Below are 144,179 nucleotides of genomic sequence, written 5' to 3' on the forward strand. Positions count from 1 at the left end.
CTTTTTTTTTTTTTTTTTTTTTTTTTTTTCTTCGCTGCTAAGAGTGTATCCGAAATATTCAGAATCAGTAGCTGCTCTATGATGTGACAGTTAGCATCAATTATTAACGTTGATGTTTTTGACAGCACTAATATAGTATATATATACTTGGCTCTTGGACAACTCTTCTTAGTGTTCGTTTGGCTCTGTCAGAAATCTTGTGAGGAGCACCTGGTCTGTAACCAATGCCATCAGTATGTTCTGCAACATACGTTTCTGAAGGTCTTGAGAGAGGTCTTTGCTTTTCCCCATCATGAGATGCCTCGTGTGACACCTTGGTGGTGAGAAACCGTTTATAGCCGTCAATTTGGACTAAACCAGCTGAGCTGATATTACTTTGCACTGATAGGGGACAGGATTACTTTCTAAATACTGACAGCTGCTTTCTTGGCTTACCTTATTGCACCTCCCTTTCTCCATGTGTTCAATACTTATTCCCTGTGTCTATTCACTTTATTACACATTACTTAATTTATTGACATAAATGTTTGGATGTAATTTGTATATGTGCATTACTTGGGTTATTGCCGACATCTGATGAAAATTTCATGCCAATAGCTCTGTTAGAAAATATATTTTCTGAGAAAAATGTTGACGCATTCAATACTTATTTTCCCTGCTTTACTGTATAACCAGAACCTGTTCTCTGAAATGAATATTTTGTGTTGATGAAAATAAAATTTGTTTTGACCATGGATAAGAGAAAAGTAAGTTTGCTCGCAGTGTACTGACCTAAACATGTACTTGCCCTAACTCTGAAGCTGTCAGTGTGTTCTCAAAGCTGTAGGAATTACTCACGATACTGAGAAGTCTTCAGCATATTTCTGCTTCAGCTTTGAGCGAGTCGCAAAAGAGTTGACGCTCACAGGCCCAGACTCTCTCACTACTCTACACATGGAATTGAGGCTCAGTGGAGCTCAGCTCATGTATCTTTCATAGGCTCTGCTGCAAAGTTCTTCACTCCCCCATCATCGAGTCATTTCATCACTGAGGGACAAGGACCTCATCTCCAGAGGTCTCAGCTATCTTATTTTATGGTGAAACCAAAACCATGCCACTCTGTCCACATCATCATTTGTGATGTGAAGCTATTGCATCAGTGATGGTACCTATTGATAAGGAAAGTGTTTGAAACACTTCATAGGTGATTTCAGGCCATTAATCTTTCCACAACTGTTGCCAGAAAACTGCAAGATGCTGATAGTGTTACTGCCACAGTAAGTGGGGGTGGTGGTGGTGTATGCGCCTTTTTGTCATTTGGTGGCAACAGGAGAAGCCATAACAACACTGGCAAATTTTCACAAAGTTGAATATCCCTGAGATACAGTAGCAAACATTTGCCTATTTAAAACATCCAGATGGCACAGCAGAACAGTGACATTTATTTGGAGTCAAAAGTCCAGCATTCATTCAGTGTTTATCTCTGCTGTTGTCTCCAACAAATCCAAGGGCGTATATCTGGCTGCTTAGCTGTAACATGTTGTGTTCCGTTGTGTGCTGCGTTCACCAGCTGGTCGCTAACTATCTATCTGCTGGTTAGTTCTGAGCAGATAGGGTACAATTTCTGTGTCTTGCAGCTGGAAACATTGCTAATGAGAGCGGTAAGACTGAATCAGACCAACAAATGTAAAGGATGTAGAAGCAAGACACTGAGCTGAAAGGGGTCTCTAAAGATGAGGGGAGCTATTGGTTTATCACTACAAGCACCTCTTAAACATCACACAGTCACATGACCCACCGTTACTGCCGCTGTAACTTTTATTAGCTAGGTCATCTAAAAAAATCAACTGACTTTATGTGCATAAACCTGCAAAAATGAAATGAGCATTTTACAAAGCATTTGTGCATTTTGAAATTCAAAGTCATTACATCTAATTTGTTAAACTTAAGACAAAACAATAATGACCAACGCCTAACAGCTTGGAAAGACAGTCTGTGCCCTTTCAGAACACATTTCCTGTGAGCAGATACACATGTCACACGGTAAAATAATGACTTGTCTAGGGGATAGCAGGGAAAGCATGTAGTCTAAATTGGCTTGCAGACATGCACCCCCTACAAAAAGGTTATATAAAATGTGTAAACTCCCATGACTCTCCTGAGCACAGATTCTATATGAAATTCCTCCAACATGACCTTGTGATCCCTGTTTTGCCTAGTTGGTTTTCATGTTTTCTGTTCTCATGGAAGCCCGAGTCGTTTCATCAACTCACCGAGACTCATTTCCATACTTCCTCTGCTGTTAACATATGTGAGAAGGCATACAAGCTGACCTCAGTGAGAAATGGTGAGACTTAGTTTGCTGTTTTTTGTAAGTGGTAATTTCTGTCCCACTTCAATGTTCTACAGTTACCAAAACTGAACCCAAAATAACATTAGCATCAATTTCATTACAGAGGTGAAGAGTACACAGAAAACTGGCCTGATTCTGCCAAAAACTCCCCAAAGACTACACAAACAAGATAACAGGAGAAATATTACTGGGCACTTGAAACTCATTTGCCCTCAATACTCATTGTACCTAACACAACGCCATGTAGACAAATTTAGTCCATATGATAAGTGACACTATTTATAGATCCAACATTGGGTGGTGTTGTATTGTTCCAGATGCATTGCAGCTTTGGATGAAGTAGCCTATGATATTTGTCATCAAAACTTCTTTTTTATTATTTTTATAAGGTGCACTCTAAAAACTTTAACTACGGTAGGCTATGGTCTACCCATCTGTGTAACATTTTTACACTTAAAAATACTGAGTAAATTTGAAAGCTATGAAATTATTTAGATTTACCTTATAAAATCAAGTAAATACTGGACAATTAAAAAAATGAAATTCCAATAATAACCCCAAGTCCAAACCACTCAAAAAAAAAAAATAGCACCTAGATATAATTGAAATGTTAGGTAGATGCAACTGAAAATGAAACTATTTAACAAAACTAATTTGTTACATTAAAGGGTGTAAGTTTAACAAATGGTCCAACCGTGACACCGAGTTAGACCTCCCCCTCGAGAGATGAAGTCCGCTGACCGCTAGCTTCTCTAGTTGTAGCAACTTTAGCAAAGGCCGCACCATAACAAACAGCACAGTCTATTCTGATCCACGCGCAACCAATCAAAAAGCCACTCATAGCCACAAATAAAACTCAGAACAGCACCAAAGTCATCAACAGTACAAACAGGGTACCAGCACACAATAGGAGACATCAAACACCTGTTAACTTTGCCTGGTTTCTATTGAAGAGACGAAAACAAACAACTCACCCACTCTCCTCCAGTTATACGCTATGCAGCAACTTTCCATGTCCAGCACAGAGTCCAGACACTGAGAACAGCGGCCACTGGCAGGCAGTGACCACACTGACCACTTGATTCCTCCAGGTCCAGCACATATAGACTCCACCGGGCAGCTCTCCCTCTTTCACTTTTCTTCTCCATTTCCTTCAGCTCGTCTTCAGTAAACTCGGTCTCAAACTGATAGGAGCGCCCATCAAAATGAAACCAGTCGTCATTGTACTCAAACTGCATAGTCAGCCGTGTTGTCCCTTCTGTGATGTCTGCTTGTCTCTTCCGGCAACGAACGTCACAGGCCAGATAAGTAGAGAGAGTCCAAGTTTACATTTTGAGTTTGAGTGAGAAGTGTAATTGTGCCATTGGTTGGGTTTAGGCAATGAAGAAAGGAGTTGGTTAAGTTTAGTAAAAAGACCAGGTAGAGTGTAGACAGGCCAGATAAGTAGAGAGAGTCCAGGTAGATCTAACTTAGGCACTTATCACGCTTTGCCAACAGCCTGCGTTTCACAGCCGTTTCACAGCCGTTTCACAACCAAAACAAACAACCAATCAGGCGAGAGCCCTTCTAGCCAATCAGAGTCGAAAATGGAGCCCATCTAGCCAATCAGAGGCGGGAACGGCGGGAAAGGCGGGACTTTCCCGGACTCATCCTACGAAAAAAAGTATTGCGTACAGTCTTTTTTTTTTTTTTTTTTTTTTTTTTTATTGATGATTTGTTAGATGGGATGTACATTGTGAAATGAGGGATGAGGGGGTTACAAATCAGAAATTGAATACTGTCAACAGGTTCAGTTACATAGTATGCATGAGAGGCAGGAGAAGACAAAGGATAAGTACATTTTATGTTAGGCAAACAGAGGTCTATTCAAAAACGTGGAAACAGAGAGAATAGTGCTATGGTCTTGATGGCTTTCTTATTTTCAGATTGACTAATTAGGTTGATGTATTGTTTGATTTCGTTTCTGAAACGGTGAGTGCAAAGTATTTGATTTGTAAATTTGCGGTTGTGAATATGAGCTTTGGCTAAAAATAATATCAAATTGATTATATAATATTGGTTTAATTGGGAAGCCGAGACTGAAAAGAAACCAAACAATACATTTTTATAGTCCAAAGCAAAGTTTTTGTCGAAATATTGACGGATAAAAGTAGCTACATTTTTCCAAAAGGATTGCAGATGAGGACATGACCAGAAAAGATGTTGAAAATCTTCTGGAGCCTGTTTACAAAATGAGCAGAGTTCATTAATGTCTTTTTTATATCTTTGCATAAATAAATTGGAGGGATAGATACGATGGATTAGTTTAAGGGATACTTCTTTGATTTTATTTGTGATAAAATATTTGTAGGGGAGGGACCATATGTTTTTCCAGATCAGGTTTGTGAATAAATTATTCCAGTATGAGACAACATTGGGGGTACTGATGTTTTCTTTTTGAAATAATGCACGTACAGTACGGTTGTTTTTTGCTGAGAAGCAGATTCGACCAACTTCAGTCTGTACAGGCTCCAGAGGTAAGGGGTCAGACTCAGGTAACAAAACATTTTTTAATAACATAATCACACCAGAGGGTATTGCATCAAATACTATTGCATATTCTTTTGGAGGAATAGGAAGTGTATATTTGTTTAGAAATTCTGAATATGATAATAGTGTGCCATTAGAATTGAAAAGCTGACTAACCAAAATAATGCCGTGGGTGAACCAGTTCTCTAGAAAAAGTGATTTGTGTTTATATTGCATGTCCCTGTTATTCCAAATATAATATCTGTGGGGGGTGAAGTTATGTTTATAAATCAAAAACCAGGAAAGAAGTATCTGTTTATGAAAGTTGGCTAGTTCGCGTCTAATCCAGTGTTCCCAGTGTTGCTCTGCCGGAATCTCGCGCGATTTGCGGAGCCGTGAACTGGGTGTCAATGCAAATCGTGCGAGATTTGCACAGACACAGGCAAAGCAGTGAACTGATGGTGCCTTCATGTGCTATGGATCTGTGTGTCCACCATCTTTATTTTCTCTGTACAACAACAAAAGCACATGAACACAACGCACTGGTAAATTTACACAAGTGGAAAATACCATCTGTAGCCTACCAGAGCACATGAAGGCAGCATGAGACATCGGGAGCTTCCGCTACAAACAAGCTTAAAACCTATAGCCTACCTCCTATACTTATTAAAAAATTTTCGGAACAATTTCTCATGTTGGGGCTTCAATACAAGAGGGACATTACAGACGAGCACTACAGAGGTATTTGGATGTTGGTGTGTCTTTTTGGACGAAGAAAAGTGAGGCCCATTCGCAACCGTCATATGGACATGCAGTGCTGCGCCGAGCCCCCCTGTAATGGTACAGACACACCAACTCCGGCGGTGACGGATCCCGACGCAACGGATCGCCGAGCGATATTTGAGGCGGGAAATGTGTAGTGCAGTAACAGAATCTAACTTCTGAATGAAGTTTCTGAGCCGGCGGCATGGCGTTGGACGGACGTCATTTGCATAAAGTTCAATCTATCAAACTTTATGCAAATTCACATACGGCGACGGGGCCGTCAACTCGACGTGCTGTGTCCATCATGCACAGCGCTGCCGGATCTCCTGCTCTACATAGACAATGAATGGGATCCGTCGACTTGACGTCCGTTGCCGGAGTTGGTGTGTCTGTCCCATAACTCAGAGAAGGCACTGAGGACTCTGAAACTTCTCCCAGCCCTTAGTTGACATGAGGGTTAGTAGATAATGAGTGAAATTTGAATTTTGGGTGAACTATCCCTTTAACTCGGTAATAGCCTCCACGCCAGCTGACTACCTGTAACCATGGCTGTAACAAGCAGGCATCACAAAAGGGACAACACGGCTGAGTTTATGGAGTTTGAGAACAACGACAACTGGTTTCATTTCGATGGCCGCCCCTATCAGTTTTTTCTGGGGAAGTTGCATAACCATGCTTCAAAATGTAGGCATCCAAAAATTGTTGTGAGTTTATCAAGAATCAGACATGTGCAGTTAATTGATAAATTAATTGATTGGTTAATCTTGAATTTAGTTATTTCCTGCCATTACTAGCTACATTTCCCCTTTCTCTAACCCACTGGGCAGAATGATATAGGAGAGCTGGAAATCATTTATGTGTAGGCAATGTGTGGCATCTGTGAGGAAGGGATCTGCCAGTTGTAATGTTGTTAAGATAGCTGCCTCAACCAATGAGCTCTATCAGTAAAATGACCTCCATCTAACCCCACTGTCTTTTTGTTAGCACAGCCCCCAGACAAGGGAGGACAGATACAGTAATCACAAGCTCAGAAGCATCCAAAGCTGGATTAACAAATGAATGCACCTATTATATCAGCATATTGATATCCATTACAGATCAGAATTAGCTCGTTTCTTCTTGACAATGCATCTGTTGCTGTGGATTTACTGTCTTAGTGGAACTGAATGGTACATCTAAACACTGACATGTATAACACAGCATTATTGTATTCAGCAGGTAAATATAGGACGAGAAGCACCAGAGCTTTCAACCATATGGCACAATTTTCATCAACAGATGGAGCGTCCTTAGTTGTTACATTTTCAATTTCTTTTATTTTGCTCAGAATAATGTTAAGTCTGAAAAAATGCAGTTCTGTTCAAACATCACCTGACAGTATTTAACACTATGGAGTAAGTAGGTCTTGTATTCTGACTCATTCGTCATTTTTTTCTCTTGAAATAACAAACAGTTGGTTGTGTCGAAGACAAAAATGTACAAATAGTTTCTGACTATTCTACAGTTCTACTTCCCTTCTTTTTCCCTGTGTTGTAGGACTGAGGGAGGATGTTCATGTTGCACGTCTCTTTAGCCTCCTTTTCCAAAGCTGTCAATCTGCCACACGTGAACAACAGAGGAGCATTAAATGTGATCCATGCCCTGTCATTTCTACTCACTTCATAAGTTAATGTTTTACAGCATAAGGGTGGACATGCTCCTGATGGGAACAAGACCTCTAATCTCTAATCTCTAAAACGTTTCCTCAGATAGCTTTTTGTACATTCTATAGACAGGCAGTCAAGAAGACTCCAGATCATATTGCACTCTGTGAATGTTACTTTTTTCCCCTTCCTGTTTTGGTCTGGCCTTTTAAAAATAACCTCTGAATCATTATACCTCTCTTAATATTTCTCAGGCTTATGAAGCATCAGGCTTGAAAATTCAGAGCAAGAACGTGTTTGAAATGGATCCTGATGAGGCCTGGTACATATTTGATACTGAGTTCTATGATGCCACTGTGTGATATTTAACAGAATTTCATTTGGTATTCATGAAGTATCTTTAAAGTCAAGTACCATCACTTTATTGCAACACCGCTTCCAGCTAATACCACTGATCTCTATCAATCTATCAATAGAATGAAATAAAGAATAGAAATCTTGCACTCATAATATAAGTGCCAAGTCAAGTTCTAAGAGTTTTCAAGAATTAAAAATGGAGCACTGTTAAACCACCACATTTTTCTTTTCTTGGTGGAAAAAAAAAGCTTTCTTCACAGAGGGTCTTTTGTAAATGAATGTGCCTTAGCCTCCTTCCACCTCTGGTTTACACTGCGTAGTGATGCTTTAATCTAGAGACTAATTTCATCGTCTGCAGTTTAATCAGTGGGACACCAGTATAAATATGACTTGGCTTTTGATCGTGGTAATAGAATTATGCTCTTTGCATCAGAAAAGATAAAAGAAGTGAAACTGGAAATGGAGTAAAAAGGTCAAAGAATAGAGAGAAGTCCAAACAGTTACACAAATGTTGAAGTTCAGGTGCAGCGCAGCATGGTTGCTTTTTATGTGCAGTGCTTCTTGAATAAAAACAACTGAAAATGTATAAAGATTGTAGTAATTATTGTAAACACATACACTGGGAGCAGGAAAATTAACATCAATAAATACATGTTTTACAATGAACCAATCAGTCTGCATTACATTTTATTTTATTAAGTTATACACCTTTTTCCGAACATCAAAAACGGCCTGTTTTGCTCTTTTTTAATTTTATGTTTACGTTTCGGTTTCAGTAGTTGTGGTAAATGCATGGAATTTTTTTTCAATGAAAATCTGTAAATTGCGTGGATAGTCACATCAGCTTTTAACAAGCTTCCAGAGGACTCAAGATTGCGTATTTCTCTCACGAGAGCAAAATTGGGTACACAAATAGGGCTAAATCAAGGTGAATGTTGCATATTATTTCTCAAAAATGTGCATTTAAGACCCTTTCAACACCTGACTTTCAAGACCTGTTTCCAAAGGAATTAAGTAAAGAAAATCAAAGCATTCATTTCATTTTCACAGATATGTTTTTATTTGTCAAACTGAAAGAGCTTCTGTTTGAAGCAACATCTTTTATGACTGTACACAGCTTCTCACTCGCCTCTGCAGACTTGAACCTAACCAGCATTATAATAGGTATTTTTTTTTCTCTAGATAGTGATTGACACTCAGACTGAGGAGGAAAGAAATAATAGATGAACAGCTGACGCAGAAATACAAAGACAGGATGAGTTTCCACTTTGCACCCCCTTTTTAACCCATGAGATGAAGTTTTAAATTACAATGCACAAGACAATCAATGGTGAGTACAAAGTAAAGGCTATTACATCTTTTATGATATGCAAAAACATAATGTGCCGGTGGACATCTTTGTTATACTGTACTGTTCAAACTCATTCATCATGCAAACATCCTCAAAGCTTTGTAGCTGGCCTTCACTGTGATAAGAGCTCACAGGAAACAAACTACAAAGACCAGACCAGAGAGAAGATGCTGGCCAAGATTAAGCCGTTTGGAAAGAAACAAGTGAAGAATCAAAATGGAAAATGTTGAAGACAAATAATCTGTGGGTAATGATCTGTTTATGCTTATTCTGTGCCCATTTACTGAATGAATGACAGTCACTGATTTACATGTATAACTTTTTTCACATATTGTTAATCTACAGTACAGTTTTTGGCTGAGTTTGGCAATATCTATTCAACCGATCCAAAGAATATACACATCAGAGTGATTATGTCTACTATATCACTGTGTACCATCAGATAATTTGCCAAACCAGAACACGGTTGTCTAAACCTGTCTAGTTAAGATACCAATCACAACTTTTAATTTATTTTCAGACTTCACACAGTGACCTGTCAACTACTACAACAACCATGTTGAGGCTGGACAACTGAGATGCCCTGGAACACAACAATACAAAGTGAGCTCCAAAATATTTGGACAGTGTTGTTTTCTTGCTGTGCTTTTCATCAGTTTAGATGTAGGAGTAGGTCCAACAATGTTGGATTCCAATGCATTTTTAGTATATAAATTGATCAAAATAACATTGGCACACTCATATTTCCAATCCAGTCAGGCAACCTTTTATGTCTTACTATCTCTCTCAGGTTGTGCTGCAGTCTCAGAGCAGAAACACTATTTTCCTATAATGTGAAATGATTGGTTAATTAAGTGAATGAAAGGTGACAAGTTGGTGAAACACAAAGCATAAAAGTAGACATGGCTCCTTTTAGCTCTTATTGGAGCACTTGGGTGCTTTGGGGAAACTAGTCAAGAGTGGAAACCACAGGAGTAATCCAGGCCAATTTTTAAGACGTGAGGAATGGGCTGTAAGTTTTGACACTGCTGCGGTACCTCAGGAACTTGTTTACTTCCATTTATTTAACCAGCCAAGCATCACTGCTCATTTACTGCAGGATGCAGCCAACAGCATAAGCCATGCAGTGCAAACTGCAGTACCATAGAGTTTCACATGATTGGCATAACAGCATCTTTATCCCCTGTACCTTCAATGTTTGTAAAGATTTTCAGCAATCTGAAACCATCTGAACATGCAGCGAGCTGCTGTCATGTTACACAAAATTACACACAAGTTCTTTAACAGTTTACTGTATTATTTTAATCCACATTAAATCCTCTGAAAGAAAGACACAATTCATATTCAGAGCTCTGTTACCACTGTTCATCGTCATTGTAACTTTGAGATAATATTAATATATTATTAATCTTGGACATTTGCTCTTTTTTGAAAATAAACAAATTAATTCATTTATCTGGGATTAAAATAAAAAATAAAAGACTGTTTTCAATATTTGAATTATGCATATATGGACATGATTTAAATAACTGCTCTCACTCATTTGACATTTTCTTTAAATAATACACAGAAATCTTTAAATAAGTGGCCAAAAATGATACATTTGTGGGTTACTATAAATGACATCTATCCTGAGCTTTTAATTGGTTCAACTTAGTTCTCCAAGACAACACTAAGACGTGAAACATTTGTATGCAACTGACAGCTGAGACAAATTAATCTAAATAAATACAAAAAAAAGAACAAGCACAAACAAGTAATTCCAAATATCTTAGAAAAGTTGAAGGAATAATCAAATAGATTCAAATTAAAAAAAGGAAACTCCTTGTGAGAGCATTAAGACATTTTACTAGAGAGCCTATAAGCCTCAGTGTCAGCGCTGCAGTACCATTTTAAACTGCAGTGCTTGTCTGTTGTCTCACATATCAGTCATCTCCAGTAAGCTTTTGCAGTGTGTGTTAATGTCTCAGAACTATTTAAAAATGCACATAAAAATAGGTCCCTAAATCAAAGCCATTTGCTCTCAGGGCTAGAGGTTTTAAATGATTTGTCATAGTATACATTTATAATTCACGCACCATGCAATTTCTTAGTCTTTTACATATAATACAAGAGCATTAATAGTGTTTTGATTGATGTAGTAATGCCAGTGTCCATTAGGGTAGAAGCATGGCTTGAGGACGTGAAGAAATCCAAGTAAAAACATATCCAATAATGTGATAACATGTGATCTCTACATTGTATTTTTGACAGTTTAGTTATGGTATGATGTTGGTTAATCATGTTGAATGTAGCACGGCAGACAGATTTCACATCTTTGTTAAAAAGTGATACTGTACAATAGCTTCCATGGCAACAAGTTAAAACCACAGTGAGACCCCCTTTTTCTGACTCCACCCCCCCCTTACCCAACCCCTCCCACATATGTATATTACAGAAGTTCATTCCAAACAGGATGGTGAATCTTGAAGAATAAAAAGACAAAGATCACGTTTTAGAGAGGAAAACTAAATGACAAAAGTGGATCGGGGGCAGGTTTGAAATCATTGTACAAAAGAACAAACAGCAACCCACCACAACCAAACACTTATTCTTGAAAAATCCATTGGAAATCAATTTCTTTTTACAGGTTGCACAGTTTATTTTTGAAATACTGGGTGATATACCCCAGTATGCCAAGGGACAGGGGGGAGATGGCGAGAAAGATGGAGGAAAGGACTTCACTCTTCCTCTGTGCATCCAAGTATTTCTACACGCAAAGTGATCCTTCCGTACCATGACCAGGGAAGGATCCGGATGAGCCGAGCGTAGATGGGCGGGTCTATCACGTTCTTTCTGTGTGTGTCATTGTCAAAGTTCCCCTGGAATACCTGTAAAAACAGTAAAAACAGCAGAATGGACGAACTGTGATTTTCTTAAGTGAAAAGTTTTTGCGTGCTTCGCTGGGTTTTCACTACAAAAACAAACCACCATGAAAACCCATTAATTACAACACTTAATTGTACTGCTGCAGCAATATTCAGTCTGAAATATAATAACAGAAGGCTTTAGTAGTCAACATGATGCAACTTCTTTTTACCAGGAGGCAGGTGCAAAAAATTCCTGGTGCATTTCTTGACTGATTTCTCCAGACTCCCGTTACCTTGAAGGCCTGAGCAGGCAGTGAAGTGCAGCCAATCACAGATTCAATTCAAACACTTCCAATAACGGCACATTCTCTGAATTCTGTTCTCTTGTACAGTACTTTCCTTTTGTGCACCACACAAGCGAGCACATCAGCAGTTTCCCCCTGAAGAAAATTGTGCGTTGTTAGAGCAGCACAGCTGGAAGTCCCACCTCCACAATTAGTGACAGACATACCGTTGTTTTCTCCTCCTCATGAGGTGCTAGTGTTATTAACATGCATCCTACGCTTGCTGGTCGTGTTTTGTTTCCATTTTCTCTTTGGTTTTCTTGAATTTGTCACTTTGGCAATAAAAGAATAGCTTTGGTGAAAAACTGAATGTTTCAACCAACAACAAGGCTTGTTTTTATCTGGTCTTTTCCCCATAAAACCTATAAAAAACTGTGTTAGAGACTAATTTGAGTTTAAGATTAAAGCAACTATACTGTATCATGTAGCCACCAGCTTATCATTCACTTAAAGTACTAAAAAAGGCACTGTATATGCTTTATGCTACCCACTTCAGTAGGTACATCACTTTTACACAACTTCAGTGAGATTTAAGAGCCATGAGAGAAACCTTGAAGCACCCGTTCAAGGATTAACCAACTGCCCAATACAAACAAACATAACTGTCAAACTGGGACATGTGTGTTTTTGTTGATTATTATGGTGTGTGCTTAATAGATAGTGGAATAGAGTATATTAGGAAGAAATGTATCTACAGGGACTGCTTCATTGAAGGATATGATCATTTAATTTAAACAGACATGATTATGCCTGTGTAATTGGGATGTAATGGGATTCACTGTTGTGTGAGATGGAAAATCATTGGGCTAAATCCAAGCAGGTGCTGGAAATAAGGGAGGGTGAGGGGGTTGACCAATTTTAGTGTGAAGCTTCAAATAGTTCTCTTTCAAATAATTTGAGGTTCTGCTTTTAGTCGGTCAACACATGTTCTTAAGGGTTTTATCATGGGTGCTACAACTATGACCATGCAGAATAAAATCACAGGTGGGGTTTTGGAGAAAAACAGTTCAGACTTTATGTGGTTGGACAAAATATTCCCTCACTGTCAGAGGAGAGATTATAACTATATTGCCAAATGGAAAACACTATTCACATGAACCTCACAGTGGTGATTACAAAGAGGATAATAGAAATTGACAAAAGGGATTGGTCAAACAACTGTGGTAATGACTCATTTACACACGCTGATGCAAAAGGAAACCTTTCATTGCGAACTAAACCCCAGATGCCACTCATTGCAATCAAATACTCAAAAGGTGCAGAACACAGAGGGTGAAAAAGGTTCAACTGTATCAAAATGTTTTCTACAAGCTGGTGACAATTTATTGTGCTTGTTTTCACCGCTTGAAAAATAGGAAGAATTATTTTTGCAATCAACTTCCTAATTAAAAGCTAATTGAAAAATGTGATAAAATATCTTAATAAACCAAAATATATTTTATATATATATATGTATATATATATATATATATATATATATATACTGTATATTGATGTATTGATGATATACACACTGTATATGATGTAAAATGTATACATTTCCTTTATAAAAATCTACTTAACTAACGACAAAACTTAAATAAATATAAGCTCAAACAAGTGATTGTATAATATGGATGTGACCATGGAGGACAACACTTAGGTTGTTGGTAATTACTCACAAGTTTATAATAGCTTTAGGCCACTTAAGCTTGATGTTGGTGCTTGTAAAATCCTCAACTACCGTATTATAATTGGAATTCCCATTTTCTTTTTAGCCTAATGCCACTTTCATCATTGTAAAACTCTTATGAAATGAATCCCACTGAAGCATATAATTATAAAATCTGAACAAGAATGCAATATTGCTCAGATGCTACAGAGCATGTACTGTATGGTTTATACCTGTAGTAATGTATACACCTACTGTTGTGAGCCATTTAGTTATCCAGTGTCAGTCAGACATACAAGATGTAATTGGCCCAGATCAATAAGCAAAAATGTGACAAGATATCAAACCTCGTTCTCTTAGCAAGTGTGTGTTTCTATTAATGTGACTGCTTTCATGTCACATGTTGTTCTTTGTGCTGTTGTGAGTTACACTCACTAAGGACTGAAAGGCTGAAATCATGTGACAGGTGTACACTTTCATTACTGTCCTTATTTCACATGTCTGATACAAGAGAGTGGAGGCCACCTTTTCATCCTGCATTCTTTTTCATAATTTTTCTTCCTGCAGCCCATTCTCTCCCCTGTCTTTATCATCTAGAGCTGCAGTCAGACAAGGTTTGCATCTGCAGACAAGCAAACGATGCCACTCTGTCATCTCTTCCAGCACTACAGTATTTCATAATCTGAAGAAAATCTTTGAACATTTAAGGTTTTCTTATTTTGTAAATCTATTGATTTTATTATTCCAAAAAAATCAGTAAAAAGGTACCACTTCACAATAGGACTCCTTTTATAAAGATTAATTGATGTTTATAAATTGTTTTTTTAAAACTGTGAATGAATACAAAATTGAAAAACATGAAACTTTTTTAACTAGCTGATGCTGATGGAGTTAAATGCGAATAACTTGACAAATATCTGATGAAAGCAGGTACAAATACTGATGATGACTAAACAGGTCATTGTAGTCCTTTTAAAAAAAAAATCTAATCACATCCTATAAATAATCTGTTACTAGTCATAAAGGTAGTAATAACCCTACCCATTCCTTAAATCCTCTATAATGGGAGTTGAGTTGTATTATGAAGTGGTACCACAAACTAATCAACACCTTCATAAAGAAACAACCACCTATGTGACAATGCAACAAATAACAAACAACAGCTTACAGCACAAGTAGCACAAACAAGGTTTGACTCCATGTGAAGTGCTAAACAGTGTGCAGGCTGTTTCACACCTGTTTCAGGGCTTTGTCATAGTGATTCAAAACTCTGTTGCTATGCACGGATGTATGATAATAAGGCTAAAAGTCATTTTGCATGAGGCATAAAATCCTTCTGATTTCTGATTAAAGGACAATTCCGCAGGAATATCAACTCTTGACTTGCTTGAAGTAAACATTTTTTTTCCACAGACAGTATCAGATGGCTACTCAAACATGCACAGAGAAGTTTGTTTACTTCAAGCAAGTCAATAGTTGATATTCCTGTGTTTATGACACAAACGGTAGCTTCCGACTGCACGTGAACACACCGAGCGCGTCAACATGGGTCTCGCGTGAGACTCCGCGAGACTTTGAATTAGATCTAGTTTTACAAACATGTCGGCTTGCTTGAAGTAAATAAACTTTTCGGTGCATGTTTGAGTCTCCATCTGACGCTGTCTGTGGAAAAAAAATTGTGGCTTTGAGGGATATAAACAGCCTAAGCAGCGGAACTTCCATCCACTCCCATTCATCGCTGCCGTGGTGATGCGGGGACAGACACAACTACTGCAAAACAGGAGCAATTAAACTGAAAATCTTCAGATTCCTAAAATCTATCATTTTGGTCTAAAAGAAGGAATCTGAAAATTGTCAGTTTAATTGCTCCTGTTTTGCGGTAGTTGTGTCTGTGTCTGAAAATACAACCCCAAGTTGAATTTGCCCAGAATTGTCCTTTAACACAGTGATAAACATTTGACAAAGGAGTGTTGCCAAAACTGTAATATTACAACCAAGACACATAACAGCACAATATAAAAGGCAGGACAGGAAGGCCATAAAAGTAGCAGCTGATTGAAATATGACAAGGATCTGCCCTAGACTGTCTGGGGAACTGCACAGTATCAGAGGCAATCTCTAAAATAAACTGTCTGGAGCCGGATATATGTGCAGAATCTCAATAAAAGGGCAAATAATACAAAGACAAAAAGAAAAAAAAAGGTTAGAAAGGTGATGAATCTTCCCTAAACAACAGCACACTGGCTAAATACTTTTTAGTGTATTAAACAATTCAGTGGCAGAAAATAACTTTGTACTGTGTTTTGAAAGGTGCTATACAAATAAGGTTTATTATTATTATTATATTGTCAATTTTTCACTCTTTTTATTTCTTTCACTCAGAAAGAAACAAGTCTGTTGTGTTTGGCCACATTGTTCATACACATGTCCATTTCCACCACTGCTGTTACAACCTCACACACACCTCTATTCCAAATACAATTTTGCTTGAGTATTTTCAGAAATGTCAGTACTTACAAGAGTTCTGAGTGGTTAATTTAACCATTTCCTGTTATTTCAGCAGACTTGCAGGCCTCTGTGACTAGTGACCAGAATAAAGTATCAAACTAAAATTAGATGTCATTAATTAAACAAAGGAAACTATTCAGCAATGAGAAAATAAAAACCAGATAGTGCAAAGCACAGATGAAGTAGTTCTTGCAGGATGAGGATGTGTCTCTTGCAGCTGCCAGGTGGAGCGTGCTACAAGCTGTCTGTGCTTGTGGCCAGGTACTAAAATACTTAATCATGCGGTAGTTTTTCACTTTAAACTGTTAGGTTGAAGTTGAATTATGTTGCCAAAATCCGGCAGCACCTGTGATACTGCCAAATACAAAATAAGCCAAGTGCAAGAAGCAGCATCAGCACCCAGACAATAACCCTTTGGCTTTGGCAAACACCAAGGTGTTCTTACATGGAGCTGATCTGACCTTTTAGTCAAATATGTGAGAGTTACTTGCTTCATCCCATCCAAGTATAATTGTATTATCCAATTCAAGACTCAAGCATACAGGGCACATTGCTCTGTGTATGTCTTCAGACTGACCCAGGGGCCGCAAGTCTGTTTCCAACTATTGATTTTTCAGACTGGTCAAGTCATACGCATTACTAAGGCCGGCCTGTTGTGTGTCTGGAGATACTACACAGCACATGCAAGGGAGCAGGTCACGCACATGTCTTTGCTCTCTGCCCTCTTGTTGGCTGAGTCTGCTGCGGTGATACCAGGAAAACTCAGCCACATCTTCATCGAAAGGTCAAGAGCAGTGTGAAAGCTTAGAGGAGGCAGTTACACTCAATCAAGCTAAAGTACACAACTTCACACTGGGAAAATATTATCTAGTTATGTCTTTCATTAATTCTTGAGGTGCATTAAATCTCACAGCTATTATTTAGCAAAGAAGAAGATGTCTTTATTAGTGGCTAATCTTAAAATGATTGTATTCTCAGCTACAGTATCTGACAGTCAGTTACCCTATGACCTGGAGGGAACTAAAGGCTCTAATGGCCAATTAGCCCTGTGTCACCTGAGTGAACCACTATTAAACGTAAAATCAATTACTTTTGTGCTTGATTGCCCCCATCAACTGTGTAAATATTGACACCCAGGAAAGAGCTGTACTGCAGGAGTAGACAATGCAGTGACCCAGGTGCAGATAGCACGAGCATGTGGGAATGCAACTGAGCCGATATGTATAATTACTAATTATGCAACTTACAACAGTTTAATTATATTATATTTAAATAATGAACCGAGTTGTTGCTTCCCGGTTAAAAGTGCATTACCCAGATAGTCGAGATGTGCGCGCAAAAAAAAGGCAAACGTGGCACTTCATGGATTTTGTGGAGGGTTACTGTGGTGTGTGTCATGTGCCCCTCTTTGACAACATCTGTATTCTGACAGAGCCTCCTCTCTCAATCTAGATGTAACTGCCTGCAGCCGCTGCCACACAGGAGCTGAAGGGGGAAGCTGAGAAGAATACTTACAAGCCTCTACCACTGTGCCCAAGCCAGACACACACACACACACACACACACACACACACACACACACACTCAGTATATCCCTTCCAAGTTGTGCATTGTGGTGTGGCAGCCCCCACGCCCCCACCCCACGGGAGTCCAACAGCCAAATGTGTCCTCTAGCATTAATGGCTGCTTCAGTTGACTGAAGGGGGAAAACACCTTGAAGATTCATACATCTGAACAGCCCCTCAGCTCCACTAGGGACAAACTGATTGACATTTTCAGAAGCATTGCTAAACATGCCTGCCCTCTAATACAGAGCATACACGCCCTCAGATTGACTGTCTATCCTTGGATCTGCAGGGATCACACAGACTATCAAACGTCTTGGGTCTTGTGATACAGTATAGCTATGTATGTTTCATTTATTTATTTTCCCCCTTATATTTTATTTTGAAATAAAGTATAATAAACATAAAAGGTTCCTGAGATGTCATCAGTACTTTTCTCTCTCCTTCCCTTTGTTATTTCAGATGCTGCTCGCCAGACCTTTGGAAGGCTTCCAGTGCTCAGTATTGAGATTGAAAATCATGCTGAGCTGGCAGTGGCCCGTATCCAAAGATCATCATGGGTGTTGAAATTATAAACTCCTCAAGCAAGGAATTTGAGTGCAGAAGTGGAAAAATATTTCCAACCATCGGGTGCTGCACTGGCTACACAAAACAGGATGAAGGCATAAATTGATAACTGTCTATTATATGGTATTATTCACTTTAAATAAGTGCAGTCATAATGCAATGATAGATCACTATCACATTGAGCCAAACAAAATAAAAATCTTATTTTGAAGTGGCAGTTAAAGATACCTCCACAAACTGCTCAGAATCCATTTTTATGAGAAAGCCAGGGATCATAGCTGATGCTTTTATGTGCGCACACTGCAGGGCATAGTGTGTAGGAAGACTATGAAAGAAGGTGGTATGGAAAATTAGCAATTTTACGATCTTCTGATCAGATTATTCTTTTAAATGTGTGGAATAAATTTGCATTAATAAATGAAGGTAGGTCAACATGCGTTAAGATTGAATCTAATGAAATTTAAATCAATCTGTCCTCAATTACAAATCAAATACTAAGTCAAATAAGGGTCAGTTGTTTGAAGTTGGTAGTTATGTGTGCTTGTTTGACCTTGTCTCAGAGGTTGCTCAGCCACAAAAATGTTGCACTCGAGCATGATGACATTTTCTCTGCATCTGGATATCTCATTAGCACTCAGATTTAATCATCTATGCAAACAAAATATGATGGACAGTGACGAACATTGGGGCGGTGAGAGTCTGTACCTCCAAGTCTGAGGCTATAGTGGTCTACTTGCACTGAGGGGTTGGGTGGTGAGATGTTGCCCCCTGTGAAAGGGATCAAGTGTCTCGGGATCTTGTTCATACTGTACAGTATGTGACAGTAAAATGGAACGTGACATGGACAGGTGGATTGGTGCGACATCAGGAATAATTGGGTTGTACTAGACCACTGTGATGAAGAGAGAGCTGAGCTGGAAGGCAAAACTTTTTATTTAGCCATCGAGCCTCACTTCTAGTCAAGAGCTCTGGGGAATGACCAAAAAAATAAATAAATAAAAAATCTGATTGCTGATACCTAGATAGTGGCCTAAATAAGTTTCCTCCGAAGGGTCTCTGGGCTCAGTCGTAGAGATAGGGTGAGGGGCCTGGATGTCTAGAGGGAACTCAGAGTACAGCCACTGCACCTTCATGTCGACAGAAGCCGGCTGAGGTTTTCTGGGCATCTGATTAGGATGCCTCCGGGATGCCTTCCTTTGGAGGTTTTCTGGGCACGTCTAACTGGGAGAGGACCAATGGTAGATCCAGAACTCGCTGGAGGGATTACATATCCTATCTGGCCTCTGGGAACATTTCAGGTTCCCCCAGGAAGAGCTGGCAAATGCTGGGAATAAGGAACATCTGGAATATCCTGTGTAGCCTGCTGCCACCATGACCCCACCCCAGATAGATGAAACATCAAGTGTTTCCTGGAACTTTTACACGCTCAAACATAGTATCTATTATTATTACTATAATTATTTATTCATGCAAATCTCTTCCACAAGTTTAAATGATAATTATAGTGTGAAGAATTCTGCATATGATCCTATAATTAGGGATTATATTGAAGACATAGATTGTCTACATTCACACTGCAGAATAAAAGAGAACATATTGTATTCCACAAGTGTATAACAATTTTAAGCACCTCCACAGTATTTGCTTTCCCTGAAATATGCAGGCATGAGTTCGACTCTCAGCTTCTTAATTTTCCATCGTCAACACATCATCCATAAATAAATAAGCAGAATAAGTAAGGCTTATCTTTCAATAACACAGAAAGACAGAAAAGTAAACTACATCTCTTGCCACCAGTGACTGAAAGACAAGGGGCTTCAGCTTTTGCTCCAACCTGTTGCCTGCAGCTCTCCTGATATCAGCAAGAGAGGCTGCTGCAGCCCTGTACCATCACTGTTGTTGTGGGCAATTGGAATGGACATGTGTACTCTGTTGAAGGGCTGTAAACAAGATTTTCAGCATAGCACTGGCCAGGTCAGGTTGACAGCACGGTCTTATCTGATCCCAAACCAGAGAGAGGCAACAGGACAAACCAGGCAACCTCAGTTTGAGCCCTAGATAAGGAGATGCTAAAGACGGGTGGAGAAGAGCAACAGACAGGTCCCAAAATGGACAAATTCATACTTAATACTTGCTTTTTGACATTGACTGCTCTGTATTTCTGTCAGCTCCAGCTTTGTATTTCTCCTGTGTGTTTTTCTGTTGATGATGTTTCTCTCCAGTCAGAATGCCCCTTGCCTTCATGGTGTGATGTATAATTCAAAACCTCAGTACTCACACTACCCATAGGCATGCATTTATGATTTCACTGTATTTTCCAATATGTTTGCTTTGTGTACATGACAATACAGATGTGTTTTATCCATAGGAAACTGTATTTTCACTCAATATTTTATGAGACCTGTTTAAACCCGTTTGAGTTTGTGTTTGTCATTATGTGGTGTTAAAGTAGTGACTCACCTTGTCCTTCCCTTGTTTCTCATCTTGATATATATTCCACCTCTCTCCATCATTACTGTAAGCAACTTTGTATGAGCCAACAAACTGGACATGGCCAAAGTCTTTAGCTCCCTGGGTGATGATACCTGTGACCTTGGTTGGCACAAGCAAGTCCACCTGAGAGAGACAGAAAAGAAAGGAAACAAAGATATAATTTATTGATAAATTTCAATCCAGGCAGCATCTGTTTTTTTTTTTCTTCCTTTTGACGTTATTAGAGGATTTACTGTATAAAGACACAGGGCGCAAGAAGTCAGTTTCAATTATTCACAGAGTATTGAACAACAAGGCTAAGTCCACAACCTTGCTCAGCAGAACAGAAATCACACACTGCAGCAGCTTCTGAGACTCAGTCTGTGCCATTTGGGTTAATTTTTAATACGCCCTCACATTTGTTGCAAACAATTTGCAGTGCAAGGGTACTGGGCGGTCAACACAGAGACTTGTTACTTGTATTGACGTTTTAGGGTTCAATTATGCTTCATTATTTAGAAAAAGGAACAACACTGCTGGGTTGAGATTAAGTTGAACCCACAAAATACACGACAAGAATAAGCTTCATAGCTCCACCACATTTACCTCACCTACATATTCTACAATTATGATTAAAATAGGTCAGGTGTTTTCTAAGCGACTTTACCGGCATGTTATTCAAGTCAGATGAATAATGAACAGTCACATGAAAAAAAGAAGTGCATCCCTTGGAAATTATTGACTTTTTCAGCTTTTTTGCTAACATTTTATCTGCTTTGATGAAGAGGCTACAGATAAAGGTGAAATACTTCAACAAAACAACAAGGAAAAGCCTTTCTTTCAGTTAAACTTCATTAGATGTAATGCACTTGGTCTCAAAAATGAATGGAAGCCATTTTAGCAGAAATCACGTCTTGTTGGATTTTTGCATAATTGTCCTCCAGACATCTGCTTGCTGAAAATTAGGAGTGATCTTGCATGTAAAATTCCTTCAGTTGCAAAATGTGTGAGGATTTTCTTCTGCACTTCCTGTTTCAAATACCCACAAAACACAGATTTCACTGGGACTGAAATCTAGGCTTTGACTAGGCCTCTGTGTAACCCCCTATTTTTTCTTCTTTCTGAACCATTCCTTGGTGGATTTGCCAGCATGCTTAGGATCATTATGCTGTTGAAAGGTCCACTTCTGATTCAACTTCAAATTTCAGGCAGATGGTCCAAGAACTTCAAGAAGTCTTTGATATGAAGCTGAATTCAGAGTGGAATCAATAACTGCAAGCTGCCCTGTCCCTGAGGCAGCAAAGCAGCCCAAACCATGACATTTCCACAGCTATGCTAGTTCATATGAGGTTCCTCTGTTCAAAAGCTGTCCTTGGTCTTTGATTCATCTCGTCAGAGCATGTTATTCCAAAATGTCCAGCTTTTGCCTATATGTTCCTTTGCTCTTGTGTTCTCTTTGGTTACCAAACACTTTTTCCTGTCATCTCCCATGTAGGGCAAATGTGTGCAATCTCTTTCTGATGGAAGACACATGGCCTTTGGTAGAGACAGTTCTATAAGGGTGCACTCACACTAGGCAATCGTACCGTGCCCAAGCACGTTTGCCCCCTAAAGTCCGGATTCTATTGCTAGTGTGAGTGCAAGTGTTCCGTGCTTGAGTACGGTACACTTCCCTGGCCTGGTACGGTTGGAAGAGGTGTGCTTGAGCATTCGGGCTTCAGCACGGTACGGAACAACTGGCCCTAGTGTGAGTGCGAGAGTCATCCTCAGATGTTGGAATGACATTCTGGGCTTGAGCTACACCACTTGTAGATGATTTCCCTTTCACTAGAAAGATTGGCAGGCTGATAGGCATCACATCTTTTTTTTTTTGGAAAGCCGTGAAGAGGTCTTTAGATCTTGGAATGTAAACAGCACATTTTTTAAAAGCTGCCAAAAGAGCATCAGATTCTAAATAAATAACACAGGTTCTTCCTTCTTTCCCTTCTTCTACAAGATGCATATTAGCACCTACTGTAATCTGGCCTCTGGCTCTGGAACATTTTAGGTAATTATTCTGAAGATTTAGAAATGCACCACTCGATGCTATCAATTATTTACATCTTTTTGCATTCTTATAGATCAACATGCTCTTTGAAACAAAGTGAATCACATGGGAGGTTATTGAAACTTCATGTCCATTATTTTGTTCTTATTTACTGTAAATGAGCTGTTTTTTTGCGTGTGTTTTTTTTTATGGAGACACAAAAGGTCCAGAACAGTAGGTAGAGTGAGTCGTCCAATTACAAGAGGCTTTGTGGTTCGAATCCCGCTCCATCCCAGTCACTGTCATTGTGTCCTTGGGCAAGGCACTTTGCCTCATGTGAATGCATATGAATGTTTGGTGGTGGTAGGAGGGGCTGTTTGGTGCACATTGGCAGCAACGCTTCTGTCAGTCTGCCCCAGGGCAGCTGTGGCTATAGATGTCGTTTACCACCACCGGTGTGAATGTGGTATGAATGAATAATGGTTTTTGTAAAGCACTTTGGGTGCCATGAAAAGAGCTATATAAATCCAAGCCATTATTGTTATTAATAATCTAGACTCCAGTGTTAATTCAATGCATTTAAAGGTGTGGTAAATGAAGGGATTTACTTACTGTACTTTTAAATGATTATATAAATGATCAAAATGCCATAAAATACATTTTTTTGAATGTATCAATGCCTGTACATTGTACATTCAACAGTCATCTACGCTGTTCTGCACCTTTTGCATCTCCATACTAAAAGACACACACGCACACACACATACAAAAAACCCAACTTTAATTAAAAAACAAAAAAACAAAATTAAGGACGTGAAGTTTCCATAACTTCCCATGTGATTCACTTGTTTAAAAGAGCATGTTGATCTATAATGATGCAAAAACATGTAAATAATTGATAGCATTTCTAAATCTTCAGAATGCTAATTACCTAAAATGTTACTATAAAACTGTCTCACAGATGTGTGTCTATGCGGCACCAACACACAAAAGGAGGGAAAAGGGTGCAACTTGGCATTTTGCTGTCACTTGGGAAGATTGTGGCAAAATTTAGAAGCACAGACGGAGCACCAGAGAGAAACACAAGGATGCAGATTTATTTCCTCTGCTGAATAAACGCAGCATCACGGCAACAATACATCACACTAATTGGCCTGGTCATAGGCCAACATATACTGTGTCACATGGCTCTGACAAAACGAAATAGGGCCCTGTGTACATTAAACAAATGAGCAAACAAAGTGAAATAATGCATGAGCTATGGTTCAGGTTCACTTCTGGTCTTGACACACTGCAAAACACTGCATCTCAGCACATTGCACCACACTTTTATTACCTGCAATATCTTACAAACCCTGAAACAATTATTTTTTCCCTGAGCTGTGATGTGAATGGGCCTGCTCTCACTCTTTCAACTCTCATAAGGGTTCAACAATGCTTGAGAGCTTCACTTTCCTTCCTTCTACTTAAAGATTTAGGACTGTTCCCTGGGTGTTAGAGCGGCCTTCTTAAATGTAGACCCATTGCTGTGTACATTAACAGGCGTAGAGCTGGGTCCTAACTCACATGTAGACAAAGTCATGCCTGAGTGATTACAAAGCTAATTCTTGGGTTCCTGAAAGGCGTCCAAGTGGGTAAACTCCCAGTTCGCCAAGTGTGAGATGTTAGGCCAATGAAAGTGCAACAAAAGGTCTTGAAGTTTGCATGCACACATAATTCAACTCTCAACAATGCTGTGGTTACAGGTATGCAATTACACAGATGCTGCTCACAATGTACAGTATGCATGCTTCATTTGTTGTGAATACACTATTCATGGGGTTTCTCCTCCCAATGGAAGCTGTCGCTGCTTCTGTTTTTGTGTAAAGTAGTGCACATTTCTGTTTGTGAAAGCAGCTGTAGCAACAATGTGGAATATATTCCTGTGATGTATATGATTACCTTTAAACAACATCGCTGCTATAATGACAAAAACGCTGAGACCCCTGGTTAAAGGGGCCCCAGAAAGAAACAGTGGCGCCGGCTGCTTGGTTGATTTACGGAGGCATGACATTTCGCATTGTGGGGCTTTGATTATGCTCCAGTCGCAGAACGTTGAGGTAATCTCGCTCTAGCCAAGCAGTCAAGTCTGCCACCAAAACAAAGGCACGCTTGAAGGGGGAACCTGTAATTGCTGTCACAGGTAGCGGTCAAAAAATACGACCGCCCCCAGCGACGTCAGCTCCCAACACTTTGATGGCTCAAACTGAATTAGGGAGCGAGATAAGCTTGTTAAAGCTACGCCTCTCCTCCAGCCCCCGCCTTCTGTTCTTTCTCCATCACACTCTCAACCCCGTTCTCTCTTCCATGAGCTGTTAACCCAGACAAACTGGAAGTGTGTGAAGTCTCTGTAGCAATCTCTGAATGCTTGTGGCATAGTTGTTCCAACGAAATACAACATGAGAATCAATTTAAGGATTTTGTTTGCTGTGTCTCTGAGATTTAAAAACAAGATTCATGTAACTCTAATCTACGCTTCCAGTTTCCCCCAAAATACAGCAGCACGTTGAAAAACGGAAGACATGGTCAATTACTTATTTGTACTTCTCTTTGATGGCAGCGCACAAAGAGGCAACATTTGTGCACGGCTTCCAGACAAACATTCATCTCCCGTGCTCATTAACACTGGAGTTGGTGTGTAAATCTCATGTCCCTATTTGAAGTGGCTTTGCCATGGCAGGATAAAGAGAGTAATGTAGCGAGAGGCAGCTTTATAAGGAGCCAAATGAGGCCCAGTTTCCTATTTTATGAATACAGAACATGCATACACAGCATCCTGCTGACATTCTCCCAGCAGCTGTGCTAATTTAACTGTGTGTAAAACAGACATTTAATCTTCACAGCCTGCGTTTGTGTTTCTGTGACACATGCTTTCCTCTTAGGGTCACAGTGCAGAGTTCAGAATTGTGTTCTCACACCTCACAAAGCCACAAGGACAGTGCTACGGCCCATCAACGCCACAACAGGCTGCTATCATTAAAGCTTGAAGCTGGTGTGAGAGCATGAAAATCACCCGGGTGCACTGCTCTTGTCTCCTCAGGCAGTCTTAAGAAAGCAACAGCAGCTTTGTCATACACCAAAACACCACAGCGTGCCCAAAATCTTGCCAGGGCAAACTTCATGTGATATTGCTCAACATGAAATAAAATGGCCATACCACCATAACACATACACACGGTGACTAACCTGCTAAATCCTCCAGCATCTGCTCTGGTTAAAGCTCCATTAGAAGAAAAGAAAGTCTGCATTAACAACTAGAGGTTTTGAAAGAAATGGGTATTAAGGCAGTAAAGGGAGGGTCTTATGGAAGATGGTATAGACATACTGGGACTGAAGGATCCAGTATTTCTGGGCTTTACCTGTACGAGACTAAGATTTATGTATTTTCTTCCCCTTCTGCTTTGATTTCGACCTTCTTAATTTAAATCTTTTTTTTATGAATCCCCCTATATGGAAGTGAAATACTACTTTGTTGCAGAAATACAGCAGCAATCTATGTTATTTCTGTGTACTTCTGTGAGATTCAGTTGAAACATTAAGAGTAAATACATCTAAGCATCTGTAAATGTTCTAATGCTATCATTAGGCAACCAGCAAGGTTGGTGCAGAGGGGAGCTTCACAGCCTCTCGGTGTGTAGTAAGAAACCTCAGTCCCAGTTGAATGGACTTTTACATGAGATTTCAGATGCGCTTGCTATCTCAACACAGTACTTGCCACATGCCAAAGCTCAATCCTCTGCTGCTGCTGCTGCTGCAACCATCTTCACAAAAGCCCCTTAACCCAAAAAGCAAACCCAAAATGACTAAAAGAGACGAGGGATGAGGCTGAAGGCAGACAATTTCCAGATAAATGGCTGACTGAGTGCAGCACTTCTCTACTGAGTGCAAAGAAAAGCCTGTTTGAGTCATGACACCTTTCTGAGTTTAAAAATGTGCCGTTCCACACACAGGCAGCTAGCTGAACCAATTCTATATGATGAACTAGGGTCTAAGTCTCACTGAGCTTGAAAGGCTGTTATGTGACATGTATGGCTTTTTCTGTGTGAAAGCAGACTGTGCAGCACCATGAAAGTAAAACATGACGAGATAGAAAAGTGTGCTGCACACAATACTCTGACCAAAAAGAATTCAACTGAAACTTGTAATAATTAATTGTGTTTGTTTTGTTCATTAGTGCAAACAAAAGCCTGTAGCCCTTCATAAACTCAGCCCCTGGACAAAGAACCCTAATGAGTTATTAAAATGGAAAATCTAGGGTGCTGATTATGAATAAATGGGGGAAAAAAGGGAAGTTTTTAAGAGCTACACAAAAAAAAACTAATACCACATCTCAAAATTTTTACAGCACACACAGAAATACATGATTTGACATCATATATTTTATTTGCCTCAGTTTCAAATTAATTATATGGAGAAGGGAGATAGTCTGTAGATCTGTTTAGAAATGTATAGTTTAATTTTAGGTTTAAATAATAGCTTGACTAAAACTCATTGCCACTCACAAAATAGATCATCTTATTATCCACAGACTAAACACGCTGTTTATGGATGTACAGTTGAGGATGGGATCCGACCAATTTGAACCATCTTCCTCTGTCTCAGGGATACACAGAAACACACATGCACAATCAACCTTCTTGTCATTCTGTTTCTTAACTGACCCCATACAGTTGCACATAGTCCCACCTTTGATATTATTCCTTTCAATTTCTATGTGGCTCTCATGTGGCAAACACACAATCTCATTTCTGATACTTTTGTTTCCAGTGTCAGAGGGTCTAAATGTCCACTGAGTACGCCCACAGTGCAAGGAAAGTGTGTGTCAGTTGCCTGGGAGCGTTACGGAAAGTATAGTGGTTCCACTATCCTTGATGCTAATGTCGTGGAGAGAAAGCATCATACTGTGTTACTGTTCATGTGACCTCTCCAGCATCAACTTAAACATTTTCCTTTTAGTTTGAAATTTGGCTCGTTCACAGCATTTTTGAAACCGCTAAATGTGGGATGTGAGTCAAACACTCTGCTGAAGGAAACATCTCAGTGTGGAATGAGCTGTCCTGACATGAGGATACACGTCTTTGTTACACAGAAAGATGACTTTTGGCAGCGCATTACAGGAGTCAGCTGGTTGGCTGGACGAGGCACATCTTACAGCCAAAATGCTGAGGACATAAACAAGAGAAAAGCACTGTGCAGTGACTGATAGTGAATTGCAAAATGATGGCAGGCACACAAATATGTGAACAGTTTCACATGGTATGAATATTGCCGTGCATTACTCCGCTCTCTTATGCACTCTAGTCTTCATGCCAGCACACTTTCATTAAGCAATGTGCATTTAACTGAAATTAATGTCTTGCTAATTCTCTCTTAATATGTCTACACATTTTCCATATTCACAGTATACCTGTTGAGAAAAGTATAACAAAGACCAGAAAAATACCTTTCAAGAACTGTATGCTCATAGTTCAAACTATTTAAGCCAAGCTAGCAGCATGGCTGTGGGAATAGTGGAGTAATTCCTACATGTCCACAGTCATGGCCATGTTATATAGAGCAGCTATTTGTGGTGCTCAGCGGACTCATTGTATAGAATCTAAGATAAGATAAGATAAGATATTCCTTTATTAGTACAACAATGGGGAAATTTGCAATTGATGACTGCAATTTGATGAACGATTAACTTCTTATTTACCTCCAACAGCATGCCACATTTTTTATTTATTTAGTGAAATACTATATCTCAGTGTCTCCTGAATGGATCGGTGAATATTCATTGTCCTCAGAGGGTGTGAGGGTGTCATCTTTTTTTTTTTTTGAGAACTTTAATGGATCATTATAGAATCAGGTAAAGATGTTTAGGTTTTTGAACAACTACCTTCAAAACTAATGACATTACCCATTACCATCAGCCTCAAGTGTAGATTGTGTTTAATCTTGATTACATGCTACATCAAGGTGGTAAACATAGTCATCTTTGTTCCTGCTAAAGATTAATATGCTGACGTAAGCATAACCTATGATAATCTTTGTGAAATGGTAGAGGAAGCATGGGAAGCAAACTGGTGAGGCTGTTGTGTGCAACTAGTACTGTAATACAGCCTGGATTGAAAAGTGACCTCTCCCCTGCTTATTACAGTGTCCACAAACACCTGCATGGTCAGCTTTTTATCCCATTCATAATTAAACAGCATAGCTTAAGTGCTTTTAAATAGAAAGTGCACATTAAAGTATTATTTAATTCCTATTTTTTCCACCGACACAAAGGCAGCCACTAATCAAACCCAGTGTCTTGAAGCACAAACATTAGGACCTGAAATTCTATTCTGGTAGGACACTCAGAGCACGCAGACATAAAACAGATGGAAACTCACTTCAGCATGTCAAGTTATGTCTAAGTGGTTGCAGGAACCGAGGAAGGGAATTGGCCATGGCAAAAGGAACAGCAAAGTAATCAACCATGGTGGTCTGGATCATTTAAAGCTATTACAGCACGGAGAACAGCATCTGTACAACCAGTGAGTTGCATACCGTGTCAGTATGAGTGAAGTGAAGGATTCAGATGCATATGCGTAAAAATGGCCTTGACACTGCGCTAGTAAGGGACTAGGGGAATTTCACACTCTGTTTAATGTTCACTGTGAGTAGACATGTGATGGACACTGATAAAATCTAAAGTAGTCTGTCTCTCTGTGTGATCTTGTCTGGAGTCAAATCTGTAATTCATGCTGGAGGAAAAAAAACAACAGCCCTCTCTCAGAATATTAAGCAGGTGTGGAAATGTGAAACACTTTAATGATCTAAAGTCTGGTGTTCCTATTCCAACAATGATGATACAGGTCTTTTTTTAAAGGTCCTACAAAATAGGTGAGTTAAAAATAAAATGTTTTATGACATTAGCTGCTACACTACAGAGCTCATCATACCTCACTCCTCTCTCCCCTCTCCTCCTTCTCACATGGTATATAAAATATTCATATCAAATTTTCACACATGTGCGCACATACACACACACTGCACAAAAAACACGGTGTGCTTCACACGCAATAAAAAAGGCAAGAGATCAACACTCTGAATCTGAATTAATACCTTGGACAATTAAGAATTAATCATGATTATGTCGTATGCAGCACTGCTGCTTAAGTGCAGTCCATATTCTCATGAGTGCAAAACATAAAGATATCTGACAAAAGCATATACAAGTGGGTAGGGGATGTCCTGTGTCAAGAGATGGCTTAGAGACACCCTGAAAACACGAGATATACATGCACAACACTGGACCCAATCTCTGCTGCACTGATTTAAGCTCTGGCGCCTTCACTTCTGACAATTCCTGCAGATCCCACGATTACAGCTAGCAGTGCTGCAGACTCATGAATCAATCATCCCAAGATAAAACAGATAAATGCATCCTGCGTTAGCTGAGAGCAAGAGAGAGAGAGAAACAGAGGTGGAGAGAGGGAGAGGGAGAGGGAGATGAAAATCGGGACATGGTGTTGAAGGATAAGATGGCTTCCTTGGATAATGAAAACAAAAGAGTATCATTACACAGGTTCCAAGCAAACCTATACATTTAAGGATATAGTTGGAGAGGGAACCCTAAAAACCACCCAACTGAATCAGGGAAGCAGATGGATTTACCATCCCCTCCGTAACTTCATTTGGAAGCTAATTGAATCAGCATACTAGCTTCAGGGAAATTGAATAAAATAGAGCAAAGAAAGAGCCATATTGGACAGGGTTAAAATGAGGCTCTGACGATAATGCCTTAATGAAATTTACATCAGGCATGTTTTCAAATTAGTGTGGATTCTCTCTAAAATTCTTCTTGAATTCTTGGATAATGTTCTCAAGATGATTGAATTAGCAATAGCTGTGGGCAGGAGTTTTGAGGCAATGGGCTGAATTCATGTCTGTTTAAATTAGAATACATTTCACAAGATGATGAGAGTCTAACTGGGTAGCGAACATTTAGATATCTGGTATCAGACTGGCACCATCTGATAAGCTTCTCTGTAGAGGACTCGTTAACCACCCACAGCAGTCTGGCTTAACACGATCCTCTGTCTCCTAAAAACTTAAGTCACACTATCATGTATATTTAACATGGCATTGTACATGGGCAAACTTGCAAAAACAAGTGCTGGCTGTGACAGTTTCAGAAATTGTTACATCTCTTATCATAGCTTACAACTTTTGTATCAGTTGATGATGCCATAGCTGCTGTAGTGTGGGTTCAGACTTATCTTTTGTAGTTGTGTGCTCTGTCTCTCCCTCTCTCCTTCTCTGTGTCCCCATTGTGCAGATATCTGTGACTCCAGATACACAGTCCAGGTCTGACACAACTGTTATAATTAACATTACAGTGCTGCTATCATTGATACATTTATAATTCGTATGTAACATCAAACCATGGGTAAACCTATCTCTCTCATCTTCAGCATGTTTCTCCTCCCTCCTCTCATAGCTGCCAACTACTAGTCTGGCTCTTTTGGAGGTTTATACCTGTTTTTCCTCTCCACTCTCACCAAGTGCTTAGTAAGTGTGCAAATGTTTGGGATTTGCCTTTCTCTGTTAAGTATAGATAATGTATGTTATAATTTGGCATTATACAAATACAATTGTACTGAGTAGTACCAGAAAAATACAACACCCTTCTTGCATGACACAGGGAGGCGGGAATTCAACTTTAAACTACATAAATCTTAATTGGTTTTTTTTTTATTTACACTGACAAATTGATGGCTTAATGGGAAATCCAACTTAATCCTGCCTGCATTGTGTTGGTTTCCAAACAGCATCATTTTAACTGTGAAGGTTGAAGTGAAACAAAGTTTACATGCACGGACATGTAGGTGCAGCATAGATTAGAAGGTATGCTCAAACCAGTGTTTCATACATTTCATACTTTTTCCAGTATCACAGCTGTGGCTAAATGGTTGTGTGCTTCTCACTGATTGCAACAGAAACCACCTGGAGACGTTGTCCCTCTAACGTTCTGTTTCTTTAATTAGTTCAGCAAGAATACTTGGCTGCAGGTGCTGTTCCTATTGATTCAGCTTTGTGTGTAGAGTAGTAGAACAAATAATGATAAAACACAGAGCAGCCGGTAGAATAAAGCATGTGTTTAGTGTGACTACAGCTTTGAATAGTCAGATCTGCAGGGACAATTAGCACCAGATCAACATGGCGGGACAGTAATATAAATGTTGGATTTAAGATGATATCCTCTGTGCAATGTCTGGTTTTAAGGACTGTGTTTCCCATTGGGCAGAGGATCAAGCTTGAAGGACGCAGAAGACAACTCACCCTTGAAAGTTCCCTATAAAGTCTTACTGTCCATTTTCCCATGCAAGCACTTTCAACAAAGTAGTAGTCTCTTGTTCTTGAAATAAAGACATGATCATTGCTATTCCAGATGATCAAAATCCCTCTTAAATCCTTTCATGCAACAATGCCTCTACACTCTCCGAGGCAGCTTTTCTGTTTTTAGAAAGGACACGCTTCATCTTGGCAGCATAAACACTCAAGAAGAGATGATAGTTTCAATGGGACAAATTAAAGCCATTCTTCTCTGTGGATGGATGAAACAAACACCCTGCTAATTCTATTGATTAAAAGAAATAGAGTTTGCTGTCAGCGGCGCTGTATTTGAGGTAGCAATTTGATTAGGAAGCTGTGCTAGGAAAATTTGCTGTAATGATAACACCCGCTTTGATTACAAGAAACGCATGCTCACGGGCAATGAACGGGAATCAATCTTGCATTACGTCTGCTCACTCTTCCTCCTAGCCTTTGCTCCACATGGGACAATAAAATATGTGAAGTGTCAACATGCACAGAGGCTTTAGTATCCAGTGGCACGAGGCTGGGGCATATTCATTTATTTTATTTGGATTACACCACTAAAGAATTACACTTTTTGTAATTATTAATTACCACAATATTAAATGCTTAAAGGGTGATGAATACTTTTTAATACAATTAAACTAAAGTGCAGAAATGGAGATGATGAAAAGTATGACTGATACTGAAACTGATTAGCTGTTTGAGCCGTGAATTATCATTTCTATGACAACATAGATTTCGCATTGGCAATATTTTCCACATCAAACCTCACACACACACACACACACACACACACACACACACACACACACACACACACACACACACACACACACACACACACACACACACACACACACACACACACACACACACACACACACACACACACACACACACACACACATAAATATAGTCTAATTAACTGTTATATCTGAAGTGCATTTAATAGTTTGGATTAATGTTTTATACATTTAAATGAAAGAATAAATCATTATGTACATGTATTGTTAAATAAGGAAAGACATAATGGTTGTGAGCTTTCTTGTAAAAAAATGTAGTTTTTATATTTAAACTTATTATTGTTGTAAATCTTGAGAATTTTAAGCACAGTAAGAGCTACAACAAGAAATCCATTAACATTGCTCTTTGCAAATTTGATTTCATTTAAGATTTGCTCTCTGCAAAAACCATTTCACTGATGTCAGCTGTCCTGACTTCTGGTTCTGCCTCCCTATCTTCCTGTGCCTCTTCTCATCAGAGGGAATCACTGATGTCCACAGATTCACCTCCTGCTGTTAAGTTCATTACTGGTCATTACGTGTTCTGTTCTGGTTATGCTACATTATCTTTATCTGTGTGCACAGAGGTCCTGTTAATCTTATCGATCTGAGTTAATTTGATGGCTTTAAAAACAGAACTATTACTTGCCTCTATATTTACAATGTTGTTTGAAACACATACATGTTTAATGTACATGTACAGGGCCAGGCAGCAGACACTAATCTACTTCAGTCAGTAAATGGACATCGACCACTGATACTGTAATTTGCTGTGAGTAACATGAGAAAGAAAAGGCTTCATCAGTCACAGAACAAGGACAAGGTAAGGAGTAGAAGGTGACCTAATGCAGCTATAAGTTGATCATCCTTGTCTGAGCATCGGATAGCATCTGTCTGTTGAGTTGCTTTACTGTGCCTGAACATGACAAGTCTATACCATACCATAGTACACTGACATTCAGCCTGTAGACAATCTGCTATGGTACAGTATATCAAGTGGAAACCAGTGCGATAGATGAACAATCTTTAGGGACTGTTAGACCTCCCTCTTTGGGATTCTCAGTTGGCTAAAGCCAGTGTTACTGAGCTAAATCTATCTAATATGAGATAGTATCTTCACATTTCTCCATCACCTTTTGAAATCCCACGTCTTCAAAATACTTTTTCCCATGACAGACCAGGTACTATTCCTCCATGTACAGACTGTATCATTTGGTAATAAACAGTAACAGTAACAATGAAGCCATTTTCTGCAACATTTCTATCATCCTATGTTCATTCATGAAAGGAATAAACAGAGTGTGATATATAAACCACACAGTGTTGCCATCTACTACAACAGGATCTCTCATGCACTTGCTGTATTCAAGAATGTGAGTGTGATTCATGACATTTTCTAATGCTTTGGCTCAGTGTGTCTGGATGCCATTTTCTGCAGGTCCCCATCACACCCAAGCTCAACATGTGATTTGTCAAAACCAGGAAAGTATGAATTCAGTGTTTTGACCACCTCCTTGCTGGGCTCCAGCCATGCCTAGGACAAATGGATTTCGCCGATGTCAGAAATAAAAATGGCCGCAGCCTAGTTCTGTCATACAGTTTTCTGATGATTGCTAACTTCTACCAGCAAAAGCTACACTTTTACGTGGCAGCGCCATATATTGCTTTTACACCCGGCTCAAATTATTTCTTTGAGTCTATGGGGTAGCAGTGTGTTTGTGTGAGGGGGAGCTCAGGCAAAGTTTCATCAGAGAACCTACATTGATCCACCCCGACTCCATCATGGTAGTCATTCATTATGAGGGAAGGACCATTTCCTCAACAATCAGAGACTCCATTACTTTGCATGTTGAACTAAACAACTGTCACCAGTGGAAATAAACCATGATATTGGCAATCAAGAGACATTTGCAGGTTAACTGGTGCCAGAGTAACACTGACAGGAGCCTGTCGAGTGCTCTGCTAGTGTTGTAACAGCGCTGACTGTGATAGGTCACATTACTTATGTCCCTCCACATACTCTCCCACTGTGGTTTCTGCTTGGTCCTGCATGTTCCAGCAGAGAGACCCTCTGTTCTCCGACATGCATTCAGTACCTGCTAGGCTGCAACAACTTACTCATCAGCATCTGCCTATGCAAACTTCTACTCTGGCAGTAGTCATTTGTTGATTGTTATGTGTGCTCTGTTCTGCATTTGTTAGTCTACATACATTTACTAAACTTCCTGGGATTCTGTCATTTCACTGCACTGCCTTCAATAATACAAGAATACAAATAATACAAAAAATTATATATTTAGATGTTCTAATATCTTTAGAATGTTTGGTGACATTACATTTCTCATTTAAACATAGTAACCACAGACCCTGAATTTGTATCTTAGTGTTTCAGGTAGACTTGCATGTAAAATACAACATGGAGGCGTTTGGTCTACTTATCCGTGACCACTTTACTTACTTACTGTACATTACCTGCTCAGGCATAGAAATGACGTGTCTGCAAAAAGGATGTCATGTTGCAGCTGCATTAGCACCTAAGTCAGATTGTGCACTGATGTGTGTTAATGACTTTGAGCCAAATTGCATTTTAACACCAACATGTGACTTGCACAAGGGCTACTGTAATTCTTTCAAAGTTTTCACACCGTTTTTTTTGTAGTTCACTCTGAATCGTATGAGGCAGAGGTGATTATCAAGGTGCCATACTCAGAAACAACACATATTTATCATTTAAAGGAGATAATTGTGTGTGAAACCTTGGAGACAGGGGATAACAAATGAACTGCCAGAGTGGAATTACTTTCATAGCTTGTAACCTTTTCAGGCCACAAATTAATTTAACAAATTGGAAACCAAATGTAGTGGTGGATGATAAATATCTACACACCATACACCGCTATGGCATGGTATTGAAAAAACAAAAACAAAAAAAACGTCTCATCATTACTTACTGTACACTTGTACACTTGTACATGGCAAACATAATGAGAATTGGAATACTGGACCACATTACACTGCACACATGTTACTGTGTTTATGCCTAAACAATAAAACTGGTTGTGTTTGCAAAGACCTGGCAAGGGTTCTTGGTCATACAAGACTCAACTAGCAACTCCCCCTTCAAACAAGGGAAATAAAGGAAACAGTGTATGGCAGTGCAGTTATACAGTGATGCCTAAATGCTGTGTTACAGATAGGGAAAATTACCTGATCTAAGAGGAAAAATGTGGGGATAAGAAACTTGCACAGTTTTCCTCTGGTAAATACCATGTGAGACATGTGCAACCTTGAATATCTGACATTTGTTGTTCGCCGATGTCCTGCTAACAGCTTACTGTCAAACTGATCTTTTTATATGTCACTGTATTGCAAGTGTGACAGTGTTGAATGCATAAGTGTGTTATACATGACTGTGTAACTGTGTGGTTGTGTAACTGTTACACACATGTACTGTTTATGAGAAATCTCCTCTTCACAACGTATCAGAAATTGAAGTGAAAGATGTGCATTTGGAAAATGATAAATGTTATAAAATACAAAACAAATTCAAGTCAGTTTTGCAGGCCTAATGTATCTATGTTGAAAATATCTCACTCATTCACGGCATCGAGGTCTGTGACTCTGAACAGTTTGGTACAGATCCAGATAACAATGTGGATCTGACATACAGTACATGACATGTGTAGGATTGCTTGGCGTTAGCAAAGGAATATACTCTACTGAGTGCCACTCTACTTTCAGAAAGGTTTTCAGGCTGAATTGCTCTTTGGAGTCACTGTGCACAAAGCCATTTACCCCCCTAATGAGACTTAGTGGAACACTATCAAACTTATGCAGCATAAATCTAAATAAATTTGACATTTCATTCTCGAAAATATGTGTCAGTGTATCAGCCGAGCCCAAATGGTTGTTGTTAGCTGTACCTCAAAGCACAGCGAAATGAAAGGATGAGTGAGTCCAGATGTCTGACTACAGTGTTTGCAATTCAGCAGACAACACAGAACTTATTTCAGGTTTTCCTGTTCCTCACTCTCTGTCCTTGGGGATACCACTGGAATCCACTTACACTCTGAACAGAATTAAGAGATTTGAGATGATGAGACATACACACTAAATTACATGCTTGTTTTTGCCTTTGTCTGATGTTAACCATAATCCACCAAAAAAAAAATATATATATATATATATATAAAATGTTTCATTAACAGGGACACTGTGAAATAGAAAAAGTAGCTACTGTCTTTCTGGCAATTTCTTTTTGCTAGGCTGACATGATAATGTGCACAATTAACTAATCAGCTTATGCCAGCTGGAACTTTTGGCAGCTCGGTCTGACAGCCTCAGCTCCTCTCTTGAAAACATCTTGAAAGATTCTGGTTCAGTCTCCCTCTGTGTAACTTTATCTTCAGCCAGGCTAGAAAAACCAGGCTTGGACACCCAAGAAACAAGTCCAGTTCTTGGTGCGTTTGCAGTTAACAGTGATTTGTCGGTAGAAATGTTCAGTTCTGTAGTATTTGGTCTGCTGATCTCAACATATTATTCAATGATTGCATTCAAAGAATTAATTATTTGATCCGTCTGTTGCTTTTGTGGACATGATTACTCAGTAGAATAATGTGCTAATCAGTGATTTAAAAAATACTTAATAGTCAGCATATTGTGTCTCTCGGTTTAACATTTCTCGAGCATGGTGGCTGACATAGGCAAACAGCATTCATTTGGAGAAATGAGCAGCAAATTCCCAAACGATGCAGACTGAAAGACACATCTGAAAATAAAAACAATTACAACAGAAGGGTGCTGCAAATGAAAAATAAATAAATGAATAAATAAAAACGACTGCACAAAGTCAAAACAAATACATCGACAGCAAACACACAAAAACACACAAATGGCGCATGTCCAAGCAAAATACCAGAAGTGCTGCAGTTCTCTAGGGGTGGCAATAAGTATTAGGCTACACCATGAGGACAAGCCAGAGTTTCGACTCTAGGCGCTAGGCCTACAATCAGACCTTTGACTTTTGACCAGTATGAGTAAAGAAAAAAGAGCCAACACTGTAAAAACTGTCTGCGTTCCATTTCTATATTCTTTGTTTTTACATCTTTTTTTGTTTTCATTTGCAGCATGTTTGCATTGATGTATTTGCTTCTTATTAAAGTGTGTTGTTGATTCTGCATTGCTTAAGAATTTGCAGCTCATTACTCCTAATGGAGGTAGTTAGGGCTATTGCACCACATTTCATTTCTTGTCAGCCAACATACTGTACATTAGACTACTGATAATAAAATATTTAAAAGGTCAAAGCACAAACTAAAATGCACATGTAAAACAACGACTACGACAAAATAAATGTGCAAAATATACAGAGGGGAAGTCATACTTGACAAAACTGCTCAACACAGGCCCAAAGAGAAAGGATGTAGATCAACTGATGACTCCACTGTTTGCTATTCAAGTAGAATCTTGTCCAGTCCCATATATCAAGAAGAAACCCTGTTTGATATTTGGTGTCGGTTAAGAGTTTCCTGCTGCTTCCCCTCCGCAGCAGAGCAGTTGTCTTGATTAATAGGAATACTTAATTTGTCATTAAGGCTGATTAATTCCATTAATCTTTAAGGTTTAAAGTTATTCAGTAATGTCACTGAGAATCAATTATTTGCCATGGCAACCACCATAAAGACGACACTGATGGTTGGTGGGAGTTTAACACATGCATATGAGACGATCACTAAATTTGAAAAATCAGTCAGTTCCAACAGCTCCATTAATAAAAATCTGAAACTTCACCCCAAAGTATATTATTCTTAATGCATACTTTTCAGAAACTAGATATACTTGTGTGTGCAGAAATGGGCCTTGGCGGTGGAAGCCATTGATTTTCTCACTGCGTCTGTATACCATCACCCCTTTCCTGCCGGCACAGCATGTAATATGAGACCACAAGTTTTCCTTTACCCACAGCAATCAATTTTGCTTAGCCGAGCTCCCTGTCCTGGATGGGGCCGGGCTAAGTACCTGTCTCCTCCGACACACAGCCCCTGCTGCATATACCCTCACCCTCAGCAAAAAGCTTTCAGCGTAATAAAAAACATATCTGACTCAAGACCCCACCAATCTAATAACAGCCAGACAAGTCAGTGTGACTACAGAGTGCTAACTGTGTCACTGCTAGGGAGGCGGTGTGTGTGCGGAGTGAGAGTGCAGGAGAAAGGCCAAGAAATCAAAGAAATCGCTCTGATCTTCAATTCCCTGAGAAGATGATCCACATCACAATTTCTTCAATGTTATCAGTTCTATTGCTTTAAGACGTGGTTTCTCACCCTAAAAGCAAAGAGAATTTATTGCCTTTTATCTTAAAAGAAAAAGGGGAAAAAAATCCAATATATGAGGTCATACAAGAGGCCAAGCTGGGCACGGTTGTGTCCGATTGATATGTATCTCAAACTCAGCTTTGATCAGTCTCACATGTTGTTAGGCAAAAAGACTGAGTTATAAATGTTCACTTAGAGGCATATCTTGTCCCTTACAGGATACATTTTCAGCCATCAGTTACAGTAATGAAAACAAATGGATTGGCCGTTTTTATAGAGATAGGAAGCCTGGGCTGCAGCCAAAGATAACAAGGCTAAACTCTTGCAACAGAGGCAGCGTGGGTGTTGGATTCAAAAAGACTGGCATGTAAAAAAATAAGAGATGACTACCTATTACTGACTGTTTCGAGGAATGATACTGAGAGCTGGCTAATAGAGGACAGATTTTAAGATATAATTCCATTCACAACTGACAGTGTACCCATCAATGAAGTGTCTCTTTATGAAATATAATTGAATCCATAGGCACCCATCACCATATACACACAATCAATTATTATGCCAGGGAGGTAAGAGCTAATCCTTCAGCAGAATGAAAGTCAGCTACAGTATCTGCAAGAAGAACTGTGGCTGTTGTTGTTGTTTTTTTCCCCCTGCAAATATATTGATCTTATCTCTACGGTAGCTACAACAGATAACAGGTTTAGCTCAGATAGTATCTTACCTGTAGCCACTGTGACTGATCACTGTGTCCAGCTGTCCAAGCATTGACCTTGCCCTGTTTGTCCAAACGGGCCTTCCCAGGCTCCCAAGTGAACATGTCCATGTTGAGCGTCCTGAAGATGCTAGAGCCCATGACCTGGTAGTCTTGGATATGGCCCGACTTCATTCCCAGTGGTTCAGAACAGCCTGAAAACAACAAATACAAACATATTTGCTCTAACTGTATTAACAAACAACTGTCTATTTTCAGTGTTGTCACCTCCTACCGACTTTGTGTACACAGTTGGATGGATTGAGTTCAGCTCACTCACCTGTTAACTCGCAGCCGAGCAGCTCCATGCGTAAGGTGCAGTGCCTCCTGCAGACTTGGGGGTAGATGCGCACGTACTGGGCTTCAATGGGAGGGGTGAAGGAGTTGGCTGATGGAGCGTTGTTATCGACATTTCCTCTGAAAATCTGTTGCAGGGGATAAAATAACAGCAGATGGGGGTGGGGAGGATGGCGAAGCAGATCAGTTTTACCGTAATGTGGCAGTCTATCCGGCGCTGTCTCTAGTGTCTACTCCACACTCAACAAATTGCTGTCATTCAAGGTCAATGAGCTAGAATTACAGGGGAAAACAGACAATTTCTCGCACCATTTGAGCCCGTAATTCATAAGAACAGTGGTGTGTTTTAAATTAGTGCTCCAATTATATCGCCATACCTTCTGGAGTGTTTTATCCAAATGACCTGAGATAGTCTGACAGAAACTCTTTGATTTGAGTAACTGATGTTCTGGATAAGTGAGGTAGGCATAGAGAAAAGGGCAGAGGAAGAGAAAGCTACACAGGCTTTAAGCTGTGTGTTCATTCAATACAGGAAACGGGAGCAGTCAGGGGTGGCAATAGGTCAAAGTATAAAAAAACAGGTTGTATTAGGTCAAGGATCAGGGAATACAACTACTTCAAATACACCCACAGGCCCCATTATATGGGTATATTTCTCACTCTGCTCAAAACTCATTTTTTCACTTAATCAAACACAGTCTTGCTTTCTTAAGCAGCCAAATTTTGACTGAAAGCTAAACACAAGACAAACAAGCAACAACAACAAAATCATAGAATATTCAGGTCCAGGCGTATTGTTCTCTGTAATAAATTTGAGAACAAGTTTGGAAGTCAGGGTCATTCGGAGCTCAGCCAAATGGAGGACAGCCGTGGTTTGCTGTCAGGAATGATAGAACGCTGTGTGGCCTATTTGGTGGCTGTTCATCCCCAAATAGTATAAAAATTCAATCTAGAACTCATAAAAGTGGAGGGGGTAAGGGGCAGCAAGATGGGCCCGGTGTGTGCTAGCTAATTAAAAAGCCATCTCATCACGTCCTCCACCCTGCCCTTGACTGAGTGCATAGTCTCTAGTCACAGTGTGTTCATGTGGACGAGTGTGCGTCTGTGTGTTGCAGAGTGAGAAGCTAAAGGGAAGGAGTGGGAGAGATGACAATGGGTGTGCATGTCTGTGTTTGCGTGCCCACGTGTGCGTCTCACCATATCCTCATCTTTGCCCTTGACTTTGTATGTTCTCCATGTTTTTCCGTCATCACTGTAGGCTACTTTGTAAGACTTGACGTACTCCGGGCTACCGATACGCTTTGCACCCTGGGTAATTAGGCCTGTGACCCTCATTCTCCTCTGCAGGTTTATCTGTGGAAAAAAAAGAAAAGGTAAAATCAAGAATTTCAGCTTCATTTTCAGACACTATAAATGTGTGCATCTGTGTACGTGCGCAGTGTGCGTATGCAAGTCATGGGAATCAATTCACTCCCTTGTATCTTTTCTGTCAGGACCATCCATCTTATTCAGAAAGTCTGTGATCAAATGGAACATTTAATCAATCCTCACGCTCCAGATCCATTCTGTCAACCCTGTGCAGACTGTCAATATGGTGCCAATGTAAAGTGGCTCAGAGAGCCAAGAGGAAAAAAGAGAGCTTAGAAAGAGGAAAGTGATGAATGCTTCGATAGATCCTGCTTAGTGCACACATCACACGATCAGTATTATCTAGGCACAATGGATGCGTTACACACTGGTCTGAGGTTTGCTTTGACATGCGCTTCACAGGTCACTTTGATAAAGCATATTTTACCAAGTTTGCACCTTTTCCATAGATTTCTGTCTCCTGATCTAGCAAAAGTGTGTTTAACAAGGTTGAGATTGGGGGATGGTTTAAATATCTATGTTTCATTTATGTTTCTTATCTTTACATGTGTTTTAGTCTCTTCATGATGATACATTTAGAGTTAATAGGTTGACGACTGAATTATTGAGTCTTTAACAAAGTTTTTTTTTTTTAAAAGACAGCTCCAATATTGCATCCTTGCTTTTTATTTCATGTCTTTAAACTAAGTGGTCAGCATTATTGTCTGGTCGACACTAATGATTTCCTAAAGATCCCTCCATAAAGAGCCAGCATTTCTCCCTGAAGTCATTAAATTGCACAAGACATGATGATCTCAATGATTAGTTTCATGTGTCCAAATGTATATATTTGTTATAATTATTTTGATAAAGATTAATGCAGGTTTAACCCTTACATACTGTTTAAATTTGATACCTTCACAGTATGGTTCGGGTCAATTTTGACCCGGACCAAGAATTCCTTCATAGTAAGTGTCTATATTGAATTTTAAACTACAGATCTATTTAGAATGTTTAAATAGCCTATGACACATACATTAATGTATGATTAAGTGTTAAAAAAAAATTCAGAGAGCAGGGAGAGTGCATTTTTTAAGTTTTACAACACTCGTTTTTGGAGAAAAACTTCTACTATTACACAGTATTACATCCTGTTCTACATAAGACATAAACACATAAAAGCCACAATGATTTAAATATATTTCATTGAATTTTAAAATGGCATGAACATTGTGGAACTGTTGGAATTCATAATATGACCATGTTTAACCACTGCAACCATTACATGCTATATGTTATAAGCTAAATGCTATATCATAAGAAATCATAATTATCAATATTAATTCAACATTTACCACTTAGAACACATAACATTAAATAATAAAATGCTTATTATAAAAAAAATGCACTCTCCCTGCTTTATACATAATATGGTTTTCTTTGGCATTGTCTTCCTGCTCTGGCACATCCTCCACCAAATCACTATCAACCTCCTCCTTTTGGAAGATCAGATAAAGGGCCTGTTGTACCAAGTCTTGCTGCCATGATGTCAGTCACTGAAATGGCAGCTCAGGAACCTCTATGTCATGACCCCCCACCACCACCCTCCCAACGCAAATTGATTCAAATTTGTTACTTTATAGATTATTTTATTACATTGCAGGTGCAGGTGCTTGCAGGTGCAGATCTCGTGTCTGTGTCAAGGCACCCCTTGACCTCAGATGACCTCTGTTCCATTTGTGCACCATACTGTATGATCACTACTATGCTGTTTTACTATTTCACTGTTTCGAGGTTTCCCCATGCTCCCTCAAAGACCAGCAGGTGTCTGTCTCTGTGGGAACCTGGGCAAATGTGGTGGGAACACAGGCAGTTCTCGTGACAGTGTCAAAGTCCCCCTTGAACTCTGTTTCTGTCACCACTGTCCCATAAATTATACACACAAACATGGCCTGTACAGTTCCCACAGTTTCAAGATTCCCTAAAACGACAATTTTCCTTGATTTGACCCACACTGGTGGATCTAACATCCATCTAAACAGATACGGGTCAAATTTGACCCGAAACATCCTCAGTGTTTGTAGCACCTGTTCAAAAGTATACAATTTAAAAATATTTTCATTTTTGTGTATTTTGGGTCACTTTAGGAAAAGTCATAAAATTTCAGCCTAAAAGAATGATGTTTAGGGTATTTTTTCTGCTGTCAAATGTCAAAACGGGTCAAATTTGACCCAAACAGTATGTAAGGGTTAAAAAAAAACAACATTATTAATACAAGAATTCATCCATGACTGACTGGAGTCTCAGCCTATCACATTCAGGGTGGTTGGTGTGGGGAAAAAAAAAAAGGGGGGGGGGGGCAATCTGGAGAGATATTTTTTTTTAATTCTTCTTAACAGCTGATGGCAGTTGATGACAGTTCACTTCACTTTGACAACATGAAGAAGCCTGTGGTAAATATGGAGTGTTGCTGTGTTGGGTTACTCACACACTTCAATCACATGCACACACACACTCGTGTTTTTTTTCTAACACTGAATTTTAAATATTGATTTAAAAAAAAAAAGGAGGGCAGGATAACACCAGGTAGTTTCAGGTACATAATATTGCAGTGCACCTTTGATATCCTGTGACAAATAAAATAAAGTGATGACTATTATTCATTAATTCATTTGGAACTACACACACCAAACTGCTTGGTTTTTAGGTGAAAACAAAAACTATTTGGTTCATCTTACTCACCCTTTGGAAAAAAATATATTAAAAAAAACATAGCTGTGTATTTCTCCATAGCTGCAGAAATGAAGGGCAGTGGTAAAACACTGTTAAGCAGAAGCAGAAGTAAGCGATCCGGTCGTTTTGGCTAACTTCGTTAGTTAGCAGCCCCCGCCCTCATCATGGATCTATTGGTCCTCGTCCCTACGTCACCACATTCACGCGCATCCCTTGGCTGCACACACAGCCCTTCATGCCGTTCTGTCTCCTCATTGGATAAAGCTTGTAGGATACAAGGAAGTATACAAGACGTGTGGGGACAGACCCGTGTTTCGGACCCAGACACTCTATGTAAGTGATTGCTGTCGGAAGATATAACTATTTAAGACTTATATTAACACAAATATTCCGCTTACTTCTGCTTTAAGCAAAGGACCATTAGGCAGGAATAGCCAAATCCAAAAAAGAATTACAGACTAAATAGATGTAGTTAGGTTGGATTTCTTTTTTCTTTGTTTCATTTTTAGAATGATGCATTCCACAACAAAACCCCTAAGTTAATGTGGTAATGAAATAATTAAGTCTATATTTGTGATGCTGAAGTCTGTTTCTACTAAAGAACATTAACCATTTTAAATCCTGATCCTCGAGAAATAGAAGTCTAACTTCACTCACAATGTGACCATATTCAGGATGGTATTCTGGGGGCTTGAGCTCATTTTCCGGTGCTAAAATGGTAACATTACTATGAAATAAGGCAATTTACAAGTAAAATATTTGAGAGCAAAAGCTCAAACCGATAGGCAGAGCCCACTAAGTTATACTCTCCTTTTCTGTTAATGAAAAAGAAACTCTAAGCTGTCTCCTGGGGACATTAGAGATTAGAGTATTGGCTCTTACGGGTCTAGCACTAGGAAAGAACTGTTTTCTTCAACCTTGTCTGAACTGTCAGAAACTAGTGGAGTAATGTATAATAATTGCATTGCTGCATGGATTTCTTTGCTAATGTCCATTTGTAGTGACAAGACTCAATTACACATATTTTTCTACATACTTAAGCCGTCGTATCAAGTTAATTATACATAAGCACCCCTCTTAAAGCCTCAGAGCTGCAATGACCCACTCTTTCTCATTCACAGCATTTCTTCGCTCTTCTCAGTTTTCTCCATAGAGATAGATACTTCTCGTACTAATTAGAGGCCCTGTCACTAAAAGGCCACTGCCTGGGTAATTGGGGTGATCCTTCACATTTTTAATGACCACTCAGAAACACACCTCTGTCACTTCAGCGCTAATAGTGATGCATTTATTTGTCTGAGTAAGGCATCTTTAGAAACATCCCCAGTGCACAGACCTTTGTTCGCTGAGATTAAAGGAAAAACAGTGAGAAACAGTTATTTTAAATGGTGTAAAATGCACACAAGGGTGTATAAAGATTGTAATGACAAACACATTCAGTTTCTGATCATTTGACCAAAGGAAGTTATTTATGTGCCTGTTGATATACCATTTTCCTAGTACTATTTCACAAAATATGGCAAACATTCTTGGATAAACATTGTGTGTCCTTAACAGACAGATGCTCTCTTGAAGTTTGGTTCAAAACTCTGCACTCAAGAGAGTTATGAAGAAAACTGCAAAGACAGAAGTGCAACGCAAAGTTTAGGGTGAACTCTTACCCTTTCACCCTTTATTTTTTCTCCACACACGCACACGCACACTATAAGATCTATGGTACAAATGCATCAGCCTCTGAAAAAAAGAACTTCTGTTCTTGAACTTTGCAACACAAAGAAAATACCACTTGTTAGCATGGTGTGATTTTATCTGTTTCCTCTCTGAAAAACATTCACTACTGTGAGACAATGTTCAGCATACAACCATCAGCAATGTCCTGAAACTGCCTACAGTATACTGCAGCTGCAATTCAGGAAAATACAAACATTTTTTATACCTTAGGCAGCAAAATAAACTGTTGAGTTACAGTGAACAAAGCTACAGGCTGCATTAGCATGGTCATAGGATTCCAGTTTTAATAGTCCTTTCATTTGGTTATTAGAGGCAGAGTATGACTTATGCAACATGACCAGAACTGAATTTAGTTACTGTAATGGCAGCTATTTTTTCAAGTATTCTTTTCAGTCAGTTTTCAAACAAAATAGCTCCAGACTTAAAAGGACAGATTGTAACTTTTTTGGCTTTTTATTATTTTAGCAAAAATCAAATATTGCTTTCATAAATACGTATTTACCTAAGTCTAATCACAACTGCATACAAATGAAAGCTGTCTCGTAGCTTAGAATGAGTTGTTTACAAATACTGTACATAGGAGGCCGTTGCACCCACCGGAGGCATCGCCATCTTTGAATACAATACGCAAAAGCAGACAAACTTGGCTCAAATGCTCTATTGAGTGTCTGTGACAATGAAAGTAAAGTTGTTTTTTTCTGCCGTTATAAAATACTCATGGTGCTACAGCTGAGCAGCATTAGCAGCTAGATCTTACAATGTTGAGCTGTGTTTATACAAAGTGCAGCCAAACACCAGGCTGAAGAGAGAGGGACAGCAGAGGCTCCTCTGACGGCTGTGGAGCTGCAGCTGAACTGGCTGGAGAGCACAGCGACCCACATCCTTTTCTTTTTTCTTTTTTTTTTTAGCAGCGCTGTTGTTACAGCTGATCATACTGCATCTATGTCCGAGTACATTTGTCCTTTTCCTTCATGGCAAGGCAAGGCAAGGCAAGGCAATTTTATTTGTATAGCCCGTTTTTACAAACAGTTTGTCTCAAAGGGCTTTACATGGCATCGTAACAACATCCTCTGTCCTTAGACCCTCACATCGACTGAGGAAAAACTCCATGGAAAACCCTTTTAACAGGGAAAAATCAGAGAAACCTCAGGGTGAGCAACAGAGGGGCCGAACTGCGTAACTGGCACATACTGTAAGTCCTCGTGTGTAACTTTTTGCTGTGAAATATGACTGAAGGCACGAGTGGAAGTCTGCACATGTGTTAAAAAATAGTAATAACAAAAAAAAATGATAGTAATTGGTCAAAGATATTGTCATCAGTTAGCGGTTAGTTTGCAAATGTGTTTGTCCTCGGCGGCCACCGCCTCAGCTCTAAGGAATTGTACTGGGATATTTTGGGCATTTTCTTAACAGAAAAAATATTATTTAATTGAGAAAATGATCTACACTATAATCACTAACAAAAATAATTGTCAGTTTCATCTCTAATCATGACTAAACCTTAAATTCTTCATCAAGCCTGCTTACTGCTGCTGCTAACTAATTCATACAGTAACTTATTAAAAGCACTATGGTAATCAAAGAAGAACAAGATGATATCGTTTAATACTTTCCATTAAATGTTCTAATCGGCTCATTAGGACACATACAGTATTTACAGCAACAGCCTCTGTGTGAAAATGGAACTGACTACACAGTGACTCACTTCCACTTACTTTTATTGCAAAGACCACTATCTATTCCAAAGTATAATCACATCAACAAGCAAAAGCTCAAAGGGATGCATGTACAAAGTTCAAGAGTGTATAAATGGAAAATAGAACCTAGTGAACACTGAGAATTGAGCTGCAAGGGAACTAAATCATATAACAAACTAAACTGCCCTTGAAACTGCCTAAGAGACCAGTTACCCTGTAATAAAAAATGGATACAAACTAAAATACACACATGGGCTCTTGGTTTATTTTTCTGATTTTATATTTGGTGTATAAGACAATCAACCATATGGTCTGTATTGTACCTGACCACAGACCCATTACATGTCAGAAAAATGGGTCCTTATAACTGTAGGCACCCATATAATATCCTTGATATGGTACGACATAAAAAATAATCTAGTGTCACAACTCTGGATATGCATGTTATTATTATGTTTAGTCCAAGGTTTAAATGATTTAAAATGGTATGAATAAAACCCCCAAATCTAAATACCACTGATATGTTGTGGCAGAACCTGTGAATGACAGGCCACTATTGCAGGCATCTCTGGGAGCAAATGGTGACCACAGCAAAGTAAGACATGTTAGATATTACACACAGCTAACATCAGTTTTCAACTCAGTGCTGAAGGTATAAATTGAAGTCCCGAAATGTTCTGGAAAAATTTAGAAAACACTTTGTACATGGTTTAGTGTTTCAAAATCTTAATTCAATTACTGTTAATTGCTGTCATGCTTTGTTTACGAAATAAACTGTTAGGGAAAGGAATCTGTCAGGGTCACATCTCAATCACATAATACTGTAGGCTGTTGCATATTTGAATAACTAAAGTTACAGTGGGCTAAATTTATAATCTCATATATACTGTACACAAGCCAGCAAATGTTAGCAGCAGTCTGATGGAAATCTGAGTCTGGACATTAGGTCATCAACTGGTTAGCGTCCATTAAATTATGTATAGGCCTACATCCTTTTAGCCTTCAAAAGTGATTTGGATTGTTTCATTCTTCCAACATGGCCGACTGCAGCCCGTTTTTGCTGATATTGGTCAGGCCGGCAGCATATTTCCCTTGAGTGTTCAAATGCAATTTTATGTGTGAGCTAGTAGTGGTGAGGCTGTGGAAAACTGATATTCTCACAGTACACAGATGTGCGAACAGTGGCGAGCTCACGCACACACACAATTCACAAGCACACAAACTGAGGTGAACACAAACAAACACATTTACAGTGTATGTGTGCTCTGTCTGCAGCCCTGTGATGTATTATTCAAAGTATGTTGCTCTACGTTTGATTCATTTGTTGAGGTTTAGGGGGAAAGAGCTGAAACTGGCTGACATCCAAAAGTTACATACTGCACCAGAGAAAACCTTAGAAATAGCCAGATAAATCTCATCCCTTACTCAGATAGGGATGTCAACTGTCAGTGTAACCTGTCTAACATGACAGACATGCAAACACAGTCACGCCACATCACTCTGCACTACAAAAGCACACCAACGACTCCTTAGCATAATCCCAATGCACTGACACGACTGTACACCTCTGTACTCACGTCCCAATTATCCAGGCCCTCTGTAGAAACACACAATGCCTTCAGCATCCCGCACAACATCCCACATGGCATCATTAAAGTCAAACAAACCAGCTGAATGTTTTATGTTCCGTTGTCTTCACACTCTCCATGTGCCAGGCTCCTTTTCTCTCACTCTTGCCGGCTTTTTTTGGACTCTCTCTCTGTCTTTCTCTCTCTCTTTTTCCTTTTTTACAAATCCATTTTTCCCGTCTCACTCTTATTCTCTTGTTGTTAGGTAGCGCTTCACTTTCTCCGTCACGCTGTTACAGTGTGGTTTGTTTTTTCCTCTTATGTTTTGTTTACGGTTGTCTGTGCATTATGTATCTGATAACAGCAAACCTCAGCGGCTGCTGTCAGCGTCTCTGTCGTCATGGAACTGAAATGTAACAAAACTGGAAAAAAGATCATCTGTGGGATAATGAATTAATTAACAGGCTAAATAATGAATGAGTACATTCAATATGTATCATCATGTGTTAGTATCTGGAATACTGTGTACTCTGTGGGACTGGCCTTGGAAGAGAACTGGAGTTGATGGCAAATACAGCTATACATCATCTGACAGTTGTTTTATATGCCACAGCCGTTTCAGCACAGCGTCTTGATGTATGACTCCTTGCTCAACATAAATCTAGAGAATCAGTTGTGCACAGGTCTGTGTTTGTTAGAACGCAAGAGAGCAAGGTCTGCAGGATTAATTGTATTTGAATGGGGATCTTGATTCACGCCCCTCTTCAATCTCATTTTTACATGACTACAATTCTGCCATATTTGCATTAGCGGAAAGATCCACTGCATCAAACCAGTCACTACCCTCTCTCCCTGAGCTATTACGACAAATGACAGAACTGTGTTACACCATGTGACGATCTGTACACAGCAAACAGGGAGGATCTGAAAACAAATCTGATGTGTGTGTCATGGTGACATCAGACAGATTATGATATGCCTATTGGTGGTTCCACCGCAGAGTAGTCTGGGGAGGGAATAAATAAAGATGCCACCATTCCTTTTCGAATCCTGAAAAGGCTGATTAAAACACCATTTATCTAATATTTTGTTTACATTTGTTATTTATATTGTGAGAAGCCCTTTACATAGCAGCCAGTATATAGTTTTTCCATCCTCCTAAAGTATGTTATACATAGTGAGAGCAGTCTTAATAATAAAGAGATTATATTTCTCAAGAATCACAGGAAAATTGTCATCTCAATCCTGATTGAAAAATATCATGATTCACATTTCACCTATAATTATGCTGCCCCAACTGGAGCCAGAACATTTGAAGTGCAGATGCTTCACCATTATCATTTTAATCTTTGCCTAATACAATTACTTCTAATACAAAGCTAGGGCTGAAATTCTGTAGTACAATACATGGAAAATGATCATTTAGGATTAAAACAGGTTTAGAAATAAAAGTGCTGGGGTCCTTTCAGGGCAGCGCAGGACGGAAGCTTGAGAACTAAAGAAAAATTCAGGACTATTAGGCAATCTATCCCACCAATATGTTCATGTAGCTCTTTGACAGTAAGCACTCACTAATGGCACAGCAATAAGGTTAAATTAAAGAGGTGACAGGAGTTGAGTGTGTTATTGTTTTTCTGCTGTAAATATCTAATTTCTTTTCATTTGAAAATCCACAGGATGGGAGGTGTAGGCCTCCAGGTGGTGATTGAAACATAATTATATAAAAGGACAGGAATAACTGAACTGTCAAGCTAAATTATTTAATTATCATTATTTTGATTTTAATGAATAACAAAAAAGTCTATGTTACCGTGGAGAATGCAGATCTACAGAGATGCATATCAGAAGTAAGAAAGAGAAAGCATCAGTGCATGCCATACTTTTTCTGCCAAAGGAAATCCTATTGTTAAACTTCACGTATGTCATGAAGTACAGCACACCTACTGATGATGCAGTCACTTCTGTGGACGTGTTGCAATTAAATGTGAGAACCAGTGATGACACATCTGAGTGACTCTCACCAATTCATCACCAAAAAGTGAGACATGCCAGCCACTAGCTGGAAACTGTTATGCCCTTTAACATTGTTCCTCATGCTTGACTACACCTGCATCTGTTCTACCCCCAGCTTACAGTTTTATAGCTCTTTATTACGCTGTAAGTGAGCCATCAATTTTACTGTATGTGTAATTAATTGCAAAGTTAAAACAGTTGCTTTCTCACAGTCAACAGTTAATACAAACCATCAACTGCTGAGTGGAGTCATACGAAAGGGGGCTTTTAAATATAAGAGAAACAAAACTATTTAAAGTCACAACAAACAAGAGAATAAAGTGCCTCTCTGTAATTAAGATTGTGAGTCTGTAGTAATTCATTTGTATCTGGCCTTGGTTCAGATTCAAGTGTTGCTTGTCCTGTGACTGTGCCTTACCTGGATCCATGGCCATCTGTCATTTTCGGCTGCAGTCCAGGCATTAACCAGGCCCTTCTTGTTGAGGCGTGCAAAGTATGGGTACCACTTCTGCAAGCCAAAGAGAGCGCGGTGGGTGGAAGAGGCTGTTATCTGTTGGTTGGAGATTATTCCGCCCTCCATGCCCAGTGGTCCAGAGCACTCTGAGTGAAGAGAGGGAGAAAGAGACAGATGACCCTTCAGAAATGTGTGCAACTCAGTCTATGGAATGCATACAGATTTTTTTAGGTGGGGGAATATAGATAATACCATTTTGTCCTCCACACCTTGTTTCATTTTTCTTTTCAGTATCTCCACATCAGAGTCAATATCCTTGTTTATCTCTCAGACACAAAGCCCCAGTCTTCTGTACTTAAAGTACAACCAGACACAGCGATTATAACTGTTATTACAACTGTATTACATCTCTGTGAAAACGGGGTTCTTTGAGGTTATCATTGATTTGTTGTTCGCACCTGACACCTTTCTTTCGTACTATAATTGTTGCCTTGATTCATCACAAGGAAATGGCAAAATGCTTTTGAGTCACAGGTGCCAGCGAGAGGACTCTCCTCTGCTTTCATGCTGTCTGCATCCCAGGGACTAACAGGTCACTCCCCCATCAGCAACAAAGCCCTCTGGCTTCCTCCTGAGGGGCTGAGGCCACTTCTGGACAGCATCATCCCCAAAGTCAACAGGCTTTGTAACACCTTCAAATATCCCACAGGCTGCACCAATAAAGTAAGGCAGGATAGCGACTATGAGAAGTGTTGTCCTTTCTTCTTCAAGCAGCTTGTTTTCCCTCTTAATCCTAATTGGTATGTCCAGGCACATCGAGAGCATTTTATTTGGGATACCTGCGGTGAAAGGGATTCTGGCTATGTTTATCCAATGGAGAATATATTGTTCTGCAAAACAAGTACTTCTTTGTGTTTCCTTCTTTAAAAAAAAAAAGGGGCTAATTGGGAAATCAAGTAATAATTGAGAACACATGAGAGATGAAAGCACAATGTAGAAATAGGGGAAATACTTCCATATGGCATGTTAGATAAATATAGCACATACTGCAATGTACAATTTTATTGCATAAAACTGAAAATCCTAAAAAGATGCCCGTGCTCCCAAAATGAGATTCTGTGTTATTTATCAAAACATATCGGTTTGTGAGGTTTAGCCAGCACCGGGTCAAATCCAATCAGGATGTGAAATGCATGCAAATCATGTAGTTGCCTTCAACAATTATAAGCCAACACAGAAAGGCATCAACACAGAGGACTCAGTTGTGCCAAGAAAACAACCTAAACAGTTGAACTGCGATTGCTCTGATTGTTGTTCCAAACAGCTGCGGGACATTGCCATCAAAAAAGAATCAAATGTCACTGCAGGTCTTCAGGATCCTTCAGCCTGAATAAATTGTGTTACAGACTTGTGCATCTGCAATGAAATTGTCTCTCCATTGGATAGTTCTCAAACCTGAGTTGTAATGTGCATCTTATTCACTTAAAAATAGCTAAGAAAGTGGATTCCCATGCTGCGAGAGGTGACACAAAGATTGTTTGAATTCTACTCGGCAGACAGGAAGCAAAGACACCCTCGTCATTACATTCCTTCTAGCCCACAGTGTCTCTTAAAAATAAACAGCATTGCAGCTGTTTGTGTGCTGAATTAGTTATGACAGATGCTAAAGTTTTAATTAGTCTTTAAGTCAAGCATAGTTGACATAAATGCAAGGAAGTACAGCTGAGCTTTTTTTTGGGGTTTGTTTTCAAATTTTTCTCCTAATTGAACATGATTGCAATGAATAGGGTATCGTTCTGCTGCTACCACCTTATTTTCACTGTGTAAGTAAAAGTGGCTTGACAGTATTTCAGTTATTTATGGTCTGACCCAAAAAAGAATGGACATGAACATCCAGCAGGAAATATGCTGAGGACACTCACCAGTGAAGAACTGCCAACACTGGCTGGTTTAACAAGTCCAAAGAATAATGCTCAATGTTCACTAGACATTTTGATGCAGGGCAGTCTGTGTTACATTGATGAACTACTGTACCTGAAACTGCAATCTGGGGCATTTAAATCTATATCTGAGTTGAAAGGCACGAGGGTGAACTCAAATGTGTGGTAAAATGGATTTTGTTTCCCACAGCTTTTCTTGTTGTCTAACAGTGGTAGGGAGATATTCTGCCTTCTCTGTTGTTGGTGTTTATTTCTAATGACAACAGGAATGAAATTGATTAGAGTAATAAAATAGAGGACGCAAATCATTTATAATACTTCTTTGTGTGAACAGTGGAGGATCTGATTAAAATTTAATCAGCCCATTTGATTTCTCCCGTTAGTGCACGTCTGGTTACAAATGATGGAATAGCTGTGTGTATGAGACTAAAAACCACAGCTGAGAGAACTTGGAAGTGTCCCAAAAGAATGAGGGCATATCAAGGGAAGAGTTCAACTACAGGCACTGCTTGCTCATGCCTCATGAACTGTAAGTGTCAGTGCAAGCCAGCCTTCGGGGGAAGCCTGGAGCAGTGGTCACCAGGAGGCTGTGATGCCATCTTTTCCATTTAAGCAAAGCGCCTAAACAATTCACACCAAGCACTGACACATAGAATGGCAGACAGACAGACAGACAGACAGACAGACAGACACACACACACACACACACACACATACCAGCAGACAGTGAAACTGGCAGCTCTTAAAGCTGTGAGATGACTTTCACCATACAAGAAATCCAAGAGCGAGGGAAGAATGGAACAATGAAAGCAACCCTAGCACAGCTTATCCAGCTGGTAAAACAGTGGGGTTCTAGTCACCAGGGAGCCAGGGAGACAGTGAGTAATGTCTGAGGATGGTCCAGAGGGATCAAGTGGTGGAGAGAAGAGAGTAAAGAGTATATCTGTGTGTGTGTGTGTGCATGCGTGTGTGTGTGTGTGTGTGTGTGTGTGTGTGTGTGTGTGTGTGTGTGTGTGTGTGTGTGTGTGTGTGTGTGTGTGTGTGTGTGTGTGTGTGTGTGTGTGTGTGTGTGTGTGTCAGAGATGTTTTTATATATTCCACTATGTTAAATCACTCTTGATTCACTGGTTTTTCCTTGTGTGTGACTTACTGGTTCCAGACCTACTGTATGAGAAAATGGTGTAGGTGGCTGCAGTAGCCTACTGCTGAAACTGAAAGAAGCTCTGATGAACAGTTTTTATCTTGAGATAGTGGTAAACTACTCAGGACTTTCATGTCACATTTGCATTTTAGCCCAAAAGTAACATTATCCTTGTATCTAGTGTTTTTTTTCCTGCTTGACAAGGAGGTTAGTCTGTCTGCAAGATCAATAACTTTAAATCGTATAAATGGACGTCTATAGAATAGGACATACACTTTTATCACCTTGGCCAGGGAGCAACTGATTCAAAGTGATTAATTCATTCGATCATTTTTTAACCATAACTCTGAAATGAAATAAGCAATATATATATTTGAAATCCTAAGGGTTGCTTGCAGACTCAGCAATCAATAGAAACATTCATTTAGGTGTTGAAGTAAATAGCCTTATGTAATGATTATGTTTCTTTTTAACAAGACTAAGGTTCTATAACTGTGCTAGTGGCACTTAGACCCAGCAGTGCTTTGAGCTAAATGCTAATATACTGGCAAGCTAATATGCTGATGCTAAAGTGTAAGTTTCAAATGTTCAATATTTTGGTTGAGGATATTTTAGCACACTCATGTGCTCATTAGCACATGAGCTCACAAAAGTAAATGGGCTAGAGCACCTTGTCTAAAACAATGAATGTTTGCACAAAGCTCTGTATCAATCAGTCTTTGATGTTGAGGTATTTACCAACACAAAAAAATTGTTGATGGACCTGCAAGAAAAGTCAAGGTGACACCAAAGTCAATAGGATTCAGCCACTGGGGACCATGGATGACTTTAACAATTTGCTGGTAATCCATCAAATGGTTGTTAATTCTAGACCCAAGTGGAGGAAAGAAAGACAGACCGGTACAGCCTTCCTTGGAAACAGGCTACAAGCATGGCTAAAAACATGTTTCAAATTATTCAGAGGGTAACATGTGATCAAGATCCACTCATATTACAGATGCTTTGTGGAATTAGGCATTTCTACATAGCTAGTCTAAAGGAGTGTTAACTGAGTTGAGGGTGATAGATGAAGCACCAAATGGCATACCATCCTGAGAGTGAAATCAAATCTATTATTCCTTACTAGTATCTGACGTCAGGGCTTGGGGGCAGTGCTGCATCAACAGCATAGAATAATATTTGTCTGGATGTTGTACTTTCAGGGCAGCTTTCTTGTAAGATATTTTATGTGGACGTTGTAGCAAGACACTACTGCAAAACCCCGGTCCGTCTCACCTTGTGGCAATGATGGGCCACTCTTAACGAGCCGCCTGCCAGCCGTCCGTCAAAACAGCAGAGGCAGCCAGCCCCCGGGCCTTGGCCTGCTGGCCCCTGAGCATACATCAGCTCTGCGACAGCACGCATCACTAACACCAGCACTACCAAGATGTGACAGCTGAATCCATCTCCCACAAGCCCTACCTACAGCCTAAACAAATTAGAGCCCAACTGAAATTAATGCCAGCACACCAATACTAATGAGCATGCAGTGGAACAAGGGAATGAGGAAGAGAGAACTTAACACACAAAACAGTCGACAGCCATGCGACCGAAGTTCCTCAGGTGACAAATGAGACTGATTTAAATGCACTTGTATGTATAAGATGTGGGTGTCTGAGTGTGTCTGCATGTTCATGTGCTTTAAAAGCAATCAGTACTCTAATAAAAATGCAACCATATTTTCATTAGATAAAACACATAAACGCATTATATGTACATATTTTAAATTTACATATGACATATATAAAATAAAACACAAATAAAAGCTATTAGAAAATTCAAATAAAGGTGTCTGAGTGTGTCTACATGTTCATGTGCTTTAAAAGTAACAGCAATCAGTACTCTAATAAAAATGTAACCATAATTACCATTATCATGAGATAAAACACATATATGCAATATATGCACATATTTTAAATTTACATATATGCACATATGAAATAAAACAAACATATAAAAGCTATTAGAAAATACAAATAAAATTTCAAATATCAACATATCTGACTCGTACAAATATGTTTATGTATAAGTATGTAAGCTTATATTGTAGACTGAAAACCTAAACCTACTGTAGATGTATACATATTTAAAAAGTTTTTTTATATTTTCAATAAATGTATACTCATTTCTTTGTTGGTATTGTATGTGATAATAATGTATCTCCTTATAGGTAGCATCACTCACTCTTGATATAAGGGCAGAAATATACTGTATTACAGTTCCATGTTTTCGCACATACACTTTTAGTCGCTTATTGTAGGGCTGCTGTGTAGTTGTATACAGTGGAGTCAGGGTGGTCTGCAGCAAACTGAATAACTAGTGCAACCACGTAGGGCTGGGCGATATGGACCAAAAGTCATATCCCGATATATTTTGTCTGAATATCGATATACGATATATATCCCGATATTTTTCCGCAAAGTGAGAGCAAATGTTCAGTCAAAGTTAAAGCCAAATATAACAAGTCACAGGTAGTTTTATTGAAACCGGCTATTTCACTGAACAGTTGCAAAATCAAATGAATAAATAATAAACAGGTTTCTTCATCTGGTTCATGAATAAATGTTCAGTTGCTCAAATAACAAAATATAAACATAAATACTGCCTGACAAGAGTACCTTTTTTGAAATCAAAGTAATGGAGTAATGGATTTTAGAAGGCGTGATTCCATAAGGCCTCTTCTAAGATCAATGTTAAAAGTTGGCTGGAAATTTGAAAATATTGTCATTATCATGTATAATTTATTATAAGACATTTCTGTAACATAAACACCAGCTATAGCAGAGTCTTATAGAAAGGCACTCTTGAAATAAAAAAAAACTATCAATTGTCTGCACTAAAAACTAAAAAACAACAACTGCCTTGTGTCTCTGTTATTTCTCAGAGATTTTTTTTTTTTTAACCTGGAGTCACGTGACGTGCCCCACGTCTTTTCCGGTCAGTCGTCATGGAAACGTCACGTGACACTCACGGACCCACGGTTTGGACCAGAGTGAAAACAAACGTGTGTAAACCATGGATGTATTATATTATCATAGATCCATGGGGTAAACGCGAACCTTACGAGCTGAATCTGGTGAAAGCACCGCGGCTCACAGAGGTCTGGAGCTCTGACGCTGCTGCAGGGGACGACGTGCTAACGGCTAACGGCTAATAACAGCTAACGGCTAACAGCCCTGCTACAGCAGCTGGCTGAGCCTCTAGAGCCGCGGCTCGGCTCGTTAACGGCAACGAGGTCGACGTGGACTCGGTGCGTTCCTCTCGGTCAGCTGGTGAAGCAGCGGTCTGATAAGCATGAATAAAATAGTTAGAGGAGGGGCGGAGCGGAGCGCGGCGAGCAGTGCAGAGAGCTCCAGATCAGCAGCCTGAATGGAGCAAGGATCACAGCGCAAATTTGAATTTCGATATATGCGATATGGTCAAATTCCATATCCCATTAAAAAATATATCGATATATTTTTTATATCGATATATCGCCCAGCCCTACAACCACGGGCTTAAAATAACAACAACAGTCCCTAGTTTGGGACTGTTGTTGTTATTTTAATATTTTTGCTTTAAGGACAAGCCAAGGGTGCTTTATAGTTGTGTTCTCGATGGCAGCTCAATATACTGTGGAGTTATGCTACAGCTAAGACTGGTATCAAAAGCTCATGGCTGGCTGTTGTCAAAGCAACGTATTGTTACACAGAAGTCAAAAACACTGACTTTCAGGGCAAGTCATGGAAAGATGGAAGTTTGGCAAACTTGGTGTGCTTGAACGGATTTAGCATGTGCTGACACCAGATGTTTCTACAGTCTTGCTAGCCTCACAATGCTTTTGTGAAACAGAGAACAGCCACCATACCACCTTTTCTAAATATTGGATCTTTAACTGACCATTTAACCCATATTAGTCTGAAAGTGTCTATCCCAAATTAGTTTCAGCCGAAAGAGCGAAGAAGCCTGTTATCTCACTGTATTTCATGCTTTCTTCTTCTCACGTCTCGAATCAATATTGAAGCCACTGTAATTATTTCAGTAAAACAGGATAATCACTGAACAGGCAGACAGTGGCCAAAACCCCACTCCCGCTTTCATATAATATTCTCATGCTGATTTCAGGTATAGGGCTGCATATCCATAGCCAGAAAATGTACAGCTGCTTAATCTGCGACAGTCTCTGTGTGTGCGGGACTTGCCCACACACACAATGTGGGCTGAGGGAACAAGTCAGAGGAGATGATGAGTCCCTGCATAGAAGTGCATTCCAGGCATTCTACCTCTTTCTGTGTGCACTGTCATTGGCGTATCACAGCTTGAAGACTTCTGCTTATTGGCTGGAAGTTTGCGTGGACATGTTGCTTTTACATTTTCAAAGTGTGGGTGTCGACCTTGTAGGGAGGGTGTGGTAACGGATCTAGATGATAAAAAATTTAAGTTTGTACTTTAATAACACTAAAGGGATGGAACAATCTGGATATCCAGGGCATTTTCCCCATGTGAAATTCACCACTACCCCAGATTTATGACACTGCATTAATACAGTATATTACTGCAGTATCCCTCATCTTTAGCATTCAAGCTGAGAGTGAAACCGATAATGAGACTGGTGACAGTACTGTAAGTGATCCAGTAAACCTAATAATATCCTGCAGTCATGCCATTTGTCCATTTTGAAAATGTAGCTGTGGTTTGAAAATTGTGATGGACACTAAAAATACAAATCTTTTTTTCTTTCTGTTCCTGGTTTTCCAGTCTCTCAGTTTCTGACTGCTTGACATGGAGTAACATTGTCAGAAAATATACTCTAGGCAACAGTTCAGGCTGAAAGGAACAGTCTGTGTTGTGTTTGGCTCAGCTCCAGTGCACCGGTGTTGGGGATTGTTAACATCTACATTAGGTGAGAAATGTAGGACTTATGGCCCTTTTTATCCTTGTGGGGAATGTGTAAGAAGGGCCAAAATGTCTACACAGGTCATAATAGTGGATGTAAAGGCGAGAGCCAGCATTTGTCATCACATTGTCACTGATTCATTTCCAGTGTGATGTGTTGAAGTAAAGACTGCACTACAACTTTGGAAATTACAGGCTGAATTAATGGTTGTTTAATTGTGCAAATATTGAATTCAATGATAAAATGAAAATGAACATCATTAAACAAACAATGGAGCATGTTCAATCAGCAAGACTAAAACTGCCTTCCAACAAATGAGTGCTTCACTCCCAACACCAAACTAATCAGCTGGGCTGTGCTTCTTGACTCCTCTGTTCACAAATTTCCCTCTACTGTATCTTCTGCTCTGCAGGTTTTCAAAGCAACATTTCTCCCTCTGCAGTGCAATGGTCAAATTCCTGACTATTCTGGTCTGTCGCAGAACAACTGTGATGTACCTACAATAAGACAGTGAATGCAATACATTTATTTGTGAGTAGCAGTGTAGGCAGGGGTAGCTCAGGATTGAGTCTACTGATAAATTAGTCTGAATGTGTTCCTTGACCGAGCAGACGAAATCCCCAATAGACTAATAAACACACAGAGCCCCTTTGAGCTCTCCAGCATCTCCAGCAGTTTTCCTATGACCTTATTTTGTACTGTACATCAGATAGGTTGTGAGACTCTAAAGTGCCAATTGATGTGAATGACCCTAAGGGTATGCAGTATAGCTGATGGATGGATGGATGGATGTAATCCTCAAAAATCTACGATAAACATAGTGATAACAGACCTCATGAAACATCTCTTCCTCAACACTTGTATAACACATGATCACACCATAGTTGATTCACTACCCACTGTTATAGGGTAAGATGTTAGATCCGTTTGCCTTCTAGCTAATACTACCCACCGTGCAATTACCTGCAGCATCGGGTGTCCAGTAAACATTGAGGAGTTCTAAAGGAGTTAAAAGACAAAACATTTACATTAAAACATGAGCACTTACTGTATTGACAGTTCCTCCCCATGTACTCCCCTGGGCATTCACAGGAATAGTTGGCAACCAGATCTGTGCAAATGCCCCCATTCTTGCATGGGTCCCTTTCACATTCGTTAATATCTAGAAGAACCAAGAAACAACAACAAAAAAGGTGCATTCATTTATTTAAAGCAGACAGTCAGCAATTAGAAAGACCTCATCCTCATTAGAATGCATTGGTAGGGAGCATATATTGAATTTTCCCTGTGTGTTACTTGATTCTGTCTGCCCTGAGAAGCTCCCACAAAGGCACTGGTTTCTTGAAACTAATAAATCAAATTGCTCCTTGGGAGATCATTAATGCTAGAACATAGGCCCAAGTTCTCAAATGTTAAGAACAATTAACCCAGTGTACTTTCTTTGTAGTTTAAAGAATGATCATACTTTCCAATGAGATTTCCAAAATAAAAACCGTCCAGAAATTAATTGCTTTTTTGTTGATGTTGGCTAGTTCCCAAAGATGTTGGCTTAATGATAATGATAGATTAATGATTTGTTTGTAAGAGTTAAGAATTAAAATAACGTACCAGGATGTATACGATTGGGTTGCAAGGCTTTTAAATGCATAAAGAGACAGTTACAACTTTGCTAAGTTTTAAATTGATGTTGTTGTTTTAAACCTAACTTCATATTATGACTAATATTTCCTTGCAGGCAGAAATAATCTGATGGCACACTAAAATGTAAGAGAAATCCACCAGAGATAGAAACTTCTCATTATGCCATTCTCATATATGGTTCTGAGAAAAGTCTGACCAATTATTACATTCAGTACGAATGCAATGATTGGCCAAGCGTACTCCTCATGCACTCCTCTCCACCCCTGACCAGGAATAATGTTTCTTTTTTTTCAGAACAGTAAGAGGACACAGAGAGCAGAGGATAGTCCGGACTACAAGTCAACATACATAAGGAAGAACACTTTTGGAAATAAAGTGTTTTGTCAAACAGTTGGTTGTAGCCTAACCTCTGAATCAGACTCAAAATCTTGTTTCACTGGCTTTCCTCTTCTGTTTATCGTTACCTTGCCAACGCATGCAAGAAGGGTGCGTTGGAGGTAAGGCAGGAGGAAGAGGTGGGTAGGACTTTGTAGGGGGTGGAGTTGTTGTTATTCAAATTGCTGTGCTGTGCGAAGTGCCAGAAAGGTCAAACTTCAAAAAAAAAAAGAAGCTTTAATTTTGCACCAGTAATTTTACAGTAAAAGTAAAAAAGTCTCAGTCACTTCATTTAAATATTGCAGGAACACAGAACCAACTGTTAATATGACAAATTCTCACAGCATTACCATCTATACAGCCACCTTTTCCCTGTAATTTGTCTCTTAAATAGCACTGGTTTGATTGATTCATCCAACCGGTTACAGAAGGTGACAGACCCCCAAACCCACCCATTACAACAATTAGCATGCAGCTCTTTTATAGATCCAGTTTGTGGGAAGGAGATTATAGGGATGGTTTAGAAGAAGAGAAATTGCTTTTGAACATTTTTTAGACACATTTCTAATGATTTCCAAACTAGCCTGTGGCAGCTGCAGGACTTTTAATCCTCTAACATAGACTGACTCTTCTGTGACTCATAGGTATATTTTCATGTCATGTATATGTAACTGGGTTTGAGATTTGGAAAGCTTAAGAAAGTGAAACATGATTAAAGTAAGTCTGTTACGGCGCTTCATCTCTCTGAGGTTTTATCTATAAAAATCTATAATAGTCACTTGAGCACATTTGTAATATCTCAAAATACATCTTTTTTTGGGGGAATGTCTGATGCTCCAGGGAAATACAGTCATGGTATTCACACATAATGGTCACTGAGGTACTGTGACTAGAGGCAGCAGCATGTTTAATCTGCAGCAGAGCAGAGTACTAAAAAATAAATAAATGAAAAGAGTGATATAAAAGTGAGGGAAAGAGGCTCTGAGAGAAAAGAGAAATGTTTTGTGATTCACCCAAGAATCCACAGGGGATCCAGGAGACAACTCTGTTTGGGTGAAAAGATGTTTGATGACACCGAGCTATAAAACCTCTCCCCAAAGACACAGGTTGAACCTCAAGCTCTCACACTTTTGGTTTCATTCATGTGAAATGCATGAGGTGACATTTTGTTTGTGTGTCACCCTGTATGTGTTTGGTCGTATATAATCATGAACACAATCAAACACTGGGTTTTTATGTATCTATTTCTGTATTTCGTGAGCATGTGGCCATCGCATCACAAGACGATCCCTGCTGTCTCTTGTAATGTGACGACTACATTGTGATTATTGTTAGACAGAGTGAGGAAAATACTTGTGGGCCTTCCAGCCCGCATGTTACCTTGTGGCATATATGGCAAGACAAAGCAGCTGATTCCCACAGTTGGCACTACAAACAACCATCAAAAACACACCAAGTAGATGGATGGAAGAAAAAAATGCATGATCTACTAATTTTTGATGAGGATGAAATGTATGTATTACTGTATAACAGAGACATGAAACATGTAAAACTGTTGAGGATTCATGCGCATGATATTTGCCATTGCACAGATGGTTTGTGGCTGTGTGTCTGACTGAGCATGTTTTTCAGGGTCTGTTCCCCAGGACATTTTCAAAGCCATTTAATAAAAAGCCATTAAATCTCCAATTCACAGTTGGAGCACAGTCCCCATCTCCCCCAAATTACATCAGGGTTAGATCAGATTTGTCTACAGTCCACTGTGGATCATGTAGTTGAGTCTATTTGGTTTGTATCATAGTGTCTCAACCTAGATGCTACAACTAAATGTGGAGGGGGCTTCATACTGAAGTTTGGTGGGAGACAAAAAAGATTAAATGATCTTAGACAAACAATGACAACCAAATAACTCAACATTTTCGTAATAACTGTAATATCTGAGTGTGATACAGAAATAAGGAGTATTTTTAAAATCACTTTGAACAGCATGAAACATATCTGACTTATATCTGATGTAAATAATTTCATGAAATTTGGATAAAAATAGTTTGAGAAGGCATTTGTAATGATTTACACTCTGCCATCACTGCTGTACAGTATGTAAGACAGCCAGTCGGTCAAAGACTCAGACTCAAACTGGTTGCTCTAATCAGATGCATACTCAATATCCTTACTATTCAGAAGTCAGTTGTTATCGTTACACCATAGCTGATTCCAGTAACTGTCATATATATTTCAGGTGCTTAAAGCCATTTTTTCTTGTAGATTTCAGCCATGGATACCTGTGTCTTGAATAGTTAGCTCAGGACAATCTGCGGTAATTACAACTCTAAAAACAACCAGCATGACTAATACACAAAACTAGTCTCCTCCCAACCTCCTGCTAACACATTAGCAGCACACAAGTGAACAAACAAGCACTTGTCAGAAGGAAACATCTTGATTATGGAAGGTTACTGCAATCAAGGGGGGATTATGTTTTAATTAATTTCAGTTCGAGGGGCTTTACAATCCCATTAGCAGCCATTACCCTGAAAAATACCGAGCAGTGTCTGCCTCATAAAGAAAAACAATGGTCAGTCCTCATTCAACAATTCAGCTTTTCAGTTATTTTTAAATTGTTGTATTCCTTGAGAAACACAAATTGTTTGCAACGGTGACAACAATAATACAAATACTGATGCATATGCGTATGAAACATCATTTATGTATTCCATTGCAGAATAATTTGTACAAGACTAATTGCATTAGTGGAACATTAAAATAAAATAAAAAAAGATTTAATAACCACTTGTAAACACTGAGATACAGTGATTCAATCTGTGAACAGATGCTGTTTATACATCCATAAGTGAACTGCTTACTCTTGAGTGTAATAGAAGTTAACAGTACAGTATGTTATCGATAGATACAGTTTACTGTAGTTAAATGTCATAGGGACATGTATATAGCGCAGAAAGGTAACAGTTCTCAGCTCTTTCTGAGCACAATCTAGTGTTGACTTCACAACTGCAAAAAAAAAAAAAAAAACGACAACCCTGCAATACGTGTTTGAGTTCAGATCCTGCTTTGTTGCCACTGGTAGGTTCAAATGCAGAGGTGAGCCAAATGGGCAAGCCACTCAAATAGCCTGGAGCACAACATGCCGCAAAGAGAAGAAAACACAGCCAGCCCATCTTACGATTTGCCTCTGTTTTATGAGAGGCCATCAGTCCCTTGGAGATCAGCACAGGGAAAGTGAGACTTAAAAATGGCGCATTGCCAGTAAATCAGGTGGGAGAAAAGGGATTACTTCAGGGACTGCAGTTAATCCACTCAGTAAAAAAAAAAAAAAAACAGAGGAAGATGAGAAGCTTGAAGAGCATGGGAGCGAGAGGAACTGTGAAAGAAAGAGAGGAGAGAGCGGGAGGACAACACTTAAAAAGAAAGATGTGCTAGCCCAGTGGTCAGGTAAATGAACTGCGTTTGCACAACTTCTTTAACACGGTCACAGTCTCAGGCATGCATCCAAGAAGCTCTCCCTGTTGATGATAGTCCAAAACTACCTTTCTGCACTGAAATACATTCATTAAAGCCTTTGACAAAAAAACAAAAACAAATACAAACATTTTGCAACTGATGTCTTGAGTAAAATAATGCTGCTGCAGATTTTCATTATGACAATTTAACAAGTCAATTTGAGGAGAGATTTCTTCAGCACATTGAGACCATAAAGCTAACAAGCGTACAATTTAATGCAATCCAATACACTGGCTCTCCAATAATACAACTGCAGTGACACTCTTGCTGAAATGGTGCCAGAATGATGCTGATTCAACTGAGGCTATTTAGTGGCATTCTACTGGATTTCAGTACTTCACAAGGTGTTTATGTAATGATCACTTAAATGCAATACTATGCAACATCAGAGCCATTAATACTAGAACTGACTCAGATATTATGTGGCCTTAACACAAACTGAACAGAATCATTGAAAGGTACTTGAGTGCAGAGAATAGCATGCACTTGTGAAGGTGTTTTATTTTGTAATTCTACATAATGACTATTTTGTGCATCATTATGCAATTGTGTAAATTAGTTAGGCCTAACTGTTCATGTGACATGTTGATAAATTAAAAAAATAAAAATAAAACAAAAAGAAATTAATAGACTGCAGTTGTCAATCATCAACCATGCACCTCCCCTAAAGAAAATTTTCAAACCCAAAATATATTCCGTCAGTGCTCTCATCTGTCCCCTGGAACGTCTCGCTCCCTGGCTTTGTTCCTCTATTGCTCTCTAAAAAGTGTCTCAGTCAGACAATAATGAGAGCAATGAATAGTGCTGTGTGTCAGAACTGATACTGGCTATGAGCGCTAAATTGGCTATAGTGTGTCCAGGGAACAAGAACAAGGCCTACAAAGGGAGGGGTCATCTGCGCCCTCTCCGCTGGGCTGCGCTGACCTCTACAGCACCGGCACCTGCTACAGCCACACAAAACACACAGCCCAAATGATCTGCTTTCCACTTCATCCAACAGTAGATATCTCATGTCAGATCTTGCACATTTGAAGATTATTGAAGACGTAACATTGAAGCAAAAAAAAAAAGGATGAAATTTTATGAAGTGTATTGAACCTTTTATGCCTGCCAGAGTGTAAATAATTTTGCAGTAGAGAACTGCCACAACCCATTTTTCCAGCAAGTTTTTGCAGTAAAAAAAAATGTTAAGTAAGATTTAAAAAAGATTATTTTTGAAAGAAGGAAAACAATATTGTTACAACATATTCACAAATGTCACCTCCAAGCTAAAAGCTACAGTATGTGTTCGTCTGACAGGCAATCCAGCAGGGGCAATGAGACACAATGTGTATGTTAGCAGTGCTTTTAACAAACAATACAATTTATCATCTAAAGTGACCAGTGCTGGCATTTGCGGGTAGGTTTAAATACTATTCACACTGCTGGAACTGACCAGCTAGTAGTCTGCAATATGATGCCACATGTTCATACCTGGTCACTCACTGTTCAGGAAGCCTCACACGCACATGCACACACAGCATGATGCTGCCACCATGGTATTAGCCAGGTGATGAGCTGTGCCTGGTGTTTGCCAGATACAGTTTTTGGAGTTCCTCCTAAACAGTTCAGCTTTTGCCTCAGCAGACAGGAGAATCATTTTCCTCATGAGTCCTTTAAATTGCTGTTTGGCAAACTGTCATATGCCTTTTACTCAAAGTGGCTTCTGTTGAGCCACTGTATCATATCCTTACTTGAGCAAACTGCCCAGGTATATTAACACTAAAAGGCAACCCATTTAACCTTTTCTCCAGGAGAAAACTGAGTGAGAATAGTGGAAAATGCCTATGTTCTAACCCTCCTAATTGGTCTGTAGAAATAGTTTTACATCAATTTAAAAAAAACAAACAAACATAAAAAGATATCTTAAATAGTGTTTAGTGCAGTTAGGGCATTGCAGAGGTTAGAGGTGCACTGAGCAAATCAATGCTCAGACTTCCCATGCCTTGTTGTTGCTGTCTCTCTCACAGACACATTGACAATGGTAACCGTCCATCAGGAAAACAGGGAGAAATCCCAACACACTAGCAGGTTGGTGCACCATCAACACATCCAGGCCTGGGCAGTGAGAAGAAGAGCTATGCAGATGAACGTTGTTAGTAGTCTTAAGTTGTTTATATATGTGTCATATGTACATTTGTGTGGCGGGTAATGACAACAGGAAGGATTGTCTAGTTTCTGATGTTCTTAGTAAATGTGTCTTGTAATCCCAAATGGGATCGGCCACAATGGTGGCACAGCACAAAAATAAAATATTCATTCATTCAATTCATTCATTCATTCCAGAAACTGTTTACAGCCCTATTTGTCTTTAGCAGCCCTCTCTGTGTATCTGACTGGTCTCCTTGGCCAATCATTGTACGTTATCCACTATCATGAACAGATCTGAGCTCACCACTGTTTGCCATAGTAAAAGGGCTGAAGTCATTTGCAGATGAGAGATGTCATAATTTGCTTAAATGTCTAAAAACATGTTTTCGCTTCATTATAAGTTTGTGCTGGTTTATATGAGTAGTTTACATGTAGTTTGTCTCTGCGCCATCTCTGTTTAAATGAGTGGTTTGTTTACTATCGTCACTTCCGCCCCTCCCACACGTCGTGCTGATTCACTAGGGCACCACCAATCAGAATGGTCATAGCTAGCACACCTCCAGTGGCCGATGCTCCCCGATTGCATGTCAAATCGGGCAAGACGGCGCCCAACGACTTCTGCGCATTTCCGATAGAGCTGAACACACCGAACAGACGCGTACATTTATAAATACTGTATATGTCATATTTATATTTACTTTAAATATATACACTGTTGCCCATAAAGTTGGAATACAATATTGTTTACCTCTTCTCACGAAATGTATGTGACAATGTGATTTATTACATATATTCTTGATAGATAAAGTGTGTATCGTCACAAAACTTTATTGATCAATCTCTTCCAAACAAATCATTGGGAAAATTAAACCACAATTAACCATTGTAATATGAATAAAAAGATAAATGTGTCTGAAAACCAATATTGCATAAACCTAAGCCTAAATTGGCCCAAAACAACAACATAAATTACATAAATCATTGAAATAAATGCCTGTTAATAGCTTGTAATCCTCTCACAAAGCCCCCAAACATAATTAGGAGAATGAAAGGTAATGTCCCAGCAGTATTGCCCCTACATTTCACCCACTTCCTTTATTAAATTACAGTCAGATGTTGGGTAAAGCCCTGTTTTTCCTCTGCCAAGACATTGTAAGCCACAAAACTGGAGGCTGGTCCAGACTTCTCTTTAACAGGGAAATGTGTCATCATGTTACATGTCTACATCTGGAGCTGATTTAACAATTTCCCCCTGAGGAAGGTTCATCTAATGCTATCTGTTTTTATGTCACAGATTGCAGCAGACAGAGATGTTTGGTGAGCAAGCCGACCCTCTTGACCCCTCTATCTAGATGAGGGGCAGTGGTCAGACCTCCATAGTCAGTGATCGACAGGAATGAAGTGGACAACTGGTTGTTTATGCCTACCAGATAATTAACCCCTGACCTTGAACACTTGTACTTCCCTTAGAGTAATCATCCTTTTTTTTTTCCTCCTCCATAGCGGTTAAGGGTTCCCCTGAGACATTGTGCTGCTGTTGCAGCTGATGATGTCCTGTGATTCATGGTGGTCCTGCAGATGTTGGATCTGATACTGAAAACAGGATTTTAATCTCTGGGCAGATATAATGAATTGAATGAGTGGAAAAAATAAAAAATGCCAATGCCACTCTGAGTAAGCATAATGTCCATCATTGGCTTATAAGATTGGTGACTTTATTAACGAAGGGTTTTATGCCTACAGATAAAGATCATTTGGTATATTTATATGGGGTACACCTCAAGGACATAATATAAAACAATAGTTCTAGACTTATACAGGTATATACACTGCACATATTCAACAACACATGGGGCTCTAATTCCGTAGACCGGGTGCAGGCACAGTGCACCTACACTGCGCCGTGCCAACAGGATGTGTCTAGGCGCACTTTGCAATTTTCGTGCACTAGCCCGCCTCTGTCCCTCCCACCGGTGCAAGTGGCAAAGAGGGAGGAGAGAAGGCGTGGAGTGGGTTCAACACAGCCAAGTCAAATTACCACCGCACCGCCTGCGCTCCGCCTTACACCAAGAGTAGACCAGGTTGGAGTTGGCGATCTTTCAGCGCACCTTTGGCGCAGCCTTTTGGTACAAAATTGTCACTGCTCCAAGCTGAATCTGTTGGCACCTCCCTGTGCTGCGCTGCCACACCCATCTCGGCGCGCCTACCAAACTGCCAAACTGGCCGTGCGCCATGCTGTCCTGGTCCAAACTTCCACTGCGCCACCCTGCGCCACCTTGCACCGTGCCACAAGACTAGGGCCCCATGATGTTATCACTGAGCGACTAGTCGGACATTACAAAGGGAGGAGAACATTTAAAAACAACACAGCACAGCATATTCTGATGCACATGCCAAGGCTCTAACACAATAACACTTGATGAACTCCATATGACCAGACACACACATGTTCAGCTGATGATAACACTGTAGTTTTGATAACAACAGCGTATATCATGCTGTCTTATCTTCAGTCCCCTCTGTGATTAGTGTGCTCATCAATCCTGTGAGGCAATGCTTGCGCTTATTCATTATTTCTTTTGTGTGTATTATTTCCTCCCACTCACGTTTGGCAGTTTTGACGTAACACAGGGCGCTCCTGAAGGAGACAGAGAGAAAAAAAAGGAGCCATCTGTCCATATCTCAGTGGGAAGGACAGGACATCTCTGCATGTTATTTGCAGAGTGATGCTTTTCTTACAAGTAAAAGTCAAGGTGCATGCTAGTCTGTTTTCTTTTCCCCACCTGTATTTTATCGCATATCTAATCTAATTCTCCAGTACTGTATAGATTATCACTTGCCCATGTGAATTACATTCAGCATATTTTTATAATTCTGCTGTACTTCAAGAACTGCTGACATATCCTCAGAGCCTTTCCTTTATGTATGGGCTATTGGATTTGGATGTTGTGTTTGACAGGCCCTGGTGAAATGTGTCTAGTCCACACCACACAAGGCCAAGACAAGCCTTGTCTCTCAAAGTTGAGTCAGAGATAGAAGATAGGACAAGGAAGCGCCTGCCTCCACTGTCAATCTATCATGTCAATCTATCCTCACCCATCCCACTGAAGTGACAATCAGCACATAAAAGAGGATTTCTATCTGCAGTCTGATGAAGTCACAGAAGCAGTTGACAGAGAGATTTAACATCACCTCATCTCTCATTGACATGCGTTTTCATGATGATATATTTGAGCCTTGGTCGCACGCATCTAGGTTTTACATGAGCATTGATTTTATTGATCTCCTTTACAGAACTTCTCAAGTCTCATCTCATATGCAGGTTAGTTTTCACAGTGGTACATGGTGTATGTTTCAAGGGATATGATGATGTATGGTGCTGTGAATGCAGGATTAAGAATAGTGTATTCCAAGGACATGCTTTTTAAAGTGGGATTAGCCCACAGACAAGTTATTCAGAGCTGCACTCCAGAAGCCCTTGAAAAGGTATCTTAGGATGCATTGCAGAGGGGTTTGAGTATCTGAGAAGCAAAACACTCATCATTTCGAAGGCATGCAGACCAGAGGCTCTGCTGAAGCTGGGACATGCAGAATGTGAAAAGCCCTGAGCTTGGCAGCAGAATGACACTCAAAGGAAAGCCTTAAGTGTCATTTTAAGCTTACAGATGGAGCCTCAGCAGCAGGTGTGTGAGGGGAATACTGATCTAACTCGGAACAGTCTGATCCACAAGCCTTATAACATTACTAAGGTGCACTTAATAGATGGTTAAAACAGTGAAAGGTGCAGATGAAAAGTGGAAAGAGTTGGTGTGGAACAAAAAATATTTGATTTTGGAGAAAACATACAGGCTAATATGTTAACACACAGAGGATATTTTGTGTATAATTGGAGTAACAAAGTTCTTGAAACATAATTGTAACTGCAGCAACTCGGGTTCTCTCTCTCTTAAAGTTTCTCCTACCTCGTGTTCTTTCAATCTCGGTTTCAGAATTAAGGCAAGAAATAGCTTCAAAAGACAAAAAGCAATCAACCTGTCTTATGTGATGCCTCTAACCTCAAAAACCACAACCGGGCAATGAGTAAGTCCCAGCCAGATTAATTACTTTTTCTTGTGAAACGGTTCAGTTGTGTTGTAGGACTGAATACGCAGCACATATGTTCATTTGCATGTGTTGTCAAATTGAGGAAGATCAGTTTGTGTCTTTGCATGTGTTGTTAAGTCACAGTGAGTGTGCTGAGCTCACAGGACCACCGTGCATATCATTTATGGCTCAAGCTAAATCATTAGGGTGCAGGAAAAGTTGCATCTAAAAAGTTGCCAATGTTTAAAATAATTTCCAATAAAAAAATATGGTACTGATAAAGGTCAGATTCTGAATGACTCAGGCAGAGTTTAATATTGATAGTGCTGCCAAATTAAGATGCATCAGTGGTTTCAGCGGAGGGTGATTTCACACTGATTTTATTAATTCATTTCCTCTGCCGACCCTCTTTCTGAACTACTCTTTTCTGTGTCTAATGAACATGAGATTGCATGAATCCTTAAAGCACTATCATCCCCATAATGGACAATCACCCATCTATGTCATTTCTTCCATGCCGAGTCATATTTATGATTAACTCAAAGCAGGAATGTCAGCTCCCTGCTGGGCACCAACCCAGATCTTATGTTATGCTTTACAAACTGTTTATTCCCATGACCATAAAACTCTTTTTTGTGTCACAGTGAATGAACTCAGTTTGTCGTTAAACAACAGAGACTCTAATTTGGCCAAACACTGGCCATCCTGAATTAATGCAGCTCTGTGTAGTCAAGCTGAACATTTATATATGCTCTGTTTTAGCCTGCAGTGCCAGCCAAAAGCCCCGAGCACAACTTGGTGTAACTCTTTTCTGCCACCTGGGATTTAGAAATGCATCTCTATTTATGCTTTGGCCATCTGCCAACAGGTCCATCCTTACTGCAGAGGCCAGGAGACGACAGTGCAGCTCAAGTGACCGAGGGGGCCCTACACAATTACGCCCTGGTAACAGCTCGTTCCCTACAACTTGTCCACAGAAAGGATAAACCATGTGACTCAGTGCTCAGGGACCGGGAACAAAGAAGGAGAAAAAACAACCAAAAAAAGAAAGAAAACACTGAGCAGATACAGAGGTATTTTTTTTTGGTCAATTTCCATCTCATTGTTTCCTTGGTGCTTTTCTATGTAAGGTCTAAAGTACACATTTTTAATGCGTTTACAAACTTCACTTCACAAGTTCATGCAAATGCAAAAAATCTTCTGAAGCACATTCACACAATCTTTCAAACGTGTTGTTTTTTATAGAAGGCTTAGTTCTGCCACCCCTCTGTCCATCTTTTATCGCTTAAACCTTTTGAAGACATTCTGTGTTATTATTGTTGGTTTTAACAGCAAGGTTACATGGTGGGAAATACGCTTTTGTCCGCAATTCTGCTAGCACAGAAGCACCTTGCCAGAGAAGAAAGGTCGTCTTGCTCCAAGTATGTTTCTACAGCAGTTTTTATTTGGCAGGATTTGCAGAACTGAGTGCTCACTGAAGGCATATGGAGAAGGTGACATATCAGCGATGGGCCAGTGCACTGACAGATGAGGGTGTTAGAACGTGCATAACGCTAACACCAACAAGATCAGGGCCAAGCGCAAATGGATCTTGGTAAACAGTGAGTGTTGTCATTCTTTGTTTTCAATAAACTTGAGAAAATAAGGTCAGCTCTCATCTGTGAAGTAAAGGGCTCCATCTAGGAAGCTAAATAAAAATATCCATGTCAGTGGCACAGAGGAAGTGGCCGGAAAAACCTTTCAGCTTGTTATCCGCAGTGCCCTCTGACTTAAGGTGAGATGAGGTTGGCTCCTCCTGAGATGGAGGAAGGGGAGCAGGGTACCCATGAAAATAGACTTTTGAGGTATGACACTGATCTTTGACCAGGTCTCTTTCACTTTGTGGATGTAAGTAGACACACACACACACACACACACACACAGAATGTAGACGAAAAATATAGGTGACAAGAAATATTGACATTGCCAAAATACAATTCTACATTATGCATATACCATACTGTACTGTAAACAACATACATTGGTCTAGTACTGTAGTTCTAATTGTCCAGTATTTCCTCTCCAGTAACCAAGGCAAATCCTTATGATTGATTCAGCAGCTTATTGAGCAGTGGGGGAACTCTTAACTGTCACTTCCTCTTGTTGAGACCAAATGTAAAAGAAATAGAAAAAGGGGGACAAAGAATTTAACTATATGAGAAATCTGGAAATGTTTCTTGCACCTCAAAGTGATAGGAGTACCTTTTAGATTTGACACATTATCAATAGAAAGCTGAATTTTTTTATTGAACTTCAAAGAAGACAAAACAACAATCTGCTATTCATTCAAAAGAAACAAAATGTATCAGCAGGAATTAATCACAGTGAAGAGGTGCAAGAGTGCAGCTAACCTTAAAAAGTAGCTGGTCAGATCTAGGACCACTGGTTTACTGAGGTCCATCTGGGAGTCATTATGAATACTGTATCTACTGGTGGGAACCCCAGAGTAGGTTCCTGCAGCTTCAATAAGCAGACAAAATAGCAGTGGTGCATATCTCAGCACAAGTGGCACCACGCCACATTGCCTGTGACGCCACCATAGCACAGAGAAAATAAACTGTAACACCCCCTCCAGTAGCACACAGGCGCCCATGTAGGCCTCCTGTATAACACCCTGAATCTAGGTCAGAAATTCAGGCCTCTGTGCTTGCGGCATGTTACCTATTGTTGGGGCAACATGCCAGAGACACCTTTACTAGTCTCTCTGAGCCAGCAGTCGTGTAGGTGAGAACTTTGACTTAAGTCTGCTTACTTGCAGAGTACAAACCCCTTGTCAAGAGTAAAAGCCTATGCCAGGTACGCCTTCACTCACCCAACAAAGGGAATGACTGCATCTGTCAAGTAACTTAATGCTGGCTTCAGGCTGCAAAAATCAGACAATTGACTCCACTTCAACATTTTTCATAGAAGCTCCAAGTGTAGCCAAAAAACCAAGAGTCAATCAGCCCTTCTGGATCTATCAGTGAGGGTTAAAGGAAGTGCAATCTGCAGCTACCACCTGGCTTAAACTAATCATCACATAATCCAGACCTCTGCTCCTTTAGCATCCTCACACCCCTGAAGTGATTTAATAAACCACCCTCTCTTACTATAAAGTGGAAATAGTTTGCTTTAAAAAAGACTCACCAAACTAACAAAATAAGGCAATTTGGCAAAATCAAACCCTTTCTTTTTTGTTTAAAAGCTCTGTGGATGAGTCTGGCTGATTACATCAATGAAACTAGCACAATAACATTATGAGAAGCAGTATGAAGGGGAAGCATTCATGTGTGACGTGCAAACAAAAACAACTTATTCTGTTTTTTTCTTTTATTGTTTCCTGTGTTCAATCTTTTCCTCCCTCAAAGATATTGATGAACGCTGTGATGAACACAACAAAGACAGCAGCTAAAGCGGTTTTAGACACCAATCCCTATTTCTGCACAGAGAAAAGAAAAAAAAAGAAGAAGAAAAAACATAAAAGTAATTTTAAAGCTGCATTGACTGACCAGATTATGACTGAACCACCACATAAAGAGGAGCTCTGCTGTTTCCAGTGATAGAGATGTGTGATGCTTTGAAGGAAGAAATACCAAATGCGCAGCGAGCTAAAACAACTTGACTGCTGGCCCACAAGCATAACCGTCTTTCCATTTTGATCTGCAGAGATTCCTGCGAGACAGAGGGAGAAAGTGTCTCTCCTCGAGTTGTTGATCATTGGCGTCTGTCGGTTTGGCTGTGTGACTGCGGTGGCTTCTTTGGATGTTTGCTTGACTATGGACCCTTCCCCCAGGATTCTCTACACTCATCTCTTCCTGTAAATGCAGCTTTGTAGCCACAGACTGAGAGCAGTGGGTGGGCTGTGGGATTGTGAATGTAATGTTGAGAGGACGTCTGGAAATGAGGGTGTCCACACAGCTCTACATCACAGTAATGGTGCAGTGGGGAGAGCCTCCAGCCTGGCGGTGTTCACAATAGTTCTGAGGCCACTTCACATATTGGGGAACATTTTTAGATCTGTGATAAAAATGATGACCTTGGGAAACTCTAGCAGGAGTGAATCTATACTCAAGATAAACAATGTGACCTGTTTGAAGAATTTCACTGAGCCACACTGTCAAGTACATTGGAGTGAACAATATAAAAACATGAAACGTTGATGTGTGTGTGTGTGTGTATGCTTGTGCATGCATGCGTGCGTGCGTATAAGTTTTGCTATTCCGAGAAAACAAAACTGTTTTAAAAGTTATTCATGCTAACTCATGCATATGAAAATAAAACTGGTGTGCAGATTAGCATAATTTCACTTAAACTTCCAACTCTTGTAACCCGGAGGCTGTTAAGACGAGACAAATTTATACCTACAAGAACAGACCTGAAGCACTATGACTAAACTGATGCTTCTTGTTTATTTTGAAAATAGGTTGACTTTCTGTGGACAAAGTATTCCTCTTTTCCATGGAAATGTTCTTCTTCAACAAACTTTTTCACTAACTTTTACTTGTGCTTAAATCTATCTTAATCCATTTAGCTAAGCCTGCCCCCAAAACGTATTATTATTATTATTTTTTTTTTCAAACTAAAAGTGAGAATACGCCCCAAAACTAAATTCAGCTTTACAGCGTAGATGATCTAAGACAGTTAGTGGATTTCTCTACATGAACAACTTCCCCCCGGAGCTATGAACAAAATAGTGACAGTACTTTTTGGAGCTAGTGAGATGAATAAGAAGCTAATTTTGTAGACACGGTGGCAATGTGCAAGATCATTTGTGGGAAATATGGGTCCATTTTCTGGTTCAGAACTGTTATCATTCTGCAAAATAGAGTTCACGGTGGACAGAGGGAGCAAACAAACACTCATTTAGTTTACATGTTTGGCGTTCGGGCTGTTTTGTTTACTGTCAAGGGAGCAGCTCCAGGAGTGCAGGAGTGATAGCACTAACATTGTTGATGAGGTAAACTCCCAGCATATATTAAAAGATAATGTGCTTATGAATATATATGTACTGAGCAGTCAGATTATTAAAACCAGTCAGCACTTTTAATGTTGTGACTGATCAGTGTCTGCCCCCCTTCCAAAAAAAGGTTGTTCATATCTGTATTTAAAGCATATGCATGTATGCAAAAATGACATTTCTATTACAAACTGAAAGGATTCTTAAAGCCTGACGAGATGCCATTAACATTTAACAGCGAGGAAGTCTTCATGCTTCATCAAGATCTGGGGTTACTTAAACAACTCAGCCTCACAGCTAGAAGGTGATAATAACTGCCTCAGTCACTGTGGGAGGGAACAGAAAACCACGAGCCCACCAATCTCTCTCCATCTCACCCACTGTCCTGTCCTACTGGCCTCCATGGGAGGAGTGGAGGATATGCCAGCTAACAAGCACTACCTGCCCCACCCCCCTACCCACACCCCTCCCCCATCATCAAAACATCCTGAAGATTTGCTTCCACAAAGTCACCCCCTGTGATGCAGTGGCAGGTTTGAGAAGGGCGAGTCATTCTTCGCTTGAAGAGGGGCAGGTAATCGCCCAGGGGCGTGCCACTGCAGTGAAGTAGTGGGTGTTCACGGGGGTGGAAAGGGTGCTGGGAGAAACTGTCGGGCCTCTGCCTTGTACCTGACTAATAGAGTCTATTGTTGCATTTAAATGTTTAAGGGTTAAAATGTCCTCATTCTTGTTGCCTTGGGCTGTAGTGCTATTGTCTGTGCTATCATCTTGCTCTAAGGCAATGAATTGAGCACAACAAACAGATGAGAGTGGAAAATAAGTCAGATGTCTATTTCTCTTGCTCACACTCCATAAAAATCTATGCGAAGGCGAGGAGTCAGAGGGCTTGTAAAACATGGCAGAGGAAAAAAGTAAACAAGAAAAAGAGACAGAGGTGCCACCGAATGTCTCCTTACCTACTGCAGAATACACTAAACAGGTCACTAATGCAGCCCTACATGTGGTACAAAAGAGTAAGCAAAGAGCAAATCCTTATGGAGTCTCTTTCCGTCTCTTGTGCCGCTCTGATCTGATCACAGGCAGCCTGTGATCTGCCCCAGGTGGACTAACTAACTGTAATGGCTCCTTGTGGCTTTGTACCAGACCACAGCCATAAACACTGGTTGATTATACTGTGGTATGATGCTGTGGAGGCAGCGGTGCTAATACAGCATGATAGCAGCTGTCGATACCTGATCAAATACAGGGGCCATGCTTTAAAGAAAAAAAAGAAAAAGAAAATCACACATCCCACGTTTAGCCTCAATCAATTCTGCCCTGCTGGTATGTTTCAAAAGGAAAAGCAAAGACGTGTATTGATCAAAGAATAAGCTGGAATCAGCTCAAAGGACTCTCAGGCCATGGGAGGGTGAAAACCAACCGGGTTAGAAAATAAACGCTTGCCATATAAGAGATAAATTAGCCAAATTAACTTGTTAACTCTTTTTTCCCCCGTCTTTTACAATAACGGTATATGTCTCTGCACAAATAACCACCAGCCTAAGGACACTGGTTCATACTTTCTGGAAATAGCTGCTTTATTAGCTTTAATTTTCTCTTTGATTTCCAGTGAGCTCCACATACAGTACAGCACTACTGAGTGGGAGCTCAGAGAGAAGGAGAAGAAGGAGCTGCAGAAGCTTCTGATCAAGCTCCACTGTTCAAAGAGAAAAGAGGGCAACATATCTTCATCTGATCTGACAACTCTCCAAGAAAGGATTTAGTGTTATTGCATCAAATTAAATCATGTTGTTCATATGAGCCTCCACACAAGGTGGGCCTGTTACACAAGGCTGTTTTATGGTGAGACATTACAGTAAAATTAAAATAAAACGCCCCAATGAAAATCCCAAGAGTTTATACTTTGTTTGTCCTTGATGGACTTAGAACGTGTGACCTAAAAATGACGACTGAGGCAATCAGTCCCAATCTTCACACTGTGACAGTTCATTACAATGTTTGGCTGCTCGCCCAATAACGTGGCACTTGTTCACTTGTCACCACAGGGACATGACGCCACACGATTCAGAAGATGAATTGCTTTGCTATAGTGAGGGCTCTAACAATAAAAGCAGTGAGTGACACTTAGCTCTGGTTTACTGGCGTGGTCTTGAAAGTTCGATCTTATACAATAGATTTAAAACTGGTATCAAGCTGTATCATTCAAGGCATCTGAGTAATAATTCAACAGTAAAATCCAAAATCTGCTGTGCTTTGAGATAAAAAAAAAACAACTCTATATTATGAGAGCAAATTGTTAATGCAAAGTGCAAAACAGGATTTCACATTTAAGTGGTCCTGAAAAGCCTAAAACAAGACTGGGATTTGAAGTGGCATGTAAAGTGACTGGAATCAAACATAGAAAACTATGACTTTAATGACCGCCCTGCTGTCTGCACCTTCAGCTGTCTGACCTGAGTGTAGACATATCAACACCTCAAGTTGAGTTGTTGACAGCTGGGTTCCAAAAAAGAAACATTAAGTACTTACAGTACCTGCCCATCAAAGGAGTCTGAAATAGCTTGTACTTATCCTAGCTGTCCATGTGCAACATCATTCCTGGCTGTGCTTCACAAAACTGGTCTAACAAGCAGGATATGTACTGTAGTGCATGTGTTTAGGATAACATTCAAAGGTGCGAAATTGGATTTACCTCTGACGGAGCAAGGACGGTAGGAGCAGGAGTAAAAAGCCAGAGCTGGCCTACACATGTTTATGTTTCATCTGTATAATACACAGTTTATGAAGCTAAACACTGATCTGGGCCAACAGTGATTTAAAACACTGGAATAAAACTGAAGAGTAATCCCACAATCCAAGACCATCCTGAATTATACACCCTAAATCCAATTCAAAAACTCACTGTAGTGAGTGACAGGTGAAGGTTTGTTTTCTTAAGTATTAGGTTTAATATTTTCTAATGAATACCTAATACTCCAAGCAGAAGACTTCCATTCTGTCACACAACAGCTGTGACCTTATTAAAACAAAGACTAGAGAGTATATTGATGAATTTATAATATCAACAGATGCAGCACTTAAAGGTTATGTACTAGTTTGAACTGTCATCAGCAGTGGAAAGACTAGCATCATTATCTGCCCATAAAATTGGGAGACGTTCATTAAAATAACACACAGATTACATGACAGATTGTTCACCTGCTGCCATTGCTGCTCTGTTTCTTGTACCCTGTAGAATTCTCAGCCAGTATTTTGTTGAGTTTTATCAATTTCATCCTGTTCATTAGGCTTGGCATCCATTAAACATCAGCATCACATCAACTACGCTGTGATTCTAAAAGAAAAATTATTTATATGCCTTTATCATTTAATTGCGGGAGCTACCCAGATGCTGGATTTGATTATTAATGTCGTAAGGTACAAGATTCTCCCTCTCTCTCTGTTTCTCTCTCTCACCCACTCTCTTCCTTTCCACTGTAATGCCTGTGAGGGAAATTGGCAGACATTAATGTGTATTCCACCCATATCGAATCAGTTTCTCACCACCCTAAGGGCTTAATAGGCAACAATAACTGAATTATGACATAAATGCTAGCCAATTGCTCATAGTTCTGGCTGGAGACACACACAGTCACGTTCCACTGATAGTGACTTGCTGCATTTCCTTTTATGTTTTGTGCCTTTTTAATAAAACAGGGGGGGGGGGGGGGGGGGTAAGGAAACAATGATGTGGAAACAAATAAATGGCTGAGACGGAACGTTCCAAAATAAAAGCCCATGTTTTATTTTTATTTTCTTGTTTAACCTTGCTGTAAATGTGACAGTTATGAGACAGATACAAAGAGTCTGCGGTTGATCTCTCCCTCCTTCTTTTTCTCTCAAACAAAGTAGGGATCCATCTCACCAAACACTTTACACCATGATACATTAAATCCATTACTTACAAGCACACCTGCGATGAAGGACAACCGTGTAGTGCAGGCTAATGCAATGCTCAGCCAAGCACACACACATGCAGGGCAGCCACAGGACTTGGCCTATATATCATACTGCAGGATTAGCAAGATTTAGTGCACCACAACATGACAAAGCTACCTGCTATTTCAAAATACTAGCATGTATAGACTACAAATAGAAAATAAATCCATAGTTTTACTGAAACACTTGTGTATTTCAACTGCTGGCAAGCAAATATTGATTCCACTCGTTATATGACATCCTTTCTTTTCCAAATAAATGAACCTGATTTCACTTGTCACAAGTAACAGGTACAGTAAGTGCTGCTCCAAGTGATATTGATACAACCAAGGTTGAAAGAATCTAATATTTGCTGAGAACAGTAAATACTACAGTTACGACTTTACCTTGTTGTTGCTCTGAACAGTTATTAAATCAAAAGGCTTAGTGGTGGAATTTCAGGAAGAAAGATGGAGAAATCAATAAAGGTTTTTGTTGTTTTGAGAAAGGTGATGTATCCAAGGACTTTCATTTCTTTCATTGTAAAATGTTGTAAATTACATCAAAACACAGACACCAGTAAGACCAGTTAGTGAATCATGGCCATATCCAACTATATCCAACTGCTGTGATGTGATGTACATTTTTACAGTCGTCAGTGTCGGTCGCTCCCTCGTGTGCTTTTGCATCAGGTTTGCAGTGATTACCCCTGTGCCCGGTTTCAGGAGGTTGGAGGTTTTAGAGTTCAGAGAGTCAGTTTAAAGATAGTGTATAAATTGTACTGGGGTGGAAAATGATACTCCTGGACTAACATAAAGTATTATCTCATAGGCAGCAAAGACCTTCTGACACTAACCTTTATTAAGAGCATGCTCAACAAAAGAAAGCCAGTTCAGCACTTCTTTTCTGTACCAAACCCACTATCGTTTCGCTGAACTCGTCCTTTCAACAGTGATTTACCTTATGTAGGCTTTTCAACATAAATTCACTGCTCAAGGGCATTATTTGTGTTGGGAAACCGTTAACATCAGACAGATAAATCATACTTCATGGGAATGTGGGGAGTGTGTGGCATAGGTTTTCTAAAATATTACATACTTGTTGATTTCATATAAAAAAGGAAGAAAGCGGCATAGCTTACTGTGTTGGCAGTGAACTCCACTGAAGCCTGGTGGACATTTGCAGACGTAACCAATGAAGGTGTCGCCCCTGTAGGTCTCACTGATCTCACATGTTCCTCTGTTGTGGCAAGGGTTTGGATGGCATGGGCCTGTGGAGAAGGGGCGGAAAATAGAATTAAGAAGTAAAGATTGTGAGACTCTGATAACAGTGTGCATCTTTTACTGTCTTATTTACCATGTAAGAACACAGTGTTCTCTGTAATATATTCTGTCTGGACTAGCACACTGCATTTCATTGAGTGCATGAATAAAATGAATATCGCCTGCCAACAGCAACAAAAACATTCTCAGAAAACCTCATCCAACTTTCTGATTTAAGAGAGTAATGCTGCGTTCACATGGAGTCCGGCAGACGGCAAACCGGATGTCATTTTAGTGGTAAATGGTAAATGGACTTGCACTTACGAATATAACGCTTTTCTAGTCACTTGGACCACTCAAAGCTCTTTACACTGTTTTTTGTTGTTGTTGTTGCATTATCCCTTTTACACACACATTCATACAGAACTGTTCACACATTCACACAGTGCGGGTTCAGTGTCTTGCCCAAGGACACTTTGACATGCGGATTGGGGGAGCTGGGAATCGAACCACCGACCTTCCGGTTAGTGAACGACCCGCTCTGCCTCCTGAGCCACAGCCGCCGTGGACGAGAGAACGACGGTAAAGCTTGGGGGAGGCCGGCAAAGAATACTGTTATTTCAATTTTGACAAATTCGACTATTGCCATGATCCCTATAGTCTTAGCAGTAGGTTCATTACCTTTAATTGTCGGTGCAAGTTGTTTTGAGACCGTTGGAGGAGAGACGGACGCTCACGGTATTTCCACGTTTCCCTCATCAAACTAAATACACAATCCAACAACTCCAAAACACTCTCATGGACAAGTTGTGACCTGCATAATCGCCACTCTAGCTTTAAAAAAAAAGTGTATCTGTTGAATGTTTGAACACATTTACTGTAAAACAAAAAGTTTGAATGAAAAATGTGGTTGTGCCAATTGAGAGTGTGTATATGAAACAGCTTGATAGGGAGAACAGAGGATGACAGGAGAGAGGGGGGCTGGCTTCAGTGACTGCTGTTGGTCTGGTCTGGAGGGCAGCCCAAGGCACCAATACATGTCCCCTACAGGAAGGCAACGCTTCCTCCTCTCAGTGCTACTGTACAGTATGTGAAGAGAGCAGAGTAGCTCCAAGGTGCAGCTCTATATCACCTATATGCACTGAGAAGTATTTGTGCCAGCACACATCCACATATATCAAGAATGGTGGGGAAAAGTTGAATACTGAGTGGTACAGATTTAGTGTTAGGCTGAACACTGAAGTCATGTGCTGACCAAGTTGGGGTGATCAGCAGCTATTTTAACACCTCCATCATCCCCATGCTCAAAATGACTGCAGTCAAAAGCCTTTGTGACCATCACCCAGTTGCCCTGCTAAGTGCTTAGAGAGGTTTAGGCCATAACCCCCCAACAGGTCAGCCGCCAGTTTGTTTACCAAGGAAACAGATGTGTAACTCATACAACAGACCTGTCCCAACAGGATCTTTAAGACACATACGCCTGGATGATATTTGTTGACTTTAGCTATAATACTATAATCCCCCATAAACTGGTAGGCAAACTCAACAACCTGGGATTAGCAACTTCGCTCTGTTCGTGGATTATAGACTTTCTCACCAGCAGACCACAAAATGTCAGAGCAAACACACATCTTCAACCGTCATCCTGTGCACAGATGCACCGCAGGGTTTTGTGCTTAGTCCGGCCCTCTTCACTTTCTTCACCCATGACTGCACCCCTATCCTCTAGTCAAACAGTAGTGAAGTTTGCTGACGACACCACCACAGGGACTTGTATCTGACAATGCAGAGGCATATTAAAGACAAGAGCTAAAACATCTGGTGAAGACGTTTTTTCGGCAATGATCTGATCCTGAACACAACAAAGAACAATATACAGTAATTAGGAGAACCAGGATGATCTGTTTTATAATCAACGCAAACCCAAATGATGGCAATTAGTACAATTCAAACAAGCTTTTCTACTAAAAAAAAAAAAAAAGAAAAAGAAAAATGACCACATATTATGCACAATTCACCAGTTAAACTGGTCTAATTGCCTATTTTTGTCCTTTCCCCCATAGAGAAGGCAAATTATCAATATCAGAATAGAATCTGATTCCCACAGGCAAACTGCTCTGCAATGCTTACACAACATGTAATAAGAAAGGATAATACAAATGTGTATAACACAAATGCGCAAAAGGTTAGAAAAGTGCAAAAATTAAATGGACTAAGTAGATTAACAGTAATTTAACATTCAATTAACCCTAATGTGTGAACAAAACATGTAATGTAGGGCAGTGGGAAATGAACAGTAGTTTAAGAGCCTGCCGATGTAGATGTGTTTACAGACATAAACAGAAGTTCGAATTAGTGGCAGTAAAATATTAAAGATGTCAGAATTGTTCAAACTCCACAGAAAGGGAATTAACTCTGTCTTTGATGTATTCACTGTATTCAGAGCCTCACATCACCTTGAATGTTAGCCCCTTTGTAAAAGTTTCCACATGCTGCCGTGCCACACAAAACACATTACAACAGTTCTTACTGTAAGTAAGATACAGAAAAATCAAAAGGTGCTCCTCTGTCTGAGGGTCAGGGCAGCTCAGTACACAAAAGACCTTTGTGTGCTAAACACTTATGTCTAAGGGAATTCATATTCATTCAAGCACTCATGTTCTAGCTGTGTCTTGCACCAACACTTTCATCATTACCGCTGTTTTTTCTTCAATTTTTTGGTGTAGCGAACACTGGGAAACTGAAGCTGCTATTGTATTGAGGATTTAGCAAACAGTAGAATTCCATTTTCTATTCCTTTTTTTGTTGTTGCTCATGCTCATTATATTTCTTTAAGACCGACAATAATAACCAAGGCCTTGACTCGACATGATTATACCAGATGCATGACACAGCAATTTATTATATTCATTGGCAGGGCCCACAACACGGTGTCACATTAATGCCATCCAAAATCTTACTGGGACTAACCTGCAGCATAGGGCCAAATGTAAATAACGAGGTTTTGACCCATGCTTATTGGTTTCATAACTCAAGTGCCTGCCAATAAGCTTCTCATCTTTTAAACATTGAGTTTACAACTGCTCTGGGAGTGTCAAAACTTTGTGGATTGAGATTGGATGGCAAAACTTTGCAAGTCTCCCTTTGGGTATTAAAACAAACTTGGCTAAACCTCAGCAAGTGTTATACATTAAAAGACCAATGTGAAGGGAAAGTCAAGAGGTTTGTGTGTGTGTATGTACTGCCAGTGCGAAGCTTGTGAAAGTCTGTTGACAACAGAACCAGAAGAAGCAAAATAAATTTGCCTGCGTGAGTCTTTTTTAAAGCTTCCTGTCTCTTGATAAAATTTCTATTCTAGTGTCTTCATGGCCATATTTTACTGTTGACAGGTGAACTGCTATTTGACAGGTCTCTTATTTCATTTTAAGTGATGTGCAACAAGAAGAAGTCTCAAGGGTGAGCTATCATGCCCTCTTAAGTCAATTTGAAAAATGAACAACCATAAACACAAAATCTGACAATGCCAAGAAAATGGCATGGCCTTGAATTGTATTCTGCATCATCCCAACCCTGAACATGTGTGTGCTCAAAATGAACTCAATACAGAAAATAAATAAACAACACTCGCCAGCTTGTTATTGTTCTCACATTGGAATTGGTAGGCCTCTGGATATGAATTATAAACGAGGTAATCCTATCGAAGTCGTGCCATTTCAAAGCAAGGACCTGTACCAGTAATAATGAGAGCGGTGGCTAATCGGTTGAACAGAGGAACGAATAATAGCTTTCACAGAGGCCCTGCTCTCTTAGGAAGGGGAGGGGTTAGGTTTCAGGGCTGTTTTGACGTGATCATCTATAGTCGCAGCAAGGCATACTGACAGCCTCTCTAATGGAGAGCGCATAAAGGAGAAGGAGGCAGAGGGAGAGAGAGAGTCAACATGAGTGTGTGCGAGATGCATTGAAAGTGTGTATTCTGTACAGCAACACTGAGTCAGAAATGTTTTCAGATATGAAACGCTCCAAAACATTACAAAGAACTATTTCTGAGATATTTGTACATTGTAGTTCACGTATACAGATGACAGTACTGAAGCAAAGCTTACTTCAAGGCGAGACTGTGTATTTGTGTGTTGAAAAAAGGTCAAAAGTTGATGAACTGCAATGATTTTGTGTCAAGATCAGATACCAGTCACAGTATCCACGCAGAATATCTGACATTAGCTAAGCATTTTATATTGAAAGGATATAAGAGAGATATCCACAGAGAGGAGGCAAACTAGCCCCTGTAATAGGAACATTCTGCATGTAATTGCCATGGCTACAATCACATCTGCAGTGGGTTGAGATTTATAAAATTCTTTCATAACCTGCTGAACAAAATAAACAACCCCTACACAAATCTGATAAACTACAGTCTTCTTATTTCTGTTTTGATACATAAATTGCTACTTTATGCCTTGAAGAAACAAAATTTTCTCATCCTCTGCACCAGCTGAACATTTTTTAGCAAAGCACGAGTGCACAAAAGAATGACAGGCATGGTGCACACTGCAGGGAGGAAGGGGCTGGACACGTCTAAGAAAAAAAACAAGCAACATTTCAAGAAAAGGCAGAGGAAATGGGAACCTTGTGTCATCTGAGAAGATCTCATCAGGCTGTCAGTTGACGCTCACTTCACCCTGCATGTGAGTTGTACGATGCGTGTCTGGAAGAAACATTGGCAGCTTTCTTGTGTGAATGTCAGCTGCTGCTCTGCTGTACAAGCCAACACTCGCTCTGTGATTGATGTGAGCCTGTGTTGTGTCCAGCACGAGTGCTGTGATTTCTTTTCTGGCAGCAAAGAGAGGCCAATCAATCAGCTGTGAAAACCTGACCATTGGTTAAACACAGGAAAGCATCCTTTGTTTCCGTACACATCAATTGCAGCAGCGTGACATTTTCAGGGTTAAGGGAACATGTATGTATGTAACATCTTAGCTGACAGCTGTCCCAGACAAAAGCTCTTTTCAAATATACAAGAAATACTCATTCCATGATGGAGGGCCTTACTGTTCTGAAAATGTGCTGTATCTTATACAACATTACCCTTATAAATGCCTTTCTTTACAGCACTACAATGTACCATTGAAGCTGAGAACCTTGAGGTATTAAGACTAACTTGTAGAGCATAATTAAAGACTGATCCTTTTGTTCTCTGTTTTTCCATTACAGACACTCAGACACTCACTGAACAAAAAAAGAAAAAAAAATATATGTATTTATATACCTTCACAATATAGCAGGTATCTATTTAAGAAGTACATGCAGTGTTAAAGAAAGAAATCTTTTGTAGCAACCCTGGTGTCCACTTACCCTTAATAGTTTTAACATGATTGTATGGGGTCACGAGGAGGTCGGACACAGCATTATTGACCATTCCTTGACAAAGATTTCTGCTGATCCCAGTCAAGTGGGTCATGTTGTGGGGCCAGCTGACCATTTATTGTACAGCAGCAGCAGGAGTGCCTTTAATCTAATACCCGCATTAACCACAATCATCTGTGCAAAAGATTTGCTCTTCCACTGAAGACTATAGTGAGCCATGACAGCCAGTTGCAACCAAAGGGCTCAGAACAGTGAAAATGAAGTGACTGTCAATGAAAAAGTGACCCTGAGAATGAAAATAGCTCTGAATTTCAGTCTTAATTAAATGGCACTGAGTTGGCACCGACAAGCAGATTAACCAAACTCAGCCACTTTCCTAAAATGTTGAAGCGAAAGGAAAATAAAGAAACAAACAAACAAACAAAAAATCACATTTTACTTATACCTGCATCTTGAGTGTGAAATTTACATTGCTCCTCAGCTCTGAATGTGCACCCAGCCACACCACAGAGAAATCTGACATGGCCTAATTGTGTCAAATCTATTTTAACCTAGCTTCTTTTTCTGTGATGGCTTCACTGGTTCACAAGCTCATGGTCACTGCACCCATCTTTCACCTCGACTGATGAAAGCTGGCATTGTACCACCAGTATTACATCAGTGCTCTCAGCGTGAGCTACCGTAAGTTCCTGCTTTCAATAAGTCCTGTCCTCCTGTGCCCTTCCCACTCCGCCATTTCAGCCCATCAGCATTTGACAATGTCAGACAAATGCACTTAGAGTTCAAAGTAGTAAGAACTACGCAGAAACAAAATGGTTTGGAATATGTCAAATAAATAACTGAAAGGAGAGCTCATTCCAGGAAGATTCAGAGAAATGCAGGAATTGAGGTTGTCTTGTCAGAGTCTAAATGCCATGAAAATGTCAAAGCAGTGTTCCCGCCTCATAAAGGTCTTGCCTAAAAAACGCCTTCTCCTGATTGTAATGGTTGTGAGAAATGCCAAATTGAAAGCAGAAAACAGCTGTAATACATTTAGATTTTAGATAATCAGACAGAGTCTGTCTCAGTGTTAGTGAAGGCACCTGGTTGAAATTCATTTCAGAAAGTGGATATTTTCTGATTGCCTCATCCCTGACCTTCTGTGATAAAACATACAGTATATACTATATTTGCAATACTGTATGTGCAGCTGCAGCATCTGCAGTGCTTTAATTTGCTGTTGATGTGTGGAAGCCACAGCCCGCATCTGCTGGAGCTGTCTGAAGGAACTACATCCTGAATATTTTACTTGATCAATACCAGCAACAGTGTGGATCTGTCAGACTGATGTTAGGCCAAAGTTTGATTTAAAATAAAAAAGTATAACTCTTCAGCCAGAGAAACACATTTTGAACTGACAAAGAACACACACAACAAAGTAACCTTCAATTTCATGCAACTTCAGGCAGACGCAAATTAAATGGTTGAGATGTTTATTCACTTTTTCGTTCTGTGTAAACTTAGAATGTAGTTTGATGATAGAAATTCAGTCTAAAACAAGTTAGCATGTGTGATATGAGCATGAAGCATAAACTACAAAGCACTGAAATGCATAATTCTCTAGCACTGTCTGTCGCCGTATTTATACTTTTTAGACTTAGTACACAGAAATAATATCCCATTTCAGGTACTTATGTGTTGATCTGATGAACTCATCAGGTGGTGCTGAAAAACTTTTGAGCACGTAACAATCTGAGACAAACAGTTGTTGAAGAGGAACGTCTTTCTTTATGTGTTTACGTCAGTATCAGAATCTCCTTACACAGAGTGAAAGACAAGTGTCCCTTGTAAATGTACATTTACTCTGCAGATTACTTTATAACTGATCAAACACCTTTATGAAAAGAAAATGTTAATTTCACACACTCAAGATTAAATTGAATAATGAATGTAACAAAAGCAAAGATAGAATATACTGAGTACAGTATGAAACACAACACAATGTCACACTGTCCACAGCTCTTATTATCTGCAGTAGAAATGTGCAGTCAGTTATATCCATGTCCTTTTGTATTAGTGTTCAAGAATTCCCTGTTTCTTACAATGCGAATAGACTTTCTTAGATATAAAGAATGAATCCCACCTCATGTAAATGAAATGCAGACAATTGTAATATTTCATCGAGGCAGTGGACGAAATGAAATCCAATATTCTGTCAAGGTTAGCAAACTAAGCATATACTGTATTCTCTCTGGACCTCAAAGTTTCAATTTTAATAGTGGCTTTAGATGGGGGGCAGATGGTTGGCAAATGTTCACAGACGACACTACAATACAATCAAATCAGCATGGGGACATAGACACAGAGATACACACGGGAGCTGAAAAAATACAGGCCAATTGTGCTGAAGAAAGGCTCCCCTTTAAAGGAGCCCAGACAAAGGGTGTGAATATGGATATTAAAGATATGAAGACTGTGAAATAGCATCCGATATGCTAAATTCTTCAAACCTGTCATAAGTAATTTGGCCCTCCACATCAGCCTGTCCTATTTTCTCTCTAAGTCCAGTTCCAGGTCAGTGGTCACAAGTCACACCTAATTCGGGTCATTTTTCCATCCGATAATTATTTCTTGCTCCCCCTCTCTCTGTTATCTGAAATATGTAAAGTATAGGAGAGACAAACCCAAATTGTAACTTACAAATAACTGCCGGATGTTAGCATGTTAACAGCTGGTAGTATAATTATTTTTCGAAACACGAAGACGGTAAGGGATGGTGTATTAAATATGTGTTGATTCATACCCATAAACTGCCTTGAGAGTATCAGATATCCTGTCTGTCTATTGCATGACATTTATTCCCTCAGACAATCATATGTCTTCTCAGTTTGAAATTTGACATTTAATCTCACACTTTCAATTGTTTTTTTATTTATTTATTTTTTATTAACTTTTCAGTGCTCACTTTCAGTTTAATCTAAAAAGTCACTGTTGTTGCAAAAGGAGCAAAAATAGGGTTCGAGAGAATATTATTATTTAACATTAATTAAATAAAGGAAAACTTAAAATATTACACTAATTTACTGTAGGTAGTGGGCTGTGAGACTTAACCTGGGTACCTGCTTCTCTTTATTATCTCTGAGATGTTTCTACACTTTGACTGTGGACCACCTGTGATAACTACCGCTGATTGATCATCATTTGGAGGACCATCACCGAATCACTCCCCCAGTGTGGGATTTATGTCAGAGTGGTCCGGTGAAGAGTCTCCTCAGGGAAACTGTGCAAAAAAAAAAAAAAAAAAACACAGCAAGGTCTATCAAACTGTGAGAAACAAGATTACCTCAACTGACGAGACCAAGATTGAACTGTTTGACCTGTATTCTAAGCATATAGCCTGGAGGAAACCAGACATGACATGTGGAATTGGTTGTCTTGGACGTTTCTCCATTCTCTAAAGGATCTCTGGAGCCGAGCCTGAGTGACCACTGGGTTCTCTGTCACCTCCCTAAACAAGCTCTGCTCTCCCGCTTCCTGCTTCCATGTAGGAATTATAGACCACTGTGGTCTTGGGAGCCTCTGCAGAAATATCATAAATATCAAATATGCTTTGTCCTTGTTGGGTTTTTGGTGTATAAGGGAATAAACAAATTAGCTTGATTTTAGCCTGAGGCTGCACCATAAAAATGCTTCATCACTGCACTGTATGTGTGTATGTGCGCATGTATATTTGTGTTTCTATTTTTATTTTATTTTTTTTTGGACTAAGAGACTGAGATTACACTGTTCTTGGCATCACAACAACAAACCCTGCTTTGATTCCTGGGGTATTATGCCTTATTTAAATTAATCATTCTTGTTTTAACCCATTTGATCTCATATCATCCAACAGAGATTAATATTAATGAAAGAAGCATAGACAAAAACAAATAGATGCTGAGGATGCATTTAGAGCAGGGAAGTTTGTATTCAGTTGCAGTGCTTCCACAGGATGTGAAGTGACATTTTAATTACATCACTGATGAAGATAAATCAGGTTCTTGTTTACTGTTGTCCTCTGTGGTCTTGCTTTTGTAATAAAACTCTCGTTACATTAGTTCTCTCAATAATGAGAAGCAGTACTTGTGAATACCAAACATGGTCTCTAATAATATGATTTTAAAAGAGAGATCCTGTATGATAGTTCACAGTTCTTTACTTTACTACCCATTATATGCAAACACTAAAAGCAGCTCAGGACACACCCAATACTCTCCTCTGGGAACTGATACATAGATTGATATTAATGGCAGACATTTAAGGATACAGTGCATTGCGCTCTGGATGAAATACAATAAGGTTTTTGAGAAATAGAGATCGCTGTAGGTTAATGGTGCTCTTTAACTAATGGATCTCTAAAGTCAACGCTCACATACACTCAGGCCAATTTACAAAAACAGCTCTAGAAATGATATTAAATACTCAGGTATGCAGGAACTAGCATGATGAAAAGCAATCAAGCAAAAGCAATTATTGGACTGAATTGGACTGTGAAGTTCTGAAAACAATCTCCAAACTCTGTACCAGACAAAGACAGGATATTTCTCTTGAGTCACATTAATAGAGGAGGTTTGAATAGGGCTGCGTTATGAACCCAATAGTCTCGCTCACCACAACCTTTCTACAGAGAAGAAAGGTCTGGCTGGACCAACGTAGCATTAGCCTCACTAGCTCACTGAAGACGATGGGCCAAGCTTGATAGATACAATTTTTGCCGTAGCCGGTTGGCAAACAAGCCAGAACGTCCCTCTTGGATAGCAAATGGCGTAAACATAGTGTTTGCATTCCTATCGAAATATCCGTAGTTCCTGTTCATGTTTCCTTTCTCCAAGAGGACTGTGAAAACTGCAACAGGAAGGCGGTGGCTCACTCCGGCAAATGAGAGGCTAATCGCAGCAGCGAACTTCCTTCAGCTCAGAATATGAATAAGTGCTGCTGACCAGGCATGATGAGTGAATTGATGAAGGAATTACAAGCAGTATGGAGAAAGGAAGGGACTTGGTGAAGATTTAAAAATTGAGGGAGCTCTCTCCCTCCACCACACACACACACACACATACACATACACAAATGAAGGGAAATCATGTTACCAAGCATAAAAAATGTCCCACCTGCTGAAGTTGGTTCCTCACCATCTGCTGCTGTTGAGACACAGAACAGGAGAAAGAAGGAGGAGGGGAAGAGAGAAGAATTACATTAGCTTTATCACAATAATGTCACAGTATTCGGTGCTGCAGCTGCATGTAGCATTGCTGATTAGACTTCATCATTAACTGCATTATATACAGCCATATGTGCAGTAACAATTGACGTAATATAATGGAAAATAAAGTCTGTAAGGTCTGACACACCTGCTACCTGTAGGGCACAACATCCTGCCAACAGGAATCACACTGTTGCCATGAAAACTAACCTGGAACAGCGTTAGAGCCCATCCCCCATTCATACAGTGCTACTATGCAATGTCCTGGTCGGTGGCCTTTGACTAATATGTGTTCATCATTCTGGACCAGTGTAGGATTAGCCCCTGTGGCATACATCCTTGCATGCTTCATCCCTGGCGAGCGAGCCCTACTCCAGCTCCATGGCTGAGATTTGGCCTGTCTACCTTCATTACCACAGCCCTCTATCTCAATCATCACTTGTAAAATTGGTTTCAAAAAATGTGCCTGAAAGCTGGAGAAAGTTGCAGAGGCAGGAGGCCAAGGGCATGAAAAGCATGGGATGACAAATAAACTTGGCATTATTATTGGTAATGAAATACATTACTGCATTGCTGTATGAACCACTGCCCCTGGAGCAGATGGATGGATGGATGGATGGATGGATGGATGGATGGATGGATGGATGGATGGATGGATGGATGGATGGATGGATGGATGGATGGATGGATGGATGGATGGATGGATGGATGGATGCGCAGACAAATGAGACCCCAATGTATAGGGATTTCATCTCACATTAATTTTGTGTTACTTCTCAACAGCTAATGATACTACCTTCCACAGAGCATGCTCGCTTAATTAAAGTATGATTCAATGTCATGTACATGTTTTCATCTGCAGCGCTGAATACTAATTAGGTATTAGCATATGGAGAGGGGTTAAGGCCACATAGATCATGAGGCATGAACATCAGACAGTAAGACAGTTATGGATGCCAGCTTTTCACACAGATGCAAATGCATCCAAATCCATCTTAGAGAACTAATCAAGTCTCATTTCTAGTAGCAACACAGAAACACGGGTAGCTTTTTCTCCTCTTCACAAACCAAACATCACCGTTCTGTTGGCCTGCATTCCCTGTGGTGTTTTTGGATGTGAAAATAAAATCGCTCCGCCAAGTGCTCTCAGAGGGTTTCAAAAACGTTTAAATTGCTTCTTTAATTTGGTACCTTAATGCTGGGGGTAAAGGGGTGTGTTGTATTCGGCGTATCTGTTAAATCTAAAAAAAAATGAAAAAAAACCCAAATATTTTTCTCAGCAGCTGCAAACTGAAGGAAACAATGATTCACTCAAACACCATTGTAATCAACAGTTGGAATTTAAGAGTCAAATTCCAGCCTATGACACTGCTTTAAATGTGAGAGAAAGCTTTAATTGAAGTCACAAGGAGCCAAAGCCAAAGCACTTTCCCAACCTCTCATCTGCTTGGCAGCAGAAGCTCCCCTTTGTGTTTTCCTATGCACGGGCCTAATGTAATCCCAAAACCAAGCACATTCCACGCTTCACTTAGTGAGGTTTTTCTCTCCACCATTCCCTCTCTCCTCACGTACCATAGGGGTTGAGACACACACATGCAAGGCCACAGACACATACTGTCTTATAGTGTACACACACGATTACACACTCGAAAGAGAGGGAAAAAAACATCATATGCCTCTGAGTGCTGACAGCTATTCACACCCACACATAAATACACATGCAGAGAAGATGGAGATACATAAAAGGAAGTTTTTTGTTTTGTTTTGTTTATAAGTGTTGCAATGGTGAATCATAAGAGTGAATAAAATCCAGTGTTATTTGTACAATACGGGCTAGGCTGCAAAAAATTATGTCTCACTTGTTGATGTCCCCAAGATGAGTTGAAACACCCACTGCCAGATGCATCATGCGGCTTATTTCCCATGGAAATAAATGTTGCTGATTATCTATCACTGTCTGACAAGAAAAATGTGTTTGGCTCAACAGAAACAGTGAAAAAAAATGGAACCAATCATCCAGTCACTAGTACTGGATTAATGCCCAGGTAGTTCCAAAACTGGTTTAATGTGACTGGTGCTGAGCTAATCAGGGGTGTTACAGACGGTCCTTATTAAGGAACGGCAGTCGTTCGCTCACACAGTACTTACTGTCCTCTCTATGTAACAAGTGCAGAGATAATGTGACACTGTTACAGCAAAACCACTTAAGGAAGAAGTTGGGATGGATGGCTGGGCTAACGAGGTGTGTGACTGTGACACGTGTGCACAGTTCATGGCCCATCTGGTGCTGACAACACTGGCTTCTTGAAACTGCGACGCTGACGTTTTCCTAACCATAGCTTAATTTGCCTAACCTGATTCAGACTTAACCACAGAGCAGGCATGTGTAGTTTTTGGGGCAGTCATATGGTGCAGATTCTGCCAAGTGACCTACTTTAACACTGAGGTATGGATATATTTTTTTTAGTTGTGTTGAAGCCAAGGTTCAGTTTAAATGTGGATACTCTAGAGGTGCTCGGTTTTCATTTACCACCACCTTGTTTAGTATTTTTATTTCTAAATCCCATTATCCTGTTTACAAGTACTGTATTCATTAACAACCATGGTGTGTAGAGGGGATGCAGGATAAAGATACCCCAGTCAATCAATAAATGCCTTCACAGACTGCTTTGGCAAATATTCTGATGCAAATGCTGCAAATATTGTGCCAGGAACCCACACCAGAACAAAGTATCACACTCAGCAATGAAAAAAAGTGTAAATTATTGAAGTCAGATCCTGGCAATGTGATTTTACATCACTGTTTGCCCTTGTTCTATATTTGAGCATTAAAATGTTTCTGTTCATAAAACCCTGCAAATCTAGCAGATCTTAAAATCTCCCACCCCAATAAAAGCTGACATCAAAGCTAAACCAGTGTAGTTTATTCAGCCGTAGAACTTTAAACAGATCTAAAATGATCTTGAAGTGATTTGCCACTAAAGTGAACTTGCATCATATAAAAAATAAAAAAAGTAGCCAGTTTAGTTTAACGGCTATCATTAAAAAGTAGTGAAAACCAAACCATCCCCACACATTTGAGCCGTGATGGCACATTCATATGAAGTAACTTAAGTTAATCTTCTCAATTATTTAATATCATAAGTGTTCTGCTAAGCGACAAGGCACAAATTAATTTGCGTAATCCATTAATGTGTTATATTTAAGTAGCATAATTGCATCCTTCTTTAGCTAGATACAGTATGTCTAAAAATGTCTTCTTACTGTTTTCTGTTTCCAGGAGACCTGACCAGGGGCCCCCTAAAAAAGAGATCTTATAATCTAAATAGGACACGACTGGTGAATTAAGAGATGTGTAAAATAATAATTGTAAAGAAATAAAAACATATTACAGGCAGGTGTGCACATTAGTCTTGGAATTGTTTTTACAGGAATGCCAAGTGTCACAAGTGATGTACAGTGTGATTTTGTGGTTATAGTCCTAATGTTACTGATATAGAGAGATAGATATATAACCTATTATAACAACATGTAATGTTTATGAGATGAAGACAAGAACAATATATAACATACTGTCCTATTGTGTGCAACAAATAGCTCACACATGGCTACAACTCGAGGCTGCACTAATAAATTTGTAAAACACGGAAGGTTGTGGAGATGACTTATTTAAATGGTCCCTCCTCCTTCACAGGAGAACGTCCTCTCTGTTGCACGATAAGCCTCCATCCTGGGACATATTGGTTTAATCTGACTGACAGCCAGGAGGCAGTAATAACCATCCATAATCTAAATGGGAAGCAGCCAACCTGCCCAGCACAGGGCTGATATGACCTCAAGGTGTTCAGCCGAGATAGAGGGGCTGGTGCGCAGGACGAACAGGTACAAAACACACCTGCAGTACATGCGCACACACACACACACCGGGTGAAGAATACACTTGCATATGTATAAAAAAAAACACATATTAAAGAGTTCACGAATGAGATGACAAATATGTTCATGCAATCAGTCTTTTCAGTCACCAGAAGCAGCAGTTTTTAACTTAATTACCTTGTTTGAAGTAAAGACTGAAGGGCTTATAGCAAAATACTTAATTCATACTGGGTGGTGGGTTGACATGGCGTGACCTTCAACTGATCTAACGCTTTGGTTTTATTAGTCGCTATGAAATTAAAATGGTGTGTAAAACAATTGAGCATACATGATAAATTAAATTAATACAAGAAGACCAGCTAGTTGTTACAGTTGCATATTTGTTTTCAGGGTGAGGTTTTTCCTGGTAACAGGATTTCCTGTTTTTCTGACTTCCTTTTCTGACCTTCACCTTATACTTACAGTACCTCAAGTTGCCTTTAGGAACATATATACATACATACATACATACATACATACATACATACATACATACATACGTACATACATACTGGTGTGGTTAAGTTAATGGGGCCAGATCTGCCCCAACTGCCTGCGTCTTTTTTCTGGTCCGTCGTCATGGAAACATGACACTGCCATTCTGCCAGTGGTGCAACGTTACGACCAAAGTGAAAACAAACATGTGCGTATGCGAAGTTGCGAACTGTACTAGTCGAAAAATTAAACAAGTGAAAACAGCCAGTTATCACTGGAATATGTCGATGCTCAATTTCCACATGCTGGCCAAGCACACAGCTGATGCAGAGAGCCCTCCCCCCATCACCAAAAGCAGAGCACACTGAATAGTTTGTAACAGAGATGCATGGACACCTCAGAGGTTATTGTGCAGAATATTCTGGACAGTATTTGTCCTTGTTTCAGATTTTTGCAGTAATAATAAACATTTGCATCTGTCCACTCCCATGATGATAAACGTATTTTAACATTTGAAAAGTATCCCTGTTTAGCTACATTTAGAACAGATAAAAAAAAATGTGATTAACTTACAATTGATCGTGAGTTAACTATGGACAATCATGCAATAAAGCATTTTAATCGATTGACAGCCCTAGTTAAATGGCTTGTCACCGCAGTGAACAGTGCCAGCCCAAAGAGCTGAAATTAAGAAGAACTGGTGAGGTATCAGAGTTGATGACAAAAGCGCATCTCTCTTTTCCAATAATAAGATTGCATCTTCAGCGTTGTGTTGTTCCTGAGACACAGGGCGACAGAAAGCTGCAATACATGTTCCCTGTGCATCAAACACAAGAACCATCTAGTTCCAATATAGATCAATAGCATCTGCCTCACTGTGAAGATCAGGAGGGATACTAGGGAAAGTAATAAATACCTGAGCTTGACCTCAATAGACAGACACCATGTTATACAGTATATAGTTATACTGTGGTTGTCATGTATAGCTAACAGCAGCATATAGTGAAGGATAGTTGTTCAAGATGTTGAACTAACAGAACAGAAACATTTCATAGATCATAGCCAGTGATCAAAGACAGATTTTCTTAGCCAAGCCTCTGACATCAATTTCAATTTACAACAAAACTGAACTAGAAGTTCAGTAAAATTAGAAAATAAAGAGCCCTCCTCTGGCAGAGACATAATGACACATCACATACTGTACCACAATTTCTGTTAATGCATCACTCATGATTTGGAGATGTATACAGCTGATGGCAGATGTGATATATTTGGATGAGGTGCCAAGGAGAAAGTGACACACTTGAAGTGATTGGGTGTGTGAAGTGCATTTGGATTACCTCTGATAAACCATGTGATCACAGTTTCACAAGCTGACAGACACTTAGAAATGGAATCAGAGAAGATGGCAGGGAGAGGGAGAGAGAGAAGGAGAGGGGGGGAAGAAGAGGAGGGTGGGAGGGAAATCTAACCACAAACAACTTATTAGGTACCTTCAGGACTGTACTGTGATGCCAAACCAGTAGTTTATCAGTTGCACTTGCAACTTACATGGGAGGAATTCTCTGTTCTCTATTCCCTGCAAGAGTTTAACAATAAAGTGTTTTAAAGTCTGGTCTGGTTGTATTCAGTTTTTCTCTTTAAAGTGGCAATCTTAAATTTTAACAAGTGAAAGCTCAGCCCTACTTAAATTCTTGACAGCTGTGAGTGCCACAGCAAATAATGTAAGAGTAAATGATTTTTCCAACAGTGTACATACAGACAACAGAGCATCTACTTTTCTCCCAAAATCCCTTGCTGAGACCAAAAGGGTTTGGGCTTTTTTATCATTCCTTCCTACCTGCTTAAAATATAAATATCACGGGAAGCCAAGTGATGATATGATTGTGTGAAAGATAATGTGAATGAGAACGTGTGAATGAAAAGAGCAAAGCTAATGCTGTGAAAGTTGCACAGAATGTTTGTAGATGTGTGATTTATCTTTGAGATTCATTATAGAGATAAATATGTGGAATTCTAAAACATAATAGTCCATTAGGTGATGAGGTAAATACATCTGGATTGCTTTGAGTGGGACAAGGTTGCTTGATACATTATATAATAATAATGTACTTTTTTCATATTGTTTCCCTGGTATTAGCATTAACCCTATAACCCTGTGTGGCTTTCACTATAAATACAGAAGTATTGTTTTGATGTGCCAACATTTGTAAGGGTCAACACAATGATTGGGTTATGGGTTTAATTGTAATTATGATAGCACTCCATTACACAGCTGTGGGTGCCAGCGTGTTTATACCATATTGTGTTGTGTTTGAGGACATTGACCTAGTGGTTGATTTGTAACAGTTTTAATGTTTAGCTATTTACGGGAACAGGCTTTTTGCTAATCATTAGGATATGATTGCATTGTATTGTATGACCCGTTGCCCACGACATTGTTGGATAAAAACATTACTGTATCTAGTAGGGTGTTTTTTAGAGACGCAATCACCAAATATTCTAATATTACAGGTTACAGGTTGCAGACTGCTAATAGCACCACCGCAGACTATATTCTATTGGCAAATAAGTCAAATGATGTGAACACAAAATATCCAAAATGAATTAACATACGTAAATTATCAAACTTACATTGTTACCAGCAGTAAACTTCTTTTATTGAATAGTTTGGATTTAACTGATCACCCATCCTATACTATATGGGCAGGAAGAGAATTGAGCTCCAACCAACATGATGGCTCTGTAAAGCTCGTCACTCTTACCTTAACAGCCAGTCGGCCCATGACAAAGTCAAGAACAATTTGGGTTATGGATTGTATTCCCATTTAGCAGTGTAGCATCAAGAGTGACAGTTGGTTGTCAGTGCTAATGCTGGCAGCCCAGACACCACTCTCTGGGGCTGACAAATCCTGTTTGTGTCTGTCAAGTGTCTTTTGTTATGAATCTCAAGCAGTGAAACTTTAGTTTGGAGTTTCTTGTGTTGTGTTTCTTCCGCAGTGGCTGGCAGTGAGCAGGAATTATGAGTTGTTTTAATCAGGATACAGTAGCTTGAAAAACACTAAATTCAATAAATTATCACAAGAACAAGTTTTTATTTGCCACAGAACTGCATTTAATTATCTTGCGATTAAAGTCACAGTTTAAAATGTTCCATGTGTTTTCGGCCGTAAATGAGCAGTATTAATTACCACTATCAACTTGCCAAGCAGAATAAGAATGACATTAATTGTAATAGTCTGCATGAAATGGTAATCCTGACTAAGCTCACCTATTACTATGTGACACGACTCAGCAAAATTACTTTTACACTCACAAAGTTTTGATGCCACTAATCACGATATTTGGGAAAATTATGTGTTTGTGTGTGTTTGTTTAAAGTTACAGAACTTATTCCAGCTGGCAATAAACAGTCAGAATTTGTATAGTCTCTTTTCCTTTCTTTTTTGTTGTTGCTTTTTCTGACTAGAAAATGAAAATAAATGTTTGAACTGGCTTGTTGCAAATGAGGATTTAGTTAGCTGTACTGTGGCACATATGGCAATGTGTGTACATGTGCTACATTAGCACTACAGATATCACCTTTCCTTGTATCCCCCAACCCACACACAAACACACACATGCATGCCTGCTCAGTCTCACTCTCCAACCCCAGCAGATGCTCAATGCACATCCATCTCCCACATAACATCACCCTTAAAAGTGTGTGCTCCATCATAGCAGGGCTTATTACCATTAAAATAAATCATCTAGCTATGGAGTGGGAGGCTAACTGTGAAATGACTCACAAACACAATACCAACAATAATTAGAGAGGCATTGTTGATGTTCTTCCAACTAATGACAAGGAAGTGCAGCAGCACATCCCTTTTTTTTTATCACGTGGAGTGGTAAACACTCTCTCTCTCTCTCTCTCTCTCTCTATGTAAATAACCCATCCATTCTCATTGTACTTTTTTGTCATTGGAGCAAGAGTGCAGGGTAAAGTCTTCCATTGAAGAGTGGCTCTTGACATTTGGATAAAAAAAAGACAAAACATCACACTCAAGACTGAGAACAAGGAATTTTTGGTCTGTTGATGTTTTACACCTTCTTTTGAAGTATGTTATAAGATATTAAACTAAGAATAACAATATGATTATAGTGTTCAGAAAAAGACAGATGCACGCACAATATGAAAAAAAATCTCCTGATGGACACCACTGCAGTATGGTTTGTTGCTTAACAGCAGTTGCCAACACAGTTTATAATGAGAATACACTCGCTGCTCCATAAAGCAGTGATGGTTGATTAATGTTTTAAAGTACAGATATAAGTTTATTGAATTATAAAATTGGCTGCAATAGAATCAGCCAAATAATGTGCACTTTATACCACAGTAAAGGTTAGGCTACATAATATCAAAACAGTGGTTTCTACAGATGTAGAATAAAAATGAATAAAATGCATTAATCAGTTAGGCATGTGGTAAATAAAACAAACACAGAAAAGGAGTGCACTCCTTAATGCAACACATTTGACTACAGTACTGTATGGAATGTATGGGATGTATGTATAAAATATATGATACTTGATTATTTATCTTTGTTATTACGGAGTGTTTTTGCTCCTTCCTTGGTTTCTACCATTAGTATATTGACAGAAATCTGTGATGCGTAGTTTAACATGAATTTAACATATTGATCTGATCATCTGGGCAAAAAGAATCAGTGATCTTACAGCAATTTCCTTTCCACAAGTGCGCCTGAGTCAAATGATAGAAACCATACAACTGTTTAAAATCCATAGTATTACAGGCTGCATAGTGTAGGTGATTGTTTGTGGAAGGGATGCTCAGTCAAGTACAGCATCGCATTGCTATTCCAAGCATAACATAAAGAAAAACTCATTGGCTCAGACCATCTACGAGGAATTGTTTTTGTAATGTGGTCAATACGGACTGCAGACATATCGGAAGCCTGATTCATACTGTGTTCTCGACACACAATCAATACGTTTTTTCCAAGTCTGCTCCGAAGTGTCTGTGTGCAAAACCAAGAGTCAGCAAATAATATATGTTTTCAATAGTGCTATGGTCAATATGGATTGTCAATACCCTATAGGAGGCTTCATCAACAATACAGAAGTGGTGTCGATAAAATGAAACCCCTTATGCTGGTGACTGAAATCCCATGATTTTCAGCAACAGACTGAAAACTCAAAGATAGACTGATAATGAAACTACTTGCAGATTAATTATTTCCATTCTTCCAGAAATAGTTTCAAACTAAATGACAGTTGTTGCTCTGTTTAATGAGCAACGACCAGATGTCTTGGCAAAGAGGCTGATATGCTTGACAGTGTGTGTGCAAGCGGGGAGATATTCTTTCTCTAGCACGTGTTCTGCATCCAATTTTCAAATGATCATATCACCCATATGTTATGAATTATATGATATATAGCCTATTACTTAAACACGGCAAAGTCGGGGGTGTAAAGGGTGAAAAGTTGCTGTATCTCAACATATTGTGTTTTTTGTATTATGGAAAAAAGGGAGAAAACACAAAAAAGTGAAAAGGCCATGATAACAAAAGAAGAAAAAAAAATGTCACATAAAGGTCAGATAGAGGTCAGATCAAAACAATGGTTCCTCTGGTTACACTTTCTTTGTCTTTTCAAATATAAAACTAAGAAACAACAGACTACAGTAGTACAAGCTCAGGACATTAGGGAAACAGATGGACACAATTTTAAAGGAAAAAAAATCACAATGAATGCTGTCATCATTACCTTACATCATCACCCTCATATGAGTCAATCGCTGCTGATCTGCCAATCAGTAAACAAAAGCAAAAAAGCTTCAGAGTACTAGAACACACAGCTCAAGCTGTTTCAAGAAGTGTAGTAGTTTACCCCTTTTGGATCATAATAAATCGATAAACCAAAGTAAGTTTGTTCAGTGAAATTTGTACACGCAACATTCAAATTGAGTCCCTCCTCTCAGGCTCAACAGTTCAGGACTGACCCAGTTCTACTGCTGTTCACATGGAAATAGGGTTGGGCGGTCCCCAAATGTTGATACTGTTGATTACCGCAGTATACGGTATTACCATGGCCAATTAAAAATCATGTTGTACAGCTCAGAATGTAACACCAAAATGTCTTTCAGAATGGGAATACCCTACCAAACACAACATAAGAATACTGAAACAATAACAAAACATGTATCTTACCAACATCAACAACTTTTATTAACAAAAAACAGCTTATAAGAAAATGTGGATGGCGCTGCTAATGAAAAAAAAAAGCGCTGCGCTCTCTCCAGCCGGTTCACCTGCAGCTGCATAGACAAGCTGTCAGATGAGCTCTGCTGTCCCTCTCTCTTTAGCCTGGTGTTTAGCTGCACTTTGTATTTATAGAATGAGCTCGCTCAATATTAGAAGATGTAACCATCATCGAAGCACGATCAGCTGATCACAACGGATGTGGCGCTGCTCAGCTGTAGCAGCATCTTTGTGTGTCTCGGCAAGAAAAAAAAACATTAGCACAAGCCTACAAGACACACATGAACATGGTGCTTCAAATCTAGCTAAGGTTAATGCATAAGTTGTGTTTTTCTTGAAGACAAACTCACTGTATGTGTGACTTGCCGTCTTTTCCTCTCTCTCTTCTCTGAGGTGTCACATGATGTCCATCAACTTTATCAAACATCTTCAGAAAGGAAAACATTATACTGTACTATTGGAGTAAAATTGAAAACTCAACCACACACATAGGTGCTGGACAGTCATTATTTAGTCAGTAAAATACATTATATTTAGTAGATACATCAGGCACCTATATGAGTGCACTGCAATTTTTTTTAATGATGGTAATGAAACTGATACCGTTGCTATTTTAAGATACCGCGGTATACCTTATTACTGTATACCGCCCAACCCTACATGGAACACTTCTCCACTTCAGCCTTCAAATTTGAATATTTGCTACTACCACCAAGATTTGCACCCACTGCGGCTCCACCTAGGCCCACGCTCACTGCTCACGGCGGCAGCCCTCCTACTCATTGTGACAGAGCCCTCGAGGCTCCCATTGCCGGCGACGGCTGGGTATGGGCCCGATGCTCCAGCGCCTCACTTGGACTGTATTTCCTTTTCTTCGCTGGTAAATGTGTATCCGCCATTTCTCCCAGCTTGATGACATCCATTCCCTATGTTTTATGCAAGCCCACGGTGCCACACGCCCAACTACACCTGCACTCTGGCATTGGTTGGGGAAGACACACCGACTCCCCGGTCAGAAACATCCCGACTACACCAAAACATCAAAATACAGGCAGAGGGGCAGAGCTCTGCAGATAAAGTCACCATCACACATGATGGGAGCCCATAGGTGATGATTATGTACAGTATTAATTTTGTACAAGTCTATTTTTTAGTTTTTTAGGAAAATCCTAAGGACTCTACCTTTAACTAAAAATTTTAAAACATCTACACACCAGAATCAGATGGCAGAGATTATCTAATTTCATCACATTTAAAAACATGATTATACACCAAACTTTTAGCCAAACATGCTGCAGCCCTATAACTTGTTATACTAGAAGCACTTAATGCAAACACACTAGAATTGCCACCTGTTATGTGGTGTCTCTCACTTTGCTACTTGACACTTAACAGTATCACAAACACTGAAAACAGCCATGTTTTCATTCATTTTTTTCTCATCAATACCGTAATCACACTGATGCTATGAGTCAGAGCTTTTTTGATTTCTTAGGTGTACTTGAGATATTTTCATCAAGAGAAGACTGTTGGATGTTAAGGTCTTTTGTAGGCCAGGGAATTTACAAAAGAAAGAGGTGTTTAACGTCATAATGAATAGTCTATAATAGGCAGCCCTGCTTTATATTCCACTCAAGGGCCTTTGAACACAGAGGAATTGCTAACACAGAGATTTAGCTCATACACATGTTCAATAGAAGTAAGAAAAAACATGGGTAAACCGCATAACTGTAATTCAGCATAACCGACACAGCTTAGTAATAGAAGAGCTGATACTGTTCATGGGAAGGTTGGAAAAAGTGCTCTAGGAACCGGGCTTAAAAATAAAACCATTGTGGTCTGTCTCAAAGCTTCTGTATATGCATGTTTTTCTATTCTGTTATTGTACATAACCAATTTCTGAAATCCAAGAGAACGGCTGAAATGAAAGGCGCCGATCAGTCCACATCAAGCGATCACGTCTTGTGTAGCTCATTGTTCACCAATTGACAAAAAAATCCAAACTTAAAAATAATTTAATTTATAATAATAAAAGCATAAACTGCATCTTTGTTTCCTTGCCAAGTGTGCATCTGAAGTGTATTTGTTCTCATCAAAGACAAGAAAACCCTGACTCATTCCAGTGTATTCCACATTGTTAGTGTGGAAAAGAGAGGAGGGGTGAAACTCTCCCTCCTCCTAATTGGATGTAATAGCTGGAGGGAATAAGCTCGCTTTGGCCTCAGGGAGGGGAAAGCAAAGAAGAGAGAAAAGATGTTTAGAGAGGGCTGAAAATGCTAAACATCCATGGAGGAGTAGAAAGACGGACAGTGTGGTCGCAGTGAACCCGACACTTAGACAGTCTGCTGTTCAGAAACAGCTCTATAAAGACACACAAAAGGGGGGAAAATGACCATGCAGAGTTAGGAATACAGAGATTTGAAAAGCACATCAAATGGATGAAACGGGTATTGATAACAGAAAGCGTGCTGGCAGCTAAACCTGAAAGCTTTTGGGAGGACCTTGTCCAGAAACAAGAGATGTAGGTCTTGGTTGCAGGGACATTTGGAGATGAAATAAACTTTGGGTGCTCCCGAGAGGTCAGTCAGTTGTTGAGAGCAGTTCTTTAAACTCACCCTCCCTTGTTGAGTTAAAACCGATTTCTAGAGCAAGTGGAACTGAGGCAGAAAAGCTCAGTATTAGTGTTTACAGATGCACAACCACTGATTTTCTTATTTCAAACAGATCGAAATCTATTTACAAAGGACATTTCAGACTGAAGTCTTTTCATTGCAGTGGAATTCAGTCATTTTGCGCCCATGTCTGCTTTTGTAGAGAGAGATCCATTTTGGTCATCTTTGACTTACAAATTCAAGATGCTGACCAAGTGCTCCGACTTGACAGTGCTGACCTTTGAGGGATCAGTGACCAGAGTGCCAAATGAAAGACACTATTATATTGGTTTTGTAAAATTAAGCCCTGCAATGTCGGGAGTAGGTCTTTGGTTTCAGTCTCTCTGTGTAGATTAAACAAGCTATACAAACAGTATGTCCAACAGTGGACTGTAGAAGGTACTTGTATACCAATTTCTGGACTGCCCCTGATCTTTCAGATAAACTAAGCTAACCAAGTCCATGTGATTCATCTGTTGTTGGACGTGGAAAAAACTTTTGAGTCAACTCCATTACTGGTCCGCAGTGCCATACATTACGAAGTAAGCAGAGGCCAGAGGGCAAGCTTACCAAAAACCTCCAGCTGTCACAGCCCATGATCGGCACATTTAATCAGTATGCTGTGGTTGCGCTTTGGTCACTCTGAGGCTGAAGGCTTCACCCAGAGTCATCTTCACCTCAAAGGCTTGCACACACAGTGCAAGCACACACAGTCCTGTCTTTGGTGTTCTTGTCATAAAAGCAACTTCTGTTGCCACAAAACCCTCGGACCATGGCACTCAAAGAAGTGGAGGTGAACTCCAAACCACTTTCTCTAAGAAATGCTTTTAATCGTTTAAGACCACCTCCAATGCTCCTCTGACTTCATACCGAAACCAAACTAAATTTACTTTTCAGACAGTCTGTGTTGAGATACACTCCCATGGGAGCCTTAAAGCCCAGATAAGACCACCAAGGCAACAGTGCATGGTGTGGTTAAGACCTAAACTGTGCTCAGAGAGAAAAAAAAAAGATCTGAGCTCCTTGAAGGGAGGGGTTAAATAAAAACAAAACAAAAAAGAAAAGACGGAGGGAAAATGCTCAGCTAGCTTCTTTCCTTTCTGTAGTGTAAAGGTCTCCATCCTTGTTAGGAATAAGTTGGTCTCCTATTCTGCCCTCTATTGCTCTCATTACGTGCATCCTGTCTCAGCCAACTCTAAGTCCTACAGAGGTGCACAGAGGGCTTTTGTCTGAGGATAAGATCGATACCTCTCCTCATCATGGGCCAGGGGAAGCGATAATGCACTCAGCCCAGGGCCTGAAGGGTTCACGGGATTTTGCAGCGACCTGGGACCAAGGACTCTAGCTTTCCAAAGGTGAGACCGTTAGCCATGTAGGCTGTAAGCATGAAGTCTCTGTGGAATAAGAATGTGCAAAGGTACAAAAAACTGTGTTGACATACAAGGTGAGAAAAAGATAGGATTAAGGTGATTAAATATGACATTACACCACATTGCCATTATGCAGCATGATAAAACACAATAAGATCCAACAGCAACACCTAATATAAATGTTACAGGGATAATTATCCCCTGCTTACATCATGCCCCTTTCATAAACGCTTAATACATAGTTAAAATTGCACTTGGCACCCAATCTCCACAGGGAAAAGCCTAGGTGGTCCAACAATGCAGATCCAACACAATAAAAGGTACATGAGCGTCTTTCTTTCATATACAGCATCCCTGCCATGACATTGCAGGCTCAATAAAATTTACTATCACCCAAGTCTCTGACCACAACACCAAGCTGAGGCATAAGTTAGCTCACCTTTGACCGTCCTTAGTAAAGCCATTTATTTTATGTGACAGTCTCAGCAGGTTACGGATAAAAACTGCACAGGGGCAAGTGAACTGCGGGGGTAGTATTACTGTCCCTGCAGGACCATGGCATAGAGGATTTATTCATGATTACACTGTTTATGTTGCATGGGTAAAGTGTGGTTAGAATACCCAGTTGATGGGTATGACTCCTCCATAGCCTCATGAAGAAATGAGAGATGACAGATGCAATGATATATAAAGTAGAGTACGGTAATGATTGCAGCGGTATTTTAAGTAAGTTCATAAAATTCTATTTAAAAAGTACACTTATTCAGCTACATTTAAAATCCAAACATAAACACATCATCAGACCACTCATTCCAAAAAACACAAAACAAATAGTGTCTGACTCCTTGCACTGTTATAATTCACATCCTGGGAGAGACGCATAGCATCAAGGCCATTAGATGGATGGAGTTAATTAATGTAATTCATAAACAGCCAATTTCAAGTTCTTGCTCATTAACAGCCAACATAGCTTTATTGGTTTAATCAGCATAATACTGGATTCACAATATATTCACTATATACGTATATATATGTGTGTGTATATACGTATATATATGTCTTGAGCTGCTATTGTTGTTATCTATAGGTACAGTAAATATTCAGCAGTGTAAAGGACTAATGTGAATTCACAAAAGACAAGTACATGTCAGTGCAAACTGTTCAACAAATTGTAAGCCTTTAAATAAAGCGTACATGCACAAAATGATTCTTTCTTCTCTTTCTTCTGTGTTTTATACCACTGACGAGCACTGTTGGATCCTGCATAATCTATCCAAAACTCTTGTGAAATTTTATAAGCCCTGTTAAAAGTTTCTGGAGAGACACATTTATGTCATGGGGGATTTATCACATTCTTTTGGTATCTCCGGTAGAGTAAGAGATGTGATTGACACATTCTTCCTCCTGATGTCCACTGGACAGCTGATGTTACAGCTTGTGGCTCAGTTCAAGTCTGCGACATGCCTCTCTCTGTTTTCTCTCGCCCCTCCCCACCACATTTCTCTGCACGCTCATTACAGATGCCCTAGTTTGCTCGTGAGCCAGGAGAGCCTCGCTAGCCTCATTACAAACTTGGACACCTCCCATCTTTTGTATCTTTTCTTTTTCTTTTTTTTCTCCAGACAAGATCTCCCACATTCATGCTCGTATCCCAGAAGTAGCATAAAGAGATTCATCAAACATGTATAAAGAAGTAGAGCTCACATCTCCTCAGAATCTTCACAGTAAGCACTGAAGAGGAAGGTGTCTGTGATGCCACTGCAGATTAATGGGCGAGGGGAGAGAAAATGGGCAAAGGGAAAATGCATTTTAGTCGAAAACTGTGTCACTAATTCACAGGATTAATGCATATTCAGCAGCACATGAAGGCATTTCTGTGACCCTGTTTGTTAAATGTTTACCTCATTAGCTCTCTTGTTGTCAGGATGTTTTCCATGTGGCATTTTGGATGAAAGGGAAATTATGCCACACAAATGCACTCTGTGACTGAGCAAGCCTCTCATTCGGATTTCACAAAGGATACACTAGTACGGCAAATTCAAATGTTTAGTCTTTTTGCCATGTGTTTTGCGAGAGTGTGGAATAGACAGGGATACACAGATTCAAAATCCTAAGTTTGATAAATCCAACAATAGCATATAATTGAACATTTCCCTTTTTTGCTTTTTTTGATCATGATATTGAAGGAAACATTTGTGCAGGATATGCTTGCATAGTTTTCTTGTCAAGAGATACAATAGAGGATCAATGCCACTTGTACCTGTCTCTTCAATGTAGGGCATGGTAAATGGCTGGCAGCCAGTTAGCGCTGTATAAAGACTAGCACGGGGGAGTAGCTGGTCTGGCTTTGTATTTACCACATTATTATAACTTGTTTGCTCAATCCATACAGAAATAGTAAAAACAAATATAGAAATTTGCATTTTTACAGGAGGCTATGTGCTGGACTGTGTTTAACTTTGCTGGCTTGGCTTATGTTTGCAAAAGCCATAACTATCTACACACTGAAGAAATAGGTTTGGAGAATTTATTCGTCTTCTTAGCGAATACTTGTCAACAAAGTGAATAAACCAATTTCCCTAAAATGTTGAGCAATTCCTTTTGAGTAAGTTTTTTTTTTTGGTGTAAATGTGCTCCAAAACACACCTTAATGTGGAGAATTTATATTAAACACATCTGTGAAACAGACTCTTCTACCAGCCAGACAGCAGTGCAGAGATATTTCCATCTGAATTTTCTGAGTCACCCTTGCCCTTTTAACCAATCAGAAAATGCCAAGAAAAGGGGTGGGAGCTCACAGCTGTCAATCAATACATGAGGGTGCTTCTGGTTACTCTTCCTCTTACCCAGAGGCTTTAAGCTAGTAATAGCTGGTATTAAAATTCCTGTCGCCGCAATAAATGTGATCCATCACACCTTCATAACAGCTGTTATCCCCAGTTAGATTAAGGCTTAACCTACAGAGCTAACAAACACGGCACCGCTGTTCACTGTCTCACTACATAGCAGGTTTTTCAGACGCTACTATGGTTTCTTTGAAGAGGTTGCCCCTCCAGTTAAAACTGTGAAAAAGTGAAGTTGCACAGCACTAAATATAATGCATGTTAGAAGAACATAAAGAAGTAGTTACAAAATATCTTCTGATCCTTGTTCCACTTTATTTATACTATGCTCCACTCCTGCAGGCTTAAGCTGTGTATTGTGTGTGCCGAAGAGGGCAGACCTTAGCAAATTGAATTTTTTCATCCTGTTTACCCTTTGGTCAGTGAATTTCATGTAGCAGGAGCTACTTACTCAGACAGCCTTGTTGCTGAGCAAGACAGGCTCAGTGGACAGTGGCTTTATCAGTGATAATGTACAGTCATGGGCGATTACTAAGCGTCAACCTATAACACTGTAGCTACTTCACAGTGATCATTTTGCGGGCCATTTAAATAACCTCTCAGTTCATTTCAGTGGTAGAAGCAAAACTACTGACCTGGAGAACATAAATAAACTATCACGCACTTACTCCTTACATACATATTGGAAATGAAAAACTGCGTGACAGCATCAGTGAAAGCTCCACATGAGTCCAATACACAGAGAGGGCACAACCTTTCTTACTGTACCAGCAGGCAGCAGCAGCAGCAGCAGCCATCGTCTGATGTGTTATAATTATAACTTCTAGACTTTGTGTGTGTGAGCTGGAGAGAGATACAAAGAGAGACTGAACCTGGTTAAAAATACACTTTGTGATTTAAACGTCTGAACTTCCTCAGCTGCTAATTTAACTTGTCACACTCTTCACAGATTTACGAGTGCCGCATACACAGCTGCAGTGGAGCACACCTACACCTACTAGACCAGCTGTGGTGGGTTAGAAAAAAAGATCACATGGTAAATATTTCATATACCTCAAACAGTGGTGAATTATAGAGAAACCAAACTGTCAAACTATCTGGTCTGGAAGCAAAGAGAAGTAAAACAAGTTGAGCATGGTGACAGATATCAGTGGAACTAACGTGGATGTACAGCATGGAAACAAACTAAGCTGAGAAATATTTCTGATAATAAAACTTGCAAACAAGTGAAAGATAAGGTTGAAAGTGTGGGTCACGGACGGATCCTTTTCATTTTCATGTAACAGTAAATAACAAGTAGGCACTCGGAATAACAAAACCAGTGGTGATGAGGACACGTATCAAACTTGCAGTTCCTTAGACAGACAGTGTTTCCAGGGTGCACAGTGACTCATGCCCAATGCATGCTGGGGCTGGCTGTGCTCCTGAATGAGACAGGTGGATATACTGTAGGAAGCTGCTGGATGGGTGGATCAACCACTTGAGGCAAATGTTAGGATCAGTGGCAGGGAGTGATGAATTTAATGAGACAAGCAATTATCTGTATCACATATGCAGCATGCTGCAATGTTTGCAGAGTAGAGGTGTCTCATCGCCAGTGTGTCGGCCTTCTCTTGTAGGTTTTGCTCTCCAGACAGGAAAGACATAGGCTGACACATAGGCTGACACATATACTGTACGTCAGCACTGTCGGCACTGTTTAGTTTGTGATAAATGTGTACCCACAGACATTATCTTAATATAATCAGCTCTTATTAGCTATTTAGCCCATTTTTCATCATAATAATCCCTCCAATCTATTGTTTTAACTGATGTCCCTGTAAAAAGACAATGATACAGCCTATAGAACTGGCTACAGTGACTGTCAGGTTGTCATTGGTTTCTATTAACGAGCTAAAGAGAAAAAGCAACACAGGCTGAACAGTGTCCAGAGTTGAACCACATCACTGCTTGTTGGCATTAAGCTGAATTCCTCTTCTTCCTGTCAGCCAGTCAGGAAGTTCAGCGATCACGCTGTTCTTAGTCAGTCTCTGTCATTCAGAGCTCATCTCGGGCTTCCCTGTCACTTGTCGCAGCCTCAGACCCAGAGGAACTTCACCTCACATATCCCAAGTTTCAAGGCTTTCAGTTGGGGTATGATTGGCCTTAAAAAGAAGTCATCTGATCGTCAGTGTTATATACCTGTACCTGTATAAATAACCAAAATGGCGCAACTTGCTGCAACTCTTGCCCTTTTTATGAGTGACAATGGACTACAATTACACAGTGGAGAAGATGATCCTTTCTCAGTTGTCTAATGGGTGACACTTTGAAGTTTGAAGGTGAGTGGTTGCTGTTCAGTGAACTTCACATTAAAATGGATTTCGCTCTCAGCTCTCTCTCTCTCTCTCTCTCCATTGCAGTGTCCCCCTGTCTCGTGTTAGCCACCCCAAGGGTAATCTAAAACATCTGGACGGGTGATATTCCACTTTAAAAAAATGCTCTTCAGTTCTCAATGGATAGCATAGTGCCATTACCTCAAATAACCCTTTTGAAAAGTGCTTGGCAATCGGTCCAGCTCACATTTGTATTGAAGCACAGGTTCTCAGTGGAAACTGGCGGCCATGTGCTGATCAAAGAACATATCAAGAACATTCTTTTACCGTTCCTTTTAACTGATACAGTCTCTCTTGTTCTCAATCAATCACTCTGCAAAAACACCCCCTTGCTGGAATTCAGCACAATTTAGCATAAAAGCAGGCAGGCTGACATGAAAAATAAAGGGTTGTTGTTTTGTTTTTTTGGCAAATGAGTGAAGTATGACTGCACATTCACACTGTGCATAAGAGCCAGAATCGCTGCTTAGACTATGTGATGATGACATTTCTGGGTTACCTCCACCAGCTTCAAGCACACAAACCCATACATCTGTGCTCACACAAACACAGTAAAGCACTCAGCTCACACAGTGCAGGTACTGACAAAACCAAATATATGTTAAAATGCCGTAAACTATGAATGAGATGAAGAGGACAAACAAATCCTCAGAGCATGCCTGTATATCCTACTGTATATTTTTACCAAAGCAAGAGAGAGGAATGACAGATATAATCTCAACGGCACATAAAAGGAAAGAAGATAGAGAGAACAGATGCCACCTGATGAAATAAAGTCATGGTTTTGAACTTTGGTTGTGAAAAGGAGAGGATTTTTAATTAATTTTGATGAACATGTGTCTTTAAGCTAGCTTCTGCAGCATTGTTTATTGTACATTCATGCAAAAGATAAAGGGTTAATGATTCAATTTAATTTTATAACCCTGGTGAGTAGACTGTTAGATAGGGCTCATGATTTGTAAGTGCCTCTTGAATAGGAATGAGTAGTCCACATCTCCTCAGGGCTTGTTGTAAGTAACAACTTGCACCTTCACCAATCTGATCTCAGAGAAGTTAACTGCATTGAAAAAGCAGTTGTGATTTCAGGGCCCAACGGAAACACTTGAATAATGCAAAAGCAATGCACAACTCGTCATGCAACTCCATCAAACCGGATTAATCTTCATTCTGCAACAACTAAAGCAATGCTTGTCCAATAAATACAAGCAGAAGTCTTCATTTGAGAAAATACCTCACCAAATCTCCAGCCATTATAAAGCAAAAGTCTAAATGGCCTGCACGCACCTGAAACTGCTAATATTGAGAGTTTCACACAAAAACTATACAGTAAATTACAAGCAAGTGTTCAAAGACTGAACATAAAAGAGATTTTATATCCTCACACAGAGCAGATATTACATCGCAAATGTGTCAGCAAATCGCTTTTTGTGTAAAGATAAAACATTTAAACATCCAAAGGTCTGTGTATCATCCACCCCCTATGTTCAGGCTTTAAACTTTGAAAAAATGACATTTCAGTTTTAATCTCAGTGTCTTAAAGCTTTGGTCATATAGTAAATCTTGAGCTCGAGCTGCTCAGCCCTTCCTCAGATTTACAGTCTGCTGCAGTTCCACACCTAATCCAAAATAATTTATTCTGGTTATTGATCTGCTGTGGTAAGGTGGACTCTTTCACTCGTGGTCAACGCAGACAATGAATGGCTGATGCTGCTGTGACAAGTTCCCGACAAGATGGGTGGGTCAGGAGTGCACGGCTTCCACTCCCACAAACAATACAAGGATTGCTCTTAGCTCGCTCAAGGAATACATGGAAAATCCTCCCTGATGCTTGTCAGTAATCTTTGCACTCCCCACTACTTGCCTAAACACACACACGTACAAGCCTGACTAATATCTCATGGTTGACTCACTTCACATTCAACGAGCCAGGTGTTTAAAAATCAAAGGAATTAAAGAGGCAGGAGGAGATTAATTTACACAATAAAGCCCCATTGTTAGCACTGACTGCAGGCAGTAAACATATCTGCTGCAGCCAGCCCATACTTTAAAAGCGGTTGAAAATTTATATGGAAAGTACACAAGTATAATATTGACAGATATCAGCTGTTTTCCATCAAACTGCAATATCTCATGCTGATTCCCAAAATGAGTGATTTTGGCTCCTTCACAATAATTCCACTGCAACAAGAGCTAACAAGAAAAGTAAATGATGAAACGTGTGTTTCCCCATTTCATGAGCACGCATGAAAAACATTGGAGATTGCTGGACTCTCGCTGAGTTTCTGATCTGCATTTCTTTGATTAAGTGCTCGTTCAGAATTGAATGAATACACGATAAAAACACAAAATTTGATGAAGGAGTGTATTTAGCAAAATAAACTCTGAGTACCACAAATATCATTTTATACTGTAGAAAGCTTGATATTGATTTAGCATATAGGATAAAGATCTTGAGGGGTTTTACTCTTTTACATCACTTATGAATGGGTACCAAACCGAAATCCCAGGATTCGAGAATCGTTTAAAAATGCGCATTTCGATTTTTTATTTCGATTCCTGGCAGTTTTTTTTCTCCTCCCCGCGCTCTGAGTGAGCAGTGTAAATTATCTGCAAGAACCTTTTTTTATTATCCGCAAGGACCTGTGTGGATGATGAGTGTACTACTATGTCACATCCGCGGCTTGTACTGTGACTAAACAAAGAAAATGGAGGGAAGAGGCGCTAAACAGAAACGGTCAAAAGTGTGGTTCAGTTATACAAAGAAGACAGACGGATTGGCGACTTGCAACACCTGTGAGAGAGAGACAATTCTTGCAAGGGGGGATGCACGACTAACATGGCCAAGCATTTATTACTGTAACTCACGGAGTAAATGTGAGGGACTGTGGCGTCTTTGAACGATGGCTGAAAAAAGATCCGGCGGACAGCAACATGACGAACTCGGAGTCCGACGCCGGCAAAGGTTAGTAACGTGATACAAAAACAGATAAGCAGACAAGTCACATACATCTGAATGCTGTTTGGACAGCATGATGGGACAGTTTTCTTGTCAGAGAGTGATGTGTATGTGTGTGTATCAGACAGCAGCAGATTTCAAGTAAAATAATGAAGCAGCAAGTGTTAACATCTATAGAACTGTACGGACATTGACTTATTGTTAAGAGGCAACAGTGTTGGTTTGTCCAATTTTCAAATAACATTTTTATTCTTGATATATTGTATTTATTTACTTTCTTATTAATATTGGTATCGGAATCGGTAATCGAAAAGAATCGGAATCGAAATGAGGATTCGAAATAGGAATCGGAATCGATGAAAATGCAAACGATACCCATCCCTACCTATGAATAGCATATATGAATATAATACATCATATGCTGGATATAAAATTGACTTGACTACTCTGACCTTTTGTAATAAGCAACAGCATACTGCGATAAATGCATATAATCATATCATATAATATATTAATGAAATGTTACAATAATTTGAGAGCAATTTCAGCTACATTCCTCAGGTGCAGCTGGAAGCATACAGTATACTGTGAGCAAATTAAAATGTGCTCCACAGAGCTGCCACTCCTGCCAGTTGAGTAACTGTGTAATCATTAGCTTTGGCTTCCTGATATCAATATGAATTTCAAATAATCCTGTGCAATGCCAGAAGTTGAATTCATCAAAACTTTATTTCAACACCCCATGTGGGAAACAATTTCCTGCAGGATGCTGGTTTTTATGTTCATCATGACTATTAGTCAGTTAAACCACAGTACTGCCACAGAATGACAGCATGGCTGAACAGCAACTGTTCAGTATAATGTTGAATAGTACTGTCCTCTACTATACCTGTATTTAAACACTCTACTTGCTGGCTATTGCATAATGTTAAATATTGATCATCTACTTTGGTTTAAATGTGTTCTCTCTGAATGCCTTTTTCTCTTTATTTTATATTTCTTAGAAAAATATCTGAGTCAAGAGAGTAATGAGCCTCAGCAAACTCCTGAGCAGCGCCAAATAGTATGTTACAAGACATCGCACAACTTCATTATCTGCCATTCTGTTTTTGCCACACACATACACTGTGGGCTTGCTCTGTGGGCCCACTTGTGCCTCCAAAAGTTGAGTCATTAACCGTGACCCAGTGGGATTACTTAAAAACAGCATGTGGTCTTCTGAATGCTCAAAATATTAAAAGATGGGCTTCTGCATGTTCTCAGCGGAAAAAGTGAAGTACACTCAGTATGACCTGACACTACAAACAAAATATTCACAAGATGTTTTTCTGTTTCAGAAGGCTCTTATAAGGCTCGCTTATTCTTCTGTTCTTTTTCCTTTTTTTTTTTTTACTGGCGCAGAGTCAGAATTTTTTGACACTGTTTTTTTTTTTTTTTTTTTGTAATTCTATTATAATAGAATCACTGCTTAAAGACGGGCTTCCTTGATAATGTTACATGCATCTTTTAGTAAACCACAGACCTTTAACATGGCTGGGAAAATTCAGAATCAATGTTTCCAGAGTTTTGTGAATAGAAACATCAGATATTGATTTAAGGATTAGGGGAAAACAGGCAAAGCTTCTTGTGAAAAGAGGCAATTTTTTTTTTTTTTTTTTTTTTTTACTGCTGATTAGTCTTTGTGTTCTGTATGATGTGTTTTTCACTCTCTGATGTACAAATGTTGAATTGATGGGTGTCAAGTCACCTAGATGAGTACAAACACATAACACAACAAGAGTGACACATTCATTTTGTCTCTATCTGAAAGCTTATATGAGTGTATGTCAGCCCAAACAACTCATTTTACCACTATGCTGCTAATCCTCATCTCAGGGCCATATTAAAGTTCTATAGTAAGCACTTCCTTAACGCGTGTCCTTGCAACCTCTATAACTGTCCCTCTGGTGTCCTCCCAATGAGTCAAGCATGGAATGTAGGCAGGACAACAGAGGCCCTACTACAGCGGAGACAAATAGCACTGTATCCATTAACTTGTCAACTCCCCTTCAAGTATTAATGGGATTAGGGAACATCTGAGCTGACAATGAACAGCACAATCAAGTCCCGCAAACACGAAAAATAAAAAGACAGTAGCCAATGTCATCACAGCAGCAGAGGAATGCTTTGTTGGAAATACTGATTGCTATCCTCTGATTCCCCATGTCTTATTTCCTTATGCGTAAATTGTTACCTATAGATTGAGTTGATTTGATTCCATTGCTTATCATTGCTGCTGATCTGACAGAGGTGTGACCTTTCTCTTCCACTGATTGAAGACTGTGCCATTCAAAAGCAGACTGAAGGGCACTGTCGAGGTAGGGTTGCAAGCCATTGCTATTAAAAGTCACCACTACATCAACCATAACCTTCAGTGGCCAATGAATGTAATGAGCTTTTAGACAGATTGCAATCATCTGAATCTGCACGTATTTATGGAGAACACCTTCCATTAATACCTCGAGTCTGTTGAAAACCAAAGGTCAATTTTTTTTTTCTGTCCTTGGTTTTACTTTAAGGTAATCCAAGGACAATTTAATAACTTGACATCATAGTGCATTCATGCATATCTCAAAGGGTAAGAAAAAAAGGACTTTATAAATGCCAAAAGTAGAGCTGCAAGTAAGTTATATTTTTATTATCTATTTATCTGCCAATTATATTCTAAATTCATATGAAATATCAACAGATAGTGGAAGGCACCCACTGTAATTTCCCAAGCACATATGTGAAACTTTAACTGCAATTGTTTGGAAATGTTGTTTTAAACAATTAATCAACTCAGTAATTTAAATCAGACATTTTTATATCTGCAATGATCAATATATGAACAAACATTCAGTTCTATTACAATTACAGCCCACTGTGCACAAAGTGTGGTAGAAAAGAAGCAGTGGATGTGAGTTTACAGTGTCTAAGGTGTCCCATGGCTCCATGATAACCCAAGCAGAATTAAATTATATCCAGCCAACATTTGCATCCCTCACATTCCCAGCCAGGTCTATTGTTTGCCCAAATGTACCAGATGCTATTTCTGCTAGCAGGGAATTAGCCTTCTGTCAGTCTTTCCCTCAAGTTTTAAATTGACAACTCAACAGTGTGCAAGCATGATGAGCAGCTGATCGTGTCCATCTGAAGCCATAATCATTCTACCATTCACCAGTTTTGTGTTTGACAAACTTCTCCAACTGTGTCACGCCGGCAAAATCTTTGAGCAAAATTAACAGTGACCAACGATATTAACACTAATCATGATTCACCAATAGCAGGCAATCACATTGCCTCTCCAGATGGCTGTCCATTTGCCTAAAAGGCTCTAATTGCACAGCCATTATAACAAGCCTGAGACTAAAATTAAGATGCATAAAATTCATTAAAACCGACTCTCCAAACAAGCACAAAAGCTTCTTACATTTCCATACAGCAGGGCCCACAAGCCCAGTCATGTGCTTTGTCCAGGCGGACAGGCAGGATCCCAAACAATATGTGAGCGTCAGCACCAGTAACCGGCCGGAGGAAGTGATGTATTGCACACTGACTTGGAACAATGCAGCCTGTTTTACCTGAAGGCGAATGCTTCTACCCCATCAATTTGTTTCAGTGGACAGAGGTGCCCTCTGACATCCTCAATAGAGTGTTTGTTGGTAGCTGTCTCTAAAGACATCTGCTAGCTTTGAGCAATGAGAAATGAATGCATGCAAGTTGAGCGAAGCTTTTCAGGGATTCAAAAACATTTCCAATCAACACAATGCACCTCTCTTATCTCTTTTGTCTTTTATGGCGGGGTGTTTAAATGCCATTTTCAGCCTGATTCTAGGGTGTTTTTTTTCTTTTGTTTTCCTCCAAAAATTGCTGTCAAACTGATGAAGTTGTTATTGTTGCTAAAATAGCTGCCAGGGTGACCATGATGGCTATGGGCAAGCCCACATACATATCAAAGGCTGTTAACCCCCCCTCCATCTCCTCCACAAACCAGCTCCTCGCTGTGGATGGGGTTACAGCTGTACTCAGCTTTGGAACATATCCCTTTACAATACCACAAATTTAACTGGGATATGATTAATTGGGGGACTAGTTCAGGGTGTATTTTTAACTCACTGAGCCTTGAAACAAGTCGACCCGCAGCACCACGGCTCCCTGCGTCTCCTCTGCATTTATTATGCCAGCCTACCGGGGAGTATTATGTCTTGTATGACTCTGAGTTGACACTGCAAGGCTTAGGGAGCCTTAGAAACTCTGCTTGAGGCACACTGAAGAGACTGAGGTCTGTCTGGCGTGTGTGACTCCTGAGGCAAGTGTGTTGCTAAATGAATAGAGACATGGAGCATGGCATGACCCACTTCAACAAGGGCTACACTGCTTTCTTTACACAAATCCCACAGGTACTGTTCACGGAAAATATACAGCTGGGCATAAGCCTTAAATGTCCCTATCACAAGCCTAATGGAAGGGAAAAGGAGGGGAGGGTGTAAACTGATTTGAATACTAATTCATTTGGTCAGGTGAGGCTACACACCTTCCACTGTCCTCTCATAAAGCATCCTGACAGTTTCTGCAGAGCCAACACAGAACACTGGACAATGCACAATTAACCTTTTCCTGATGTCATCCTAATAATGCTGCTATGCAACTAATGCAGGAGGCACTCTAACATATCTCCTCTTAGTGATAGCATCTGGGTCTAAATAAAGCCCACTTTTGCATAATTCAGTTTGTTTAAGAGGGAAAAGTAGCGTCCATGCTATCTTAATCGTGCCCGGGCCATACCTTCACGCACAGATTCTCTTTTTTTTCTAACGTGGAAGCATCAGAGAGGAGCGAAGCAAACAGCTGAAGATTACCATTGCGAGGGCGCACAAAATACTGGAGCTGAACACAGCTCTAGCTTAACTGTGCGCGCCTGATGCACGGAATGATTTTCCGCTTCATAGAGGAAATTACACACAGTAACAATCGTAAAAACGCGATTTATCTACTCAAACAAGTGTCTTTTAAACACAACCAATTAACTAAGAGTCGCTGGCGTATTGCAAGCGGTAGTTTTTTTCTACCAAAACGTGCCGACACACTGCTCGGAGGCTGTTCTGCAAAGCCTCTCTCCATGGACGCACATTAGTAATCTATTCACTTGGTCACTTTCAGTGTGAAGACATGCCCCGATCAACGGTCCATCAGTTTGTGGTTCGGTACTACTCCCACGCTGACAATGAGCTGATCGTGAGGAAATAAAAAAAATGAAAATAAATAATAAATGTTTTGACAGCCTGTCACTTTTCCCCACTCACTCACCTTCCAAATGCTGCGGGACAACGGCGCTCACGCACAGGGCGATGAGAAGGAGTAGCGGTCCCATCCTCTCTCTCTATCTCTCTCGCTCTCTTTAACGACGAACAGGTCTGACTTCCAAGGTTGCGCAGGGGGGGAAGAAAAAAAGAAAAAAAGAAAAAGAAACAATTTGCGGAGGAATAGCCAAAAGTTCTCCCCGCCTTGGCTCTCTCTGGGCTGTGGTGTTGCCCCGAGAGCAGTTGTTATCCGTCCTGGTCAGGTAAAGTCCTCCTCTGAGATGAAGTCGGCAGAGAGAGGCACTCGCCTCCTGGACAGGAACAAGTGAACTGTGTCTGCCGGGTCTCTCGCTTTCTCTCTGCTGCTGCTGCTGCTGCTGCTGTTGCTGTTGCTGCCTTCCCTCGCTCCTACCGCAGTGGTGCGATGTAGTGATGGGAGCGACGTGTGCGCTCAAAAGCTCCCGGACTACTCCTGTGAAGCCAGCAGGAGTCAGATGGGACGCCGCTTCCTGCCTGGATTTCCAAAATAAGGCCGGTTATTTAATCGATTTCAATTCAAAACACAGCACATTTTATTGTTTTTGTGGTCTAAAACTACCTTCCTTACTGTCTTTCGAAAAAGTACACATTGCAATGTCACATCCCTGCGGGCTTATGTAAGATAGTGTTTCAGATCGATTTTTCCTTACCAGTGAAAAATAGTAATGATATGTTTTAAGTTTTGCTTTGAAAGTACAATTGCTTCACAATCCGGTTATGTTGTGTGGACAGAGATTCCAGGACAGTCTCATCGGGGGGATGCGCGCTTTTCCATCGGTCATAGTGAACCGACTGGGGCGCTGTCTTGCTGATCGAGACAACTCTTCCTCCACCACGTCCTCCTCCTCCTCCTCCTCCTCCCCCCCTCCTCCTGAAGAACACTTCCAAAAAAGCTGCCGGGTTGGGACTCTAAATTGTGTATAATCAGCCACTTCAGCCTTTCCTTAACCTCTTTTTTTGCATTCCCCATGGCTCTCTCTCTATTCAAGCCTTAGGAAGCTGGTTGTGCACTGATGAATTTAGCTGTTTCAAGTGCCTTTTCTCTGGAAAGCCTTGTTGAGTTTTTAAGTGCAGGTCCTGAACCAGCATCAGCATCCCAATGACAAAGTTTGGCAAAGCTCTAAGGTTGATAAGGTCTTAACTAAAATACTGGTTGACAAAAAGACTTTTCATTGACCTGCAGGTCTTCTGTGGACACTGCATATTTTATCTGATAACATTAAAGATCCTGTACTTTTGTTTGTAGTTTTGTGGTTTGTAGAAACATACTAATGTAATAAATACACACTAATGCATTTATATTAATATATTTACGTATACATAAATAATATGTTGTTGTTTGTCACAGTGTAACATTAGAGACCATCTCACTCTCTTCAAACTCACATCCATGAGTATTCACTACTTGGTAGGGATGTCACCATACCAGAAGTTTGGTGCATGCGGTAGATGTAGTGGCTGACAACACACACACACACACACACACACACTTGAACTGACAAAGGTGACAGTTTCATGGTGAGAAATTATTCATTAGAAAAGTCAGTATTTGTTGACAGGCTGAATGGTAATGACAGTTGCCTGCTAACACTGTGAGCAGCCATATGTTAGCCTAAACACCCTAATGTTCGCACTGTGAATGTTGTATGTGGCGCTTGGCTACAACAGATGTCCGCTGTCGCAATTCACACATCATAACGGTGACATTTCAGGACATGAACAATTTGACAACAAAGTTGTTAGTATAAAGTTAACAACTATGACGCACTGCAGGCTGAGTTCTGTCTACAGATCCAAATAAGGTGTTTGAGAAGACAAGTTTTAAGTTCAGATGCTCTGTGGAAACATTTGCATACTGCATTCTGGTTTCTTACTTGTCCCTATGAGTGCCAAATACAGACTACAATGCTTGCAGGGTTGTTATACTGCCCTCATCAGTCTGCAATAGTTTTGTGTTATTTCCCATCACATTATATGTCTTCAAGAAGACCACATTTTGCCATGATCACACGCACACATACACAGTGAAAAACATGCCAGCCCTGATGTTGCAGGTGATAAACATGCAAGTTACTTACAGGACAATACAGAAAAACAGTTTGCTCACACTTCGACATGCTCATTATGAAATTCAAAATGACATCAATTTCATGGCATGGGCCTTGCTTTTCTAGATGTACCTTCACCTTCAGCTCCATCCATTCAGACACCACTGATGAAACTGGAATGTAAACTGCTGTGTGTGTCTCATTGGGCCGTGGCATTTTCAAAATTAGATTATTTCGCACAAGGGTGGCGCCACACTGATTGTTTATGTGCCATTTGTGATATATCAGTCATCACTGATTGGATTTTGATGAAAACCGGGGTTAAATTAATCTGACAATTACACTTTGGCGATTTCAAACTTATACCCGCAGTGAAGACTATGATTAACGGCCCAATCAAGAGCTGTTTCACTATGTATTTCTGCAAATGTATTGTTCCCCTTGAACTATCAAATATAATATCTGATGCTGGGTACAACTGTTTCCTTTCTAAGATGCTGTAAGAATGTTAGAACAACGTTTTCCTGAGGTGCAGGTCCCATTTATATTAGCTGAGCAATTTACCAATAATTTACCTAACAGAAAAACTCCATTATTCCTATGGGATATTGGGATATTGAGAGTGAGAACCATATTTGTGAACTCTCTTTATATTGCCATGCAATTCAGTCAGATTTTTACAGAACTAAAAAAAAAATAAACTGGGCAAAGCTTAGAGTTTAAGCTGATGTCATCATCCAACATCCTGTACTTATCTGTCTGACCTTGAGGAGTTTCTGAGCTCCTCATCATGAATCATGAAAGTTATCAGGTGTCTTATGGTTTAATGTAGATAGAGACCTATAACTGTATGCACTTGGTCAAGACTAATAAATCATCCACAGTGGTAAAGTCTCCTATCATCTTAATGAGACGCCCTCTGTTCCTATGATCACAGCACCTCCCATTGTTTCAGGTTTTAAGGCTCCATATGCATTGCAGGTCATTCATGGCGAATGTGATCCCTTTAAAATGTATTATCACTAAGGAGGATTACTAATGAGAACAAAACAATAACTGTGCATTGAATCGTCTTTAACAATGCTGGTTCCAATTCATGAATATATTTAAAGCTAATCCTGCACATAAAGGCATCAACAAACCGGTGTTAATTCAGTAGCATTACTGTTCATCTGGAGCTGGATTAAAAAATGTGCTCTTTAAATCAGATAAGCATAATACCTTCCTGTCCATTTGGAATTAAATCACTCCACAAAAGTCCTCATTAGGCTTCAGTTTCATCTGTGCCAGAGAGAGAGACACAGACACAGAGAGAGAAAAATATCAAACATCAGAGAGATGATCAGAGGTTTGGCCACCAGCACTGAAGGCTTGCTGGTAAATCTGTACAGTAAGAAGAAGCCCCTTGACCTCCTCCCAGTTTCCTCTGCCAGCCTACACACTGAACACAGCTTCTACAACTGTATTCTGTAAATCCTCCACAGTAAACCTCACCACAGTCAGGCCTTCTTCTCACTCAAACGCAAACTCCTCTCGCCTCCTTTGCCCTTGTCTCTCCCTTGGCTTGTCGAGAGGCTGAGCTCAGACCAGTGAATCCTCTTCAGCTCACATCCATCCTCATTTAGGCCATGGGGAGCCATTTAGGATGAGCAACGGGCTGGAAAACACAGTGACCTTCTCATATTTGACTCATTTACTGCTGTTTTTATTTCAGCCACTAAAGGCGGGCAACATGTTTTTATTTTTTAGCAGAAGCTACACAACCTGTCGAGCCTATTTCTCTTCCAGCAAGAATCCACAACGTCATGGGAACGGAGATTTTATCATTTTATTCAAACGGACTAAAGCATGGGCTAAAGCACCTTTAGGACTGAGAAATAATCTTGAATTGAAACATAATGCAAATTAATTCAGGGTGAGCATGTACTAGTGGCATGAGGCTTTATTATCTATCATGCCCTCAGCATTTCCATAACCACAATTTTAATGAGGTTAACCTCTTTAAAATGGTGGATAAAGGGATAACCACTTTTTTCTCCTCCTTGCCTGTCTGTTTCCATCAGTATGCTAGCTCTCCTTCCCCATTCCCTCTGTCTCTCGCAGGGGGAGAAGAGGTTTTTCATATCCACTCGCTCCCTCTCTCATCTCCCTTGTCTCACAGGTTCTCGTGCTCTCCTTCCCAATCAGACTGCTGGAGTGTCATGTTCAAGGCCTCCCTCGCTCTCTCTCTCTGCACTCGCCACAAAGGCAGTCTAACACAGGCCTAAGGCGGAGGAGGAGGAGAGAATGAGACAGTAAAGGGAAAGGGGTGGTGTTGGTGGTTGGAGGAGAGGGTTGGGTGTGGGGGGAGTTGCAGTGAGATAGGAAAGGAGATGGATGAAGAAAGTGGGAGAGACAGAGAACGAGGGGCAGCGTGAGACAGTGAGAAAGGCAAGCAGCACTAAATTAGATGCTCTTGGAGAAGAGACAGTGAATTAATTCCAAAGAGTATATTGCATTGTATCTTCTTTCCCCTTCCTCTTTCAGCGTTGGGACACTGAGCGGAGTTATGTTCCCCCAGCAGGCTTCTCCATTTCTCACTTCTCGCTTCTTTTAGTCCCAGGCTGTTGATACCACTGGCATCGGCGCATGTTTTGCCTCTCTTTGTTATTCTGCTTATTATCATACTTTGTTTTTTTCTCAGCAAATACAGTGTGCTCACATCACAAATGCACCAGAAATTAAAATGCGATTGTGCTCTGATTGTAATGTTCAATATCAAACCAGCGTTTTAGTGAAAATCAATTGTGTAACTGCTACTACTGCACTTTCTCACTTGCTGCAAAGATACTCATATTAAAAATGTTTATTTCTGTACTTTTACAATACCATGCTTGGGTTTTTTTTTTTTCCTTTTTCTTTTTTTTTTTTAGATTTACAGTGAATGAACCATGGTACACTGTCTCACACGGAACATTTTCCATAGCTTGCCCCCACTGTGTGACCATAATAACAATGATCTGACACTGTGCACTCCATACCATCTGTTTCCACTATGGATATGTCTAAGGCAACAATCTGGTGGTTGCCTGAGCCACCACACTCAGAAACCTGCATTTCTCATTTAAATTACAGTTGGAAATCATAATATTTGGCTGGTTTTGCTGAGTAGTCAGCTCTGCTTCGCTGACGTTCCACTCTACAGCATTTCTGTCAGTGCTGAATACATTAAGGAGTGACATATATCAGGTTTAACTGAATGAATGACATGGGCTTTCACACTCTTCTAAAGTCTCCCTGCTGGAGCATATTACCGTTGTTTAATTACAGAGTCATTTTTACACATCTGACAGAGATGACTTTTAGGGGCAGTTTGTAATTATAATGTAAAACATTCAACAGAAAAAAAAGAAAAAAGATAATAATGATGAATACTCCCGCTGACACTTTATTTCACCTCTCTTTGACTGAGTATGAAAATTTAGCTGTCAGTCATTAACAGTAACATAATCAGACTGCAGGGTAGACCTGTGTGGGAAACATAATACATGCAGGTTTTGGTAAAATGCCACAAACAACTGCCCTACCCTGAGGTCTGATTCATTAAAGCTAATGTTAGCCCACCATGAGGGTAAGGGTTGATGGTGAGTGAGTGACAGTTAACCCACTCCGAAAACAAGAGAATGGTACGCAGAGAGGGCAGGTAAAAACTGGACTGGAAGTCCACTGGCCCACATTTGCAGACGCCCACAAGGAATTCTCCAAGTGTGCCCAAAAGCCAACCCAATCATTGCAAGGGGTACAGTGGCAATCTAGTGATAGCAGGGGGGCATTCACACTTTCTGTTAATATGCTGCCCCCTATTTGTTTGTACTATCTCTATAATAGTGCTACTGAGGCACATTAACTGTTTCAGTTATTTAATTCAGCAGCCACTGTCAGTGGTAATTTGATTTCAGCTAAAGACACAAATAATCACCAGATATTGAATGTGAAAACATGTTTCAAACAATCAATTATTCTTTTCCCAGCTCAGAAAAGCTTTTCACTGCAAATCCCTCAAATCAAGCAAGAGAAAAACTTAGCAGGGTGTTATTTAAACAGACTCAAATGTCTTCCTGGGCTTTACTCCACTTTTGATTACAGACAGTGTTGTTTATTCAGACGTTCAGTTTTGATTATAGTTTGTTTACAGGTATCCCTTAAGTCTTGACATATTCCAGATTTTGTTTAGTGCATAACTGCTGAGATCAAGGAGAGAGTTTCTCCATGTGAGTCAGAGACTTACGGTTTTCTACTCTTGGAATGAGCAAAATATTTTCTTCACCTGGCGAGGCTTGGGACTACAGAAGAATTCATAGAGATGACACTCAACCCTTCACTGGGGACTTCACTTCAAAGCCTGCATCGGCTCTCACTGCAATCACAACACACAGAACTGCAACAACTGTTCTAAGCAAACAACATGGCTACTGGTGAGATTATAAATGCATGGTAACATTGAAGGGAGGTTCTTTTAGTCTGTTATTTTGATCTTCTTCCTGATGTCACTGTCCACACACAACAATATCAAATAACAACAAAGGCAAATTGTTTGGACGGACTCTATTTCTTATGCAAAGATCACATGCTGTTTAGCTCCCATGAGACAGCAGGAGTTATGATGCAATGGTGTGAGTTGTGAGGAAGTCCTGACACCTTCCTCCTACACCAAAGATTTGCATGACGCCCACCATCACTATCACCAAAACCCCCACCCTTTCCTTCCTCATACTGCATCTATTATCTAGAACCAGACCAAGCTAAATGCTTACTGAAACATGGTAAACAGGCCAAAGAGGTGCCAAAAGTGTAACTTCGTTTTGTATGGACCTTGAGTGGATTTATTTAATTCCACCTTGTTTGGTTTGATTTGATTAGTATTTCAATTATTCCACTGTTCCATTGCTGGCAGGCTGAACAAATCAACAGTCACTGTATAGTTAATTATTCCACATTGTTCTGCTTTGCATCTTTCCAGCTGTAGATACAGACAATAGGAGTGAGGATGAGTGATGAACACTTAAAAGTAATGTGTTTATTTGGCATGAACGCTCCTTTTTTTCAAGTATGCAAATGACAGTGATGTATTCTCTGTTACTAAACAGGAAGGCAAATCTACTGTAGCTACTCCTGTGAGTATCCTACCAGTACCAGTGATTAAAGGCACTGTCTGTTCAGTGTCAGCACTGAAAGTAAATCTAATTTGAGGTTTGCTTTTCAGCAACAAATAGCAGCTTGGCTATTTGGTCTCTGAACTAACTTCAGTCTAGACACCCTCCTCTTAAAATTTGCTCAGCCAAGATTCGTTTGACAAAAACTTTAGTCAATCGAAAATCGGGCTTTGATTTTGATTTTCCTAATATAAATTCCTAGAGGTTTGCTATAAAGTTTGAGTCCAGAGGACATACACACGGGTGACTCACTCGCTTTGAAGAGTGAGAACAGATTTTTTTTCTTTAAGACAAGGCAATAGAATCAGTCATGAGAATCATTGGTCTGTGCCACAACCGCCTGAAAATAAATTGTATCAGTGGTAATATGTGAAGGATAATGGTAAGGGATTTCAGGTAAGGAGACACCATGCTTCAGTGAACTGCTTATAAAACCATTTACTGGGGCTACTTAAGGCCTCTGTTCCAGTGGAACCATAGAAAGTGTTTACTGACACCCAGAGGGTCTGCACACAAAACACATTTGGGAATCACAAGGAGTAGTCATGTTTTTATTGCTTCTTGCATATTGCTTGTTTGTGCGTATGAAAGAAAGTATGTGGATTCTACGTGCTTGTGTAGTTAGCTTGGCTCCGTCTGGTGATCTAGGTGGTGTAAAAGCTTTTATACTATCTGACTTTTTAACCAGGTTAGTGAGGCAAAATGGCCACTTTCGTTCAGCTACTGCGAGGGCATTTTACTTATACTTACCTCAAAGGTTTCCTGCGATTCCAAATCCAGCACCACTGTATGTAGTTGGAGGTAAGGAGATGGTGTCTGTGTCTGGGTTTTCTGCAGTTTAAGGCATTTATTTCCAACGGTATTTTCAACCCTTGAGTCAAATTACAAGTAAATGTTTTCTGTGCCTGAGAAAATATATTTTCCCTGCCAATGCATGATCATGATGATGATGATGATGATGATGATGATGATGATGCAGTGGGTGAAAAAGAGACCAGCAAGAGGTGAAGCTTCATTTACAGAGAAAACAGAATTATTGCAGCGTTTACGTACTCTTGAAAATAACTAAACAATAAATAACCTGTGGAAGATTTACAAACTGCATTGACAGCTTATGTCACATACTTACTTAAGTCAGGTCTGTTACTTTAATTACATTATTCAATTAATTCTGCATAGATGTTCAGTTCAGATCAACTTACTCATTAAACGTCTGAGTGGCTCAATGAGTAATGCACACTGTTCAACCACGGAATAATATCCTATACTTACTGCAATGACTTTATTTAATAGGTCAATAACTTGCAAGGAAAGTTGTGATGACATGTCTTGAAAAATAAAACAGACAGGAAAGGAGCAGAGAAGAATCAAAGGTTATATTCTCTTCTGTCATGCATCCCAAACTAAGGACTTCATTTATAATGGAAACAAGCATCTGGGTATGTTCAACAATCCAATGCCCTTGTATTAGCAAGCTACAGAGACATGCCTTTAACTGGTATTGATAGAGAACAGTGCCCTGGAGACCAGCATCCCTGAAAAGCCCCCTTTATGGCAGAATCACCCAGAATAGAACTGACCTTTTTGTATTTACCTTCAGGTTTTCCCCCCAAAAAGTAAATTACTTTTGGTGTAAACCAATCAAAAATACAATGCAATGACCATATATACTTTGCAGGTGTATTGGTAGATACAGTGGGGAGAAAAAGGTTATGGATGAATCCCTGCATCGCCACTGACTGCCTTGCGAAAACTATTAAATGATCTATAAGTCCCTGGGTTACAATCAATATATCGACCCTGCTTCTGGATACTGTCCTCCTTTTCTCTATGGGCCTTTCCACCATCACTGAGGTTGAACACTGTAATATGATAGCTGCCAAGGAGTGTTTGGGTCCATTCTCACCCAGTCAGGCATATAAAAATATTGTTTCTGCACCCCCACCGGAATATGTAAATAATTCAGAGGTTATGCAAGAGGTTGTCTTGGCTGCGCCTGTGTCAGGCTGTGAGAAACTATCTTCTAAGGTGAAGGGGGATATTCAATTCTCTCATCCCCTATCGTTACAAAGAGGTACACTTGACATTTTTCCATTCCAGTTAAATAATCTTTAAGCAAAAACCTTCCAAAATGTGTGCCTTTTCCCCTTAGAGATGTGGAAAACAGCGGTGGGAACCAGAGGACACTGCTGGGTAATCAGCATACTTGTACCATACCATACTTGGAGAAGAGGATGGCAATACAAACTTAACTTTTCCTCATCAATAAGGAGATTTCAACTTTTCATGGGATGTCTAAAAGACTGAAGTTACAATACCAAGACAATTATTTCTTATAACTTTTTATACAATTCAGTATGGCTCAATCCAGCAAAAAAGTAAAATGTTCAGTATTTATTTCCAAAGATGTAATGCCTCATAAAACTATCATTTTATCACTATTTTAAATTTTCAAATTCCCATGTCAATATATATACAATATGTAAGTAGGGCCTACATCACCAATTCAATATTTATTATAACTTATTATACCAGAGATGCACACTTTCAAACTGTTCCAAAAGTTCTGAATGACTACGGAAACTTAAGACTCAAGAGGATGTGCACTCAGGCATGTTCAGCCTAACAGAAATATTATTGCAGTGCATACTACAGGGGCTTTGAATTAACACAAGAGCTTTGAATTAATATATCTACCCAATCTCTAAATGATCGTTTTGCAAGGCCGCACACATTATGTACTGTGAATCAGTCAATGCTGGCCCAACAGTATAATGGAACCTGAGTGGGTAAAAGGTCTCTCCTGAGTCCCCACTACCACCCCACACATACTGTACCGTATGTCTCCATAGCAACTATGAATGTCTGGGGATGTTCATGAAGATAAACAGAAAAACAAATACATATCTTAAGTTGTGTACTGCATGTTTACCACGATTAATCAAACACATGGATTGCAGTTGTATCTGAAAAAACAACATTCATCAGAAAGGTGTGAAGACAGACACACAGGTGCATGCAGTGAATGTTCTTAAATGTCAGTTCTAGGACTACAAATGATCAGGAGCAAAAATGAACTGCTTTGATCTGAATCTGACGTCAGTAGCCTGACAAGAGAATGCCTTTGAAACTGATCTAAAAAAAACAAAACAGTTACTGTATATATATATCCTGAAAGGTTCAGGTAAAGGACACTTACATAGTGTACCTAATTAAATGAAAAGTCCTGCTGTGACAAAAAACAGAATGCAAAATATTAACAACGCATGGAAATGTTTGTACTGTAAAATCCACCTAACTCAAAATGAAATATATCCAGGTAAAAAATGCAAGAGTCTCCTAGAGCATCTTGCAAAAGAATTCACCCTCATAGGTGTTTAAGGTTGGGTTCTAGAGAATCTCAAATAAGTACCATGAATCAGTTATAACCAAATGGAAAGAGTACAGCACCCCTATAAATTTGACAAGAGAAGACTGCTCCCCCAAAACTCACAGATCAGGCAAGGAGAGAACTCATAAGACATTGAACAAAGACACTAAAGATGGTACTGAAAGAACTCCAAAGATCCACAGCAGATATAGTGATCTGTTCTTACAACCATACACCATACTCTCCACAGAGAGGAGCTTTATGGAAGAAAGGCTGGAAAAAGAAAATGGTGAGAAGAAATCACATTTTGATTTTGCCAAACAGCATATTTCAGATTCCCCAAGGTTTCCTACTGAGATGAGACTGAACTTGAACTTTTAGCCCTCATGGGAAATACTTTGTGTGGCACAAGCCCCACAGTGCATGATTTGAAGACTGGTGTCCACCAAGACAATCCTTCTAACCTAAAGAAGGTGGAGCAGCTTTGCCTCGAGGAATGGGCATAAATCCCAGTGGCTAGATGGGCTAAGATAACAGAGGGATAGCCCAAGAGAGTTGTAGTTGTGAGGTGCTTTTTTTTGTCACAGCCCTGTCGGCAACACAGATCAAATGCTACCTGATTCAGAGATTTGAGTCATTCAAAGTTTAGTTTTAAACTGGAGCCAGAATTTCAGACTCCTTTTGGCTGATCAGATGTGAGATTGTCTTTTGGGACCATACCTCCGGGCCTAATCTCAAAAAGATGATTAGATTGTTGATTTTATTTCTTTCCTCCAACATGAAAAAGAACATCAGAAGCATATTTATGTAAGATGAGCACAAACCACTTCAGGATGAGATTTGATTCCTCATACAGGTACTTCTGGCTCAGAAATATCTTCCAAAAAATTTGACACGCACACAGGAAGATGGTGAGGGCTCATATTAGTTTTACAGCTGTTATGCCTTTCCCTGATGCATAAATCACAGCATTTTCCCTTGTTGTTGTGGCATCGGAATATTATGGTAAATTGAAATTCAACTGACATGAATTTGGCAAAACAACTGCACCCAAAGATATGTATATATACAACATTTGTGTTTATGTCCCTGTTGGGTTTTTCTTTTGGCATGCAGAGAAAAAGTTAACTTTAAGCGATGAGTGTTGAGTTAAGACTCAGAGAAGATAAACTGCTCAAATAACAGAAAGGAGTGCGGATTATAAAGAAAGAAGAAAAATCATCCTAAAATAGAACCATCTGACTGTAGCATAAGGAAGCAGTGCCAGCAGGAACTTGGGTGTCACTTCCACTCTCCGTTTCCAGCAGCACAGCACGGAAAAAAAGAGAACAAACCTCAGTGGGCAAAGCTGGCTGATGAAGACTTGCAATTTAACCAAGTGACCCACCTACTGTAGTATGAAATGAATTATAACTATTAACCAGAGATGTGTTTGGTTTTAATATTGATGTTGGAATTTCCTGTTATCATTTAAGTTAATGCTACATGTATCACCAGTTTGTGTTATGGTTGTACTTTGTAGCTCTATTATGACACTTGAATAAGCTGTGTGAGTATGATTGTTCAACCACAAAGCTACAGACGGGATGCAAAATTATATTTATTTTCTTCTCCCTCTCCTATTGAGATACTATCCATTTATTTCATATATTGTAGGAATGAGTAATTAAGAACATCTTTAAATGTTGTCTTTAAAAGCAGATGGATGTCTGTTTTCAAGTTTGAGCAGGAGCTGAACAAACCTTTTGTATAACTCATTATCATAAGTTCAGTTTAACTGGGACAAAAACAAAGTGGGAGGACAATAACATCATTAACATGCACTCATGTATGAGAACAACTGACCTGAGACAAATCACAAGATTGCAGGCAACAGAACTATTCAGACGTCAATGTGTTTGGATCTCAATGTTGTTTTTACATGAAGTGTTGGCAGCACTCATGAACATGAGACTTTGGGGAGTTACACTTCCCCAAATCGTCTGCGTGCTTTAGTTGTATCAGTGGAATTGCAGCTGTTTTCCATTCAGTTGACTCGCTTTTGGGAATTTGCAGGGTTTTTGTTTTTGGTGTCAGGCCTATTGCTGACATGCAAGTGTGTAGGTGTGTGTTCAAGTGCATAATTATACACTTTTAAGATAGAGAGGAGGTGAGTCTTGGCATAGCAACTTACTTGAAACTCATAGGAGGTGTAGTCTACTGGGTGGAATAGAATTAGTTACTGTATCTTTCTTTTTTCCCTGTTCATAACATTGTGCACACTGTGTCATTTAATAGCTAATCGCCTGCCCCTAATTACCGAATGCATTCCACTGAATGTTAAAAAACTACATGTGAGCTTTAATAATTTGAATAAATTTGAGAACAAAAGTGTTAATAGGATAAAAGGCAGTTTTGATGACAACAATTGGAACTGCAGAGCACTAATCTGAACATATCAAAGAGTCGAGATGAACATTTTAATAGTCCAAACGGTTCTTTTGGAGAAAATGAATTCACTGTTGAACACACATCTTACTCATTACAACTCATGTGTAATCATTCTGTTTGCCACTTGCCTCTGAATCTCTTCTTTGAATTCTCAGTGTTTAGTCTAAAATGAAGCAGTTTCAAGACCAGCCAAAGAGTCTCTTTCATGGAATTTTAATTCTTTATTTCCCCGTCATCAAGTTGAATGTCTGTCTGATCTTCTGTCGATCACTTACCAACCCAGTACACATGCACATACGTTTCATATCGAAGACAACCGAGCCCTTACAGTATTTTCTGTCATCTGCCAGGGTATGTCTTTTAAGTGTTACTGTCATACAGAAGAGATCCTGGATATGTTGCAGGTCACACAAACTTAAAAACACATGCACAAAAAAATATATGACTGGACAGAGTATGATCAATGTGCAGAGCTGATGTAGTTGAAAACTGTTGCTGCTGGGTCAAATTTCCCTCCCTCCCTCACTCAGCACAAAAAAGCCGTCTGCTCCCTTTTCCTGTGTTTTTACCCTCTGTAGTGTGGGAACTTGCACCAAGTTATAAAGACATTACAGACATCTACTGTAAACACTGCATCTCTGCACCTGCACATTGGGGGAGGGACAAGACAAATAAACATCTCTTGATCTCAGCGTAGAGGTCATTTCATCTACAACTCGCCATCAGTAATACGAGCCAAAGGTTCACTGCTCAAGGGATCTTGGAGCAACTTTTGGCAAACTGTGAGACAGGTAGTGGGGGGGAAGAGGAGGATGTTTCAGACCACAATGATACTGTAGAAACAAATTCTGACTATGATAGTGGATTTGAAGATAAGCATGGACCAGCCACCACTGCTGGAGAAGCTCCACATGTCTAAGAATGGACAGATTTCATGGTTTTTATCCTTGAAACAAAAATGTACATTATTTCTTTTCAATTCATTCAATTATTATTCATTAGTCAAAAATAACAGATCACAACATATCACAAAAAAATAAAGAAATTGTAATTGTTAAATGTGATTTACAGTAAGATTAATGGCAAACTCACAAATGTTATCTATATTGTTTGGAATTGAGATAAAGGCGACGTATTATTATATACTGTATACATATTTAATTTAATTGTATCAATTTTTTCCTGTATTACTTTTAAATGCTCAACAATTTCCCGGGTCAATCTGGCCCGAACACAACCTGAACATAATAGATAACTACTTCCAATGCAAAGAATTAGAAGCTATTAGAAAGCCAGGATGGCATGGTAACGAGCACATTCATGATGTTCTCAAATTACATTTGAAACTATTATTGTGCCACACTATTGTATTATGAAAACACTTGCACACAGCACCAATTAGAATAATTTCAAACATTAGGTCTAACATTCAAAAACCACTCAACTTTCTTATCAGGCTCAGCCAGAAAAAAAACCCTTTCCCATATGGAGAGATGCAAAGGCAACTTTTTTTGGTAGATGCTTTTTGTGAGAAGGACTGGAATGAATGAGCAGCCATGTTTGAGTACCTCATTCATTGTATAATACATTCATGCACCTACAGTACTTCATACCAAACCTCCATCGGATCTGGCAGCAATGTCTGTACATAGCTTCAAGAAGGCTTGTCAAGCGAATGGAGTGGTGCTTCGTCACGATTGCCACTTCAAGCATTGGAAACTGTCCACTTCATCTTCAGTAAGGGTGGCTCATTTCCAGGGGGTCTGCATGCATAATGTCACATCACCACTGAGCATGTTGGAATATCCAGCCCTCATTCCATGTCTCTGACACAGACTGATAAGTCACCAGCTCCGCTCTCATTCGTGTTGGAGCCTCATGGCTTGTGTTTTTTTTGTTTTTTTTCCTTCACCTGATGCTCGAAACACCAATATTTAAATGTCTAGGTGATTCAGGGGGTAGGTCCATAATATACTGTAGTGCCTCTTATACTTCTCAATATTTAGTTCTGTAAAAGTTAATAAACTTTGCAAGAAGGTTTTTTTTTAATTGCATTTTTATCTCACCAGGTGCCAGTCATGCCTTTTGGGGCTTTGTCAGAACAGCAGTACAAGCATTAGAGGGACTTTCTTGGCCCAAATTAAGACCCTCGGACTGCACATGCTGTGAGCTGCCTGGTTAAACTAGGCAGCCTGAAAGGGAGCTCTACCTTTATCCGACGACTCCGTCAGACACTGTCGGCAGAAAGGAAGCATTGAAACACACCGCCTCGACTATTATTGCCGACTACACAACAGCCTGTGCATTCTGCTGTTGCTTGAGATGCTGTAAATCTCCTTAACATTGGGTGGCGCTAGTCTCGTGCCAGTAATGCAAAACATGAAAACAGGAAATGACAGAATGGAGAAACCATAGAGAGATTAAAACAAAGCGCACACAACATTAGCTTGTCCTGTTCATAGCTAGCACACAGCCAATCAGAGTATCCGATGGCCCACGCTCCCTGACTGTGCGTGTTGAATCGGGCCCGATGGCGCCCAGCGGCTTCCACACGTTCTCAACAGAACTCAACACACCGAACAGACGCGTACCCACCTTGTCTGACTCTCCCCGACCGTCTCAGACTGCTGACGGTCGGTGTGTTACAGTCTTCAGAGACTTAACTCAGGGAACAAAACTTGCCTTGGCGGTTCATCCATGATTATCAAAAACACTTGCTATGAGTATAAGTAAAATGTAGATTGAAATGAAGGGTTTTTTTTTTATAGTGGTTTAGCATCACATTATCCTTAACATTTACATTTTTTGTTTAGTCAGATATAACAGTACCATCAGACAAGCATTCTAGTACAGCTTATACCCATCATGAATAGCTACGAATTGGAAAAAGGGAAATATAGGTTCTGAATATATCTTCATTTTGATATAGTGAATACATAGATAATGCATTCTAAATTGAGTAGATACATCTTTTATATTATGCTTTTTTTGTCCTCGGGGAAGAATGTTTTGATTTTATGAATTGCTAAATATTTTTCTTGTTTTGTTTTGTTTACACATGCAAACATTTTTGGGTAAACATTTGGGCTGATCCAAGTTGTGTTCACAGATGTGCAGTAATGTGAGAAGCCAACGAGGCTCTGAGATAACCTGGAAGCACTGGTGCTGCAACCACACACATGGTTTTATCTCTATACAGGCAGAATATTATGTATTTTGCATACATCTGTGGGAGTTGTTGACGAACATTAGAGGGAACACAGTGTGTTTCTGAACGCAACTCAGTTCCTGCTCTGCATAAATACTAAATGTTAACATGCAGTATAATTCACTTTGGATGTGTGGGTAATCCTGATTGTGTTGCAATCATGCACACTAAACACATCCTAACTTGACATATGGTTTAGCTCTGTGTTTGGGTTAGGGGGATTATCTACATGTATAATGCTCTGTGCATGTTAGGCTGCCTATATATACATGATTACAGTAGACTGGCTTTTTTAAGCTACAGAAAGAGAGATGTCAATGCAATACCATGCCACAGTGCTACAGTACCTTGTGCCTCGCAGAACACAATGTTGTGACACTCAAATTATTGAAACTTTAACCTTTTTCTTCCGCTGACCTTTTAATGCATGTCCAATCAGATCACAGATGACCCTGACCACCCGAAAATTAAGCCTGTATTGGCTTTTCTCCGGCATGGATTTGAAGGAATATAGTTTGACATTTTGGAAAATATGTTTATTTGCTTTTGTGCAGGGAGTTAGATGAGGCGCTTGATAACAGTCTCATGCCTCCGTGGTAAATACGAATCTATAACGGCAAAAGCTGATTATCTTAGCTTAGTACAAAGACTGGAGACTGCAGAAAACAACTGGCTTAGTTCTGTCCAAAGGTAGTAAAGTCCACCCACCTCCACCCCTCAAGAAACTTTGTCAAGAAATACAAAATGTTGACAATTATGACAATAATGCATACTGCGTGCAAGTCTTGATTATTATACCAGTAAACTGCAGTCTCTCGCCTACTTCATTGAAAGCATCAACCTTTCTGCTTCAAGTTTCAAAATGCTTTCAAGTCACTTAGAATGACAAACCTATCAGATAGTGTGCAGCCCCCATCTTACTCCCATGTAATTACAGTATGGAGGGGGAGAATAAGTGAACCTTGACACAGCATGGAGCACAGGGCTGAGAGCCAATGTCACACAAGAGCACATACTGTAATTAATATGTTGTGTTAAATACAAGTTAAGCACTTGAACCTGAACTGAGGATTACATGGAGTTAAAGCTAATATACTCTTTCTCAGAGGGGAGAAATAAGTTCATATGTTTATGTAAATCTTGGAAATGATTTATATTATTCTTTCCTGACCTTGGTGTGATATAACTTGCTGACTGATAAATGGCTTCTTATTGTATGGCTATGAAAAGCAATTATATTATTGTCCTTTGCATGCCTCAGACCTTGAAGACACAAATCCTTTTGTTACTGGACTGCTTTTTTTCTGCATAATACGATTCTCATCCCATCCGAACACTATGTTTTGTTTTTGTTCTCTTTTCTCTCACTCCCCGCTTACAGCTTCTCACTCCGGGGACATCATGTGAACAGCACAACAAACTGGTGGTGGGTGTCAGGAGAGTTGTTGCTGGTGATGTGCACAGTGTCCCTGTATGTGTGTATGTGCACCACTGTGTGCGTTTGCTGTTTTCATCAGTGATATATAGAGCGAAACAAAGCATGAAAAACCTGTGGGTATGTGTAAGTTACTGTGTTGGTGTATCCGCTGTGCTGGAGTGTGTCTTTGTGTCTGTTAATTAGAGCGAGCGTGTGTGTTTATCCGTGACTGGGAGTGCAGGGGTTACCACAGATGTTATTTGCTTTTCTGGTTAAGAGTGTACCCTCTGTACATGCTACAGAGTTAACTAAGAAAATAAGTCCAAGAGTAAACAGTTAGATAGAATGTAACTGTTTACTCTTGGACTTATTTTCTTTATTTTTTTCCATGTGCAATGTAGAGTCCTTTTTTTCACCATCATTTTTCCAACTATCAGCTATGACCTGTTTTGTTGTACATGGGTAATGGTCATAAAACAATAAATATTAGAATGGAACTTGATGTTAGTTTGTTAAAGCTGCCCTCTTGTTTTTCACCCTGTGCTTTTCTTTCCTTCACCTTTGTCACAAATATGTTTTCATTTCCTGTATCTACAGTATAATATCAGATTTAAAGCACTTAACAGAGTCATGCTACTTTCTGAACTACTGCACCATAATGTACATGTTCATCACTGTAGAAGGTAAGGGTACATTGAATCCTCTCAAAACTGACAGCATACTTCCTTGAAAATAAGAACACCTGCACTTCCTGTGTTTGTATATAAAGAATTGTTTTCTGTACTACCGACAGTTTTCAGTGAAATTTTAAAGTCAACGGACCCTCCTCTGTCCTATTGGGTAAATTTATCAAAGGCTGTAATAAGTCTACCCATTCGTGTCCAGAGGCATTTTGGTCTGTGACCACTGATGATGCCCTTTGGAAATCGTAAATGAACCAATACTCAGGCTCATTTGCATATGTGAATTGCTCTGGTGATGCCAGGCTGAAATATTTCCTGTTTTTTTTATAATCTGCTTTATAACAACTTGGTCCTCTGGACCTTTGGTGGAATCATTTATATATTTAAGACTGAATAACAGTTTGGTAAAAAATAATTGAATTTATTTAACCAATAGTAAAAACAGTTTGTCGGGTAATTTACCTCAAAAGCAATAGCAACATCTTTGTTCAAATGCTACAATTCCAATTTATTGTTACTGGTATTGTGGCACGGAGTGGAAATATTGTTAATAAAATCCAGCAGTGAGGTTCAGTATAACAGAGTCAAACCTTTTAACCTATGGAGGTCAATGGACCCCTGGCTTTTTACTTTTACTGCAGATTTAGTGTGGCATTGTCTTTAAGAGCCATGCGAACATGCCACCATGAACCTTAAGACCTTAGGAAGGATGGATCTCCACAACAACCGACCCCTGCTGCTGGGTATTTTATCACAGGCAGTTTAATGTTTCCACTGAGACCGGCTTATGTGAGTAGTTTAGCTCATATCACCACTACTTCCCCCACTGTAAACCACTGTAACTGGTTTCCCCTCTCTATTTCTCCATGATATACAGCATAGAGCTTCAGGCTTTGCAGCAAAGTCTGTTCAAAACTGTCCTTAAGAAGCATGCACGTTTTCTTGTCTCGTTGTCGAACCTATCAATACCCTGTACCACATAATGAAAACTAACATTGCCTCTTGCAAACATATCACTGTGTCCCTCAAAAACACAAGTGTACTTAATAATCCAGTACATCAGGCAGAGCCAAAATGCTGAGTCCAAGAAACCTGCTTTCTGCAAACCGCACTGCCTCCCATTGCCTTTTCTGCTTACTCCTACACTTTATCTGCATGCAATATTTACCCAAGACATGGGCCTTCACAAGATGATGCTGGCCTCTGGCTTCTGATTTCTCTGTTTCCTGTTGGATCTGAGCTTGATTAATAACGCACGCCCATTGGAAAACCTATCCATAAAGTTGTCTTTGATGATAAATGGGAGCCGTGTAAACAGGAGACGTGGGATATGTAAATGACTTTGTCTTTGGTGTGCTGTTTGGTCCCCAGTCAGATATCACATGGGAGGATTCTCTATGTCTTGGATACAGAAAAGAGGGAGCTCGATATGAAAGGGGTTCTTGGGGGTTTGTGCTCATGCAAGCATGTTACAGTGGGAATTAGCTGTCCAACTGATGCAGGCAGTTGTTCCATCAAAGGAGACTGTAAAATGAACCCAATATATGATACCCAGATATGACTGAATCATTGATGTCTTAGATATAGAGCAGTGAGTTCTTTCATTTGTATGGAAGGAGAGACTTTAGGATCTCATTTTTATGGCTTTGGCATTCATGCAAATTGGGCAGTTGTTGATGCAGCGATAAAACAGTGATCATAATAACCAAATTTAGGATTCCTTCAGATTAATAGCAAATGGTGCCTGGAGATATCAAAGGCTGAGTGGCAGCCAGTGAAGATAAAAATAACTTGGTACAAAAATGTAAATAACTTTTCATCTTGTTAGCCATTTCTCCAGATCATTATGTATATTACTTTGCTTTATATTCATTTCTTTTACTTAGACTTTACCTCTTTGCCTTACCTCACCGAAAATCTTCTTCAAAACCTACAAACTGAAAAGACTGAGAAAAAAATAGTAAATATATGTCATTTCCAAAACAAATCTTGTATTGCAGGAGAACCATGCTATTAAAATGTTGTTTCCTTGCAGCCTGATGTGCATATAAAATGGTATGGGTATTATAAAACCAATACAATTTTGCAGTCAACAGAGCGAGAACACTTAAAAAAAAACCATTGAATGCAACAACTCGGATCTGTTTGGTTTTAATGTCCATACGCAAGGTTGTGTGGATTTGTCTCAGCTGCTCTGTTACATTCAATATCACTGTCAAGGGCGTCCATTGTATTAATAACACAACTTGGTTGACCCTGATTAAAACTGCAGTGCGATAACATCAGACAGTGCTTCAAACATGACTCCTGGGAGCCAGTGTCCATCAGAGATCAAACTGTGCTCTACCCACTGAGATAGTTTACAGTCACCACAGGGACGGTGGGAAAAGATATGGACCTATCGATTCCTAAAGGAACATTTAGAGGAATTCACAGTCCTCAGCAGACCGGGCAAATTCCTCAGGATATGAGAGTAAATTTATCCGTCGAGGGCAGCGTTGAAGCCAAGTAAAGGATTTGATTAACTGTAAGGTGTCATGCGGTCAGGATGAAAAGAGTCCAGATGGGGATATGAGAAGTTCATAAAACTGACAGATCCACCAGATGAAAAAAAAAATCATGCTTGTAAATGTTTCATGCACTCTGGTTTATTCATGAAACATGTAAAGGTGTTCTGCGATGTAAAGTAAAAGTGAATCTGGTATACTGTGAGCAAAGAAAATCGCACAGGGGAATGCTGTTGTTTTTATTTAGAGAACACCATCTTGCTTAATTGAAATTCAAACCAGTGCAAGGACAGAGGCAGTATTCATGCTACACATATTCTTTAATATGTAGGAAATGTGACTGATAAAAACAAACAGGAGAAAATGGATACTGACTGTTGAGTTTAGAAAGAGAGTCATAATAGCCCAGAACGATGATATAATTTGGCTTGGACAGTGACTAAGTGAGTTTGGTTTATTTGGATTAAGCCCTCCCATCTACTGTCTCTCAGCATGGCAGTTGCTCATCATTTACAGGGGGCCATCTTGTCAAAGAGCCCTTATGTATTTATTTGTCTGTGTGAGTGCTGTGTAATAGTTTGAGGTCTCCAGACAAACAAGCCACTAAACCATTCAAACTTGCACTCTCTTTTGCTGATGAAGTGACGCACTTGTCTCCCTCTTTTATTTCAGATCTGAACAGATACATCATGACCACCTCTCAATGTCACTTCCAGACTGCTACCAGTAAATCAAGCTCAACTATGTCTCTGTATTTGTGCACAGAGGTTGTTGAAGACAGAGAAAAACATGAATATGTGGCTGTCGCACAGACTCTCTGCAGCAAAAGCCAACATATATCAATTATAAGAAAAATGCAAGGTGTCTATGATATGTGGATGTTAGCTTATTTATGATTTATTCATCTTCTTTCTCTGCCTTCACATGCCAAAGGCGTTTTGCTTTGACTATCTCCAGGCACTAGAGGATGTCTGTCAGTCAGCAAGCAAAATTGGAGAACCAAACAGACTGCTTACCTACTGTCTGCGGGGAAGATAACACCAATGTTGGTGCACACACACATGCCCCGTTCTACACACACAGAGACACAGATTCCTATTTTGTTGACTGCAGAAGATTCCAAGCTAAATATAGGATACAGTATCGCAGCGGTGTGCATAATGCAGGAGCCCTTTTTTCAGTTTTTACTGCATTACGGTCTTTACACCAACAACACCTTCCTTCAACACGGATGCAACAGAGGCAACATTTACCTCCTCTGACTCACTTTGCTTTGTGGATTTCAATGAAAAGAAAATTCAGCGTTTAGGAATAACAGCTTCAGAGTCAACTTCGGCAAGGATACTTGAATGAAAAATTCAGATCTATAGTCTGAGTAGAACCAAATTGTTGATTGAAATACAGAGATACGATTATAGCACTTTAATGTTTACAAACACACAACAGGTATCACACATTCAACCAATCTTCCAGACAAATTAAAGTTAGTTTTGGAGCAAAAATCTCTTTACACACACTACTCCGACTCCTCGCATGCAGATTTGCAGTGCTGCTGTGTTTGTGGCTCAATGCTCTGCCATCTGTGAGTCTTGAAAGTATTTTTTGTGCAAAAAAAATTAAAAGTGGAGATCAAGTCACCAATGGTTTGGTCCTGTGCCAGGGCCAGGGACACTGGCAGAGAAGTAGCCAAACAGTACATGATTGAATGATGATTGGCTCAAGCAGCGGCACTGTGAGGAAAACCTCTTATCGTGTCTGAACAGATTTTCCAATACTTCACTGCCTAATACAGCATTAGTGTGCCAGGCCAACATTTCATTGTCTTGCCAGTGTGACTTACATTATATTACAGAGAATGAATTCAACACAATCGACTACAGTTCCTCAGCCAGACCGACTCAGCCCCAATTAAGCAAAAAATGATGCGATACACTGTTGCGAGCAGGTCTTGCTTAATATCTCCAAAAACTGGCAAAAATATATACTGTGGGGGTATTTGTTGCAAGGATAAGCTACATTTTTGAAAACTCAATATATGAGCTGCTAAATTATTCTGTTGCATGTTGAAAAAACCAATAAAGCTTATTTGCTTTATTGTATTATATTATTTGTAGCTCACAAAATGACCCAGACATCTCGTCAGAACCTGATGATTTTTTTCTCAACATGCCAAACTGAAGGCTTGGCTGCTATTAATATTGTATGCTAGACTTTTACAGCAGCCCATTTGTCATCTGCCATGAAACGGCAGACACTCTCACATTTATAATATTTGTAATACCAGGGAGGCAGAGGCACGCACTAAACCAGATACAGTGCTCAATGCTGTTAAATTACCACTAGTTTTGTACATGTTAACTGGGGAATGACCATTCAATGGTAGTCTCATCTGAGTGCTTTTTTTTTTTTTTTTTGCTTACAGTAGCATAACATATTTATGTTATGTATATGATTATGCCATTATGTATTTCTGAATAGCTACGCTATGGAGTAACAGTCACTGATATGGATTGAACCAGCTGGAGAGTAAAGTGATGCAGCAGTGGGATCTTTAAGCTTCATGAATATTTCTCACAACTGATGTTTACAATGCGTTCTACATCATATTACACAACACA

The 144,179-nt window shown here is 39.7% G+C and overlaps 1 protein-coding gene across 1 annotated transcript; it reads right to left on the bottom strand.

The window, feature by feature from the left end:
• Positions 1 to 11,406: 11,406 nt before the first annotated feature.
• On the bottom strand, positions 11,407 to 120,744 carry edil3a (EGF-like repeats and discoidin I-like domains 3a). Its single transcript, XM_083979727.1, has 10 exons — positions 120,675 to 120,744; positions 92,447 to 92,476; positions 81,833 to 81,961; positions 61,060 to 61,173; positions 51,980 to 52,161; positions 41,670 to 41,825; positions 40,456 to 40,600; positions 40,146 to 40,330; positions 20,901 to 21,056; positions 11,407 to 11,826 (listed from the first exon to the last, which is right to left on the bottom strand). The coding sequence occupies exons 1-10, from the start codon at positions 120,736 to 120,738 to the stop codon at positions 11,677 to 11,679; spliced, it is 1,311 nt and encodes a 436-aa protein (XP_083835853.1). The 5' UTR covers positions 120,739 to 120,744; the 3' UTR covers positions 11,407 to 11,676.
• Between the last annotated feature and the right edge of the window lie 23,435 nt (positions 120,745 to 144,179).

The sequence above is a fragment of the Trachurus trachurus genome (assembly GCF_905171665.1).
Source record: "Trachurus trachurus genome assembly, chromosome: 9".
NCBI classification, from domain to species: domain Eukaryota; kingdom Metazoa; phylum Chordata; class Actinopteri; order Carangiformes; family Carangidae; genus Trachurus; species Trachurus trachurus.

Coding starts and splice junctions, on each gene's coding strand:
- edil3a (XM_083979727.1), bottom strand. CDS start 120,738: ATGGGACCGCTACTCCTTCTCATCGCCCTGTGCGTGAGCGCCGTTGTC. Junction 92,477..120,674: donor TGTCCCGCAGCATTTGGAAG/GTGAGTGAGTGG, acceptor GTGTCTCAACAG/CAGCAGATGGTGAGGAACCA. Junction 52,162..61,059: donor GGGGAGGAACTGTCAATACA/GTAAGTGCTCAT, acceptor CTCTTCACTCAG/AGTGCTCTGGACCACTGGGC.